Here is a 144179-nt window from a genome sequence, read left to right on the forward strand (position 1 = left end):
TCCCAAGTTTTGTTTTTCACTGTAGTTCCAGTGAGGGCAACCTAGTCTGTATTCAGTACATACTTAACAATCAACAATAAAACCTAAATAACGAGCACTTACTGTATGCCAAACACATGTATTAATTTAATCCTGCCAACAATACTTTGAGGTCAATACGATTATCATCCACCGTTTCACTGATGAGTAAACTTAAGTACAGATAGATTATGTAACGCGCCTGAAACTGAGGTTAACAACTAGTGAGCGGGGTGGCAGGTGACGGGAGTGGGGCGAGCTGGATCCAAATCTACGCAGCTTGTGCCTACACTTCCTACTCAGTATTAATAAACTAATCGGTGAATGAATAAACGAAGTAACAGCATCATAGAAGGAACCTACGAATAGGACTTCCTAAGAAAGCGCTCCTTCTTTTCACGAATGACAAAAATACTGGTACGTTTAAAGTGAAAATAAAAAATTTTCAGCGCTCCTCGGGAGGATCCTCACGCGGGGGAACACGTGGGACCACAAAAGAGAATAATTAAACAACTGACTCACACGGGGTTTCGACCACGTCGTGAGGCTCTCCGGGGCTCCATACTCTAACCTGCCAACTACCTACCTAAGCCTTTATGGAACGTGCTAAGCAAACCCAACCCTGGATCTCTGTGCCGGCGCAGAAACAGCAAGAGACTCTACAGCCGGGAGAGATTCCTACGAACCCCCCATCCCAGCATGCACCAGAGACCCCGGCGACCACGCCTCCTGGCGAGCACCCGGCGAGCGCGTGCGCCCCATCGCCCGGAAGTGTCGCCTGCACATTGCATGCTGGGAGTTGTAGGCTCTCGGTCCGGGTTCGCGGGCCGTAGTCCGCACTCTCCATGAGGCTGCTGGCTTTGGTCCGCGCGGCGCCGACGCGGGGAGCGCGCTTCGCGCTGACTCAGCGGCGACGGTGGCGGCAGCGTTAGCTGGCCCTCGCGCTCTTTCCTTTCCTGGGGCGCCGACCCCGCCCGCCAGCTTGCTAGCTTGCCTGCCCGGCGCCACGCAATAGAAGGCGCCAGGGGACGCGGAGCGGCGAGAGGCGCGCGGCCCCGGCCAGCTCTGTCTCTGGGGTTAGCGCTGCGGCCGTGGCGGAGGACGACGGTGACAAGGGCGAGGGCCGCTCTCCCCGCTCCCTGCTTGCGGCGCCGCTCCGCTCTGCTGACCGGCCCTCGGGAGTGCAGGCGGGGAGGCGGGATGGAGTGATAGGGAAGGTGACTCGGGGCTCGGGGCGGGACTCGGACCCGACTCGGTCCACGCGAGGCTGCGGGGAAGTTGGCCGGGAGGACTGGCCCGGGGATCCCCCATGTCGGGGAGTGGTGCGGGTCGGGCCCTCCATGGCGATGCTCCCAGAGGCTGGGCGGACTGGGTGGGGGTGGGTACAAGCTGCGGCCGCCGAGGCTGAGCGCGTCCCTAGTGCGTGGCCGCTCGTTGCCGGGTGTTTCATCACCCGAGTTGCCACGAGGCTCCCTTTAGGGGAGGGATCCGGGGGAAGGAAGGGGGTAAGGCCGGCCGAGGAGGGCCCCCATTGCCTGTGGCCCCCGATATAGTAAAAGTGGCTGAGCCCGTTTGTAATACTTGTAGCGTGTCCCACCAGTTTCAACTGCAGAGACCTCAAACTTGATTCCTACCCCCCCGACCCCCGTCCCAGGACAAAAAAGAAAAAAGTATTATTTCTGTGTAGTAATTTGCCAGCACGGCACGCCATTTTTGCTTTTCCCTTCCTCACAATTCTGCAGGAGTAGAGAAGCGTGATGTTTCCCTGTAACCCGAAAAATGGAGTACCTTTTGAAAGTGCTAATTGTAACAACTAGCACTGTTTGAGAGTGCTAGTCGTTACTGAGGGAAGTTACGTTTTATTAAAGCGACTTGTCATAGTGGTGTTAAAAGGCTGGAAAGATTCAGTCCTGGTCTTTGAACAGTCTTCAGTAGGTATAGAGGAATTTTTCCAGATTGTTTTGATTCTTGATTTAATGGCTATACATGGGAGAGTTAGGGCTTGATATTTCAAGTATGTTGCTCGCCTTCCCCCGGAACATTTGCTAGATGCGTAATTGAAATGTTTATCACATTGTAACAAATGTTTAAGCCTGCACCGCTATGCGGTGTTAGAACATTATGCACAACCTTTTACTGGTAAAATTGTCACCTTTTTGCACAGGTTGTAACTTTTCAGTTTTTTGCATACATGTGAGTAATTTACCATTGCATGTTGATTATTATCCAAGTGCCTTCTCCGTGGGGGATTCTTTCTGTGCTGACAACTGTAACAAGTTTTGTTTCCTTAAGTTGTTTTGTTTGCGATGTTTTTTCTTAGGACCACTTGCTGTTTCCATTGATAAAATCAAAGTGACCAAGCTTATGCAATTTTCAACTGTAACAAGTTTTGTTTCCTTAAGTTGTTTTGTTTGCGATGTTTTTTCTTAGGACCACTTGCTGTTTCCCTTGGTAGAATCAGAGTGACCAAGTTTACGCAATTTTCCCTAAAGCCAGGCCAAATTCAAGGAATCTTTTATAGGACTTAATCTGGGATTCATAGAAATTCAGATTGTCTTTTCTTTCTGTGTGTGCATTTTTCAGGGGAATTGTCATCAGATTTTCAACAGTACCTTTTTTGGTTTTCCATCTGCTCAAAATGCCAGTTTACTAGTATAAGAAACCCAGGGCTTCCCTGGTGGCGCAGTGGTTGGGAGTCCTCCTGACGATGCAGGGGACACGGGTTCGTGCCTGGGTCCGGGAAGATCCCACATGCCGCGGAGCGGCTGGGCCCATGAGCCATGGCCGCTGAGCCTGCGCTTCCGGAGCCTGTGCTTCCCAACGGGAGAGGCCACAACAGTGAGAGGCCCGCATACCGCAAAAAAAAAAAAAAAAAATCTAGATTACTCCAAGTAGTTCACATTCCCCCGTGTGCCTAGCTCTGAATGATAGATAAGCTATTGAGGACCCACTAGGTGCCAGGCATGCTTTACATACCTTATCTCATTGAAGTCTTTGCAACTTTATGAGTCAGATGCTCTTTTTCCCATTTCATAGAAAGGGCTCTCTCTCTCAGGTTTGGTAGTTGTGTATGTGGCCCTAGTTTGAAAATGACAAGATCAGAGTACCAATACAGGTCTTTCCAAATCCAAAATGTATGTTATATTATGTCCTAGGGACACAGTGACAAACACTCAGACAGTCCCTCCTTCCCTTTAAGGTTAATGAGAGAAAAGTAGTAAGCAGACAGTGACAGTGTATATCAGCATTTAGGTGGGGCATCTAATCCAGTTTGGGAGAGTTGAACAATAGGGGTCAAAGAAGCATTTTTGAAAGAGGTGACCTCTAGGCTGAATTCTGAAGAACAAGCAGAGGTTAACTAAGTAACAAGGAAAGAGCAATGTGTCCAAAGAAGATGAAAGGCAGAATACCACTGGCCTTGCTGGGTTAGGGTGCAGAATGGTGAGGAGTCGTTGATAAGTGTTTGGATCTTAATCCTGAGGGCAGTGGGGAGTTACACTGCCTCTCTGTAGTCTGTAAGTATGATGGTAACCGTAAGAGAAGGGGTCAAGCTTTCTTCTCCAGGGCTCTCAGCACATATCCTGATTTATCATTTGATTCAGGCAGAGCCGGGGAGACAGAAAAGCATGTTGTAGTAGGAGTCTTCTAACCTGGATCTGATCCTGGTCTTACCATTCCCGAAAGGCTATGACCCCTTCCACACCACATCCCCCATTTAGGTTCTTGACCCCTTTAGGCTCTGATCTTCTCTTTGGTTAGATCAGTTATGGTCTAATTGGTTATGATAATTTTTTTTTTAAAAAGCCTTAAAACCTTTTAACAGGAGTAGTAAGACCTGGTCTCCCTACCTCAGGTAGAGTTTGTTCTTTGTTTCTGCAGATAAATATACACTTTATCAGAAACCAAGTTGCCTTTAGGGCTGGTCATGTTCTTACTTGAGAATGTTAGACCCTATACTGTGAAAAAATGCAGTATTTTCCAGAGACTAAAAAAAGTTCTTAAATAAGAAAAATCAGTCTTGTCAATTTTTATAGCTACTGTTAGAAAACAGTTTTTGAAATACATTTCTGGAATTGGGCTGGCAAGAGCAGAGATCTGTAAAGGGCAGAGCTAGCCCATTTTTCAAAAGCTAAATGACTTGTTTTTCACTCTTTAGCTCCTTTTTCATTTGACTTCTCCTGAAGTACTTGGTAGACTCTCCAGAAAGGCACTCTGAGATCCGTATTTAGTCAGCCATTCTAATTTTTTTAAAAGGATTGTGATATTGATAAATGGCAGTAAGCAAGTATTATAATCAGTATAATAAGATGACCTGGATTTGTCTTTTTTTTAACTTAATGTAGCTGCACAACTGCACTTTAATGGAGATGGTAATAACATAAATTAGATACTTCCATTTCAAGAAAAAGAATTACTTTCTGTACTTTATTGATGATCTTGAAGAAAAACATTTGAGAACCTTAATAACATACCTTAGATGTTTAGAAATTACACCTTAGCGGAGTATTTAGCAGACCCAATCTTCTGAGACTTAGGCTCCTTTAGTTGTAATTTGGATAGGTTCAAAAGAAGTTCTTTTAACTCTTAAACTTCTTTGCATAATGTTACCCGCTTGTTATGATATTCTGGATAAGCATCTATTTTGTTTATCAAGTATTGTTTTCTTTCAACTTTGTGTGTGTGTGTGTGTGCAGATGTTTGTGAATTCTTCTGTGGGATCAGAGGGCACGCCTATTGTAATCAGAAAACTCCAAGTATAGCAGCAGGGATGGATGAACAGGCTCTTTTAGGGCTAAATCCAAATGCTGATTCAGACTTCAGGCAAAGGGTAAGTTAAGTCGGCTTAATCATTTTTTAAAGCATGTTACGGAAAGATTTGCATTAGAGGACTTGAATCAAAAATATACATCTGATAAAGGTTTAATTTGGGTGGAAATGAATAGAGAAACAAATTTGAGGTATTTGACTATATTCTGAATACAGAAACAGTGAGTGATTGTGATTTATTTTCTCTTTAGTTGGCTTAAAAGTATTAAAATCTCATGTAATTCAAGGCAGGTCTTTATGTCACATCACTATTTCTAACTATTTAAAAGTTGTAATTCAAAGAATTGTTCAAGGAGCTTTCCATAGTAGCCGGTGTACATATTTTCCCATTGCTTGGTTTGGTCTAAAAAAGTTGCTTAACCCTCATGTTAGTGATAGTTAACATCCTTGTTATTTAGACATGTAAGTAAGCAGTTATGATATGCTATCAGGTTATGTAAAATGATCACATGACAAAGAATCCATTATGAGGTGCCGGGATATTTGGGTAAGTATAAACAATTAAACGTAATTTAGCCTACACCTGTAATCATGACTATGGCTGAATGACAGAAGAATCTAAAGAACAAGCCTATAATTAAATTTTTTAAAGGTGCGTGGGTGGTTTGAAGTATAAGGTAAGTGGATGGAGAGTCATTTTCTTCTTTCTACTTCTCATAGCAAAGAATATTTTTTATAAATGAGCTAAATGAGGTTAACAATTTCACAAAAAATAGCAATTTAACAATTTTACAAAAAAATAGCAATTTTTCTGCTTTTAAGCAGAGATTTTTTTAAGTAGTAAAAAATTTCCAGGGGTTTCCAGCATAGTATCATGTGCATGTCTCTGCTGTTAAAAGAAGTAACCAGCCCTCCAGATGGAGGTAAATAACAAGAATTGAGATTTAAATAGCTAATTACAAGATACCTATCAAACTGGTTAGGACATGAAAAGTCATTAAATGTCCATGTCTTCTGTGTATGGACAAATATTTCTTTTCATGGGAGTGTAAGCTACCTGCTTCAAACCCTTAGTCACATAGTCGAAGCATCACAGACCTGTACCTTTAGTCTGGCTTGGTACTACATAGTTATTATAACTAAAATCTTTGACTATTTGTTTAGTTATTAAATAAACTTCTGTTATTTTTTATGTTCCTTTTTTGAAATCCTTTGTTTTATAATTAAATTCCACCATCCAACAGGTTTTTTTTTTAATGTGCCATGATTTTCTTTTTCAGAAAAGTAAAACTAGTACACTGGCAGTGGTTTTAATATAGAAGTTAGGTTTTTAATCAATAAAAATGGGTTCTATCAGTCACAGGCATATGTTAGGCATCCTGGTGCAGGCTTAATTTGATATCCCATTAAGCCAACCTGCATAACAATTAGGATGAAAAACAAGGAATCTTAAGGAAAAGTGAGTTCTGATAGTCCTGATAATTGGAATTCAGGAGTAGTGGGAACTTAATTCAGTTTCGTAGTAAGATAAATGACTAGCAACCCTGGTTCCCAATTGTCTGTCTGTAGTTCTCTGTTTTCTACACGGGCAGTAAGTAGCTGAACTGACTCTGTTGCCACTTAGAGACAGTGGAGCATTAGAAAGAAGTTACGAGAGAACTGGGTGATAAAAGCTTTGACTTGTTCGTCATCGCCACAGTTTTGTTTTTTTTTTTGATGCTAGTATCACTTGGATTCAGAGTGCAAAGACTAGCTAAAACTGAGATTTTTTCAAGTTATTATCACTAAAAAAATAGAATATCTGTCTTCGGTTTAAAACTTGCTATTATTTAAAGAAAATGGTATGTCAGTGACAATTCTAGCAGCGGAATCACACCTCCCCCAGCTCTTTTGGTAAGTGAAATATTAGGTGGTAATGCAGTATACGATTGACTTCAGCATTGTCCCCTGCCCTGGCCCCTGAGGTATTCCTAAAGGAAACTCTAGGTTTCATGGAATAGATATTGTTAGACACCTGAACCAGATTATTTTGCAGCTGCTTGGGTTCCTGTAGTCTTAATTTCTAAAAATAGCTGTTACTTACACTCAAGATAGTATTTGGTGATCTTCATCTGCTCACGTTTATTTATCTGGTCCTCTGTCAGTGGGAGCAGCCACTGAGACCACATCTGAAAACGGATTCCCTCATTCATACAGTTACATGACACAGGAAACTATCACCTAAATACAGTGGATTTTTTGCTGCTTATTTTTTTTTAACCTCTAACTGAAAGGAAAAAATAATTTTATATCTTGACAGTATATGTGTGTGTGTGTGTGTGTTTGTATGTATGTATATATATAAACATAGACACACAAACACATGAATATATGACATATACACACATGACTAAAACAAGTTACACAAAATAATAGTTATTCTTGCTAGGTGCAGTGCACTCTGATATTCTATATTCTGTTTCATTTTAAAAATTGCTGATCAAGACCAATAAAATTGTCTTCATCATGGATGGGGCACAAACCACATTTAAAAAAAATATACTGGCTAATTGAAATTAGGTTCCTCTAAGGCTTAATATTGTTTCTAACTAATTTCAGGGTTTGTATCAGTATGTAATTGCTTTAAAATCATTTAGCAGTGTTTCTAGAGATTATTGTTATTTTCCTGACTGAGATATTTTTTACAAGTTGGTGAGATTACTGTTTGTCCATTGTCATATGTGAAACCTGCATCTGTCATGATTCCAGTTGCAACATACTAATGGAAAAGTGGCAGAAGTCACTCCCATTTTCCCGACAGTGGTAGAGAGCATATGGACTTGGTGCTGCATCCATTCTAGAGTGTACTTGCTCTTATGCCAGGCCCCAGCATTTGTGAATACAGGGATGAGAAACACATTTCCTAAAACTTTGACCATTTCAATTATTTGGTACTTCTGCAAACTTCGTATCAAGCACTTGAACTCTGACTTTAATCTCACTTTTTAGGAAACTTACATGATATAGCTGAAGATTTTAAATAACTCTCCTTTTCTGTTAAACAGTAGATCAAATGGCATACAGAGTATGTTTCTTCTTTTATCATCACCTCTTTAATAGCATGTTTGCTATTAAATAGGAAAAATATTGTTTATATACCATTTTATAATTGCATATACCACAGTAGTATAGCACTTGAGTGTTTTCTCTTTGATCTTCCTAATAATTCATAGATATCTGCAGGGCATTTTTGTGTTTTCTCCTTTCCTGTAAGGAAACAGGTTGGAGTATCCAACTGATGGAATTTGTTTTTTACTTAACCTTTTTCCTAGGAATGATCACTAAGTTGCACATACTCAGAAGCCTGAATTCAATGTTTAGCTATTTTTTATTTAGTCACTTTTTTGTTGTTAGTTTGCTACTCCCAGAAAACTTTATTGAGTATTGGCAGAGAATTGAGATTGACTATTCCAAATGCATTTTCTGCTTTGCAATCTTACAGGCCCTGGCCTATTTTGAGCAGTTAAAGATTTCCCCAGATGCCTGGCAGGTGTGTGCAGAAGCTCTGGCCCAGAGGACGTACAGGTGATTAAAACAAAATTTGCATGATTTGTAGGAGAATTTAAATTTTTGTGAACTTGACAGGATTGTTATATTTACCTGTTTGGAAAATGTTTTCATAAAAACATTTTATGACTTATATTTTGGAAAACTATTCAGTGTAGAAATGAGAAAAATAGTAAACTAATAATTTGGCCATTCCAGAATTGACTTCTCGTTAAAATATCCTTTGCCTTATTCTGAGTACCTGGCAGTAGATCCCAAGTGGCATAGAGTTTCTATACAGTAGAAACTTCCTTATCTTCTTATGATGGGGAGGGATAGTTGGTTTTCTAAAAAGTTGGTAAAGGAGATAATCAAAAATTATATATATCTTAATTTTTAATTTTAATTTAAAGTATATAAACAGTTACTAATCTTTTGATATTGGACCAAGGACTTTTATTTGCGTATATGCCACTAACATTCACTTCATCATTCTCAACGTTGATCACACCCATGATTGATCCTCTGTAATTTCCACTTTGGGTCCCTGTAGTGGATTGAGGAACAGTGAGTACAGATTTCTAAACTTTTTATTTATTTGTTCCTATCTCTCCAAGTTATCTGTCTCACATCACATAGGTCCAAGGTTTTCCCCCTGCAGTGTGACTTCCTATGAACTCTTTCTAAAGCATTCAACTTAATTTTTATGAAAATATAAACCGTCATCATACTCATTTCATTAGTTTATTTAATAATTAAGTTACTTACATACAAAAGAAGTACAATGCACATAGTGAGGCTTGGGGAAACACAGCTGACTAGTTGTAAATAAACAACTCTACTAGTGGGAGTAGAAGTTTATAGGGGTCAGTGATGACTCTTAGCTAGAGTTCTTGGCATGCTGTGGGTGTCAGTCACTACATTTTATAGCTGAAAGGAAGTGCTCCAGTTTAGTGAAAGTTGGTTTTGAGAATATCTATATGTCTTAGAGTAAGTAAGGGCTGGCTTTTAATTAAAGGCTCCCTATAGTTTATATTTTGAGTGGAAGATCTATGTCATATAATTAGTTAAAGCTTCAGTACCATCCATGTTAAGATTAGAAACCCTAGGGTCTTAGAAGAGATGCAAATTAAATGTAACTTTTAAAAAAAACTTTTAAAAATTAAGTTTCATTTTCTTAAGTGTGAAATTATTAATTTTTTTGGTTAATTGATGTAGTCTAAATGAAGATAACATCTCCGTTCTTATATTGACTAGTTAGCTTTGTATATGAAAAATTGTTCCATGACTAAGCCTGGCCCAGACCAACTGTCTTAAGATGAACAGATTGTTGTTCACTAACAGGACTTGGTCAGAGTTTGTAGCTGGGTGGGTGTTGATTTTTAATCCCCTTTTATAAGGGCAATATATTGGTAACTTGGTTTTCTGTATGAATTTTTGGGGCTGGACTGCCAGTCCAGGTGACTCTGCTTGCTTTGGATTTGACTGCAGTAGAACTTTTAAGTATGACTTTGATGACCATTTCTGGTTTGACTCAGTCTCTGGCTGTTCTACCGTTTGTAATTTTACATCTAGCCTTTCTATTGTAAAACGTAGGAGTTGTTCTGGGAATCCTAACATCTAGAATTTAGGGGGAATGCCTTCTGTTTGCAAAAGCACTGTATGTACTTAAAGTGCATCTTAAATTTTTTTGGTTATTGCGTTTGCCAGATTTCCATTGAATATTGTATAACATAAAAAGTTCTCTTAGCTTTTTAAACAAATGGATGTGAATGTAAAACTTGAGATCAATAAGCCAAAGGTCTAGTTTGAGAAACTTTTCAACTGTAGTTTATTCATTACTATTTTACCTTTGATTTGTTTTCCCTAATTCATATTCTGCTTATCTAATTTTTCTTTTTTTTTTCTTTTTCAGTGATGATCACATTAAATTTTTCTGCTTTCAAGTACTAGAACATCAAGTTAAATACAAGTAAGGCTTTTCTCCCTGAGATTTGTGGGGAGAGGCTGTTTTGTTTTTTTTTTAACTTTTTAATTAATTAATTTCTTTTTGACTACGTTGGGTCTCTGTTGCTGCAGTCAGGCTTCCTCTAGTTGCAGCGAGCAGGGGCTACTCTTCGTTGTGGTGCCCGGGCTTTTCATTGCAGTGGCTTCTCTTGTTGCAGAGCACAGGCTCTAGGCGCACGGGCTTCAGTAGTTGTGTACAGGCTTAGTTGCTCTGTGACTTGTGGGATCTTCCTGGACCAGGGATTGAACCCATGACCCCTGCATTGGCAGGCGGATTCTTAACCACTGCGCCACCAGGGCAGTCCCGAGAGGCCATTTTTAAATTAGTTTTTCCTTCTTTGGGGACACCATAACATAGGTTGTAAATTGATGGTATATGTCATATCCAGCTCATAGATGTATTTTGATTTATCCCAAAAAGTGTTTTAAAAATACTGAGTTCATTGGTTACGTATAAAAATCCAGGGCTTCCCTGGTGGCGCAGTGGTTGAGAATCTGCCTGCCAATGCAGGGGACACGGGTTTGAGCCCTGGTCTGGGAAGATCCCACATACCACGGAGCAACTAGGCCCGTGCGCCACAGCTACTGAGCCTGCGCGTCTGGAGCCTGTGCGTCTAGAGCCTGTGCTCCGCAACAAGAGAAGGCCGCAACAGTGAGAGGCCCGCGCACCGCGATGAAGAGTGGCCCCCACTCGCCGCAACTAGAGAAAGCCCTAGCACAGAAACGAAGACCCAACGCAGCCAAAAATAAATTAAAAAAAAAAAAAAAAAAAAAAATCCAGTCATTTCACAGGAAAAAAAATAGATTTCCAGCTTTGGAAAAAATTAGAAGATCTAGCGATACTGAGCCTGTTTCTCTGAACGATGACTCTCTGTTAGAGTTGAGTGGCAGTGTGGGCACTTGCATGTAGAACCTCTGCCTAATTTAAGTAAAAACTGAATTGCTGCTCTGGGGATCCTTAGTTTGCCTACTGATTTATTCTGTAAACCACAGACCTGAGACCATGGATGTATTTTCGTCTGAAAAATTGTGTAGCTGCCATTTTGTTTTAACATGAACTGAACCACAAAACAATGATCAATATTGATACCCCACCTGCCTCTCCCACCCCTGTCTTTAAAGCAGTGATGAGAGGTATTACCAATTTGTTTTAGGGAATTTTAGGTAGTCGAGTGCTGTACAAATTTTCTCATTCAAATTTATAAGAGGCCGTTACTTTTTTAAAACCACAGACACTAAACATTATCATTGTTATTTTTCTTCCCTATTTTGAACAGATATTCAGAACTAACTACTGTTCAACAACAACTGATTAGGGAGACACTCATATCTTGGCTTCAAGCTCAGGTAAAATAGTAGTTTTACATTTAGTACCTCAAATTGCCAGATATTTAAATTTTTATTTTTGCAAGAGTTTGCAACTTCACCTCAAAAATGTCACTCATTTATCCTCCATTTCATCATGTAGCTCTTTTAGAAAGTGCTGTTTTTGAAGATCACGGGTAGATGAAAACTTAGCAATAACTTAAAATTATTTTGATAATTGAAGCTGTCATTCTGCTCATGACACATGGTGGAAACTTCGGTTTTAAAATGTAATATTTTTTTAACTGCTTGACAAAAGTGGCTTTTCTGTTCACACTTAAGGTGAGCCCTCCTGGACAGCCTCTTAACAAAGAGCCCTTTTCAAAGGAGCCAATAGAGTTCTTTATTCACTACATTCTTTTTCATTAATTTTAGCTAATCTTAATGTATTAAAGCAGTTGTGTAGCTCGGATGTTTATTTTCCTTAAAAAGCAAGCAGCTAAAAGAAAAATCATTGAATTTTTTTTCTTCCTAGAAAAAATTATAGGAACTATTAATGCTCTGCCCATGAAACTTTTCTCTGAAAGTGTGAGAGTGAGGTGTAACCATTAGCACCTTTGTTCATTTGATTGTTCTCCATCTGGCTAGTCACCTCAGAACTTTGGTAATTCTCAAGCATATTTGTTGCACAGCTGTTCTAGAGCCTAGTGAAGTTTGGTGGGGTTTTGCCTATTAACGATAAATAGGAAAACAACGTTTGAGTCTTTTCCATTTACATTTAACATTATGAACTATTTCTCTGTTTGTCAGATGCTGAATCCCCAACCAGAAAAGACCTTTATACGAAATAAAGCAGCCCAAGTCTTCGCCTTGCTTTTTGTTACAGAATATCTCACTAAATGGCCCAAGTTTTTTTTTGACATTCTCTCAGTAGTGGACCTAAATCCAAGGGGAGTAGATCTGTACCTCCGAATTCTCATGGCTATTGATTCAGAGTTGGTGGATCGTGATGTGGTGCATACATCAGAGGCAAGTAACTTCCTATTAATTTTAAGTTTTTAATGTAGATATTGTAGGAGATGGTGGGCATGTAATAAAAGGATCAAGAAGGTTTTGTTATTGTTTTTTTTGAGATAAAACTTTATTAAGAATACTTACAAGTTTTTTCAACATTTTGAATTTTGTTTTACAAAGGAATTTAAACTTGGGTTTTTTTTCCAGGTGAAGGGTGAAATTAGAGTATTCAGATTTTTTTTTTAACCAGGCAAGAACTTTCTCTAGAGAAATACACAAATTGATTTTTTCCTATGAATCTACTGTAGTCAAATGTGGCCTATATTTACTACTGCTTTAGAGTCACCGAGTGAGGAAAAAGCATTGCTTATGAATCAGTGCTGGGTTCTTCCGTATTCTCAGTTAGTCACATAGCCTGTCACCTTAGTCTTTCTCTATTTCTGTATTACCCAATATAACTTTCTCCTTTTTCTTAAAGAACACAATGGAAATAGCTTAATTCAAATGTGTATGATAATTTGAGGTCATTGTATGTCAAAATATGTTTGTAACATTTAAGTAATTGCTATTCTCGTAAGTAATTTTAAGTATTTGTATAATATTGAGAAATAACTTTTATCACATGATTAAGATTCCTAAGCAATGTTTGTTTATAGTTTGTGTTTAATAAGAAATTACGTCTGAGGAAATGAGTAGAATGGAAGGAGGAATTAGAAAGAATCACAGGTTATTATTTTAGAGCAGATAAATAGGAAATAGCGGCAGGGAATGTGTTAACAAGTCTGGAAGTTTAATGGTGAGGAAATTACTGTGTACAACTATTATTCCGATGTTAAGCATTATTTTGGGAGGTAATCTACTTTAATTGTGTATATGGTACTTTGTTTTGTCTTTTAGGAGGCTCGTAGGAATACTCTCATAAAAGATACCATGAGGGAACAGTGCATTCCAAACTTGGTGGAATCATGGTACCAAATCCTACAAAACTATCAGTATACTAATTCAGAAGTAACATGTCAGTGCCTTGAAGTAGTTGGGGCTTATGTCTCTTGGATAGACTTATCCCTTATAGCCAATGATAGGTAAGTTAACCTATATTTTAAAAATATAAACCTGCAAAATACAGTATGTAAAACTCATGAATTTGAAAATATTATAACAATTTTATTTCACCATTGCCAGGTTTATAAATATGCTGCTAGGTCATATGTCAATAGAAGTTCTGCGGGAAGAAGCATGTGATTGTTTATTTGAAATTGTAAATAAAGGAATGGATCCTGTTGATAAAATGAAACTAGTAGAATCTTTGTGTCAAGTATTACAGTCTGCTGGGTTTTTCAGCATTGACCAGGTCAGTAAATTTATGTATAAGGTTTTGAAAATGTTAGAACAAATTAGGATAGGCAGTAATTTAAATATGCTTTCCTTTTCTTTTTCTTTTTGTTTTGTTTTTAAATGCTGGAAACTTCCTTGACATTATAATAATGAAACATTGTATCTAGAAAGCCATAATGTTACCTGTAACATTTGCCTTGAACAATAGATTATACCAGACTTAAACTTGAAGATCTGGGATGGTACTTACAATTGTGCGTTTCTAACAAACTCTCAGGTGATACTGTGATACAGCTGGTTCATGGACCACACTTTAAGAAGCATGGCAATGCATTTTGACCTAAATTAGACTCAATTATAAATGTTATATTTTCATCACATTCAACTTTGAGCTGTTAAAGTTTAGCCTCAGCAGAATTAGGGCTGAGGGTGGTAAATTAGTAATTTAGAAACTGAATTTGAAGGTTTTTATTTTTAGTTTTACCTGTGATATTGGTAAAGAATTACTGAGAAGTCTTTGTATTGTTGATATGTCAGGAGTACCACACCTCTGGTATTTTCCTAGCTGACAAATAGTATTATTTTCTTACACTGCTAATAATTGTCTTATTTAGTCCCTGGTAAAAGATTTAAAATGGTGATGGTAGAAATCTCTTTCTATAGGAAACATAAGGATAATTAATGAAAATAACCTAATTTTAAGTTCTAGAATTAGTGCTGATGTGACCATAGGCCAGTTATTATAATAGCAGTTTTATCTCTTTGTAGTGCAGTTGAGGTTCAAATTAAATAGTATCAGAAAGGACTGTTGTAAATTCATATACATAACATAATATGGCAGCATTAACTTTATTAGAGCATATTTACTAAATTCAGCAGTTTAGAGAGGTTTTGAAACCACAGATCTCTTTTTTTTAAGCTTTTATAAGTTGGCAATATCTACATGACTATAATCATTTTAAAAAGTTGCTCTGAAGAGTTAGTACTAGTGGATAATAATAGTAGAAGAATTCAAATTCTTAAGATTTCCCAGTCAAAATGGTAGAATTGTTAGTGTCTAATGTTAGTTTAAGAATGACTCCTGGGACTTCCCTGGTGGCACAGTGGTTAAGAATCCGCCTGCCAATGCAGGGGACATGGGTTCGAGCTGTGGTCCGGGAAGATCCCACATGCTGCGCAGCAGCTAAGCCCGTGCGCCACAACTACTGAGCCTGTGCTCTAGAACCCATGAGCCATAACTACTGAGCCCGCATGCCACAACTGCTGAAGCCCGCGTGCCTAGAACACTTCAATGAGAAGCCCACGCACCGCAACGAAGAGTAGACCTGGCTCGCTGTAACTAGAGAAAGCTGGCGTGCAGCAACGAAGACCCAATGCAGCCAAAAATAAAAAATAAATAAATAAAATAAAAATAAAAATGACTCCTATGATTGGCACTTGACCCATACCTAAGTTTAGAGTTTTTCCTCTTAGGTGGTTGGTTTTAAATTGAAGTCTGTATTGATCATTTGTAGGAAGAAGATGTTGACTTCCTGGCCAGATTTTCTAAACTGGTAAACGGAATGGGACAGTCATTGATAGTTAGCTGGACTAAATTAATTAAGAATGGGGATATCAAGAATGCTCAAGAGGCACTACAAGCTATTGAAACAAAAGTGGTACTGATGTTGCAGCTCCTAGTTCATGAGGATGATGACATCTCTTCTAACATTATTGGATTTTGTTATGATTATCTTCATATTTTGAAACAGGTAAGTCCTCATTTTAATCTTCTTGTCCAGTAGATAATATAGAAGAGCAATAGAGAATTGGAAAATACAGGAAAAATGAAAACAAGAAAATACTCATAATTCTACACTCTAGTGACATTTACTGTTAATTATTAATGTATTTTCATCTTTTTTTTTTTCTTTAAACTTCTTAGCCAGAAAACAGAAATGGCCAGGTTCTAAAATTCACTAGACTAAAAAGCTTCAGAATTAGTTATAGGTTTAGGTTGTTTTTTTATTTTGAATCTGTGTTTATTTCTTTTTCTTTTTTTTAAATCTTGGCTGCTTTGCATGGCTTCCGGGATCTCAGTTCCCCGACCAGAGGTTGAACCTGGGCCCCGGCAGTGAAAGTGCCAAATCGTAATCACTAGACTACCAGGGAACTCCATGAATCTGTTTATTTTTATTTATTTTTATTTTTTGGCTGTGCAGCATGTAGGGTCTCAGTTCCCTGACCAGGGATTGAATCCATGCCCCCTGCATTGGGAGCGCAGAGTCTTAAACACTGGACCGCCAGGGAAGCCCCCTCTGTTTATTTCTAAATACGGTAGAAATTTTGTTAAACGTGGTTCATTTTTTTATTTATTTAATTATTTAACTTATTTATTTTTGGCTGCATTGGGTCTTCGTTGCTGCATGCGGGCTTTCTCTAGTTGTGGCGAGCAGGGGCTACTCTTCGTTGAGGTGTGCAGGCTTCTTATTGCGGTGGCTTCTCTTGTTGTGGAGCCCGGGCTCTAGGCATGCAGGCTTCAGTAGTTGCAGCATGCGGGCTCAGTAGTTGTGGCTTACGGGCTCTAGAGCACAGGCTCAGTAGTTGTGGCGCCCGGGCTTAGTTGCTGCACAGCATGTGGGATCTTCCCGGACCAGGGTTCACACCCGTGTCCCCTTCATTGGCAGGCAGATTCTTAACCACTGCACCACCAGGGAAGTCCCCGTGGTTCGTTATTTTAATTACATATGCATTATTTCTTATAAACAATTTTTTTTTACAATTAAAAGTTTCCCCCTAGAGAGTTGCTTCCAATAATAGACCTTAAAATGTAGAAGGTATGAATCTCCCATATTATACTGATAGCATGTAGCCTTTTAAAGAATTAGTGGTTTCTCATTATGACATTAGGTGAGAGCCATTCCTATTTTATTGATATTTACATTGAATTAGTTCAATTGAGTCAAGCTTAAAATAGTTTTTTTCCAAACTTGAGTTTAGCTTCTGTTATAAACCTAATATGTTTCTGCATGCATACTTTAAGAAATTTTAGGCAATGTGGAAAGGTATGAAGAAAGTTAAAATTGGTATCATTATTGATAGTCCCACTGTGTATCTCATAATGGATTTCTAGGCTTTTTTGGCCTTGTTTAAAAACAAAGTAAGATCATACTTTGCTGTTCTATAATCTGCTTCTTTGCTGAATACATTTATAAGTATCTTTTAAAATCAAATTCATCTACATGTCTTTGCCTACATGTCAAGTTACTTACTAGAAGTGAAATTGATAGATCTTAGGTTAGGTACATTTCAAATATAGAAATGTACTGTCAAACTGCCCTCCAGAAAAGCTGTGTGCATGTTTGAAAAGATCTTAACTGATCAGAAAAATATTCTGATAAGCAAGTATAACTTTAGGAAAGCTAATAAATGATTGCTTTCTTTCAACAGCTTACTGTGCTCTCTGATCAGCAAAAAGCTAATGTAGAGGTAATTGACTTCTTTTTGTTTCTTTTAAACCAATAATAGAATCTACATCTGTAGTCTGCCTTGAAATATAGCTTAATTTCAAATTATATGAAATTAAAGGAGACTGACAAAAGGTATTTTATTCTTAATTTTAGGCAATCATGTTGGCCGTTATGAAAAAATTAACCTATGATGAAGAATATAACTTTGAAAATGAGGTAAGAATTTTGCATTGAGGAGAAATCAGTTTTAATTTTGTTTACTTACATCAAATTAATATTCCAAGTTTTGATTATCTTAAAAAATTAGTCATGGGGTTTTGTTTTTGTTTTTGTTTTTTGACTGCGTTGGGTCTTCGTTGCTGCTCACAGGCTTTCTCTCTAGTTGTGGCGAGCAGGGGCTAATCTTCTTTGCGGTGCATGGGCTTCTCATTGTGGTGGCTTCTCTTGTTGCGGAGCACGGGTTCTAGGCGTGCAGGCTTCAGTAGTTGCAGCACACAGGCTCAGTAGTTGTGGCTCATGAGCTCTAGAGCGCAGGCTCAGTAGCTGTGGCGCACGGGCTCAGTTGCTCCGCGGCATGTGGGATCTTCCCGGACCAGGGCTCAAACCCGTGTCCTCTGCATTGGCAGGTGGATTCTTAACCACTGCGCCACCAGGGAAGTCCCTAGTCTTGTTTATATTGACCTCTATTTAGGGGAAATCAATGGAAACTTTCATAATCCTTCATTTTTTTGTATTTTGTCCCTCTTTAAAATGACCCTTTTAAAAACACTTTGTAGCATTGAACTTCATTGACAGTATTATTGGTGATCATATTTCACTTTATATTTAGTAAGAGTGATCAGTTGAGGCCCAGTTGATGGACCTCAGATCATAATTGTCTGTGGGAGAGTAGGAATGAGGTACTTAACTGTCTCTGGACTTGTTCTGGTTAAAGTCTTGTCCAGGGTTGTCAGTGAGTCAGCTTTTCATCAATCACAAGGGTCATCGGTGCTTTCTAGCAACTCAGTGATGGCGTGTACTGTCTAGTTGTGTGCTAACGTGTTCTATTACCCACTTCAGGCATTCAAAAACTTCTAACTGTAAAAGAATAATGGTGATGATCACCAACACACCATGCACTTATGAAGTGCTAGGCTCATTACATATAATATCGTCAATCATGTGATATTATTGCAGTTCTTAAAGTGGACAGTGAGATACAAGGAGTATAAATAAGGTGCCAGAGTTCTCACAGAGCCCTACATGAACCCATCCTGGCTTAGACTCTTGTTTTTGTTTTTTCCCCAAAGCCTTGCATTATCTGTCCTTTGCTTAATTGTCCCTCAATAACTCTCTCCTGTTAGACTTTTGTTTTTAATGTCCTCCCTATTGCTATTTCTGGCTATAGGCTTTCATGGTCTAGGGCTGTGTTCAGATAAAATTATTTGTGAGCAGGAGGGGAAAGGCTACTGAGCATAGTACATTTTCCTACATAAATAAATATTGATGAAAAAATAAAAGTGTATTAAATTTGTAAATACAAAAACTAGTGAGAACTCACCATTTTATGTGTTTTAAGATCTTTTAAGTTTTTTAATGGAATTTTTAAAATATCACAGGGTGAAGATGAAGCCATGTTTGTAGAATACAGAAAACAACTGAAGTTATTGTTGGACAGGCTTGCTCAAGTTTCACCCGAGTTACTGCTGGCTTCTGTTCGCAGAGTTTTTAGTTCTACCCTGCAGTAAGTTTGTTATGCTGTTTCTAACAAGTCACCTCTTTCCTTTTCTCCCTGATGATGGTCTACCATAAGTGATTCACGTGACTTATTAATTTATGTTACTTATGAAGATCTTATGTGTATCTCTGAAACAATGCACTTGCGTCTGATTTATCTTGATTCTTGGAGGGAAATACTGCTCTTTGGAATGTCAATAAAATGGATTTCATTAGTTTTATATACTTTTGTGATATGAATTATGTTGCAAAGTTAACAATTGCTGTGACTGTTTAATAATTAAAGAGGCTTTGGTTGGTGTCTTTTATCCCGTGCATCACTAGTTGTATAGAAAGTTTACATTCAGATTTCACTGACATATTATATACCTTGGTAGGAATTGGCAGACTACAAGGTTTATGGAAGTTGAAGTGGCAATAAGATTGCTGTATATGTTGGCAGAAGCTCTTCCAGTATCTCATGGTGCTCACTTCTCAGGTGATGTTTCAAAAGCTAGTGCTTTGCAGGATATGATGCGAACTGTAAGTATACTAAAGATAATTTATTTTGAACATAATTTTCTGTTTTCATATAAGCTAATGTGAGTTCCTTAATTGTTAGAGCTTAATATATGTTAATACTGGGACATTTTGATGTTGCAGTAAATAAGGATAGATTTCTTAACTTTTTCCTGCTCCAGTTGGTAACATCAGGAGTCAGTTCCTACCAGCACACGTCTGTGACATTGGAGTTCTTCGAAACTGTTGTTAGATATGAAAAGTTTTTCACAGTTGAACCTCAACACATTCCATGTGTACTAGTAAGTATACACTTTACTCTCAACTTTTATTTTCCGTGTGTTTCAGCTAATGAGCAGATAGTATTCTATCTTCCCTTTATTACTTTTTCCAGAGCCAGAACCTCTCAAAAACTCTTCAACACACTGAAACTAACCCCTCCTCCATTCCTTTAAAATGGAGTTTGTCTAGTCAGTTATTTAAAACAAATACTCAAGGGCCTGTTTGTGTGTAGCGTAGGCTTACTTTTTTTTTTTTTTTTTTGCATTACGCGGGCCTCTCACTGCTGTGGCCTCTCCCGCTGCGGAGCACAGGCTCCGGACGCGCAGGCCCAGCGGCCATGGCTCACGGGCCCAGCCGCTCCGCGGCACGTGGGATCCTCCCGGACAGGGGCACGAACCCGCGTCCCCTGCACCGGCAGGCGGACTCCCAACCACTGCGCCACCAGGGAAGCCCTAGGCTTACTTTTTATATGTACCTAGTTCTTCCCTTCTAGAGCTAAAAAGTAGAATTTGGTGTGAACAAAAATGTGTCATGACAATAGCAATAAAAGCCTTAAATAAGTACAGAAATAGTAAAAGTGTCTCTGTTTCTTTAGATGGCTTTCTTAGATCACAGGGGTCTGCGGCACTCTAGTGCAAAAGTACGGAGCAGAACTGCTTACCTGTTTTCTAGATTTGTCAAATCTCTGAAGTAAGTACAAAATTTCATCTATAATGTTTAATTCTTGTTTTTAAGATTGTTAAGTAAGATGTAAATTATTTTCTAAGAGTCTGTGGTAGATTTGGTCTTTTCGTCCTAAGGCTTTTGTAAAATTTTGGTGTTCCTTTTTGTATCATGATGTTACGATTTCTTTTCCTTCTCTTTAGCCAGGTACTTTGTTCATCGTTAAACAGTGATTTGTTTGAATATTTTTGTATGTAACACCTGTCATCACTAATGACATTAGTTACGTAACAGTTTTACTGCTGTAGATAACTCTATGGCTTCTTTGAAATTCTAAAGATGATATTCCTTGGAAATACATTTTGAACTTAATCTGTTTTATATTGTATTGTTCTTTACTAGTACCAGTTTTTGGTATGAAAACTACTTATTCTTAGGCTTATAAAATTGTAGTTTAAAAAAATCATAGATAGTCTGAATGATCACATGTGTGACTACCTTAGTACTGAACTTTTTTTTTTAGTTCTGCCTTAAAGAGGGATTTGGCATTTCCACACTTTGCCAAGCACTGTTATTTATGTAATTGTGGTTTTCCTTTTTGCCTTTATTCAGTAAACAAATGAATCCTTTCATTGAGGATATTCTGAATAGAATACAAGATTTATTAGAACTTTCTCCACCTGTAAGTATCTATCCTTCTGAGTGATAAGTTTTCCCCAATATTGAGGCTACATATCCCTTTAGCCTTTAGTGTTAAGGCCTTTGGGCGTTTTTTTTTTGTTTTTGTTTTTGTTTTTTAAAGTGTGGATGGAGGATGTGCAAGGGTTAGTTTTGTTTACCAAAACTCTGTTGAGATACAGTAAACAAAACATAGTAATAGAAATAGAAAGGAATCAAACTTTGACTGATAGATTTAGCAGTGTGAGATATGGTCTGCTCTCTGTACTGTTAAATGCAAGTGAAGTGTTTTTTTTTTGGAGAAGGAAAATTCGGTTTCTAAATTATTCTCTGTTTAGTACTATGATCACATTAGCCATTCTCAGTGACTGCTACTGGTAGACTGAAGTTTTTCTGTGAAACTTCTGGCTTGGGGTAAAAAAAATTTTAATGCTGGTTGATCTGTATATTTCGGTGTTTATTTCACTAGACAGATTTATGTTGAGATACTTTGTAAGCACATTTTGACTGATACATGTTTTTGTGTAAAGCAAAATACTGACCTTGACATTTTTTTTCATTTTGATGAAAGTTATTACTAGAGCTGCCACTTGAAAAGTGTTAAACATAAAATAATATTTTGGGTTTTTAAAAAATAAATATCAGTATTCAGGGTACAAAGGTATATAGTTTCATTGCATGAAAGGTTACTAGTGCATTATATGGTTAAATTATCTTTGCCTACACATTAAAGAAACATACATATTAAAATACTTCATGGGACTTCCCCTGGTGGTCCAGTACTTAAGACTCCACACTCCCAGTGCAGGGGGCCCAGGTTCAATCCCTGGTTGGGGAACTAGATCCTGCATGCATGCTGCAACTAAGAGTCCACATGCCGAATCTAAGAGCCCGCAAGCTGCAACTACAAGTCCGCATGCCACAGCTAAAAGATCCCGCATGCCACAACTAAGACCCAGTGCAGCCTAAATAAATAAACTTATATAAAAAATAAATAGGGACATTCACTTTTAAAAGATGAGGTCTTTTTTTTTTTAATAATAAGCCTGCCACATAATTTATCTGTTTTAAGACTAGGCTTTTAAATAATTTCTTAACAGGGAGCTTTATTGTTAGAGCTAGAGGGGCCTCTGATATTTTCCCCCTCCTCCTGGCCTCTCAGACTGCATAAATGTGAAAAATAACAAACTCATTAATAAAAATGGATCAATCTATAGATGTTTGCTTATGCTTGAATGAGATCTTTTTTTTTCACTTGCAGTCTTATTTTCAGATGTTCTAAAGTAACAACTGTTGTGTATGTGTGTGTTTATTGTATGGTGTTTACTGATTTAACTCTTAAACACTCTAAAGTATTAACTTGTGTGGCTTTTGTCCTAACATTCAAAGCACGTTGTATACCTGATTGTTAGCCTCCTAATAATAAATAGGTTTTACAAAAGAAAACAAGTTAGAAAACTAACAGTTACATTATATGACCATTTATGAAGTTTTGTTAGGGGTAGAATTAGACCCATGATCTTTTGACCTCTAATTCCATTTGTTTTCCATTATATGATCCTGGGAAAAATTTTATTTTATAAGTACTCAGTCTTCTTTTTAATAATGAGTTGATGTGATAGATTAAATCTCCTGTCCCTCTTGTACTTATTCTCATCTAAATGAGAGGAACTGAACAAAGAAAAACTTCAATAAGACTAAATTTCATTTTAGGAGAATGGTTACCAGTCTTTGTTGAGCAGCGATGATCAATTATTTATTTATGAGACAGCTGGAGTGCTGATTGTTAATAGTGAGTACTCAGCAGAACGGAAGCAGGCATTAATGAGGAATCTGTTGACTCCACTCATGGAGAAGTTTAAAATTCTGTTAGAAAAATTGATGCTGGCGCAGGACGAAGAAAGGCAGGCATCTCTTGCAGACTGTCTCAACCACGCTGTTGGATTTGCCAGGTGAGTGATTGCATTTAAATTTGTGAAGTGATTTTTTTCAACATACACAGAATCATTTGCTTGGATTTTTCTAATTGGGCATGCATATCTATGTTTGTAAAACTAGATTGTCCAGAGAATTGTTTAAATTGTTTCTTTTCTAATTCATTGAATTAGATTTAACTGAAGAAGGAATTAGTTCATGTCACATTATGCATTTCTGACTTGACAGTTATCTAAATCCTTAACTCCTCTGATTTCTTTGTTATAAATTGATTACGTATTTAAGGAGATTAGTCTAGGTGTTTATGTACCAATGACATCAGGGGATCAGTTTTGGAACCTTAAAGAGAAGGTGCTGAGCCTTCTTTTTAGTTGTTACATTGTGTCCTGAAGACCACCCAAGCTGCCCTTTGTTTCTCTCTGTTTATTGGCAAATAATAACAGCATGAAAGTTATAGTGATTGCTCATTAGAAGCTACATAGAGAAATTGCTCTGCAGAAGACTTTAGTGCAAAAGCTTATGTTAAAGATGTTGTATAAATAACTTGATCCTAAGATTGTTTTAAATATAAATTGGTAGTTTACAGATTGTGTAGTATAGCCTATTCATAATAAATAGATTTTTTTTCTCTTTTCTGCATACGTTATCAGCAGAATTTTAGTAAAACATTTAGGTGGACTCACATTTGAGAGATTGTATTAATTACATTTCATTCATTCATTTAATTTTAACTTGAGCTCTTTCTGGAATGGTAACTGGAAGCAATAGTTTACAAGTAACCATATCAGCTAAAGATAGACATAGCTGTGACATGGAAAATAAAGAAATGGCTTCTTTGTTTTGTCAGTTTTATAATTTGTTGTGTGTTGTTTTTGACTACTCCATAAAACATTTGAAGAATAAACTTAAAACTAGTTACCTGATAATTGTTTATATAGTCGAACCAGCAAAGCTTTCAGCAACAAGCAGACGGTGAAACAGTGTGGCTGTTCCGAAGTTTATCTGGACTGTTTACAGACGTTCTTGCCAGCCCTCAGTTGTCCCTTACAAAAGGATATTCTCAGAAGTGGGGTTCGCACGTTCCTTCATCGCATGATTATTTGCCTGGAGGAAGAGGTCCTTCCGTTCATTCCATCTGCTTCAGAACACATGCTCAAAGATTGTGAAGCAAAAGACCTCCAGGAATTCATTCCTCTTATCAACCAGATTACAGCCAAATTTAAGGTACCACAAACCTTCAGAGCTCAGAGAATTTCCTGACTTTAAGATCTCCTGACTTCAAGATTAGATGTATTTATCTTTAGGTATATTTTAGCATTTGACCCTTGTTTTTTTTTTAAAGTATGAGTTTCTTGGGGGCATGGATCATAGGTATTTTTATCATCCCCAGTGTCTGCAACACTGCCTGACACATAGGAAATGCTTAAAAGATGTTTTAATAAGAATAGACCTTTTCTGTTCTATGCAGCAGAAGAAAACTATTAGTCTGGTATTTTAGAAAAGCAAATAAAACAGCATTGAATAATAAATGCCTAAAGAATAAATTTTAAGCCCTGTAATTTGGGTGCCCAAGTAGTTTAAAAATAATTCAGTGTCAGTTTTATGTACAAGGAAATGTAACCTAAGCGTAAGTTGGCTAATAAAAATTACTAACACTTACATAGTGTTCTGTGTTCAAAATCTGTTCAGAGCATTTTCTTATACATTCAGTTGATCTTTGTAACAACCCTAGAAGTTAAGTATTGTTGTTTTAAGGATGAAGAGACTGAGACACAGAAGTTAAGCAATTTGCTCAAGGGCATGTAAAGCCTGAGAGCTCAATCATATAAATTCATATATAATTTAGCAGTAGAATTCATTTATTGAAAATTTAAATTTTAAAATATTCCATGGCAATATTTGATTGTGAAATATGTCTGACTCCATGTTATTTGAACCTGAATCTTGAACTGTAGGAAATGGGTTGAACTTAACGATCTTGAGGCTTTCAATACTGTTATGCTCTATAGATTTTTGTCTTAACATTGATATTTGCTAACCGAATTATGTAAATACGTGTCCTAACTAGAATCTCTAGAAAAAGGCTTTATGTAAAACATGTTTTTTCTAAGTTTCGTGTTACTAATTTTCTTATTTCTGAAATAGTAATCGTTGTTTCATCTCTTCAGATACAGGTATCCCCATTTTTACAACAAATGTTTATGCCTCTTCTTCATGCAATTTTTGAAGTTTTGCTCCGACCAGCAGAAGAAAACGACCAGTCTGCTGCTTTAGAGAAGCAGATGTTGCGCAGGAGTTACTTTGCTTTCCTGCAAACAGTCACAGGCAGTGGAATGAGCGAAGTCATAGCAAATCAAGGTGAGGATGCATGCAGTGCCTAAGTCGTCTAAGTACTTGTCACAGTTGTATATCTATATGAGCAAGAGCTAGTTGGAGTAAACACTAAACTTTTGAAGTCGTTATATGTTGGCCCCAAAGATGACAGTTTATTACCATCAGGGTGGGAATCATTTTCACATAGAGGACCTTAAAATTAACTTGTATTCAGTTCCCATTTTCCTAAAGCAGTATTCCTTTTTTTTTTTTTTTTAAGTTGATTTACAATGTTTTCTGTTAGTTTCAGGTATACAGCAAAGTGATTCAGTTATACACGTATATACATATCCTTTTTCAGATTCTTTTCCGTTATAGGTTATTACAGCATATTGAATACAGTTCCCTGTGTTATAAGTAAATCCTTGTTGTTTATCTGTTTTATATATAGTAGTGTGTATGTGTTAACCTCATACTCCTAATTTATCCCTCCCTACCTTCCCCTTTGTAACCATAAGTTTGTTTTCTATGTCTGTGAGTCTGTTTCTGTTTTATAAATAAGTTCATTTGTGTCATGTTTTAGATTCCACGTATAAGTGATACCATACAATATTTGTCTTTCTCTGTCTGACTTACTTCACTTAGTATGATAATTTCTAGGTCCATCCATGTTGCTGCAAATTGAAATATTTCATTCTTTTTTATGGCTGAGTAATATTTCATTGTATATATACCCCACGTCTTCTTTATCCATTCATTTGCTGATGGACATTTAGGTTGCTTCCATGTTTCGGCTGTTGTAAATAGTGCTGCCGTGAATATTGGTGTGCATGTGTCTTTTCTAATTAGAGTTTTCATGTTTTCCGGGTATATACCCAGGAGTTGGATTGCTGGATCATATGGTAACTCCACTTTTAGTTTTTTTAAGGAACCGCCAGTTTTTTAAGGAACCGCCAGTTTTTTAAGGAACTGTTCTCCATAGCGGGGGCACCAATTTACATTGCCACCAACAGTGTAGGAGGGTTCCCTTTTCTCTACACCCTCTCCAGCATTTATTATTTGGATACTTTTTGATGAGGGCTATTCTGACCAGTGTGAGGTGATACCTCATCATAGTTTTGATTTGCATTTCTCTAATAATTAGCAATGTTGAGCATCTTTTAATGTGCATGTTGGCTATCTGTTTATCTTTGGAGAAATGTCTATTTAGGTTTTCTGCCCGTTTTTTGACGGGGTTGGCTTTTTTGTTGTTGTTATTGAGTAGTATGAGCTATTTGTGTATTTTGGAAATTAAGCCCTTGTTGGTTTCATCACTTGCAAATATTTTCTTCCAGTCCATAGGTTGTCTTTTCGTTTCATTTATGGTTTCCTTTGCAGTGCAAAAGCTTATAAGTTTGACTAGGTCCCATTTGTTTATTTTTGATTTTATTTATTTTGCCTTGGGAGACTGATCTAAGAAAATATTGCTATGATTTACTTACTTGTTTGTTCATTTATTAAAATAAAGCGCTTTTTTTTTTTTTTTTTTTTTTTGGCTGCTTCGTTGCTGTGCACGGGCTTTCTCTAGTTGTGGTGAGTGGGGGCTACTCTTCGTTGCAGTACATGGGCTTCTCATTGCAGTGGCTTCTCTTGCAGAGCACGGGCTCTAGGCTCACGGGCTTCAGTAGTTGCAGCATGCGTGCCCTACAGCGCATGGGCTCAGTAGTTGCAGCACACAGGCTCTAGGGCACACAGGCTTCAGTAGTTGTGGCCCACGGGCTCAGTAGTTGTGGCTCACAGGCTCTGGAGCACAGGCTCAGTAGTTGTGGTGTGCAGGCTTAGTTGCTCTGCGGTATGTGGGATCTTCCTGGACTAGGGATTGAACCCATATCCCCTGTATTGGCAGGCAGTTTCTTAACCACTGTGCCACCAGGCAAGTCCCCCAGCTCTTGGTTTTATTGACTTTTTCTGTTTTTTTTTAATCTCTCTGATCTTTATTTCCTTCCTTCTGCTGACTTCAGATTTTGCGTGTTCTTTTTCTAATTCTTTTAGCTGGTAGGTTAAGTTGTTTTTTGAGGAAGGCCTGAATCTCTATAAACGTCCCTCCTATGACTGCTTTTGCTGCATTCTATAGATTTTCGTATGGTTGTGTTTTCATTAGCATTTGTTTTGGTATTTTTTGATTTCCTCCTTTTTTTTTAGTAGCATGTTGTTTAGTCTGTATGTAGTCGGGGTATTTTTTGTTTTTCTTCTGTGGTTGATTTCTAGTTTCATGCCGTTGTGGTCAGAAAAGATGCTTGAAATAATTTCTATCCTCTTAAATTTGTTGAGGCTTGTTTTGTGTTCTAGTATGTGGTCTATCTAGAGAATGATCCATGTATGCCTAAAGCTGTATTAATTGGTTCCTTCATAGTATAAATAGTGTGGTAGCTACTTGCCAGAATTGACCTGACAATTAAATCTTACTGGCCACTTTGCTGTTTTGAAATTTAAAATAAATGAGACTATATAGATCAACATAGAATATTTTGCTATATGGAAATCCAGAGGGCAAGATAATAAGGGAATAGTAATTTTTCAATGTTTTATGCTTAAAATTTAGGAGCCAAGTTAATAAAAACTGAGGATCTTAGCAACTCTGTAATTGTTTTTGTCATGTTACTGTATATGAAGTGAGAGCTTCAGGTTGCCTTTCTAGTTCTTTATGAGATTGAACTCAGTTTTTTTTTTCTTTTCAGGTGCAGAGAATGTAGAACGAGTGTTGGTAACTGTTATTCAAGGAGCAGTCGAATATCCAGATCCAATTGCCCAGAAAACGTGTTTTATCATCCTTTCCAAGTTGGTAGAACTCTGGGGTAAGATGATTTAGAAAAAAAAAAAAAACTTCATTCCCCAACCTGTTTCCTAAGACAAGAGAGATGAAATGGGATCCTGGCCCTAACATAGACAGGAGCTGGGAGTTGATTTTCACCAGTGATAAATTAAATGACTTTCTTTTTATACAAGATGAAAATCTGAATTCTCTTGACAGGAGGTAAAGACGGACCAGTGGGATTTGCTGATTTTGTTTATAAGCACATTGTCCCCGCATGTTTCTTAGCACCTTTAAAACAAACCTTTGACCTGGCAGATGCACAAACAGTATTGGTAAGCACCTAGGAGTCTCTGTTTACTTTGTGTAAATCTCATGTGTTCTAACTCACAATTTCTTTTTTAATGCCAGGTTGATTATATTAGATTTCAGTGCCTTTTCAAAACAAAAAAAATTTCAAATAAGAATTCATTTTTTAAAAATTGATACCTTTTGGACCTTGTGATTCTTAACTAAATCTTGATGTTAAAGTTGAATGTATAAAATCCAACTCCTCCAACTTTAACAGCGAAGACTTTTTCTAGGACCATGAAAGGGTACATGATGCAAACATTTTTTAAAGCTTTGATTGAGTTATTAGTTTCCTGCCTCTACTTTCATTCTAAAACTTGGCTTAATGGTTTTTTCCCTAATTATTAAGAGTAACTTTCTCTTCCTCATTTGATAGTTTCCCCAAATCTCATCTTCAGAATGCTTAATGTCAAGAAGTTGCCCTTTACTCACTTACCCAGGACCTAGTAAAAGCTAGATTTCTTAATTATCATCTACTGCATTAAGACATCATTTCTGTATTTTTCTATTTTTAAAATTTTCTATTTAACCCATTTGTTCCATCTCCCTGCCTGTTACCTTTCCTTTCTCTATGCCTTCTTTTTTTTTTTTGTAAATTTATTTTATTTTTTTAATTTATTTTTGGCTGCATTGGGTCTTTGTTGCTGCACACAGGCTTTCTCTAGTTGAGGCGAGCGGGGGCTACTCTTTGTTGCATTGTGTGGGCTTCTCATTGTGGTGGCTTCTCTTGTTGCAGAACACGGGCTCTAGGCGTGCAGGCTTCAGTAGTTGTGGCACACTGGCTCTGTAGTTGCAGCTTGCGGGCTCTAGAGTGCAGGCTCAGTAGTTGTGGCACACGGGCTTTGTTGCTCCATGGCATGTGGGATCTTCCTGGACCAGGGATTGAACCCATGTCCCCTGTATTGGCAGGTGGATACTTAACCACTGAGCCACCCGGGAAATCATTCCATCCCTTCTTTGGAGGTAAATGTTAATGAGCAGTGGCCAAGGAAATAAAAAGAAAAGTTGGAACAGTAACCAAGAATTGACCATATTAAAATTCTTAATCTTGTTTCTCACAGGCTTTATCTGAGTGTGCAGTGACGCTGAAAACAATTCATCTCAAACGGGTAAGCTTTGTACTCCCTGCCCCTTCGTTTTCAGCTCACATGCTTATTGTTATAGTTTTTTTTTTTTTTTTTTTTTTTTTTTTGCTTTCTTTCTTTCTTTCTTTCTTTATTTAGGTGGGCTTCTCATCACGGTGGCTTCTCTTGTTGTGGAGCACAGGCTGTAGGCACATGGGCTTCAGTAGTTGTGGCGCACGGGCTTTGTTGTTCTGCAGCATGTGGGATCTTCCTGGACCCGGCCTCAAACCCGTGTCCCCTGCATTGGCAGGCGGATTCTTAACCACTGCGCCACCAGGGAAGTCCCTTATTTGTTGTAGTTTTGAGTATATCTTGTTCTTGAAAGCTGTATCTTTTATAAAAGTTAACTTCAGTTCTGACTTTTTTGGATGTGAGGGGCAGGTCGAATGAAAATAGTAGTGTCCTTTATTGTCTTTCATGTTTGGGGTAATAGGAAGGTTAAAATGTATGTTTGTTTGGTTTAACAAGAGTGAGAAAAATTTTAACCAGAATTTCACGATCTAGATTTCACTACCTCGTGGTTCTTCACAGATTTGTCCAACTTCTTAGTATTACAGATTGGTTAGAACACTTTACTGCTTCAGAATGTTGTAGTGTCCTTGTCAGTTTAACCATCTGTATAAATTATACGTGATTCTGAGCTGAATCTATCTGGTGTGTTGTTTGCTTTATACAGTATTTTAAATAATAATGAGTTGATTGCCAATATTTGAAAATCAGGTAGCTTTTTTTTTTTTTTTTAACAAAAATTTCTGTCTCCAACTTCACAAAGCTAGGATGCCAACACAGGACTAGCATTCCCCCATAGTTGCAGTCATCTAATGAGTCTTCCCTCAGTTGCCTAAAATAAAAGCATGACGTCTTGTTCAGAGTCTCCGTATAGCCCCCTCTTCGTCTGAACTTGAATTTTTGATTCCAAAAGAGATTTGAAGGGTTTTCAATCAGGCATTTTCTCTATGTGCTAGGGTGAGGGGTATGTGTTTTGGGGCTGCAGGAGACCTATATAAAGATGAATAAAAAGTGCCCCAATATTTGTGGAGCTTAGAATCAGGGGAGACCAGTACCTAAAAACTCAATTGGATGGGTTAAGTAAGTACTTTAACAGAGGTATATTAAACTAATACATTTGTATTAAATGTAACATGGTGGGACTAAAGATGAATGAGCAGCTTTGCCTATGAGGGCAGTCTAAGACAGCCATTGAAAAGAGGGGATATTTTTCTGTTTTTCTGATAGACCTTGAAACAAATGTACATTCATCGAGCTGACCAGGAGGAGCTGGCACTCTGGGCAAAGTTATGTGGTGGGTGTATGAAGACAGATCAGATGTCACATGGTAGACGTGGTAGAAAATAGTGTTATCCCGTTTAGCTAAAGCATGGAGGTAGAATAGCTAAAAACCAAAACGGATCTAGGTGTGTGTTACATGTGAAAAGTTGGTAAGTCAGTAGTCAGTGGGGTTGAACTTAGGAGAGCTAAGTGGAAAAAATGTTCACAGCGCACTTTGAAATACGGGTCTAGAGCAGTTAGAACTAAATACTGATTTTGGAGTCCTCAGGTTGTAGTTTGCTAAGATGAAGTAGTAGGAATGAATGAGACTTTCTAAGACCAGGATAGAAAGAACTTTGGCTAAAGCAAGAGTCAAGAGAAAGCTAGAAGTAGAACCAAAGGAATGAAAGTTAAGGGGAGAGAGTCATGAAAGAGACTATTGACATTGTTGGATGCTAGAGAGTCAAGAAGGATGAGGAATAACAAACAGTAAGAATGATATTTATAATTCAGAAGTATTTATCTTGTTCTTAGAGCTGTTATTTAGACACACAGAGAATTGAATCAAATGGAACATATTAGAAAACGTTTTGCTTCATTGTTCTGTTTTCTCATTTATCTAGCTGACTGACTTCCTCTTGAGGTCTAACTTTACTTTTCCTCATTAAAAAAAAAACAAAAGTATACTCCATTTTTAAGTGGTAACAGTGGGGTTATATGCAATGATGAGCAGTGAATGGGCAGTAAGTATAGGGAGAGTAGACTAAAGAAAAAGGTGAGGGGGAGAGTAGAAGGGGTGTGAGAAACTTTCATAAACAGTGCAGTGTTACCTCCTCTCAAAGCTTCCTTTGAAGGGTCATTAAATTGTGACCTAGATTGATTGGATTAGACGGCCAGGAGTCAAGGTCGATGAGGAAACAGAGAGAAATCCTTTGATTCAGGAGCAGTACTATTAACAGGAAATCCACATATTAATGCAGGGGGAAGTACATTGAGGAGAGTTGGATTGATTTCATTTTGATAACTGTTACTTTCAGTTGGGCTAGATTGGAGTCATAAACATATTAAAGCCTTTAAGTCAGGCTCAAGTTTGAAAGTGAAATTAGCTGGGTTTTTTGGTTTTCTTTTTTTTTTAAGTATTGGATTTATTGCATTTGGTCGAGGCCACCATCTCAGAAACAAATTGCTGTAGGAAAACCGTTTTCAAATTGTATCCTAAGTTCCTTTGTAGCTGTTGAGAAGGTGTAGGGCTTAGGGGTTAGTTTGTGGAATTCTCCCTTCCCTCTACCAAGTTTACCCTTAAAAACCCAGAAAACTGTTAGAGTTTTAGCATCTAGCAGTACCAGCAGTTGGCAATGAAGAGCAAAGGTTTTAGAAGTCAGGTGACCTGCTTTTTACTTAGTGCAGACTTAATTAACAGCAAATTAGCCAATTCACCCTATCTTTCTGGGTATTGGTTTCCTCACCTCTCTACTAAATTCCTGTTTCCTAGTTTATTGAACTGGAAGGGGGAGGGGTTGTACTTTTATTGCTGTTATCTCCCGACATAGCATTTTGTTCTTTCTTGCTTGTATTTTAGTTTCTAAAGATGTTCATTATCCTGGCACTACCCACAGGCTTCCCCTTGCGCACCCGTAGACACCCTATAGTCCACCCAATGGTAGATTGAACCAGAAGCCCCTCTCTTTGCTTTCTCCTTTCAGTGCGTGGAACCAGGCTTTGGCGTTGTGACTTCTGCATTTAGAAGAGTATTTGTTTAATCTTTAGCACTGCATAACACTTAGTAATGTGAACACGTCCTCAGTGCTAAGTGCTATTCTAACAGCTTTATGTTTCTTAACTCATCCAAGCCTCACAATAACTCCATTTTTCAGGTGGGGAAACTGAGGCTCAGAGAGGTTGAATAACTTTCACAGTTACTAGAAATTTGCCAGAGCCAGGATTCAGACCAAAGCAATCTGGCTTCCGAGTCTGTGTTCTTAATCACGATACCATTTTGTGTTTAAAGTATACATATGGGGCCTTCCCTGGTGGCACAGTGGTTGAGAATCTGCCTGCCAATGCAGGGGACACGGGTTCGAGCCCTGGTCTGGGAAGATCCCACATGCCGTGGAGCAACTGGGCCCGTGAGCCCCAGCTACTGAGCCTGCGCGTCTGGAGCCTGTGCTCCGCAACAAGAGAGGCCGAGATAGTGAGAGGCCTGCGCACCGCGATGAAGAGTGGCCCCTGCTCGCCGCAACTAGAGAAAGCCCTCGCACAGAAACGAAGACCCAACACAGCCAAAAATAAATAAATAAATTAAAAAAAACAAAAGTATACATATGTTGTTCCAATTTAATTTTCAGGGCCCAGAATGTGTTCAGTATCTTCAACAAGAATACCTGCCTTCCTTGCAAGTAGCTCCAGAGATAATTCAGGTAAGATCTGTCCTAGTGGATTTTCCTCTTAATTAAAGAAATAGAGCTATGTAATTCAATCTAAATTTTGATTCAAGGAAGCCAAACTACATTCTCCTTGATTTACTATGTATAGGATAGCAAAAGTCCAAATGTCAGGGGGCCTATGAAATTGAATGAGAAAAAACTGTTTTTATTTTCACTACCTTTAACAGAAATTTAATTTCCTACCATTGTGTAGGGGACAAATCACAGTAGTATTTGCATTGCCTGTGATGTTGTCACCCACAGAAATCACAGATATTTTTATATCGCATTAGTTGTTCCACAGATCTCAAAATATTACTTATATTCATCTTTTTGAAATTATGAGTTATTAGAATATACCACTAGACCTTGTTATCTAAATCAATAAGTCTTATTCTTCTACCACATGTCACAAATACATTTGATAACCATAATTCATTGTAATTAGCTTCCTTTGTAACCCCATGTGTCACAAGTGTGTTTTTTAAAACATTCTGCAAGAAGTCCAGCAGGGGGCTTCCCTGGTGGCACAGTGGTTGAGAGTCCGCCTGCTGATGCAGGGGACATGGGTTCGTGCCCCGGTCCGGGAAGATCCCACATGCCGTAGAGCGGCTGGGCCCGTGAGCCATGGCCACTGAGCCTGCGCATCCGGAGCCTGTGCTCCACAACGGGGGAGGCCACAACAGTGAGAGGCTCGTGTACCGCAAAAAAAAAAAAAGAAGTCCAGCAGGCTCCCCTAGACTGCCAGAGGGGGCTGTGGCACACAAACCTCTGCTCTGAAAGTTTGTGCCAGGTAGTTCATTTTACACAGGCCAAGCTCACCAGTGCTTAATTTGTGAATCTGAAACCGTATTTTGAGGTAAGTGCCTGGAAAGCTATCTAACATTTTTGCACTCTTTCAGAGTGATTTTTATGATGGCATTCGATTGTTTTCTGGATGCATAGTTATCCAGACCTGTTGTCCAATAGCACATAATTCTAATGAGGTAGAAACAGATCTCACATAAGAGTAATCATAAAACTCACTTTTAGTGAATTTATGATCTCTTATTTTATGACATATATTTAAATTGATATTAATTTTCTCAGTTATCATTTGTTACACAAGTAAATTAGTATTTTATGAAAATAATACATTAATTACTCATGATCTTAGTGCACCTCAAAAATAGAAATGTACCATTCAATTTTGAATAATATCAATAGTTTCCCAGATTGCTAAATGAAGCAAAATTATTTTTTCTTTTCTTTCTTTTTTTATTTTTATTGGAGTTTAGTTGACTACAGTGTTGTGTTAGTTTCAGATGTACAGCAAAGTGAATCAGTTATACATATACGTATATCCACTCTTTTTTAGATTCTTTTCCCATATAGGCTATTATAAAGTATTGAGTAGAGTTGCCTGTGCTATACAGTAGGTTCTTATGAGTTATCTATTTTATATATAGTAGTGTGTATACGTCAGTCCCAATCTCCCAATTTATCCCTCCCACACGCACACACACATTTCCCTTTTGGTAACCATAAGTTTGTTTTTGGAGTCTGTTTCTGTTTTGTAAATAAGTTCATTTGTACCCTCTTTTTAGACTCCACATATAAGCAATATCATACGATATTTGTCTTTCTGTGTATTATATTTCTATCTAATAATTTGCTTATAAAAGATAATGATTCCCAGTTTTCCCTTTTTCATATGCCTTCTGACAGCACTTTTTGCACAATCCTTTTTTTTTTTTTTTTGTAATTTGGCTATGCCAGGTCTTAGTTGTGGCATGCAGAATCTTTTAGCTGTCACCTGTGGGATCTTTGGTTGTGGCATGCAAACTCTTAGTTGCAGCATGTGGAATCTAGTTCCCTGACCAGGGATCGAACCCAGGCCCCCTGCATTGGGAGCAGGGAGTCTTGGCCACTGGACCACCAGGGAAGTCCCTGCACAATTCTATTGAAGAGAATTTTCTCTTTTTCTTTCAGTCTGGCTCCTCTCAGTTACCCTCTTACTAGATGAAAACAGTCATAGCCATGTGGTTTTTGTCCCACCCACCCTTCTGAGGCAAGAGTCAGTCTTGCCCAGGAGGCCATGTTCTCAAAAGTGAAAGCAGCCTGTCTGACAAGTATTACATTTGAAAATGTCATATAAACTTTTTGGTGAGGAACTGTTCAGGTTAATTAATTGATAAATTATAATATGAATCCTAGAGATTTGAAGCAGCCTAAATGCTCATTGATGGGTGAATTAAGTAAAATGTGGTATATACATACAATGGAATATGATTTGGCCTTAAAAAAAAAAAAAGGAAATTCTGTCATATGCTACAACATGGATGAACCTTGAGGATGTTATGCGAAATGAAATAAGCCAGTCACAAAAAGAGATGCTGCATGATTCCACGTACTATGAAGTATCTAAAGTGGTCAAACTCTTAGAAACAGAAAGCAGAATGGTGGTGGCTAGGGGATGGGGGCTGGAAAAAGGAAAAGGGGGAGTTGTTCACTGGGTATAGAATTTCAGTTTTGCAAGATGAAAAAATTCTAGAGATCTGTTGCATGACAGTTGCCTATAGTTAACACTGGTACTATACACATAAAAATGGTTAAGATGGTCGATTTTATTTTTTTCATCATAATTTAAAAAGAACACTGTGGTTTTGAATTATGATGAATTTAATACAAATAGACTCATTCTTTTCTCTCTCCTCCCCTCCTGGCCCCCTAGGAGTTTTGCCAAGCGCTTCAGCAGCCTGATGCTAAAGTTTTTAAAAACTACTTAAAGGTAGGTATTTGGAAAAACTTATATATCTTCATACAATTAGGTGATGTTTCAGAGCCAAGAGAGAATACATATTACAGGATACTGTGTCATACTGTAGTTTGACCAACAGTTACATATTTGGGGATCTCTTTGCTCTAAAACCTGCTTCTAAGAATCCATGGTTAATAGATGTTACACTTCAGAGTTTTCTGTGAAGCCCCTTTCAACTGAGCTCCTACAAAAGATTATAGAAAGTTAGATAAGCAAACTGAATGTGTATGTGCCTGAGCATGTTGGTATGAAAATGTAAGTTTCCTTTAAGTTTTGTGATATAATTAAATAGGAACTAGAGGACTGGGAGAACAAGTAATGTTTATGAACAGCTGCCCATATTGAGTTGAAAGGAAGGAGCTAAAAATAAAGAAACAAGTATGAATTACTTGGTTATATCCTATCTTGAAACTTTTGAATTGCAAAATGGACAAATAGTAGAATCCTCAGATTTGGCCATTAAGCCTCTTTTTACATTCATAAAATCACCAAATTAAAACAAACCAACCAATCAACCTCCAAGTTGGCAAGAAGTACCAAATATGTATTTGGTATTCATGTTTACAGTTAAATCCATGAAACGGGTATCTTGCTTTCACCCAGGTAGTCAGTCATTCAGTTCTCCATGACTCTTTTTATGTAACACATACTATGCTAACTGCTGCAAATACCAATATGAGTGACTTTCCTTGCCCTCAAGGAGCTCATGGCCTGGAAATAAAGTTACAGTGTGACAGGATGAGGAACTATTCTTTATTTTTATTTATTATCTTCATTCAGCAAATTTGAGGGTAAAGCACTGTGTTAAATTTCTTAGTGGTAGGTAACTTAATGGCTCCCTCGTTCTTTTGCCCAAGGCATTCAAGTCAAGGGGCTTTGCTGATAAATAAATGTGCTATCCTTTGACTTTGGTGCTAACATCTTCCCTTGCAAGTTTTTCCCCTAGTAGTAGTTTGTCAGCTTAAACTGACAAAGGAGTTTGTGAGAAGATAGAGTTACTGTCTGTCATTGAGAACCCTCCTCTCTCCCATTTCCCCATAAAAGCAAAGTGCCTGTGGAGGTAACTGTTAAGTAACAGATCAATCACACTGGATTAAAGGACTAAAAAAATTGTAACTCTCTATTAGAGGTATCTGTTATAGCAGATCTGGGTACCTTGTAGCAGGCTTGTGCCCCAAACATATTTATCCGAGCAGCATTTATAAAGTCTTCCTCCCCAGCCCAGCTTCTCTTCCGTGACGGCCTTATTCTTCTAGTTGGAAAAAATGAAGTTCCTTCTTTTTTTTTTTTTTTTTTTTGCGGTACGCGGGCCTCTCACTGTTGTGGCGTCTCCCGTTGCGGAGCACAGGCTCTGGATGCGCAGGCTCAGCGGCCATGGCTCACGGGCCCAGCCGCTCCGCGGCATGTGGGATCTTCCCGGACCGGGACACGAACCCGCGTCCCCTGCATCGGCAGGCGGACTCCCAACCACTGCGCCACCAGGGAAGCCCGAAGTTCCTTCGTTTGTGCCTACCCTGTTCCTATCTGACTGATCCTTAGGTCTTGCTGCTTGTTTCCTCCTTGCTCTCTAACGTCCTTTCTGTCTCTACTGCTGCCGCTCTGCTGTAGGCTTCTTAACTCACTCTCATTTCCCTTCCATTGTTCTATCCAAGCTGATCTGTTTGAAAACATTGAACAGTTCTCTGAAATTCCTTCCTCTTCCTCATAATCTTCATAACTTATTGACTAAAAAGTACATATTTCTTAGTTTGGCATTTAGGTGTTTTTTTTCAGATTCTGGTCTCAGACTACCTTTCCCGTTTCTCTTGCAGGAACAGTCTTTACTATTCTTGCTGTTCTTCAAGAATTCTGCCTTATTAGCATGCTTCTCCTTTATGAATTCTACCCATTCTTCTAGGCTTATCTCAAGCATGGCCTCTTTGTAGGGCTATTTTTTGCTCATATATTGATGATTCTTTTCTCTCCACTTAGTCAATAGACAGTTAATAATTGTTAAGTGAATGTCTGATCTACTAGGTGTTAGGGATATAATGACGAATGTGGTCCTTATCCATAATGAGCTTACTGCCTACCATTTATTCTTTCGAGTACTCACTTAACACGTACCCAACTATGGAAGGTAGTAATACTGAGCCAGTGTCTAGCACAACCTCTAGCCTACTCGTTCATAGTCTCAAATGTTGAATTGGAAGTATTTTTTCATAATCAAATAAATAAATAGTTAAGAGATAACAACTGCTGTCTTTAGCTTTGACTTGTTTGTTTCTTCCTCAAAATTTAATTTCCTAGCATTAACTTTGACAGTAGTGCCAATCAGCAAAAAGGTGTCAAGAGCATCTTTTCCTCTGACTGCTTGAATCTCACAGCATTGGAAGTGATACCATTATTTTCACTAGTAAATGGCAACATAAGTTATCTCTAGACCTTATCAAGTTGTCCAGAAGAGAAAGTTCTTGACTTGTATTATGTGTGGATTTATGGAGTATATGAAATGTTTTACATAATCTATTGTATTTTACAAAAGAGTGACTAGCACCCAGTAACCTGGAGCCATTCTTCAGGTAAAGGTGATAATCTTCTGACATCGGTACTAATTGTACTAATACTTTATTTACAGGTGTTTTTCCAGAGAGCAAAGCCCTAAGGACTGGATCTCCCTGTGCCTACTTCATGATCAGGAATTCCACTTAATAATTTATAAAGAAACAATTTTTGTGTGCCATTCACACTGGTCTTTTTAACACTGCTTTGAGCTTATTGCAGTATATGCATTGGGATTTTTCTGTAAAATGGGTGTAATTTTCCCTAAATTACTGGTATGTGACAACTAGAGAAGTTGCTTGCATGCCAATTCAAATCGTTCTATATAAAAATGCTGTTATAAGATACAGCAGAGTTATCCTAGTACCTTTTTTTTTAACTTGAAAATTTAAGTCCTTTATAAAGACCATAGCAGGAAAGCAGTGTACTGTTTTTTTTAATTGCTGAATATAAAATGTTTGAAAATTTTAATTTTCTTTTATGTGTGCAGACTCAAAGTATGGGGGAAATACAACAAATCAAAACTAATTTTTTGTAGATAGCCATTACATTTCTTTAAACTGTTTCAATGCCAATGTGTATTCTACAAAAGAGAATGGTTTCATAAATTAACTGATGGAAGAGTAGGTGCTGGTGTTATACATTTTTTATAAAAAAAAGGAAATAAATTTTACGTAGTGAAATCTACTGAGTCTTTTTTGGAATTATTATAAATACTGGAGTCTTATTTTCTCATCTCTCCCTGATTACCCATTTAAAGGATTGCACATATAAGTGTATGGATGATTTATTTACTTACGCTCCTAAAAGACTACATGTGACTTAGTTCTATTAAATAATTTAGAATCCTTTTTTTAAATGAACTAGAAAAAGCCTGTGTCAGTATGTTGATAGAATTAAAAATCTAATATTTTCTGTCTTACTAGATTTACTTAGGGCACAATATACTTATGTGTTTATGATGCTTGTAAGTAGTAGCTGCCCGTTTAGTTCCCCTGCCTTCCCCCCCCCCCCTTTTTTTTTTTTGCGGTACGCGGGCCTCTCACTGTTGTGGCCTCTCCTGTTGCGGAGCACAGGCTCTGGACGTGCAGGCTCAGTGGCCATGGCCACGGGCCCAGCCGCTCCGCGGCATGTGGGATCTTCCTGGACCGGGGCACGAACCCGTGTCCCCTGCATCGGCAGGCGGACTCTCAACCACTGCGCCACCAGGGAAGCCCTTTCCCCCATTTTTATTCATGACTATGGAAGAAACCAAGAAGACAAATAGTATCAGTAGTAGTATTGGAAAATTAAGAAACGATGGACAAAACTGAGCAGCACACTTACTATAGTCATCATTTAAGTTTAAATTTTAAAAGGCCACGTAAGGTTTTAGGGTGGTTGAGGGTTTTTTTTTAAACCTTTGGCCCATGTGGTCCCTAGAGGTTTCATGGATGGGCTTCAGTGGTCTTCTAAATTCCCTAAAATTGTATTCTAAATTTTGCACATAAATCTTATCCTGGTGTTAATTCCAGAAGAGATTATAAATATTTTCCTTACATCATAGAATAAAGGTACTAAACTAAGTTGACAGTTAACTGTAAAAATAGATCAGTAGAATGTATATTATACAGTCAGCCCTCTGTAGGTGCAGGTTCCACATCCATAGTTTCAACCAAACTTAGGTCAAAAATACTTGGGAAAAAGAACTTCCAGAAAGCTCCAAAAAGCAAATCTTGAATTTGTTGCACTTGGGAACCATTTACATAGCATTTACGTTGTGTTAGGTATTATAAGTATTCTAGAGATAATTTAAAGTATATGGGAGGATGTGCATGGATTACATGCAAATACTATGCTATTTTATATAAGAAACGAGCATCCAAAGATTTTGGTATCTGTGGAGGTCCTGGAACCAGTCCTCTGTGGATACTGAGGGATGACTGTACTTAAATAAAAATGGTTTTAAAAATAGATGAGTGAGAGCTAATTGTTTCTTTTACAGTGGGAGAGATCATTGCATCTATTGCAGTGATCCTTGAACTAATTGTCCAAAGTATACTGAATTGCATAGCATAGTAGTTAAGAGCTTAGACAGGCTCAGGATCCAGATTAAGTAGGTTCAAATAGCAGTGCTGCCAGTAATTGGTTTCAGAATCTTGAGCAGGTTAAATAACTTCTCCCTGCCCCAGTTTCCCCATCTGTAAAACGGGGGAAATAATGATAACTACCTCATAACTAAGAATTCAGTAAGTTAAACATGAAAAGAGCTTACTACAGTATCTGCAAATGAAGGCTTGATAATAGCTATTGTTATACTGTTTATTCCGTATATGTAAAGGCAACACCTCCTTTTCCCCTGGTTCTTTAAAGCCCTTCAGAAGATTAACAAGTTTTCAGAGCTAAGAGAAATCAAAATGTGGGAATTAAGAGTCTGTAACAGAAATTAAAACTTCATGTTATCTAATCATGTGTAATAATTCCCACCTTCCTTCCCTGAAGTTGCCTAGAGCACTTTACTTAGGGAGTACCATAGCAATTAGGAAACTGTTCCACCATGAATTACCTTTTCTGTATTGTTCTTAGTCTCCGAAAGCAAACACCCAAATAATTGTCTCAACGGTGAATCTCATCAGTTAACAGCCTCATTGAGGCAGTAAGACTGAGGGATTTGTATGACTTAACTATGGAAATACAGGAGTTTTATGAGGCCTGGTATAGTTCTGTGCCTAACAGTTTATTTAAATCTTAAATACTAATATTAATTGGTTCACAAACGGCTTGATCTTTAAGAAAATGTATTTCAGTGTTCCTCACTCATGTGGTAAACATGTGAATCAAGGCCTTCAGCTAATCACATTTTCTCCCATTCACCTTTGAGATGTGAGTTATAAGGAACTTGGACAGGTTCTCTTCTTGGCATTAGATAGGGGACAACTAAAATTGGTGGGAATGTAAGCAGTGAATAGATTGTTGTTACAGTAGAATGATTCCATCACTTAAACATTGTTTTAAGGTTTAATAAATTCCTTTGTAACAAGCATTACAGTGGGCTTTCCTTATCTCCACTGTATATATGATATGTGATTAAATAGGCTTACAGAGGTTTTTTTAAAAATGGCTTAAAGTCAGTATTTGGCAGGGAGAGCTGGGACTGCAACCCTAGGTCTATTCCATTAAAAAGCCTCTGCTCTTAACCACTCTGCCATAGGTTCCTATTTCACTGCCGGCTCCTATAGTTCTCATCTGGGAAGAACTCCCTCCTTCCGCCTCCCTCCCTCAGAAATTTAGCCCTTATCTGCAGAGGTCTCTTCGGCCTCTCTGCCTCACGTTACGCTGAGAAAGGCTGCAGTTCTGTCAGTGGGCAAAAAGGATCACTCGGGAACAGCTGCTTGAGATCCTAGCGGCACGAATACTGCAGGGGATCTGATTTTAGTCCCTAGATTATCCATTATTGCCATTTTCCAAAATACCGTCTAAAAAGAGGGAATTAAATGAGTTTATTTACATTAAGAATCTCACGTCGGAATTACTCGCAGCCGATAATCTGGCTCCCCTGCAGCCAATGTGGTCTTTAAGATACATACGAATCTATCCCTGCAGAGTATGATATCCTCCAGCGACGTCCCCTCATGTGTCCAGCATTCTGCACACCCGTGATTATTTGCATGTTTGTAATCACCCCGTCCACTGTCTGTCCCACTATCACCTCACTCCGCCTTTGGCTGTCGGGGACGGGGCGGGATTCGCAGTTGGAATCTGAATCCTTGCGCTCACTGCGCAGGGCTCTCCAGCTTCACCCTCAGAGTAAGGGGGGACAGGCGGAGGGTGTGGACGGGGTCCAGACGCCCCACAGCCTCTCGGCCCCGCGCCACAGAGGCCTCAGAGAGCCGGGCGGGGGAGGAGCGTTGGCAGCAGACGCCGAGGCCCAGATCGGTGCGCCGGAAGTGCGCACGCGCACGCCGGTCACGTGATCCCCGGCCTGTGCTCGAGAAGCCGGAAGTGCCCTGAGGCACAAGGAGGCCGCGGGACCCTGCTGGCGGTGGCGCGGTGGAGACCGGACGAGGTAAGCGGGACGGGCGTGGGCGGAGAGGCCGAAGGCGCGCGGGGCACGGGCTGCCGAGCCGGGCACGGCCCGCACGGAGCGTTCCCGCCCCCAGTGGGAAACTGGGATGCTGAGTCAGGGCGGGGGCGGGGGCGGGGCGGGCGACCGGAGGAGCACAGCGGGACCCCAGGCTGAGCCCTCCCCGACTCTGGCTGGGCTGACACCGCCTCCCGGCTGTCCGGGGCGTGCAAAGCCGGCCGGAATGGTCGCGCGGGCCCGTCCCCTGCGTCTGGACTCCTCGTCCTACGGCCGGCCGTCTGACCCGGACCTTCCCGGGTCTGGTGGCGCTGGGCAACCACCAGAGAAAGAGAATGTGTCTGTTACCGGGGTTGGGCCCTGGCCGCCTGGACAGGCGGATGCCCCTTTCCCTTGGAGTTAGGCTGGCCGCTTTCTACCTCTCTTTCCGAGCGTGGACGCTATTGGCAGTGTTTAAATCGTTTGATTTTTTTCAGACGATTAAAAAGAGACGTGTTTTAGTGAAGCGGGGGTTGACTCGCCGGAAGCCAGAAGCCAAAGACGTTTTTAATGTACACATCTATAATGCAAATGCCCAAAAAACCTTTCCTTTGGGACGTGGCTTATGAGTGTAATTTCCAATCCGTTTCCCAGGTATTTTTAGTAGGTGGCCTCAAAACAAGTTCTACCCAGTAATTGAAAAATGCATAACCAAAGACCGACTTTTTTCCCTGAAGAACGCTGAATATAATATCTGTTTAATAAATGATTCACTTAGTGGTAGAGTTTGGCAACCCTGGAACTTTGTCCATATGCAGCGTCACCAAGCCTGTTTTCATCTATGGACAGATGGTAACTTTCATTTTGGACAGCATAAGGAAGTAGACTTAAGGCAGGATTACCAGTCTCATACTTGTTGAGTGCCTGCCTATATTGTGTCCAAATTTTGGAACGATTTATATAGCAAGTACCTTCTGGGTGTGCTGAGTCATGTTTTAGTATGCGGTTATTGTGGGGTTATTGGAAGATAATTTCAAAAGACATTTCCCAGATCATTGTGACACCATAGTTTAATTTCTGCATATAGAGAGCAGATATCTTAGCTGATAAATGTGTTTTATATTACCCACTAGGTATAGCTAGATACTTAATGATATTATTTGCCAATTATAGTTATCTCAAGCAACAGTTACATTAATGAGCAAAGCTTTTCATATTGAGAAGTATTTGAAAATATTATTGAAAAGATATTTGAGAAGTTTGTTATTATCTCAGTAGCTGACAAATGTGTATTTCATATTTTGAAAGAGGAATCGTATTTTTATTGCTTATTTCCAATAAGTTGCTGTATGTAAAATTCCCTTATCTGAATTAGATGGGTGGTAAAATTATATACATCTCTCTGAGTATATCAAAGATTGGTGAAATTTGGACCCCTGGCCATTCTTTGTGTACTTAACCCTACTTGGAATATTGGCAGTCATTAATTCATCACTGAATACCTAGTTCATTCTAACTTACTATGAAGGGAGAGCAAGATCTGTTTTGATTCAACCTGGCATTGCATCAGGTTTAAGGTGGCATGGTGGGACAAGTGTTTATGCTATTTAGCATACCTCATTTTTATTCCAACATGGAGCTCAAATATTTACAATATACTTTTACAGCTTTTCAATATTGAAGGACAAGGCTGGGGGTGGTGCTTTTTTTTTTTTTAATAGACTTTATTTTTTAGAGCAGTTTCAAGTTCACAGCAAAGTTGAGCAGAAGGTGCGGAGGTTTTCCATATACCTCCTGCCCCCGTACACGCTTAGCCTCCCCTTGCTTATGTTTTAAGACTTGCTAATACACACTGGGTATGTGTCTATTTATATACTTGAAGGTTGAAGAAACTATCCTTAAGTGAATTTCAAAATTTATTGCTGAAAAGTCACCTTTGCTTCCTGATTGTCAGGCTTTGTGTAGGTGAAATTTTAAGTTACAGAAGTGTTGTGCAGTGGCAACAGTTGTTTTCATTAGTGTTGCCCTGCCCTCGAAGGAAACAAAGTAATTTTTTTCTATATTTCTGTTGTATTTTACCTTATTACTTTATTTCAAAACACTTTAAAATATGATTTATCATTGATTCATCTTTCAAAACATTTTAAGGAGGTAAATGGCCAATATCACTGTCATTGACAGAGACAAAATTATAAGGGAAGTTGATGTTTTTTCAGCCCTGGGAATAAGTGAATTAAATTGAATATATAAGATGTTATTCGTTAATGTTTTTTCAGAGCCCATGCAGCATTTTAGTCTTTACTATTGCTGGAAAGTTAGATTTTTGGGGACTGTTGATGCACTTTGATTTAGTAATAAATAATAGGTGATCTTTCTTGAGAGTAAAAATAGCTAACATTTGTTTCTTCAATGTCTTATTCCCTTAACACAAACATGCCGTTTTTTTTCTTTTCTCTCAGTATCACCAGAGGATCACGTGACCACGCCGAGATGCAGAGTACTTCGAATCACCTGTGGCTTTTATCTGATGTTTTAGGCCAAGGAGCTACTGCAAACGTCTTTCGTGGAAGACATAAGGTTGGTACAGAGAATCCTGTGAAAGCACCACATATGTAGTTTTCTGAGACGCACACTTGTACTAAAGTGAGACTTGGTGCTTTTGATTAATTTGTCTAGAGAGAGTATGTGTTTTTGTGGTTGCTTAAGGTATAGCTTGTGTCAGAGGCAGTAATATCTACCCAGTGGTGGCAGAGGTCAGGTGTTGGGAATGGAGAAAAACAGAAGGTTGTTTGAAAAAAGGAACTTGGGAAGATTAGTGTTGTGCCGTTTGGTTTTTTCCTCGACCTAATGCTCCTACGGTAGTGAGTGATCTCACTGACCGAGTTCAGCGCAGCAGTGATTTGGGGTAGGAGGTAATAGAGGGAGGCATGGTGAGGAGCAGGTGGGTATTTTTGAGAGAAACCCACAGGTGATTCTGCTGTGCTGTGCTAAGGCTTCATATGCCCCCAGAGTAAAACATTCTACAAAGTAGATGGGAGTAAAGGGAGGTTATCATCAAGGAGCCCAGGTTTAAAAGACTGTGTATCCCGGTAATCAGAACTTGTTATAGTGCAAGTGAGAATAGAATAAAAGGGCTAATCCCAGAGGCATTTCAAGAACCAAAAGGACTCTGTGTCAGATTCTATATTGGAGGATGAAGTGAAAGGTAATTAAAGTCATTTAAAATGAAGAGATTTAAGATCATTTAAGTTTCTATTCTGGGAAGGAAGCTGGAAAAATAATGGAATAAAAACATCCTTTTATCATGCAAATAATCATTCACTAGTTTTTCAGCACTGTGAATTCAGCACAGGAGCTCTAAACATTTTAGGAAGAGGAATTTCCTTATATTTTTCTGTAGCCTTGAGACCACCAGTCAGTTCTGTCTGTGGCAATGAGATGAACATTCATAGGTGCGTGCTGTTTCCTCTGTGGCTCTTAGAGAGTGAATCGGAAGTGTCGTACAGTTTTTAGCTTTTTTTCACCTCCAATTCTAGAATTGTCCGCAGGTTCCAGTGCTTGGTCAGATTCATAGTGATCAGCCTTGGATATTCCTGTCCTAGAAATTGTTTTTGTTTTGTGCACTGTGCCAAGAAGAGAAAACAGGTGGCGTGGCACCTCTGGGCTTAGCAGTGAGGCGCACCTGACCGTCTGTGTTCCTGTGACCCTGGTTAACTTCACAGGCTTTAGTAATCACTTGGTATGTGTCAGACACTATGGTGGACCTAGTGATTTGAGCTATAGATAATGTGCTGTACCTGCCCACGAAGAGTGTTGGGTTTAGTAGCAAGGTGGTATTGGAAGGAACGTAAATTAGAAACTGATGGAGTGACAGGTAGTCAGTAGTGATAGGAATTGAGGGAGGCATAAAGTGCCTGGCACTAGTAAATATCTCACATTTTCTGATCCTCTTTTCCTTACGTAGATATCCAGTGTCCTTCTTGTAAGTGCCTACACTTAGCAGGCACTCTGTAAATGCTTGTTGACTGAAAGAATAAATGAATGAATGAGGACAGAGTAGACTACTGTCCTGAAGTTCTTCTTCAAAGGAAGTAAAACTGTTCTTTATCCACTATAGTTTGAAAGCTTCAAGTACGGATTTGAGAGGCATAAGAACTGACTTAAAATATTGCTAACACTCAGTTTAGTATTCAGTCCCTAGCAGTCTTCCCTGGGATGTGTTTTGAGAAACCATGTTTGTTCTCAGTGACATCAATGTCAAGGGTTTAGGACTATACCCCCAAAATCCTGCTTACCCTTAATAACTGTTTGTTCAACTGTTTGTTCAATCATCTTTAACTGTATTAGCTAAACCCTTTTATGTTACTGCTCAGAGTGACCCGGTCCCTAAGTTTACTGTTTGTTATTCAAAGTATATTACTTACTTAATCTGTCTCTTTTTCATTAAGTTGCCTTGAGCTACTACTGTGTGTGGATGCGTGTATATGTGTGTGATAACTGAGGTGAAGTTAAAGGGAAGAGAGCTGTAGCAAGGACTTGTTGACCTGCACGTTGTATATATATATGTACACGTGCATCTCTAAATATTATTCATCATGCTTTGACTTAGAGGCAGTGACCGATAGGTGACTGTGCAGTTGAATAGAGGGAAAATGGGACATTCCCACACATATCCCAGTGATCTCACAGGTATGATGTAGACTACAAAAGGTAGGAAAATACTGTCCTGGGTCATAGTGGGTACATTACAACATTGTGTTCTTCTCCCTGCTTGCTTCTCTGTTGGGATTCTCCTCATTTCAGACTAAGTTTGAGACAGGTGTCCTCAAGAAAAATCTCTCTGTTGCGTGGTATAGATTTGGCAGTGTCCTTACCCTGGCTGATCAAATGGGAAAACAGTGTAGTTGAGCTCTAGTTAAGTTGTTCCATTTTCATACTGTCTGAAAACAGTCAATGAGTCTTCTCTTCTGGAAAGAATATATGGGTATTTGGTGTGGGGAGAGTCGAGGAGGGAGGGGGGAGTGATCACATAACACAGGTAGTGGTCTCCAAAGAGGGATCTTGAAGAGTGAGACTGTGATGCAGCTAAATGGTTTTAAGAAGAAGATTATGAAATTCTGAGCTGAGGGGAAGAGGGTGATGGCTGTAGGTGGTGAATCTGTGTGAGAAGCTGTAGAGAGGGCTTCAAAGCAGGAAGAGCACAGAGGTCCTAAAAGACAGAGACCCATGAAACATCTTTAGGCAGGGCATGCTTGAACCCCGAGCTCATAGGAGAAACGAATGGTCTCTCCACTAACTCCAGGCAAGTTCAACCTTGGATTGTGGGAAAAGTAAGGTTAAATTCAGAGAATGTGGCCTGAGTGGTTGGAAAGAGGTGGGAGGGTCTGGGAGAGAGCCTCAAAGAAAGGTTAATTAAATGAAGACTATGACAGTGTAATGTTTACCTGAAATTTAGCATGTATTTTGTACCTGTAGGATTCCCTCCCAACTATGGCTGCACTGTAATTCTGTGTTTAATCTACTTCAGTATGCCATGAGAGAGTGAGAGGTGGGGTGCTGCCGGAGCTTTGGTAGAGGAAAGGAAGTGTCTTTGATCCTTTAGAAATGATCTGCGAAGCAACAATCTGCCCTAGTCCTCGAGGTGAAGTTGCAGAAGGTTACCCGAGGCAGCAGTGGTGCAGTCCAGTGAGGATGGTCTGCTTTAACCTTATTCTCAAATCCCAGCCCCGCCACACATACATACACATTCTATCCAGCTAGGGAATCTTTTTTTTTTTTTTTTTTTTTTTGCGGTATGCGGGCCTCTCACTGTTGTGGCCTCTCCCGTTGCGGAGCACAGGCTCCGGACGCGCAGGCCCAGCGGCCATGGCTCACGGGCCCAGCCGCTCCGCGGCATATGGGATCCTCCCGGACCCGGGCGCAAACCCGTGTCCCCTGCATCGGCAGGCGGACTCTCAACCACTGTGCCACCAGGGAAGCCCCCAGCTAGGGAATCTTAAAGTTAGTTGCCTTACTTTGAGATTCTTACTAAAAATTGCATATGTGGAATATAATTTTTAATCTTTCATTTCCTACTTTGATTAGTTTAAAATTATTAGGCCCTGGAGAAACCCTTGTGAGTTTCACTTTCTATTTCTTATTCAAAATACACGTTCACATTTGGTACTATTAGAGCTCTTCTGATATGTAAATGACTATCTTTGCCACGTGTATCATAAGGAAGCTTTATGATATGAAATATATAAATAAAGGAAGCTTTATTTATATATATATAAATATATATAGAGAGAGGAAGCTTTATTTATAATATGAAAAAAAAATAGCCTTTTCTACATTCCAAAGCATTCAATTTGAAAGAAATACTGAACAGTTGATTGATTTATTTCAGCTTAAAATAAAAAGGTCAGGAGTCCTAGTACAAATTACCTAAGCTTAAAAATATTCAGGGTGTTCTATAAAAAAGATAAATTGCCATATCTAGTTCTAATGGTACCTTTTGTATCTTCTTTATAATATTATAAATAAATAAAATCTTTCTCTCTTTTTCTTAGAAAACTGGTGACTTATTTGCTATCAAAGTATTTAATAACATAAGCTTTCTTCGTCCAGTGGATGTTCAAATGAGAGAATTTGAAGTGTTAAAAAAACTCAATCACAAAAATATTGTCAAATTATTTGCTATTGAAGAGGAGGTAAGTAGTCAAGCTTTAATTAACGGTGTCATGTTTATTGTAGTTATTACGATTCGGGAGAAATAATCTAATATAAAAATTGTTTTATAAACAGTGGGCTTTTTAATGGTGAAAATTAGGTCTCATACCAGCACATATTCTCAAAGATTCTTGAATAGCTATAACAATGGAAATGAAGTCTCATGGAATCAGAAAAAGTAGTATAAGAAATAAAAGAATATAGAATATGGTTACCGGTATTATTACTAAAAACAAAAGCTAAAGTTAAATTGACATAATTATATAAGGATCAAGGAGAGGGCTTCCCTGGTGGCGCAGTGGTTGGGAGTCCGCCTGCCGATGCAGGAGACACAGGTTCGTGCCCCGGACCGGGAAGATCCCACATGCCGCGGAGCGGCTGGGCCTGTGAGCCATGGCCGCTGAGCCTGCGCGTCCGGAGCCTGTGCTCTGCAACGGGAGGGGCCACAGCAGTGAGAGGCCCGCGTACCGAAAATAAAAAATAAAAAAATAAAAAATAAATTAAAAAAAAAATTTTTTTTAAATCAAGGAGAAAGTCAAACAATACAAAGAAGGCTTTATAAAGAATAAAAATCATTGGAATCCAGAGAGTGATATATGAAGTCCAGTTGTAAAAGACAGAATTGATTTTAGTGGGAAACAGTGAAAATACAAATGTCATTAGAAAAATATAAATCCTGCTAGTGTGGGTAATCAATAAAATCACACCTTTTGAAAAACAGTTTGGCATTTTATACTCCTCATACCAGTGATTTCATTTTTAGTGATTACTTCTTAGGAAGTAATCAGAAATGTAAATTATAATTTTATGCACAAAAATGTTCATTGCTGCCCTGTTTATAGTAAAGAATGGTTAAATAAGTTAGAATGTTTGGCTAGTCACCCAGAGTTAGCTACACTCGAGGTTAAGAGCATAGCCCTCTAGACTGCCAGGTCTGTTCAAGACTTCTGATACGAGCTGCAGAGGAGTTTGGCAAACCATGCAGGTAGATAGAGAAGTCCCCACCAGACTGCTCATTGAGACACGAGCTGCAGGTTCAGGAGTCACCAGGGCTATCTTCCCTTAAGACCAACTGGCTACCCATTAGGGGCTTCCCATGACTGCCCTCAGATTTGATAATTTGCTAGAATGTTGAATGACTCACAGAACTCAGGAAAGCACTGTACAGTTGATCCTTGAACAGCACAGGTTTGAGCTTGCCTGGGTCCACTTATAAAAATGTGCGTTTTTTCTACTAAATATGTACTACAGTACTACACAATCCGAGGTTGATTGAATCTGTAGATACGGAACCACAAGTACAGTAAAGTTATGTGTAGATTTTCGACTGTGCAGAGCATCAGCGCCCCAACCCCTCCTTTGTTCAAGGGTCAACTGTACGTATGTTATAATTTATATTTTAGTATAGCAAAAGGATATAAATCAGAACTAGCCAAAGGAAGAGATCCATAGGGCCATAGGGCAGAATATAGGAGGGTTCCAAACATGAATCTTCCTTGTCCTCAGGGATACATTATCCTCTTGGCATTGATGTATGACAATACACACAGAGTATTGCCAACCCTGGAAGCTCACCTGAGCCTTTGGTGTGCATTGTTTTTATTGGGGCTCAATCACATACTGCCTGCATGACTGACCTGTAGTCAGCCCTTCCCATAGGTTCTGTTAATACTTTTAGCCTCCATTTCCTCTGGAAGTTGGAACGGATGTGCATGTCCAAAATCCCCATCATAAATCACATTGTTAGACTGTCACATGGCCAAAACCCACAGAGAAAGACACTTCTAGCAGATAGGACATTCTAGAAGCCTAGCAAATCACCTCCCAGTAGCCAAGGGCAAAGACCAGACCTCTCTGGCTAAAATTAATTCTTTACTACACAGTAGTTAAGCAGTAATAAAAAGAGAGATTTAACAAATTTCAATCACCTGGGAGCATGCTTGTGTATAGTGTTCTGTGAGAAAATCAGTATTAAAAATATATATGCAGTGTGATCTTGATATATACAGTATGGTATACAAAGTGTTAACGTGTCTGTAATACGATTTGATACATAGAAAAAACACTGAAAGGACACTCACCAAAATATTAACATAATTATCTCTGGGTGATGGGATTATGGGTATTTCTCAAATTTTCAATTCATCAGCATTCAATTATTTCGTTATTTCAAAACAACAGTTTTTTAAAAAATTATTTCTTTCGTACTACTCAGTCGTAGAGAAATTTAAACTATTTTATGGATATATATTGAGGATATGTAGAATTATAAAAGGAAAGAAGAATTAAAAGTTGGAGATGAATACTGGATTTAAGTCTCATTCATATTTCTGAGTTTCTGAAATGAGCATGTATCTTATAATCGATGTGTATTTGTAATTTGGTAATACTTCTTTTTCTCTATAAAGCTGTTATTGATGATGTATCTTATAGTCAGTGGTACATTAAAATTAAGGTTTAAAACAGATCAGCAGCTCAGATTCATATGAGCAGACTAGAACTTTGCTGCAAGAGGATGACTTAGCTATTCTGCCACCTATTTGTTTTTAAGGCTAGAACTCTGAGAACTCCCTGGCAGTCCAGTGGTTAGGGCTCCACGCTTCCACTGTAGGCGGCACGGGTTCGATCTCTGGTCCAGGAACTAAGATCCCGCAGGCTGCAAGGCGTGGCCAAAAAAAAGTCTAGAACTCCATTCTTTGAAGTAAAAGTGCTTGTCACAGGAAGAATTTCAAGTTTAAGAGATTTGTTAGAAGAACTAATATCGTAAATATACGTTATGTATTAGAAATTAAACGTAATTTTGAAAGAATCATAACATTGTAGCAGTTATTTTCTAATTAGACTTGCTGTGGTTTGTCTTCAAAGACAAATCCAATTTTTTTTTTAAATTTATTTATTTTTGGCTGTGTTGGGTCTTCGTTGCTGTGTGCGGGCTTTCTCTAGTTGCAGCGATCGGGGCTACCCTTTGTTGTGGTGTGCAGGCTTCTCATTGCGGTGGCTTCTCTTGTTGCAGAGCGCAGGCTCTAGGAGCACGGGCTTCAGTAGTTGTGGCATGCGGCCTCAGTAGTTGTGGCTTGTGGGCTGTAGAGCACAGGCTCAGTAGTTGTGGTGCACAGGCTCAGTTGCTCTGTGGCATGTGGGATCTTCCCAGACCAGGGCTCGAACCCGTGTCCCCTGCATTGGCAGGCAGATTCTTAACCACTACACCACCAGGGAAGCCCGACAAATCCAATTTTAATACAAATTTAGAAGATGTTAATTCTCATCTGTACAGTCAAGAAATATTTAACAAACCCCAGGTAAAAAGCAATTCAAAGTGCCTTCATTATTGTAGTAAATCCAACTTTTAAATGAAATCAGGTAAATATTGGCATATAATAAAAATTTATTTTTTATACTGAGTCCCAATCAGTGATTTTTTTTTTTCAGGTAACAACGAGACATAAAGTACTTATTATGGAATTTTGTCCATGTGGAAGTTTATACACTGTTTTAGAAGAACCATGTAATGCCTATGGACTACCAGAGTCTGAATTTTTAATTGTTTTGCGAGATGTGGGTATGTTTGTTTATTTATATGATTATATATGTGTGTATATATAACTTAATGACATAAGAATTTTTAAAAATAAATTTCTTACATTCAAAGCCAAAGACCTTTATGCAGTGCTTTCTTAGATATGACACCAAAAGCGCAAGTACAAAAAGAAAAAAATATAGATAAGTTTCATCAACATTAAAAACTTTTGTGTTTCAAAGGACAACATCAAGTAAATAGACAACCCATAAAATGAGAGAAAATATTTGCAAACCGTACGTCTGATGAGGAATTTTTATCCCAACAACTCAACAGTAAAAAGACAACCCAATTTAAAAATGGGCAAAGGATTTGATAGACATTTCTCCAAACAAGATAAACAAATGGCCAGCAAGTGTATAAAAAGGTCATTAGTCGTTAGAGAAATACCAGTCAAAACAATTAAGAGCTGCCACTATACACCCACTAGGATGGCTAAAATCAAGAAGACAAAACAGAACCAAGTGTTGGCGAGGCTGTGGAGAAATTGAACCCCTCATATACCATTGGTGGTGGTGTAAAAATGTGCAGCCTCTTTGGACAACAGTCTGACAGTTCCTCAAAAGGTTAAACAGAATTACCATATGACTTAGCAATTCTGCTAGTAGGTATTTATCTAAAAGAATTTAAAATCCACACAAAAACTTTTACACCAGTATTTATAATAACAAAAAAAATGGAAGTAGCCCAGTATCCATCGACTGATAAATAGGTAAACAAAATGTGGTATATCCATACAATGGAATATTATTTGTTCATTACAAGAGTGAAGTAGTGATACATGCTATAATACGGATATAACTTGAAAAATGCTTAGTGAAAAATGCCAGACACAAAAGGCCACAATATCTGTATGATTCCATTTACGTGAAATGTCTGGAATAGGCAGATCCATAGAGACAGAAAGCAGAGTAATGGTGGTCAGGGCCTCGAGGGGAAGCTGGAGTCAAGGAGTGACTGCTAATAGACGTGGTGTCCTTTTTGGCATAATGGAATTGTTCTGAAATGGGTGGTGGTGGTTGTACACTCTGTGAGTCTTAACTACTTTAGAAAATGAGTTTTATGATACGTAAATTTTATCTCAACAAAGCTGTTATTAAAAAATATATATGGCAACCAAAGGGAATAATACCTTCTTGGAAAGAAATGAATCAATATTTGAAGACTAGGAAAAGCCCAGTGATAAAGTATGAGGTTAGTGGGAATTCTTGAACTTGACACTGGAAGCAGTAGAGACTACTTAGGTGAGGGTAAAATGAAAAAGAAGCAATATATGCTACAGCCTAGTAAATCAAATAGAAGTTCTAGACTGATGCCTTCCTAAGTATACTGGTAGTCCTGAGCTTTCATAATTGAATGTTGATACCCCTAAACTTATTTTTATATGTCATGCTTGGACATGCATCTATCAGCTGTCAAACAAATGTTTCAGACTATCACTCTGTGACATTGCATGTCAGTTAGCCCAAACAGCTTAATTTCAGCAATTTTGCCACCTTTGCCCTTAAAAAAAAGAAAAAAAAGAAAATGGCATTTTTAGAAGAGCGCTAAGCATATGAGAAATATATTTTTGTAGAAACAAGTCTGACACTTTGCCTCCTATTACTTTTTTTTTTTACTATATTATGTATTGAGTCCAGTTTACTCTTCTGTGGAATTTTTTTCCCAAGGTAAAAATAAAATTGTGGTGAAAGATTATCTTTCTTGGGAATCTTCATTCTTAAGTTTAGGCAGATGGCCCACAGGTATACAACCAAAAGTAATTCTGGAGGTCATAGGCTTAAGACTGTTGTGTTCCATTTTCTTGATAGTGTTTAAGAGAGATTGGACTCTTCCTTAGACCATATTGGTCCTTATCATTCTAAAACTCCTCATTACTCAAACATGAAATACAAAATATAAGTATAATCTGTTACTTCTTTGATTAAAATGACTTTGGACCAACTTATGTAAAAACATACACCGAGTGAAAATGAATTAATGTTAATTAGTGAGTCTGATGCACACATACATATGCATAGATACCTACATTATGATTTCCTGTGTTTTATATTTATTGTTGAAGTGGGTGGAATGAATCATCTCCGAGAAAATGGCATAGTTCACCGTGATATTAAGCCAGGAAATATCATGCGTGTAATAGGGGAAGATGGACAGTCTGTGTACAAACTCACAGATTTTGGTGCAGCTAGAGAATTAGAAGATGATGAGCAGTTTGTTTCTCTGTATGGCACAGAAGAATATTTGGTAAGTCACGTATCACTAATAATTTTATTTAAAGAAGTTGGATATATTGTAAATATGGGTAATTGGTCAGCCAGTTTACTATGAAATGTCAACTTTTATGGCAAAAATTAAATTTTCTATTCTAATGAATATGGTTTGTAATGAGGTATTAAATATCGGTTTCTCAGGGGGTTATTTTATGTTAAAAATTCTGACAAGTTTTATAATAATCTTAAATAATTTTACTAATGTTATTCATCTATATTAAAAGAAAGAACTGTCTGTACGCTCCAGAAACATCTAACTAGTAAAGGCTTCCTTATTTGGATCAGAGCAGTTAATACGTTACAAGCTTGTTATAGTACTCTTCCCTGTAGAGGAAACTTCATTATAATTCTGAAGCAGAAGATTCTCTTCAGGGAGGTTGGTTATTGAAAGATGAAAAGAATAGTTGTTAGAAACACACACATAAAATTAAATGCCTCTAAAAGATCTAATTTGAAATGCTAGAAAAGCTCTGTGGTTGAAACAGATTATGTAGGTGTGTGTGTGAAGTTAGTAAACATTTGAAATGCTTAAGAAAAGACACTGAAAAATAAGTATATTTAACATGTAATCAGGCAGTTTATAATATACAGCTATCACTAATTGCTCATGGCTCTGGGTTTTGTTTTAAAAGTCTTAGAGGACTTCCCTGGTGGCGCAGTGGTTGAGAGTCCGCCTGCCGATGCAGGGGACACGGGTTCGTGCCCCGGTCTGGGAAGATCCCACATGCCACGGAGTGGCTGGGCCCGTGAGCCATGGCCGCTGAGCCTGCGCGTCCGGAGCCTGTGCTCTGCGACGGGAGAGGCCACAACAGTGAGAGGCCCGTGTACTGCAAAAAAAAAAAAAAAGTCTTAGAATCTGTGACTTTTTTCCAACTGGATTCTGCCATTGTAATCTTATAACATGAATAAAGTCTGCCTGGCCCCATAGCTTTATTCAGATTATACTAAGTCTGGCATGAATTAAGATGTCTTGTTCTATCAATATATATCCACAAATCTATTATATTTTGATAGTCTTTATTAAGAATACCTAAAAATGGATTACATTCATCCAACAGATATTTAGGTACCAGGCACTGTTCTAGGAACTGGGACTTCTGTGGTGAACCAAATGTACATGATTTCTGCTCTTATGGAACCCACAATCTAGTGAGGACAATAGAGAAGTAAATAAGGTAAATTCAGATAATTAAAGTGTTGGAAAGACAATAAGGTAATAAAATAGTGACTAGCAGGAGAAAGATAGCTGGGGGAAGCCTCCTTTCAGTCCTAAGTGAACTGACATTTAAATGATAAAAAGAAGCAAGCCATGCAGAGATTTGGGGGAAAAGCATTACAAGCAACTGCAAAGGCCTAGAAACAAGAATGACCTTGGATGTTTGAGAAACGGAAAGGATGACAGAATAGCTGCAGTTTAGTGAGTGAAGAGGCAGGTGGTAGGAGTTGGAATTGGAGAAGTAAGCAGAAGGCAGCCAGAGCATACAGGCTAGTGGTTTCTACCATGTATGATCGCCCCCTTTTTATAATAAATGTTTTACAATGTTCTTTTCAGTATCTTAAAATGAAATTCTTAGATAATATAATCACCTGCATACCTAATTAAAAGAATAACATAGTATCTTAATAATAATATAAAGGAAAATATAATAAAATCATAGTTAATATGTAAAAGTTTAGCAACACCTTCACTAGCAGAAAACTTAAGTAATCAGACGCTTTCACCTGTATGTAATATCACCTCCAGTGCACGTGCAGTGATAACTTGTATATGGTATTGGTGAGTCACATATCACAGGTGTTGTGTTGTCACTGACATGATTTTCCAAAGCAGTGAATAATTCTTGATAAAGTTTCTAACTAAACAAAGTAGATTTACATGTGCTGCATTCCTGTAGCTACAAAAATACTTTGTTTACTTTATGTACAAAAATACATTGTTTATATATAAAACAAACAGATCATTATAAACCTCCTTCCTGCACAAATATCAGGCAAGATATTCAAAAGTCATGCAGGGTGTCAGAAGCTTATTTTTCAGAACTGTTTCATATTTGACAGGATGTCTCTCATCTCTGGTCTCTGCCCACTAAATACCAGTAGCCCTTCCCAGTTACTGTGATAACCAAAAAAACCAAACAGCAGTACAGTACCAGCGTTCATGAGGTTGATCCCTATTACCAACTGTCAGTCTCTCACATATTCTCCTAGGACCACAGGTTAGCTTTTGCCTCTAACAGACTTTTAAAATGGAAAGAACAAAACATTTAAACATTATTTAAATTATTAAATAAATTTACTCCAAGTCCATGCTGTTCTCTTGGCTAAAATTTTACTCTGATCTATTTTTCCTATTTCAGATTATGCCCAGCCCTGTTTTCTAATACAGTACACCACAGTTATAAAATGAGACACATAATGGCCTGAAGCTCAGCAATCTAGAAATATTTATGTATTTAAATGAAAACTTTTCTCATTTTGGAATTCCCAGACCAGATGTTGAATCTTCTCCTTTTTGTGTGTTAAAGACCAAAGGAAACACCAGCATTTTTTCTTCTGTCATTTTTAATATGATGGCTATCTTAATAATATCTGAGAACTTGCAGTAGGTTTGTCCTTATGCTCCTATCTCAGATGCAGACGCCCAGGCCCAGTAATACTGATCCCTACACAAATACAAGTAGCACATTTGAGAGAGAGCCACTGGGCACAGATACGTCAGACCAGCATGTGTCAGGCCATGATCAGTCCGTCACTGCCCAGGGAAGGCCTTCCAGCTGTACCAATTAGGCAGTGTATTATTGCACTGTTTGAGGAGGTCCCCCTTTGTCTCCTTCTAGAATCGCTGTATCTCCTCTTCCCAGGTTGGCGGCCTCATGTTCCAGAAGATATCAGGCATGTCCAGGTACTCTTGGCCTCTTCACAGCACCTTGATACACTAAGTACTGGCTGCTGGGTCAGAGGTCTGGCCAGCGCTTCTTTGGACAGTAGTTGCTTCAGGTGCTCTGCCACAGAACCAGCAAGACCACTCAGCCCCCGTGTGTCTGGTAGGCATGTTGGGACACTCACTTAAGCTCCTCATGCTTATCGCCTCTTCTGATTTCTCATTAAAATGTATTTCCCAAAAGAGTCCCACCCATCCCCCCCCCAAATAATAATCCAGAGCTTGTGACCCTTTGAGAGTCAGATTCATAAACTGCATCATTTAGAAACACCCTCCCAGCAGTGTTATCTGCATGGGTTCCCAGTCCCTTGGGTCACTGCCAAATACCACAATGTCATAAGGCATTGTTTTCATTTGGCATCATTTGGGAGATGACTACTTTGGTCGAGAGTACACTCTTGTAGCTTTATCTTGGAAAAATCTTCAAGTTCCAGCATATAACTAACATAAAGACAAATGTCACGAGGCTAAGCATGTATGACCTCTGGTTGTCCTCTGCAGAGCTTAATGTCCATCACAGTCTCTGTCTGGATCTGTAAGCTCCTAAGCCATGCCCTATAAGTTCCACCTGTTCTCCACAACTGTATCATAGTGTCTTCTGTGCTTACATGTGTTTAACATCAGACCAGCTACTTGTCTCAGTTGCTGTATCCCCCAGTGTACCTAGTCAGGCTAGTCCTCTGAATGAATTCTAGAAAATTAAATTTTCATCTCAGAGCCCATATAACTTGCTCAGCTGGATTGCATGTGAGAGATGAGGGAGAGGAGTCAAGGCTGCCTGATATGTTTTGGGTATGAGCGACTGGGTAGATGATGGTACCATTTACTTAAAGGATAAAGATTAGAAGGAAACAAGTTTGAGTCGGAAGACCAAGGATCTATTTTGGATACCTTAAATTTAAGCTACCTTTTAGACATTCAAGAAAACAGTAGGATATATGAATCCAGAGCCCAGGACAAGAGATAGTTTGGGGAGTTAAAGGATATAGGTAATGTTTAATGCCATAGGCTTGAGTGGGAGATGAGGAAATAAGGCAGTTGTGAGTGTGGACAGCTATTTTGAGTTTTGCTATGGAGGGAAGCAGAGATTTGGGTGATAGCTATAAGGGGATGTAGGGTCTATTTAGGGTTGTTTTTTTTAATGGGAGATATTAAAGCATGTGTGTAAGCTGAAAGGAATGATACATTCGAAGGGAAATCGATGCATAAAATAAAAGTGGTAGTTACAGGAATTGATTTCTGGAATTGGTGAGATGATATGATGGGCCCCACAACACAGATGGAAAAGTTAGCCTTTGATAGGAGCAGTTCCATTATAACTGGAAAGTAGGCTTAGCTCTGGACACAGATTCAGGTAGGTTGGTATTTGGTAACAGACAAAAGGGAGAGTTGATCTCTGATTTCTTCCATTTCCTCATTGAATTATGAAATGAGGTCATGAAAATTGAGGGTCGAAGGAGATGGTGCTGGAGGTTTGAGGAGAACGGGCAAGATGTGAAATAGTCTCTTCAGATTGGGAAAGTGAAATAATTAGGAAAATATAATAGAATTTCCAGGCATTATTGAATACCTATTTTTGTGTAATGTATTATCATAGAACACAAGTTAGTAGCCTTTTCTTTTCTTTTTAAAGCATCCTGATATGTATGAGAGAGCAGTGCTGAGAAAAGATCATCAGAAGAAATATGGAGCGACTGTTGATCTTTGGAGCATTGGGGTAACATTTTACCATGCAGCTACTGGATCACTGCCATTTAGACCGTTTGAAGGGCCACGTAGGAATAAGGAAGTGATGTAAGTGGTTTCTCCGTCTAAAATTAGAAATAATTTTTTAAATGTATCTCTATCTTATTTTGTTTCATCATGTTAGAGGGGTACGCTACTGAAAATTGATCTAGCCATCATTTCTGATATTTTAAGCTATTTGGTTTGTGTTTTTTTTTAAATAAGAATGCAGCCTTATCAAGGTGTATAGGCATACTATTTCATACCATGTTTAACTATCTTATGTACAAAGCATAAATGGCATCCAGTCTTTGATCCATATTAAAAATATACTGCTTTCTGGAGTTTATTTCAACGCACTGTATATTTAGTTTTCTGTGTCCTTATCAGGCTTTTTCCTCCATGTAACCAAAAAAAAAAAAAAAATAGAACTTCTGTGGAGTACTAGAACCATTACTGGATCAAAAAGAAATAACGGTTCTTACCCTGAACTGACCTGATTTCTTTAACCATTTCAAAAATAACGTTTAATGTAATATTACATTTTTTTCGTGTTGCAGTTTCAGTCCAAAGCCTGATGGCATTTTACTAGTACATTATACATTTATGTACTGACATAATTATTAGGAAATAATTACTGTGTACAAAGTCACTACTGTAAACCAAATAATGCAAGAAAAGAGGGATGGATTTTTAGATGTGAAATCTATTATAAAATTCATCCATACATTGGCCACACTTCTTTTTATTTTAAAAGAAATTAGTGAATGACCTTGCCTCATGAGAAACTGCCAACCTATGTACACATAAAACTATGAGGTTATGATTGTTTGGTTTAGTGAAGTAACTCACTTGACAGCCTAACATGTTCAACCATTCTTTTAGATCTTAACATTTCTCTCAGAGCTTTATATGTTCGACCCTGCCCTTTATAAGCAAACAGGATAAAGCAATAATCACAACTGTAAAAATACAATCTTTTATCCAATCTCAGAAAATTAGGAGGAGCATATTTTCTCTTTTGTTTGTTTGCGGAAGTAAACCAGTTCAGCTGGTAATGATGACTTTTGCTAAAACCTGGGTATCTAAATGTTTTCCAGCAAGGAGAGTGTACAAATTCATGGGAAGAAGTTATCCATTACTGTACTGATGATTTTGGTACAGCATCATCTTGAGACTGCTTTACAGCAGTGTCCTTTTTATAAAATCTCTTCATTAATGAAGGCTAAGAGTCAGTTTCTGTTTTTCCTCATTAAACATAAAGTGTATCCAACAGTTAATCATGTTTTTATTGTCATAGGTGTTTTAAAGCAGTATCAGTATGTCTTGCTGCCCTAAAAATGGATTAAATAAAAGTGTGATGCTCCCTAATAAAGGAAACATGACTTATAAGCAACTAGGAATACCTGATGATTTTATCTGACCACCATGTGGGCAGATAATACCATTAGAAGAATTTTTTTCTTTATTTGCACAGAAACTCAACTGTTTATGAATACTGATGCTAATGAATGTTCAGAAGCGCTTAAAGAAGTAATAAATGACCGTTTTACTTTACTATTGAGTGATGTATTCATCTCACATTATAGCCGTGTTGATCCCTCAGCATCTCATTTACATGTTAATAAATGTATTTGTATATGGATCTTAACAAAATTAGTTAAGTTTTTTCAAGAATTTATAAACGTTACCTTAATTAAGAATTCTGCCATTCATTCTATTCACTTCTCTTTTCTTGCATTAATCTCACATATCTCTGCTTATTTCTCCACAATCAGATGGTTCTCACGTGAATGCAACTTATTTTTCACATTAATTTCCTTCTTCTCTGAAAAATCTCTTAAGACAGAAATCCTGGCTGCCTCTACTGAAGAAGCAGCAAGCGGTCCAAATCAGTTATACTGGATTTTTCTACTGTTTTAAAGAATATATTAATTTGCTCAGGGCACATTTATGTAGACATTAAACAAACCCCAAAAATTATGCCAGAAACAATATTTATAAACTTATGTAAGATTCTGCTGTGTTATGATTTACATTTTCATCTGGAAGGCATGAACCTCGTTTTCCTCTCCTACTTCAAGGTTTTGTTTTGGAAAGTGCTGACACCTGAAAGGCTGCCTTGCCTCCATCATTATTAGTATTCTTTAGCTTCCCCATCCATCTCTTTCTTTAAGTCATCTTTATTTTTGTCACCTTCCTCGAGAAGCAGATTAAGTTTGACTTTTAATTTTGGTACACACATCTATTTCCTATATGTGTATATATGTTTTCAATATGCAAAATTTTTCTGTTACTGTGCTATGTGTAGTTTTATCTTTTTTTTTTTTTTTTTAAGAAAGCTATTGTTCATTCTCCAGTAATTTCATGGTCCAGTTGACTGTGCCTTTGGATAATATGGGGAAGAGGGATTAGATACTTTTTTTTATGGTCTAGAGACATTCTGTAACATAACTTTTTTTGTGTTTGCTCAATTTTTTCAGATGGAAAAATTAATATTTTTGTTGTGAACATCAAGATGCTGTTTTATGGCGCTCTGAGAGCCCAAATGAAAATTAATTATGGCATAAGTAAAATAATCGTACAGCCACTATTCTACTTCAGTCAGTCAGATTCAAAGTATTTTGATTGTTTTATGGATCCTGTGAACATCAATCACAAAGTTTCGTCTAGTAGATAATTGTAGGTGCAACTGAGGAAATATTTTTGCAAAGCCCATTGATAGGCTATGCAGTAACAAACTACTTATTTTAATCTGTTTTTATTCCCCCCAAGGTATAAAATAATTACTGGAAAGCCTTCTGGTGCAATATCTGGGGTACAGAAAGCAGAAAATGGACCAATTGACTGGAGTGGAGACATGCCTGTTTCTTGTAGTCTTTCTCGGTAAGTATAGTGTACCCAGTTCTCTTTTGCACTGTGGTGTTTGGAATCTTTGTTGACTAAAGTCACAAATACTTAAGTGTAGTTTTGTTTTGTTTAATGTTTCAGTAGATGTTATTAAACCATATGCCTTGATTCGTGATTTTCATCTTGGCAATATAAAGATTGATTTGGGTCTATGTAAATAATTTTGCCAGATCTCTTTTAGGACATAGAGCGTACATACTTTTTTTTTTTTTTTTTTTTTTTTGTGTGGTATGCGGGCCTCTCACTGTTGTGGCCTCTCCCGTTGCGGAGCGCAGGCCCAGCGGCCATGGCTCACGGGCCCAGCCGCTCCACGGCATGTGGGATCCTCCCGGACCGGGGCACGAACCCGTGTCCCCTGCATCATCCGGCGGACTCTCAACCACTGCGCCACCAGGGAGGCCCGTACATACATTTTTGAGATTGCTAATCACTGGTCTTGGAATTGTGTGCCATGTGGGGATACTGCTACGGACCTTGGTATCTCCTGTGCTGACCTTCATAATGGCATAGCACAAATAGTGGCACAGATAGGATAACCAGAGTTCTAAACAACACACACCCGAGAGGTCTGCTATTACCCTCGGTTTCAAAAAGTAATCATATCGTTCGAAAGGTGAGAAATAACAGTTTTCGGGGCTTCCCTGGTGGCGCAGTGGTTAAGAATCCACCTGCCAGTGCAGGGGACACGGGTTTGAGCCCCGGTCTGGGAAGATCCACATGCTGCGGAACAACTAAGCCCACGCGCCACCACTACTGAAACCCGTGCACCTAGAGCCCATGCTCCACAACAAGAGAAGCCACCGCAATGAGAAGCCCGTGCACTGCAACGAAGAGTAGCCCCCGCTCGCCGCAGTTAGAGAAAGCCCGCACACAGCAACAAAGACCCAACGCAGCCATAAATTAATTAATTGATTAATTAATTAAATTTTAAAAAAAAGAAAGAAATTAACAGTTTTCTACCACTTTTTCCAGCATTTCAGATGTTCATATAGGTCTTACTTATGGCAGCCAGAACTCAAATTATATATGAATCCTGTTACCACAAAGAGAGATTTACGGTAAAAGAAATTAAAAGTAGAGAGTAAATTTGTTTTTTCTGTTGCTATATCTTTTCTTTTTGAAGTATATTTGATTTACAAAGTTGTGTTAATTTGAGAGTAAATTATTAGATTTTACTCTAGAAATAAAGCCAAGACACTCATCAATATTTAGAATTTGTAATTACTGAATTAACTTCTATTTTTCCTGAGTGTAGGAATTGTATAATCCACAAGTGAACACACATAGGCTATGATTTACTGGCTTAATGCCTTTTGTAATCTGTGGATGCTCTTTGTATTACTTTCAACATATATGTAAATAAATATATTTATTCAAAATATTTATTTAAACTATATATATATCAGAAGCTAATAAAATATGTCCTATCATTTTATATATTTCTGTGAAAACTCATTTAAACCAGTAGTTCCAGTGCTGAAATCATTTTTGAAAACCACTACCCTGACAGTTTCATTTTTGTGAGTTACTTAAAGAAAAGTCTCCAGGGCTTCCCTGGTGGCGCTGTGGTTAAGAATCTGCCTGGGGCTTCCCTGGTGGCGCAGTGGTTGAGAGTCTGCCTTCCGATGCAAGGGACATGGGTTTGTGCCCCAGTCCGGGAAGATCCCACATGCCGCAGAGCGGCTGGGACCATGAGCCCTGGCCGCTGAGCCGGTGCGTCCGGAGCCTGTGCTCCGCAACAGGAGAGGCCACAACAGTGAGAGGCCTGCGTACCACAAAAAAAAAAAAAAAAAAGGATCTGCCTGCCAATGTAGGGGACACGGGTTCGAGCCCTGGTCCTGGAAGATCCCACATGCCATGGAACAACTAAGCCCATGCGCCTCAACTACTGAGCCTGTGCTCTAAAGCCCACGAGTCACAACTACTGAAGCCCAAATGCCTAGACCCTGTGCTCCACAACAAGCAAAGCCACTGCAATGAGAAGCCCACACAGCTGCAACAAAGAGTACCCCCGCTTGCCATGACTAGAGAAAGCCTGCGCGCAGCAAAGAAGACCGAATGCAGCCAAAAATAAATAAATAAAATAAATAGAAAAAAAAAAGAGGGGCTTCCCCGGTGGCGCAGTGGTTGAGAGTCCGCCTGCCGATGCAGGGGACACGGGTTCGTGCCCCTGTCCGGGAGGATCCCACATGCCACGGAGCGGCTGGGCCCGTGAGCCATGGCCGCTGAGCCTGCATGTCCGGAGCCTGTGCTCTGCAGCGGGAGAGGCCACAACAGTGAGAGGCCCACGTACCACAAAAAAAAAAAAAAAAAGAAAAGAAAAGTCTCCAAAATAAAATTGTGTCATGCAGGTAGAATTACCAAGAGAAGGTCACTTTATTGGAGAGCAGAAATTTAATATTATAATAGTGATCTGTGTTAAATTTTGATTTGGAAAATACTCATTTTGGAGATCTCAGGCAAAACTGATAACATTTAAAGGGGTCAGGATATGAGCACCTGCTGTTTAATAACTATATTGCTGACACTCAGACTCAATAATTTGACAATCTGAACTATATATTGCATATTTCAGGAGGGTAACAGGCCTTATTTATCTAATTATTCTTTAGCACACCAAGTTATAAATTTTTTGATAAAAATTGCTCAGGTATCAGAAAGTATATGATTTTTTTTAATAGTAAGGACTTTAAGTACTACCAATCAGCAATAAAAACAACTACCAAAAATCTAACAACCACAGAAAAAAGATAACCATTCTCTTTCTTATATGTATTAATTAGTCAAGACTGGATAGCCAATGAGAAAAACCTAACTCAGTTCGTTTAAGTGAAACAAGATTTAAGTGAAAAATAGATTGACATTATAGTTCAAAGTTCACACGTGTATGTAACTCAGAGCCCAGTGGAATCCTCAGATTCAGACTGTCATCAGGACTTGGTCTCTTCAAATCATTCAGTTCTGCTTTTCTCTGATTTCTATTTACTTTCAGCCAGGCTCTTTCCTGGCAGCCACAAGATGGCTGCTGGCATTCCCAGATTCACATTCTCACAGCTTTGGAAGCTCAGTGGAAAGACAGACTTTCTTTCCCAATAGTTTAGCAAAAGATTTCTGGGTTGATTCTTATTTAACAACTTACATGCTACCACCTGGCCACTTCTGACTAATCATAATCACCAAACCTGGCTGTCATGCCCATCTATGCACAGGGAGTAGAGTTAGAGAGCAGAGAGGTGTGGATTCTCTTACAAAATGAGCGAGAATAGATACTTGTTAGGCGAAAATTTTAATGTCCACCGCATACCTTAAAAACTGTCAATAGGGCTTCCCTGGTGGCGCAGTGGTTGAGAGTCCGCCTGCCGATGCAGGGGACACGGGTTCGTGCCCCGGTCTGGGAAGATCCCACACGCTGCGGAGCGGCTGAGCCTGCGAGCCATGGCCGCTGAGCCTGCGCGTCTGGAGCCTGTGCTCCGCAACGCGAGAGGCCACAACAGTGAGAGGCCCGCATACCACACACACACAAAAAAAACTGTTAACAGGCAAGGAATTATTCCAGTGTCTGTCATGTAGTCAATAATATATTTTGAAGACTACTTGAAATTACATAATTGAGTCTATTTAAGCATATTTTAAAATTCATTGAAAGCATGAGAAAGAATAAGGGTCCTTCCATTCTTTTTTTTTTTAATGTTTAAGTTTGTCAAAGATTATTCCTAGTTGAATTGACATTCATTGATTGCTAAATGACTATAGTAATTTTCCTTCCTAAAGAAGTGTACTACAAAAGGCATATGCATTCAACATAAAAAATTACGTATTGGAGTGATGTATTAAAAGGACATTAATGACCCTGAAATTCAACCATTATCTTATCCTCATGACCACAGGGTTCCAATCAACTTATCTCAGCTGGATAGCATGTATATACAATGTTAGAATATGTTTGGAAAAGTGAGGAAACTTGGGAAGGAGAGAATCAAAGAAAATAATCTGTAAAAGCTAACATAAAAATACCATAACCCCTGGTTCATTGACAGGCAATATTAAATCGAGGTTACCTGGCTTTCTGAAAAGTTGGCAGATTTTTTACAATTTTAAATCTAATCTAATAATAGTTCCTTTGATTTGTTGGTAAATATTATGATTTTGTACCTAGACAAAATATAACACACTCACTCTTCATGTAACTTTTTTCAATACTATTTTAGGGGTCTTCAAGTTCTACTTACCCCTGTTCTTGCAAACATCCTTGAGGCAGATCAGGAAAAGTGTTGGGGTTTTGACCAGTTTTTTGCAGAGACAAGTGATATACTTCACCGGATGATAATTCATGTTTTTTCGCTACAACAAATGACAGCTCATAAAATTTATATTCATAGCTATAATACGTAAGTACCTCTTTATATTTTTTCCTGTACTGTAATGCCTTGTTATATAATAATTACGTATCTTCATAAATCAGGAGAGGAAGTAGAAAAGATGCCCCAGCTTCACCAGAGGTACCCACTTTCTGCTTAGAAAACGTTTGAGTGCTGAATAAATTCCTTTTCACTTATCTTTGGAGTAAAAGGATTAGTTTTCTAATTTTCTAAAATTTACAGGTAAATGAGCTTGTTCTTACATTGCAAGTTTTACAGGACTATTTTCCTTTCTGTGCTTTCTCTCAAATTACGTAATCACATAACTACAAATAGCATTTACTACTAAATGGGCCAGGTTTTATTAAGAATATTGTCCTGTCACTTAAGAAATATTAAAGTGTAAGTCTTAAAGATAGTTAGTGTAGTTATTATTTGCATATGTGGCATAAAGCCCTTATTGAGTACTAGGGAAATAACCGTTTGTTTTATCTTAAAAAAGCACATTACACCCATGTGATAAAAATCTACCCATGTGATTGTAGCAGGGTAACTGAGGACATGGGAAAAGACGTGACCCAAGAGTCAGCTCACCTAACAAGCTGGGTGCGGGAGAATGTTTCAGGACTGCAAGCAGTACTGATTGCTCTGGGCACGGATCCACGCCTGTCCTTGGTATAATTGGGAACATAAGAAAATAAGGAGGTACATTGCTTAGATGTTCAAGGACGACACAGCCTGTGCTAAAAAGAACCTTTTTGTATTAGATAAAACTTAAATAAATACGCCATAGTGGACTGAGGGCTTTGCTGTTTTGCCTGAGCGAGCAACAGCCCTCTACCACTGTGCTTTAACGCATACATCTCGTGTGTTGGACTCATTTTCGTCCCTGACTGAACAACTGCAACAGTGATAAAACTACATAACTAAATCACTCACATCCTTACATGTGGAACTAGGGAAATCTGAATAAGATAGGTGGATTATACCAGTGTCAAGATCCTGACTGTAATATTGTACTATACTTATGCAAGATGTTACCATTGGGGGAAACTGAGTAAAAGGTATATAGTGTCTCTCCATATAATGTCTTTCAACTGCACATGAATCTACAAAGATCTCAAAAAAAATGTTTTTTAAAATGAAAGAGAAAAAAACATTACACCCTTTCTATATGCCTTAATTGCTGTTTGACAAGACTCAGCAGTTTTGATGCCTCATAAAACTCAAAAAGAGACTTTCACTGATAATTTATTAAGGAATAAAATCAATTAGATGGAATAATATTTTAGACATTTTTGTCTAATCTAGCAATATTATAAACATTAAATGTAATGTAAATAAATGAATAAAATAATATTCATATAACGTTAGGTTAAAATATATTATTCATCTTTATTTTGGTGCTTAATAGCCTGAATAGATATGTACCATAGTTAGGTGTTGGCCACTATTTCATCTTAAGAGTGTGCATGAACATAAAAAAGTCCACCCGAGCCTGAGCCAAAAATCACAGCAGAGGCTTTTTGAAAGTGGCTTTTTTTTGTTTGGAATCACAACATTGCTGCTGGAACATTTATTTGATTTCATGAATCTGTTTAGGGAGAATCTACCTTTTTCCCCAAAACATCATTTTGAAAATGCCTGATTTTATTAATTCATTTAACAAACATTACATAGTCATGTTTGTTCTCAAGTACTGTTCTCAGTTCTTTATATATTTAAATCATTTAGTCCTCAAAACAATTCTGTGAGGTGGAGACTGTTATTCCCATTTTATAGATGAAGAACCTCAGCACAGAGGAGTTAAGTAACTGAAGGTAATACAACAAGTAAGTGGTAAGTGGAAGAACTGGAATTTGAATCCAGCTGTTCTGATTTCAGAGTCTGTGCCCTTAAACTCTCTGCTATATTGGCTCCCTATTATTAAATATTAAAACTCCTGTGTATTGCACATATCCAATATAGGTATCAAACATAAAAATATTTTAGAATTGATTGCTGTATAGGCAGATTATGTGGAATTTTCAATTTAATAGACTTTATAGTATCTGCATCAACAAAGCAGCATTTCTGTGGACTGGTCATGATCTAAAGTATCACTGAGAAATAGATGTGTGGCCCTCATTAAAAAATTTTTTTTACCTCTTTTTTTATCCCAATTATGTTGTCCTTTTGGATTTTTCTCACACAGTGCTACTGTATTTCATGAACTGGTGTATAAACAAACCAAAATTATTTCTTCAAATCAAGAACTTATATATGAAGGACGACGTTTAGTTCTAGAACCTGGAAGACTGGCACAACATTTCCCTAAAACTGCTGAGGAAAATCCCATCTTTGTAGTAAGCCGGGAACCTCTGAGTACAATGGGATTGATATATGAAAAAAGTAAGTTGGGATTTTTCGTATTGTTCTTAGTAGCCATTAAAAAAAAAGGACCCTGAGAATTCCCTGGCGGTTACAGTGGGTAGGATTCCACACTCTCACTGCTGAGGGCCCAGGTTCAATCCCTGGTCAGGGAACTAAGATCCCACAAGCCATGAGGCACGGCCAAAAGAAAAAAAAAAAACACTATAAAAATGATTGTCATCTTCATAAAGTCGACTGATGATGACATTAATGTAGAACTTTTATAAATACTAAAATTTTGTAAGTTAATTAGTAAAATTTAAAACCCCGTGTGCAACAAAATTTAACGTTATTTTGTTTATAAAATGGTAAAATAGTTTGTCATATATGTTTTCCTGTAGCTCTCTGCTTTTAGTATTTTATTAACACTCAAAATAACCTTTTGTATCATAAATCTCAGTAAATATTTATTGTTTCCAGGGTGAATAGGACGCTTTTCCAGGCTTTGAAGTTTAAGAAAAATTAGATCTGCATTTTGGAATCTTTTAGATTATTAATTCTAGTGGTGAAAAAAAATTACCTGGATTTTTATATTTCTGTTTAGATCTTGGGATTTGATTTAGATTTAAAGAAAAGCATTGAGCTTGTTATGTTGGAATATATTTAAGAAAAAGAAATGAAACTCCTTAGAAATAGTGCAGGAAATTTGTTAAGGAATGAGCATTTTATTCAAGTGGTTTTCTTTTTTTTTTTTTTCTTAATTTATTTTTGGCTGCGTCGGGTCTTAGTTGCAGTACGCGGACTCTCTAGTTGAGGTGCGCAAGCTCAGTAGTTGTGGTGCGTGGGCTTAGTTGCCCTGCAGCATGTGGAATCCTAGTTCCCTGACCAGGGATAGAACCCACGTCCCCTGCAGTGGAAGGCGGATTCTTTACCACTGGATCACCAGGGAAGTTCCTCAAGTGGTTTTCTTTAACCAGGAAAAGAACATTAAAGAGTTTTACCACTAACATTTAATTTAGAGGTAATTTAGAGGTTAATGTTTAATTTGGAGGTTGATGTATTAAGGATGAAATAATTCATAATTTTTTATTTCTGATTTTAATTATTTCATATTTCAGTTTCCCTCCCTAAAGTACATCCACGTTATGATTTAGATGGGGATGCCAGCATGGCTAAGGTTAGTATTTAATTAAATGACTATATAAACATCTGAATTAAAATTATCTTATCAATAGTGGAAGCAATAAAAAGTGTATCTTTATATACACCTATATAATTTAGGAAATTATTCATTTAGATTGTTACCCATGACAAATTTTTGTGTTCTTTCTTCTTTGTATCCTTTCTTGAACTCATAGGAAAATTTTCTCCATTGAGACAGTGCATGTTTACCATTATTATGTTAAGGATAAAATATTTATCGCAGTTATATCTGTCCTTAGCTTTTAGAAATTAGTAGCTTACTGTGTTTTTAATGATAAAAACACAAAAGCTTGAAAATTTTTATGTGAAAGTTTTTCTTACCCTGTACCACAGTTAACACCAAATATTGACACTTTGTATTTCTTCATTAGGCAGTAACAGGAGTTGTGTGTTACGCCTGTAGAATTGCCAGTACCTTGCTGCTTTATCAGGAATTAATGCGAAAGGGGATACGATGGTTGATGTAAGTAATGGATTGAAATTGGAAAATTGATCTTCGCATAGGCCTCATTAAATAACTGGTAATCATCCCATCATTGATGCTTTACCTCTTCAGACTAGGTAGGGTCACGTGCATGATTTTTATTATAATACATTTGTTTCACAGTTTACAAAACGTTTAGCAGCTATTTTTTTTTCATTTGATTCCTACAAAAACCTTACGAGGCAGGACAAATAGTATCTGAATTTTAAAATTAAGAAAAAAAATTAGAAAAATATAGGATTTCCCTTGTGGTCCAGTGGTTAGCACTCGGCGCTTTCACTGCCGTGGCCCCGTGACCCTAAGAAACCTTTTGTGGATGAATATATGATATGTCATCTTTCCATCTGATAGAAGTGGAGAATGAATAGTCTCTTAAGAATTGTGCCTCTAGTTCTATACAACATCATTTGAAGTGTTTCAGTTTTATACACACATAATAATGGACTCAACAGTGCCCTTAGGCTTTAATTCTTGTGACAGTTTACGTTTACCCACCTCATACCTGTCCTTCTGTTCTCGAAAAAACAGATATGAAGCATTTCCTCATTCTTGTTCTGCTGCTGCTGCTTCTAAGAAGAAAAAAGTATAAGGCTCTTTTTTTTTCCTGTCACCTTTATGTTAAATCCATAAATTTATGCTTATAATTTTTTTAATGTGTTCACATATCCAGTTTGTAAGCCTGTGCTTTTCTCTTTCCATTAAGAAGCCTTTTTGTTTTTACTAAATGGTTTTTGGAAAAACCTAAGTGTTGACTCCATTTATTTTCATAGCATTGTTGCTAACAGCTCTTGTTTTATCTTGCTGCTGCTATCTACTCCAGTCGCTGCTCCATAAAGCTTTTGTTTCTTTTACTTATTAGCTTTTAGTTAAATAAGTCATGAGAAAATAGTTTTTCACGTAGACCACTGTTGGCAAACTTTTTTAGTTAGTAAATATTTTAGACTTTGTGGGCTGCAAATTCTGTTTTCATTTTGTTTTTACAACCTTTAAAAATGTACATACCTTTCTTAGCAGAAACAGGCATCAGGCCTTAGTTTGTTGGCCCTTGATATTCAGGTCTTCAATTATATACTGTGTCATCCTGCTTAAGTATAAGTCAGACGATAGTCTACTATGAGCATTAAAAATTAATTCTGGTGGTATAAAATGTAATGCTATTCAGCTTATTTGTGTGATTATAGATTAGTTTTATTCCTTAATATAATTTTAATGCCTTAGATTTCTAAACTGTTAATAGTGGTAATGGTTTGTGCCCTGGATAGGTATAAAGCGTCACAGAGATGCTTTCAGTAGTAAAAAGTGAATTGGCTTTCATAATGTATCAAGACTATTAAGTTTGTCTGAACAGAAAGTAGTACAGCAGTGTAGTTAGTGAAAGACAAGAGAAAACAAATAATTCTTTAGATAAACTAATGGGAATATTATTATTTTTTAGAGAATTAGTTAAAGATGATTATAATGAAACTGTTCACAAAAAGACAGAAGTTGTGATCACATTAGATTTCTGCATCAGAAACATTGAAAAGACTGTGAAAGTGTAAGTAGACTACTTCCTTACTAATAGTGGTTAAAATATCAACGATTTTCCATTTCTGTTTAGTTTGTTTAGTTATCCTTGGCATGATATAGCATGCTCTGCAAGTCTTTCTATTAAGGGACAACCTTAGATTAAGTCATTTCCTCATAAGGGCAAAAATACTCAGTCATTTCAGTAAGAAATGAGTACCATCTCTTTGGTGGGCATTTTCTCCTTCCCTTTGAAAACGAAAAGGAATCTGAAATAGAAACATCTCATTTTTTTTTACCTTGCAAAGCAGACGACTCTGCATAGGAAAATATAAAACCTGTGATCAAAGGAAGTAGGAAGAGGTATTCTAGAACCCTATTTGGGTAGTATTTTTAGAATTTGGAGATTACTTTTAGTTTACTCTTCTTTATTAATCTTACCCCTGAGAATGCCTTTTGAAACAGAACGATATTTTAAACTGCCTTGTTCCTAGGCTATACTATTTGTACTGCACAGGAAGTATAATAAGTGAAACTAGTATATATTCTTGACCTCCATTATTTCCGAAATCTAGTATTTCGACTATTATCCTGACATAAGACTGAAATAAAGTTGTCTTTTATAGTTTATCTCTTAATCTGCAAATTTATGAGCAGAAGTATATAAAATTCCTTCTTTATGGACATCAAGTTTTCTTGGGATCTGTTGCTTATAGGCTTTGCATTCAATATTCTATTCTTAAATAGTTATGATAATAAAAACTCAAATATAATTTATAAAACATCTTTTAAAATCTATGCTTATTTAAAATTTTATGCTCATTTAATTTTTCTATACTTGTTTTTCATACAGATATGAAAAGTTAATGAAGATCAACCTAGAAGCAGCAGAGTTAGGTGAAATATCAGACATACACACCAAACTGTTGAGAGTGAGTATTTACAAAATTTTGACAGTCATGAGCTCATAATCTGTTCCTTTGCTGGCAAGATTATATCTGAACTTTCCTAGAACTTTCCTAGAAACATGATGTACCTAAAGATCTCCAGAGAAAGAACAGCCTTTTCCCAACTTAAGGAACACTACTTTTTAAATAGACATGATATTACAGCCATTTGATTTATTAATAGTTTTACTTATTACCCCCTTAATGTTGGTCCTTCAGGTTGCTTGCTACTTCTCACACTTTTATGTAATGCTGTAAAAAATAACTTTGTCCATAAAATATTTTCCATATTTTACAAGTATAAGGTAACACATTCTTAACATTAATGTTAAAGAAGACATAAAGCATGAAAAGCAAGATATGTATTTGACTATATAAGAATTTAAGGGGCTTCCTTGGTGACACAGTGGTTAAGAATCCATCTGCCAATGCAGGGGACACGGGTTTGAGCCCTGGTCCAAGGAGATCCCACATGCTGTGGAACAGCTAAGCCCGTGCACACAACTACTGAGCCTGTGCTCTAGAGCCCGCCAGCCACAACTGCTGAGCCTGCGTGCCACAGCTACTGAAGCCCATGTGCCTAGAGCCCGTGCTCCACCACAATAAGAAGTCCACATACTGCAACGAAGATTAGCCCCCGCTTGCCGCAACTAGAGAAAGCCCACACGCAGCAACAAAGATCCAATGCAGCCAAAAATAAATAAATAAAATAAATTTTAAAAAAATATTAAAAAAAGAAAGAATTTAAGATCTCTATATGTTTTGGTTTGGTTTTTTCTTTTTTCTTTTTTCCTTTTTGGCCACACCACGCGGCTTGTAGGATCTGAGTTCCCCAGCCAGGGATTGAACCTGTGCCCTCGGCAGTGAAAGTGCAGAGTCCTAACCACTGGACCGCCAGGGAATTCCCAAGATCTCTTATGTTAAAAAAAAATAATGTTAAAAAACAAATAGAGGGGCTTCCCTGGTGGCGCAGTGGTTGAGAGTCCGCCTGCCAATGCAGGGGACACGGGTTTGTGCCCTGGTCCAGGAAGATCCCACATGCCACGGAGTGGCTGGGCCTGTGAGCCATGGCCGCTGAGCCTGCGCGTCCGGAGCCTGTGCTCAGCGACAGGAGAGGCCACAACAGTGAGAGGCCCGCGTCCCACAAAGAAAAGAAAAAAAAAAAAAACAGATTGAGAAAATGAGATAAAGGGTTTTTTTATATATATGAAAATAGCTCATACAAATGCATAAGGAAAACATTAAATCTGCAGTAAATAGAGAACATTTAGAAATGATTTTAAAATGAATAGATCTAAGTGAGACTCCTGGAAAAAAAAGTTCAACCACAAGAGTAATAGAAAATTGCGTATTACAACAGTAAAATACCATTTTGTCTTTCAAATTAGCAAGGCTTTAAGAATTATATATAATGCCAATGCTAACATGAGCAGAATGCAAAGGGCACACTTGTTTGTTGCTAGTAGCAGCATAAACCACCACTTAAAACTTAATTTGAGGGCTTCCCTGGTGGTGCAGTGGTTGAGAGTCCGCCTGCCGATGCAGGGGACACGGGTTCGTGCCCCGGTCTGGGAAGATCCCACATGCCACAGAACGGCTAGGCCCGTGAGCCATGGCCGCTGAGCCTGAGCGTCCGGAGCCTGTGCTCCGCAATGAGAGAGGCCACAACAGTGAGAGGCCCTCGTACCGCAAAAAAACAAAAAAAACCGCTTAATTTGAAAAACAATAGTATGTATCAGGACGCTTAAAATATTCAAACATATTCATCCTTTAAGTCCAATCTTTATCCTTTCTTTAAAACTTTTACAGATGCTCTCAGTTCTGTGGTAGATAAGTGATAAATTTACTAAGCTTAAAATGAACAGGATCTTAAATGAGGTTTCATTTTTTGTTTTTAAGAGGTGGTACTTTTTAGCTCTAATCAAAGAGCACAGTTTTTCATATCTACATTTGTACTTGGGGCTATGCTAATCTCCTCTGGTTTTCTTGAGATAGAGTACTAACATATTTTGTAGATAAAGAAACAAGCTTAATTGAATGATTAAAAGTATTTTCTATGTTTTTTTAAAAAGAATATTAGATGTAAGCAATGTTTTATAAAATATATTTTATATAAGATTTTTTTAAAATTAATTTATTTTTGGCTGCGTTGGGTCTTCGTTGCTGTGTGCGGGCTTTCTTTAGTTGCGGCAAGTGGGGGCCACTCTTCACTGCAGTGCACGGCCTTCTCATTGCAGTGGCTTCTCTTGTTGCAGGTCCCAGGCTCTAGGTGCGTGGGCGTCAACAGTTGTGGCATGTGGGCTCAGTAGTTATGGCTTGTGGGCTCTAGAGCGCAGGCTTGAGTAGTTGTGGCGCACGGGCTTAGTTGCTCCACAGCATGTGGGATCTTCCCAGACCAGGGCATGAACCCATGTCCCCTGCATTGGCAGGCAGATTCTTAACCACTGTGCCACCAGGGAAGCCCTATAAAATATGTTAATACTCATGTTTTATTATCATATAGTACTCTTGGTGGAATATAACCTAAGAAACTGTCCTTGCATTTCAAGATAAAAATAATTATTCTGACTTTGAACTGAAGTAATCTACAAAAGAAATGTTATTCAAACTTTAGGCTCCATTGGCATTTTGATGATTATTTCTGATTTTTGGTAATCTGGATCTGAAACCATTGGTTTTATTTAGCTTTCCAGTTCTCAGGGAACAATAGAAACCAGTCTTCAGGATATTGAAAGCAAATTATCTCCAGGTGGATTGCTGGCAGATACATGGACCCATCAAGAAGGCACTCATCCAAAAGATAGACAGTAGGTTATAACTGCATTGGCAGTTTCTGCTCTTATTATTAAATGTCCTTTTTCACATTGACTCAATTAATTTATTTGGATTTTTCTTTCTTAAATAGTGTAGAAAAGCTACAAGTCCTGTTAAATTGCATCACAGAGATTTACTATCAGTTCAAAAAAGACAAAGCAGAACGTAGTAAGTAAAATTTTCCATTTGTTAATCTGAGTCAGCCCTACTAGTTGTAATTCAGTTGAATTAATTTAGTATTTGTGTAAGGGTGACTACATAAGTTATTTATTTCAGAGATTTGGTTCTGTCAGGGAAGAGGTTGAATGTATTAAAAATTATCCTTAAAACCAACCTTTTGAGTATTTCAAATCAGGGATCAGAACTCTGAAACCTCTAGAGGCCACGCACATAATGGAAAGGAATGAGATTGGCCCGTGGAAACTGAGGGGGACTAGAGAGGAGGACCCCCACTCCCATGTGAAGGGGAGAGCCACTACTCAGATTCACCTGATTGTTTTTCCAGTGTTCCTAGGCCTCAAGAGAAGCTAGAAATAGACTTTATTAGAAATATCCTGATTTTTAAATGTTGGCAGTTAATTTTTTTTTTAACATTAGTACTGTACAGACCAAATAAAAGCATTTGTGGGCAGTATCTACCCATGGGTCAGAAGTTTGTGACATCTGCTTTAAACTCTTAGCCTTTATGAAGTAATAATCTCAAAAAAAAATTGCATGTGATTTTATGATTCTACATTTACAAGAGTAATACATATTCTTATTTTTAGGACTAGCTTATAATGAAGAACAAATCCACAAATTTGATAAGTAAGTGTCCAGATTATGTTTAATAATTATTTTTGGTTATGTTTCTTCTTAAAGTTGGAATTAATCATAATAAAAATGCATTTTAATCTTGGCCTTATAGAATTGTTACTGTATGTGCACATATTTGAGCCCCACTCATCTGGCCCCTGGTTGAGAGGTTACTGAGACGGGAGAATAAGGGGGCAGTCTTCTTCTGCCTCCTGTGCTCTGATTGCAGAAGGACAGATAATGGAGAACATAGGCAAGGGCAGACTTAACCACCTCCTTAACCTTAACCTCATTCGATAAATAGTTTTTGACCATTCTCCACTATCACCCTTCTTTTTCTCCTCTTGCTGCTATAACGTCTGTCTTAGAAACCTTAGGCTTGCTACCGTAAATATTCTAAACCCACAACAGTCATTACAGGAAATAAATTTCGTATATTTGAAAATTCTTTAATATTGGAAATAGAAACAGTGACATTGGTTTAAGCCTCTGATTATTTCTAAATTACAGGCAAAAACTGTATTATCATGCAACAAAAGCTATGACTCACTTTACAGATGAATGTGTTAAAAAGTACGAGGCTTTTTTGGATAAGTCAGAAGAATGGATGAGGTAAGTAAACTTTCTGGGGGGTGATTAGTGGTTGTCTGCACAATATATAATTTAATGTATATTATATATTTTAAGTAAAAATAATATTAGACTGCTTATTAATTGGTTCTTTTTGGTTTTCAGAAAGATGCTTCATCTTAGGAAACAGTTACTATCCCTAACTAATCAGTGTTTTGATATTGAAGAAGAAGTATCAAAGTATCAAGACTATACTAATGAGGTATAGCTCAAAATTATCTAGAAAAAAAAGGCTTTTTCCTACTAGGAAAAATTAAAATAAAATTCTTCTAAGTTTATATCTGATAATGATTGAGAAGAGAGAAATAGGGTATAATATGCCTATATTCAGCTCTGCTTGCCCACTTGTGGTATGTATTTTGAGCCAAGTTTTAAGATGTTTTACAGTGAAAAACATCTGATAGACCATTTTCTTAAATCATCTATAAGCAAAGTTTTTCTTAAAGAGTTTTAAGTATTATATCATTGATGGTTTTGAAATTAAAACTTAAAGCTTTAAAGGACTTATTAAAACCTGTAACATTTTATATAAGATCTGTAGTAAGTATTCTGTCCTGTGATTGATACGGTTTTTTTGTTTGTTTTTGATGTTTTAGTTACAAGAAACTTTGCCACAGAAAATGTTTGCAGCCTCCAGTGGAATCAAACATACCATGACTGCAATTTACCCATGTTCTAACACATTAGTAGAAATGACTCTTGGGTAAGAAATTTATTATTTGGTAACTGTAGTGTTTCCATTTGTTTTTATTTCATTTTGTGATCTTGCTCTTTTATTTTGAAATGTTTTATATTTGTTATGAATACATTTGCTAATATTATTTAATGACAGATCAATCTAGAGAACTAAACATACTATAAATATAACTGTAAAACACTTGAATACTTTTTTTGAGCACAGGTACTTTTATCTTTATTTTGAATATAGTATGAAGAAATTAAAGGAAGAAATGGAAGGGGTAGTTAAAGAACTTGCTGAAAATAATCATATTTTAGAAAGGTGAGTAATACAAAGATCATTCTGCCCTGTGATTATATACGCAATTGAGTACATAAACATACATCTATACTTGTATCTGTCTGTCTTCCTGTAACAATAGGTTAAGCAGTGGGAAAGGAATATTAAGTCAGAACCCTTAGGTTTTGTGAATTTCATGGTGCCTTTTAATGTGTTTGGGATTGTTTTGATAAAGACAAGTCAACTGTGATTGATTCCATTTTATAGAAGCACTGGTTAATAGAATTCGTTGAATCAGTCTGTGAAAACGAAAATCTTTTGCACATTTTTCAAAACATTTTCTCATTGGAATGATCATTTTCAATTCTGGATTCAGAGTTGCTTAGGAGATGCCAGCACTCTGATCAGTGCTGTGTGACTCACAGAGCCCTCTGAACCCCTCCTGCACGTGAGCGCCATCTGTTCATGGAGTTCTTTGAGGAGCTGAGTGTCTGCTTATCTCCAGAATGCTAATAGATCAAGGAGAAAAAGAGTTGGAAAATGTACAGAGCCAATAAAGCCACTTTGGTGGCTGTCTCCTTGTCTGGGTTCCTCAGAGAAGTTAAGTCCTATTTGGCTCATGAATAGAAGCCTTCTCTTTCCAGCCCTTAGGTGCTTCTCCACAGGTCTTCTCACCCACAAGATATTAACGCAAGGATTTCACATTTATATGGTGTTTTGTACACTTGAAGGGCACTTTCACGCTGCATGGCCTCACTGAGCATGCATTCCAGCCTTGCATTCCAGGGCACAGCAGATAGTCTTTGTCCATGTTCCACAGGTGTTGACGTTCATACCTGAAAAGATGAACTGGAGCTGGAACCCAGCCTCCTATCTCCCCACTAGCCCTGTTCTCTCAAATAAAAGACCAAACATGTTCATAAGGCTTGGAAAGGTTAAATGTCAGGAAATCACATGATATTTGAGCTACATGCAGAAAGTTATCAGGAGCTTCTATAGTATTATCGATTTTTTAAAATGAATTTAATGAATTGGTAAAAAAAATGTTTAAACAATATATAATTGTAAAAATTGAAATAAAAGACCCCACCTCCCCTTTCTCACCTCCCCACTCCCACAGAAGTGATCACTATTAATAGTTTGTTGTGCATGTGTGTTTTATAAGAATTGAATCATTCTGTTCATACTGGTTTAGTCTTACTTTTTTCACTTAAGACTGTATATCAAGGGTACTTTTTCATATCCATACATATAGCTCTATTTTTCTCATTTTCAGCAGCTGCCTGATATCCTAGTGTATGGATCTACCATATCTATTTGGTGCATCCCTATTTGTTGGGCATTTAAGTTGTTTCTGATTTTTCACAATTACAAAGCATGCTTCAGTGAACATACTTGTATATATACCTTCATGTGCTTGTGTAAGAATTTTTGAAAGGTTGACTTCTTGATGTTTCTAGATGTGGAGTTGTTGGGTCAAAGGGTATGCACATTTGAAATTTTTTATATATATATAAATTTATTTATTTATGGCTGCATTGGGTCTTTGTTGCTGTGCGTGGGCTTTCTCTAGTTTCAGTGGGTAGGGGCTACTCTTCATTGCGGTGTGCAGGCTTCTCATTGCGGTGGCTTCTCTTTTGGAGCACGGGCTCTAGGCACGTGGGCTTCAGTAGTTGTGGCATGCAGGCTCAGTAGTCGTGGCGCACGGATTTAGTTGCTCTGCAGCCTGTGGGATCTTCCAAGACCAGGGCTCAAACCCGTGTTCCCTGCATTGGCAGGCGGATTCTTAACCACTGCGCCACCAGGGAAGACCCTGCATATTTGAATTTTGATAGGCGTTGTTAGTTCTCTAAAAGGCTTGTTACAGTCCCATTGTCAACACTGAATGTTATCAGTTTTTTAGATGTTTGCCAATTTGTTTAATAGAAACCAACATCTTGTTTTAATTTGCATATCTTTGGTTAATAGTGATGTCAAACATCTTTTTATAGGTTTATTTTTTTTTTCTGTGAATTGCCTATTAGGTTTTAAAGTATTTTTCCTATTGGTTTCCTGTTGGTTTATAGCATCTACATAGTAATTATCTAACTCTTTATAACTTTTTATAAATTTATGCAGTTTATAGTTTCTTCACAACTTTAGCTAAATCCTAAATTTATTCTGAAAGGATTAGCAAGTAGAAAAGACTTAAAATATGTTTTAACAAAATTTTATATTGAATCACATGTTTTGTGGAATAAAATCCCTACTTCCCAAAGCATGTCCAATAAGTCATGTTTTATTTTCAGGCTTGACAATACATGGGTAATCAGACATGGCAGAATAACTTAAATGTTAAATGACCACTTAAGGATTTGTGCCAGAACTAGTAATAGAAGCCAGGTCTTGTGCACTGTCTCCATATGGATATCTATCACTTAAGATTTTTTTGTATTTAAAATCACTTAAGGGCTTCCCTGGTGGCGCAGTTGTTGAGAGTCCGCCTGCCGATGCAGGGGACACGGGTTCGTGCCCTGGTCCGGGAAGATCCCACATGCCGCGGAGCGGCTAGGCCTGTGAGCCATGGCCGCTGAGCTTGCACGTCTGGAGCCTGTGCTCCGCAACGGGAGAGGCCACAGCAGTGAGAGGCCCGAGTACCGCAAAAAAAAAATAATAATAATAAAATAAAATAAAATCACTTAACGTCATCCTTCCCAACTCAGTCTCCCCTGTAATTTACTCATCTTCTTCCCCTTTCTCCTCCTACCATGAACATAAATTATTTTATTTTATTTTTTTAATGAATTTATTTATTTTATTTATTTATTCTTGGCTGCATTGGGTCTTCATTGCTGCATGGGCTTTCTCTAGTTGCGGCGAGTGGGGGCTACTCTTCGTTGCGGTGCGCGGGCTTCTCATTGCCGTGGCTTCTCTTGTTGCAGAGCACAGGCTCTAGGCATGCGGACTCTGTAGTTGCGGCTCGTGGGCTTTAGAGCGCAGGCTCAGTAGTTGTGGCACATGGGCTTAGTTGCTCTGCGGCGTGTGGGATCTTCCCAGACCGGGATCAAACCCCTGCGTTGGCAGGCAGATTCTTAACCACTGTGCCACCAGGGAGGTCCCCATAAATTATTTTAGACACTCACTCTTCTTTACTTCCTTTCATCAAGTTTGGTAATCTTCCTTCAAATGTTTCTGTGTTCCCCCTCATCAACCTCATTTAGATCTCCTTTCCCCCTACCTTGTGAGCCATGATAATAATCTACTACCTGTTTCCCTAACCAGTTCTTCCCATCTGTCAGTGGGTTTTACAGCCAAAGTAATATTCCCAAATACTGATCTAATCATACCACTCCCTTGGTTCAAAAAGTTCTAAATTCCTGTTACCTAAAAAGTCAAGTCTAAATGCATACTTGAATTAAAAGAATATAATAGTCTGTCCCCAGCCTAATCACCCAACTTTATTTTCCACTGTTCCTCCAAGTAACATTCTGTTTTAGCAAGATTCCATTCCTTACTGTCCCTGACTCTCAACTCCACATCTTTGCTTATAAATCCCACCCCACCAAAAGAAATTATCCAGCTCTTTCTAACACTTTCTAGATTACATTACTCCCCCATTTTCTCTTAAGAAGTCTTCCCAAACCACTGAGTTGTATTTTTTCACATATTTATGATAGTGGCACTGTGTTTCTGTAAGAAATAGAGCAAATTATAGTTGGTTAACTCTTTAAAAATAATAGTTTATTCCTCTGAAAAGTATTTTATATTCTTCTTTAAAATGTTGGAGGCCAAATAAATGAATCTTTTGAGATTGCCTTTTTTCTTTTGTGTTTTAGGTTTGGCTCTTTAACCATGGATGGTGGCCTTCGCAATGTTGACTGTCTTTAGCTTTATAAGAAGTTTGAGGCAAGTTTCAGTTTGCACAAGAAAATAATGTTGGGGCATTAAATGAATGCCTCTGTAGGTGGTCTCTTGTTTCTACATTTCACTATTTGATGTGGTCATGTAAATATGTACGATACTGTAAATACATAAAAATTATATAAATTTTTGGCTGCTAAGATGTAATTTTACTTTTTAACATTTATAATTATGTGAGGACATTTGACCTCAGTGAGCACTGAGAAGAAAGCCATGACCGATACATTGAGATACTGACTGATCCTCGACTCTTCTGAGTAAGGCCAGCTAAGTCATATATCTCTGACTGCCTACTGGAAACATTTTTAAGTGGAACCAAAATTGGCATCCTTACAAATCAGTAAAGGCTGATTGTTATCACGTTTATAAGTGATGGAATGGAGAGGTAGCTTTTGTGAATGGGGAGCAGAACCCAACCAGTGTTTTACTAGGATCACAGTTTTTTTGAGAAGGATAAAGTGGCATTATCCCAGTTATCCTTGTATCTGTTTAATTTCAGGTAAATTATTGAGCAAAATTTTTAAAGTGATTTAATCATTAAAAACTGTTCATTTTTATTTTGGCCATAAATGTATAATTGTCATAAAAATTTTAGGACCATTTCAACTGTTTTAAGCTGTATATTTCGTCTTTACTTTAATTCTGCTTACTACTTCATGAAGAAGTATCAATAAATTTCTCAGTTGTAATGTAAAGAGTTTGTATTTTTCTGTGTACAACAGTTTGAGAAACAAAAGTTATTTTTTGAAAAATAGTATGGGTGGTAATGGTAAATTATCCTCAGAAATTACACGACGGGCAATTTTGTGACTCTTCTAAACCCACTGATTCCAAGTTTAGTAGAAGTTCTTTCATAAATTCATAAATGTATGCTATACAAATTCAAAAGGAGCCTTCTCTTTGAAAAATATACACAGAGTTCTAGACTAAAGGATTGTGCTCAGTGAGAAATTATTTTGCCCAAGAAGGATTTGGTTTTAGTTTTGGTTTCTGACTTCTTAGATGACTGAAGTATGATCATGTACAACCTGTATATCATAAAGAGATCATGTCCTAAGTAGTAAATAAATTTGGCTGTCATGAACATTGGAAAACTGAAAACGGATTAGGATGTTATTTGAAATCTCAAATTGATGCATCATTGTAGTAGGGAATTTTAAGTGTCACATGTATACATTATAAAAATACATGCATGGGTCAATGATGTTACTTTTATAAATACAGTTATCCCCTGTCAAAAACTGTTTAGTCTGAGAGGGTATGGGGCAAGAGGGTATTTAATCCCTTTTAATTTTAATTTTCTATTTGACCATCTAACATCAGTGTCTAATTGTGTAGTTTAAATGTTTATATCACTGAACACTAGTTAAAATTTTACTTAACTTATGTGATCAATTAATATATTTGCAGATTTCGTTTTTATTTAAGCACCTCTAGAAAAGAACACCAGTAAACAAACCCTTGCTGTGGGGATTGTATATGTGTAAGTTATACTGGTAAGAACAATTCTGTTCCACACTAGTATTAATTAAGACTAACTGTTCTATTCCCCATTACAGCAACATGTAAATCAAGCACTCTTGCTTTCAATATTTTACCCTCAAGAATGCATCCTCATTCAAAACACCTTATGTCAGTACATACATGATGACATTGGTCTGCTAACCAAATTTTCAGAGTTACTATGTCAGTGAAATTAGCTTTAAAATAAGTTGCATCTCTAGCTTTACTAGCTTTTTTTTTCAATATTGAGATATATTTCCAAAAGACAGGGATTAAAAATATTATATGTAGCAAGTAGAAGAGTTAATGGATTTAACTCTTTTTTTGATACTGTCTCTTCTTTTTTAATTGATATAAAGTTGATGTAAAATATTATATAAGTTACAGGTGTACAATATAGTGATTCACAATTTTTAAAGGTTATACTCCATTTACAGTTGTTATAAAATATTGTATATTCCTTGTGTTATACAATATATCCTTGTAGCTTATTTTATACATAGTAGTTTATACCTCTTAATCCCCCACCCCTATCTTGCCCCTCCCTGCTTCCCTTTCCCCACTGGTAACCACTAGTTTGTTCTATCTGTGAGTCTGTTTCTTTTTTACTGTATTTACTAATTTGTTGTATTTTTTAGATTCCACATAAAAGTGATATCATACTGTATTTGTCTTTCTCTGTCTGACGTCTTTCAGTTAGCATGATACCCTCTAAGTCCATCCACATTGTTGCAAATGGTAAAATTTCGTGTTTTTTTATGGCCGAGTACTATTCCATTATATATATATATACCATATCTTCTTTATCCATTCATCTTTCAGTTGACACTTAGGTTGCTTCTGTATCTTGGCAATTGTAAATAGTGCTGCTTTGAGCATTGGGGTACATGTATCTTTTCAAATTAGTGTTTTTGTTTTTTTCGGATATATACCCAGGAATGGGTTGCAGGGTCATATGGTAGTTCTGTTTTTAGTTTTCCAAAGTGGCTGCAGCAATTTACACTCCCACCAACAGTGTACAAGGGTTCCCTTTTCTCTGCATCCTCACCAACATTTGTTATTTGTGTTCTTTTTGATGGTAGCCATTCTGACAGGTGTGAGGTAGGATTTAACTCAATGTAAAAAAGAGATTATAGGTCTAACAGCAGAAGGAATAATCAAAAATGAAATAAGTGAACGTAAATTATGTGAAAAAAGGGATATCTTCGAGTAAATAAAAAAGGAATTAGAGGTTAGGGAAGAAATGTGGAAAATAATCCCATCACATCTTCTAAATGTCCCATTTTGATTATTTTGGAAATTAACAAAGACTGTGTAAGTGGCTTATAGACCTCGTTACACTGTGTCGAAGCAGAGTGTCTCTTCTTAGATGTAAAGATCTTTTCCTCAGGGACTTCTCTGGTGGCGCAGTGCATAAGACTCTACGCTCCCAATGCAGGGGGCCTGGGTTCGATCCCTGGTCAGGGAACTAGATCCCAAATGCATGCCACAACTAAGGAGCCGGCAAGCCGCAACTAAGGACCCCTGGAGCCACAACTGAGGAGCCGGTGAGCCACAACTAAGGAGGCCACGTGCCACAACTAATACTTGGTGCAACCAAATACATAAACAAAAACAAAACAAAACAAGAAAGTCTCTATTAAAAAGAAAAAGATCTTTTCCTCAGAATATCTCTTTAAAAATATAATACCTGCATCAGTAAGTTATCCAAAAAACAAAAAAAAAGTTATCCAGAACGTGTTTTAGTTTGTTTTTCTGTTATTTTTTTAAGCGATGAAGTTTGCTTTTTGTGGTGTTCTGTGCTAAAAGTAAGAGGTTTGTTGTTTGGAATTAAGAAAGGGACTATCAGTAGGAATAGGCAATCTTGGCAATCTTTTTTTTTTTTTTTTTTTTTTTTTTAATGTGTATTTTTACTTTTGTTGTTCTCATGTTTATATTATGTATTAGTATGGATAGGCTAGGTTATGCTGCAGTAACAAATCTCAGTGGTTTAATCCAATGACATTTCTTTCTTATTTATTTATTTATTTAGCGGTACGCGGGCCTCTCACTGTTGTGGCCTCTCCCGTCGCGGAGCACAGGCTCCGGATGCGCAGGCTCAGCGGCCATGGCTCACGGGCCCAGCCGCTCCGCGGCATGTGGGATCTTCCCGGACCGGGGCACGAACCCGTGTCCCCTGCACCGGCAGGCGGGCTCCCAACCACTGCGCCACCAGGGAAGCCCAATCTTGGCAATCTTGACTGAAATGTCTAAACTTTATTGTCCCTTCAGAATCATAGCCACAACCAGAGCTTTTATCTCTGACTTCAGTCCACTCAGAAGGGCATTTTTTGCATTGTGCTTTGTCTTTGAGGAAGTGCTGCAGAAAATTTATAGTTACTCAAACTTTCAAAACTGAGAAGTGCTGGGACAGACACTGTTGAAAGGAAAACATAAAGAAGTCTTAACGCTATTGTTTTGGGCAGGATCCACCAGCCCTCATCCTATTTTTGGGAAGATGAAAGTATCAGAAAGTCTTACACTATTGTTTTAGTTGAACTTTCTCCCCACTTGTCACCTATAAGCAGACTCCTAGGCATATTTCTAAGAACTCATGAAAATGGAACAGAAATCGAAAACATCTGACCTGGAAACGGAAACTGGTAATATGATAATATCCTTTTATGTGTGTGTATAAATCAGCTCCAGAAATTTAGTGTGTCATATAAAAAAGCGCTGTCCAACTATCACATCAGGCTCTTACAAGGACTAGTCTCTGCGTAAGTTTATTTCTTTTGACATAAACAGAATGCACAAAGACCAGTTGTTAGATGTAGTTCCAGGGGTGATTATGGGAACCCCAGTCCCACTGGCAGAGCAGGCAGCCAAATGCTGGTGTCTGCTGAAATCACACACTAAAGTTAAAGAAGGGTCTGGAGAAACGTTCAAAGGGTCAAAAACCAAAACAGTATCCTGGAAAAAATCTTTTATACGCTTCTTGACTTGTAAGAATCAGTCAAATTCTTTTTTTCTGGGATAGATTCCTGACAAGGTTAAAAATACATATCATTTTTCCAGTAAAAGATGTACAAAACAAATGGGATCAAGGCTATGGCTTTAGGAGGTAGCGTGTTAATCACCATCAAGTCCTACGAATTGCCATTGACAATTCTATTGGATGCTGAGTTAGTGGATACTGGTTACTTTGCTCCTGTGTGAAAGTAATTGTATTTCTATAGAGGAGGTGGGGCAGGGGTGGGGTCTGTACTTAAAAATTATCAAGTGTTGCCTTAGGTTAGAGTTTCTGAAGCTTAAAACTCTTTCTTTAGAAAGAACGTCTATTAATACAGTTTCTAGTTATGAGGGCTAAGGACACCAAAGGAATGACAGGGGAGGGGGATTTAGGGCTAACAGGTGGTCCCCAGACATATTGGCTGAAAGAGAGTTCACAGCTAAAGTGTCATATGTGGTATTACTGTGTTTTCCCCATCCGTGCTCTCTGTGGAGTGTTGTTCTGGAACACTTAACAGTTCTAGCTATGGCCATAAGAAGTGACTTTAACAAGACATTCAGAAGAATAGCCCGGCTCTTTTACTGGTTCCCCAAGTCACTCACCTGCTCGAAGAATCGGAAATCCAAGTTGCTCTGGAGCCAAGGTGGAGGTAAGTTATCTGAGGCTAATGCTTCGTTTGAAATACATTTTTTTATTACTAAAATGGAGCCTCCCTCAAGTTGGGGGGCGGTGAATAAAGCTCTTAAAGCCTTTAAAACATGTTATTTAACATGGTTATCTGAGAGAAAATTAAGAGAAAATAAAGCAATTTGAAGGTGAGATATTAAAAGCCATGAACATTTTATAATCCAATTTATGCTTTTTAGGAATTTGGGTTCGAAGAAGTTTTCTAGAGAGAGATGGAGAATGTTTAGCTTTAAAAAGCAAATTAAAAAATAGCTCTTTTCAATGAATCTCAGTTTGCTTGTGGAATTAAAATACCTTAGAATAAACAAGAAAAGAATAAACTAATCAAGTGCATTCTCGTTTTCCTAGAAAACTAATAAAAATGTTAATGGACCTCATATTTCTTTGGGTCAGTCTCTACGGCATATCTTAGTCAAGTATTAATGTAAGATTTTAAAGCACCTTAAATATGCTGCTGCGTAAAGCTCTGCATTTCTGTCCAGTCCTGCCTGGCTGGAATGTGAGAGGGTCAGGGGAGAGGAGGTTGAGGGAAGAAGGTACCTGATGCACCTTCTGCAGAGCCCAGCTCTCACCTTCCTACTCTGCACGTGGGAGGAGGGCTGGACATGCCACCTTGGACCAAGGTAAGCACCTTCTCTGCCCTCACAAGTTTCATCTTGCAACTGACTTAAAATTATAGTTATGGCTTTTTGATACCCATGTAGCTCTGCATCTTATGTAAGTGCTTAACATTTACCCCTTGTCTGATAGATAATCAAACATAATCTGATGATTTGATAGATGACTCAGCACCAGAGCCTCTTTTAATTAACACAGAAATGACTGTGATCTGTGTTCACCAAGGAAGGTATCTGATTAAAAACTACAAAATGTAGGGCCTAGTACATTTCAATCATCTCTTTTTCCTTAAACTGATATTTTCTTTCTTTTTTTTTTTTTTTTTTTTTGCGGTATGTGGACCTCTCACTGTTGTGGCCTCTCCCGTTGCGGAGCACAGGCTCCGGATGCTCAGGCCCAGCGGCCATGGCTCATGGGCCCAGCAGCTCCGCAGCATGTGGGATCTTCCTGGACCGGGGCACGAACCTGTGTCCCCTGCATCAGCAGGCGGACTCTCAACCACTGCGCCACCAGGGAAGCCCTCATTTCTTTTTCACCATCAAAATATGTATTATCTAACTTAATAGTTTAAAACTCCCTCAGGGGTTGTGTGTGTGTGTGTGTGTGTGATCCCTCATATATGTAATAGCATAATTGGGGATGTTAGAGCTTCAAGGGAACTTAGAAAAATCATCTTCTCTGATCCCTTCATTTTAAAGATGAGTAAACTGCCCCCAAAAGGTTAAATATCTTAACTTCCAACACTATTACATGGGAAGAACTAGAACTTTATCCTGAATCATCTGATTATTTGTCCAGTGCTATTGTTACCACTCCACAGTGCTGCGGTTTGTAAACATCAGAGGATGTGAATATATAAACCCTTACTGAACTCAGTAGTTCCCCCCCCCACCGCCATATCCTCAGTTTCGCTTTCTGTGGTTTCACTTACCCTCAGTCAACCTCAGTCAAAAAATATTAAATGGAAATCCCAGAAACCAACAATCCATAAGTTTTAAATTGTGCACCATTCTGAGTAGCATGATGAAATCTTGCAGTGTCCCTCTCCTTCCACCTGGGATGTGAATCGTTCCTTTGTCGGGTGTATCCCACCTGTTAGTCACTCAGTAGCCATCTGCGTTATCAGATCAACTATCACAGTATCAGTGTTTGTGTTCAAGTCACTCTTATTTTACTTAATAACAGCCCCAAAGTGCAAGAATAGTGATGCTAACAATTCGAATATGCCAAAGAGAAGTTGTAAAGTGCTTCCTTTAAGTGAAAAGTGAAAGTTCTCAATAAGAAAAAAATATCATAAGCTGAGGTTGCTAAGATCTACAGTAAGAACAAATCTTCTATCCAGGAAAAAGAAATTCATGCTAGGTTTGCTGTTACACCTCAAACTGCGAAAGTTACAGCCACAGTGTATAAGTGCTTAGTTAAGATAAAAGTATTAAATTGTACAGTAAGAGGCTTCCCTGGTGGCGCAGTGCTTAAGAATCCGCCTGCCGATGCAGGGGACACGGGTTCGATCCCTGGTCCAGGAAGATCCCACATGCCGCGGAGCAACTAAGCCCGCGTGCTGCAACTACTGAAGCCTGCGCGCCTAGAGCCTGTGCTCTGCAACAAGATAAGCCACCGGGGCTTACCTGGTGGCGCAGTGGTTGAGAGTCCGCCTGCCGATGCAGGGGACACGGGTTTGTGCCCTGGTCTGGGAGGATCCCACGTGCCACGGAGCGGCTGGGCCCGTGAGCCATGGCCGCTGAGCCTGCGCGTCCGGAGCCTGTGCTCCGCAACCGGAGAGGCCACAACAGTGAGAGGCCCGCGTACCAAAAAAAAAAAGATAAGCCACCGCAATGAGAAGCCCGCACGCAGCAGGAAAGACCCAACACAGCCCAAGATAAATAAATAAATAAATTTATTTATTAAAAAAAAAAAATTGGTACAGTAAGATATTTTGAGAAAGACCCCATTCACATAATTTTGATTACAGTATAATTGTTCTATTTTATTATTATTGTTAACCTCTTACTATGTCTAATTTATAAATTAAACTTTATCATATGTGTGTACATATAGGAAAAAACATAACATTCCATGCTATCTGTGGTTTCAGGCATCCGTTGGGGGTCTTGGAACATATCTCCCCTCTGCTTCCTGACAAGGGGGTCTACTATATTTTACAGATAGCCTTCATTGGTGGATAATCTGTACCTAGGAAGTCTGGTCATTTATTTTTCCAAAGCACTGGTTGCTAGTATTCTTACTAGTTTGGAGCCTGTTTCCTACAATCTTTTTACTTACCATCTGATGAAGTAAAAGTCTTTTGTTGAGATATTCTAATAAGAATTTAGAATACCCCATTCTAATGAGATTATTAAAATCCATGACTTACAGAATTATAGCTCCTCAAGAGCAAGAACTATCTTTTATTCTTTTTCCAATATTTAATACAGTGTTGTGTATAGTGGGCAGTTAGTAACTATTTTTCTTACTGAATTGATTTATGAGGACAGCCATATTGGATTTGAGTTGAATGAGCTAAAAGAATGAATTTACTTTTAGAAATCTGCTAATCCCTGGAGACCCTTGCTCCAACCTTCTGTGTAGATTGATGGATTGCGGCCACCTACAAAAGATAGCTCAACATCAGGTCACCTCTTCGGAATTAAACTTTCTGTCATTCATCAGTATCCTACAGTTATCTAAGGTTGCCACAGAAATGTGCCAAGGGTTCCCTAAGTACCTCTATCCCAATAAATCCCACTTGAAAACTTAAATGGTCTCAAGACAAGACCAGTGATTGATACTTTAATACCACTAATGAAGTGAAGGCTCCCAAATAGCTTTATCATCATGTAATTTAACACAGCTCACTCGCCTTCATTTCTTCTCTTATCTCCCCATCTCCACCTTAGAAAGCAGTAAGTTACACCAAGGCATGAATTAGGAAGAAATATAGAAAGTCAACAAATCTGAATTCAATACATATTTTAAGCATGTCACTAATCTGTGGTCTTGAAGGGAAAAAATGGGGAGAGGTGTATGAGAAAATCCACATTGGGTGGTCTGGAACCATTTCTAATTGAGTTGAAGAACCACAGCTGTGTATGAAAAAATCCAGAGCTCAAGCGTATGGTAGTCCAGTGGCAAGAGCACAGGACTTTGGCGTCAGGCCTTGCTTTTGCTACCAAGAGCTGCGTGACTCTAAGCAAGTAACTTAAATCTCCCTGCCTTGAGCTTTCTCATCTGTAAAATGTATGGATTAGACTTGATCTTAAAGTTTCCTTCCAGTTCCATAAATATCATGAACCTAAGATGGAGCGATATAGACAAAATCAGCTACATGGTTGCTGACAAGAGCAGAAAGGTGGGAGTTTTCTTGAAGATGAATAGCATTTCACCGTGTTATTCATCTGCAGGAACAGGACTGGCATTGTTAATTGTCATTGTATCTGAGACCTTATGTTAAATCCTGTTTAAGGAACTTACATACCAAATGTATGCATGCTCTTTTTAAAAATAAATATCTAGACTCTCCATATGTAGGGATGAGCCTTAAATTTTAGGCTCCTACACATCGAAATTGACCTTGTTTTATGTGTAACTTTCTCCAGGGCACTTTGGTGTTCCCATTAGTAAACCTGGTCATTTAATTTTGATGGCAAAGCAATCGCTTTCACAGCCCAGCTCTTCATTCCATTTTCCAAATCATTACAAATCTCCAATTGAACATTGCTTCCCGGACACCTCTTTGGAGACAAAAGCCTGTTCTATTAATTAATTTTTTTTCATATTTTCTCTTGGGAATTCCCTATTGGTCCAGTGGTTAGGACTTCATGCTTTTGCTGACAAGGGCGTGGGTTCAGTCCCTGGTCAGGGAACTAAGATCCCACAAGCTGCACAGCGTGGCTGAAAAAAAAATTATTTTTTTCTCTTTAATTCCTTTTCATCATGTCTTATGAGACAACCAAACTCTCGCTCAGGATGGTCAGAAAATCAGATCTAGAAGACCTAACTATTTTTAGGTGGGTCTCTGGGGGAGAGGAGATACCAGGGGAGACTTTTTTACACTGAAGGTGGGTTCTCCCTCTTGCCCCCTTTTTACCCCAGATTTTAGCAGTTAGCTCAATGAGACTTGATGACCTAGTGAAAGTCTATTGCTTCATATAAGAAGGCAGATGTGAGCACAACTGGGATACACATAAAACCACCTCCTTCCCATGGAGAAGAAGACAAAAGGGGCAGCTGCTCACCAGACAGCATCCCATTTGTTCCCAATATTGCAGGGCTCTTTCAAGGATAGCTCGTTAGAGGAGGAGCCCTGATCAGGATGATCCCCCCTTGGAGGTGAGAGAATAGAGGGTAGGGTATAACCTTCTAGTAGAATGTATTCTCTATCAATAGGGCAACAGGCAGGCTAAGGGACTAGACAACTTCACAGAATCGCTAAGGCCTATCTGTGCTTGGTGGACTGTAACAGCGAACTCTTCTCTGACTATATGTGAGAGGGAGAAGCTTGACACAAATATTAAGCTGCTTATCTTCCCTCTGCCAGGAGAGAGGAGAAAGTTTAGATGCAGAACAAAATATATTTGCACACACACAGAAGAAGAGTTTTTACAGATGGTTTAAATATTAACTCAGGCCCTTAACAATATTATCAAGCCACGCTAATAAAGAGAAGTCAATACTTATTCATCTCAGAAATGGAAGCAAAGGATGGGAGTCTCCCACATTCAGTGAAGTTCTCTCTCCTTTAGACGGATGAAACACTCTCTCCCTTGTGTTCTAAAGCGTCTCTCGTGACTTCCCTGGTGGCACAGTTGTTAAGAATCTGCCTGCCAATGCAGGGGACACGGGTTCAAGCCCTGGTCCGGGAAGATCCCACGTGCCGCGGAGCAACTAAGCCTGTGTGCCACAACTACTGAGCCTGTGCTCTAGAGCCCGCAAGCCACAACTACTGAAGCCCACGCACCTAGAGCCCATGCTCTGCAACGAGAGGCCACTGCAATGAGAGGCCCGTGCACCTCAACGAAGAGTAGCCCACGCTTGCCACAACCAGAGAAAAGCCCACACGCAGCAACGAAAACCCAACACAGCCATAAATAGATAAATTCATTTAAGAAAAAAAGTCTCTCAAATGAACAATGATTCATGTCCAGATTCCTCAAAGTGGCCCATAATTCCAAATTGTTCTCAGTGGAGTTATATCAGGAGGTTGTGTTATATTATTGAAAGATAAACCCATGAGAAACTGGCTGATTGTTGGTCAGAGGTAAAGATACTGCTTCTGAGTGTCTCAGCCCTCAGCCTTAAAGAAGCTGCCCCAACTGCTGACCCAAGAATCAGTAGCCTCCTGGCAGGTGGACTGCATAAAGAGAAACTCTCCCCCAAAGCAAATTTCTCAGACACAGATGAGGCTAAGGAACGTCTCAGAGACGCACAATGTTTAAGATGTTGGACAAGCAGACAGAAGACAAGAGGGTATTAATAGCCAGGTTTCACCAGAAGATAACAAGGTCTGGTTAGAACCCTCAAATCTCAGGAGACAAATGATAAACCTAACACTGATCAGAGTGCAGATTCAGTGGAAACCAATAAATGCATCAGAGAAGGAGAGGCCTTCAGCAGACAAGACTGCCAGGGTCTCAGGGGTGCATGTTATTCTCAGTCGAAGCAGCAATGGTCTCAGCAAATCTCAAAAACCTCCAAGTTGTCCTAGATTGATCAGCCTTAGCCTCCTGGAGACAGACCTGTAAATCCCACGACAAGGGAGACCTCACACCAAAGCAGTCATGACTGTCTCACCGAAGAAATGATAGAGGTGGTATAGAACTGGAGGGAAGGGTGGATTTCAGGACAAATGTGAACCAAGCAGTGTTTTGATAAGTGCAGAGCAAGACTGTGTATAAAGGGATCAGCATCAGGTCCGGACTGCAGAGAGGACCTAGGCTCCTGTGTCCTGGGAAACCACAAAATTAAGGTGAATGTGGAATGTCATGTTCAGAAAAGCCTTCTCTGAAGTTGTGCACCTAGATGAGAAACCGAAGCTGCCCTTTTGGGTCAAAGTGACTTAGGTTCTCTAAGCCAGAGCGTGATGTTTCATTCTTCCTGATATTTCAATCAGCAAAGCTTCTCATAGGCATGGCTTGGGGGATTTCTTGGGGGTCTTTATGACATGTTACAGCTGCAGTGTGGGAGAAACATTAACATTATCTGTTTATCTTCCCAGACTGATGAATAATAGGGAGAGAGTTTAACTTCCTCAGTCCTAGCTAATTTGCACTATCTCATTAGTAATTGCTGTTTGGTTTGGTTTGATTTTTTAATTTACTTGGGTTGGGTTTTTGCTTTCTGTTTTTTGTTGATACCTATCTCTAATTCTTCCCATGTTTTTCAACAGCCTTTCAACACAATTTTACATATAATGAGACAGTTTAGACAGCCTGTCACCTCCACATCCCCAAAGCACCCCCTACCCCAGAGCACTCTTGTGCCAGTGTAGACAGGTTGTTATTCAAGACCCAGCTGAGCCTTTATCCTGGGAATTCCCTTTACCTCTTTCTTGAGTTGGATCACCCACTTCTCATATCCTATTTCTTCTTCACTCTTTGTTTACTCCCTCACTTTAGTGGAGAACATCTAGTAGCTTTCTGTAAAAAAAAGGCATTGTGAAAGGCATTTCAGGTTTTGTATTCAGAAAATTCCTAATGAAATGCTTTAGAGTAAGCCTTTTAAAAATTATTTAACTAGGCACCCACTGGGCCCTTTCAAACTGGAAATGCATGTCTCTCAGTTCTGGGAAATTTCCTTGCATTATTCCTTTAATAATTCCCTACCCTCTTCTGATTCTCCTGTTCTCTTTAGGGATATCTTGCCTCTTCCCAGGACCAAACCAGTCCTGGGCAATTATCTTTGAACCTAACTAAGAAACTCCAGGGAGACCAGAATTCTTTCTTTTCTGTTTTGCAAAACTCTTAATTGTATAATTAGTTTAGAAAAACAGAAATATCAGGAAATAAAAGGACTGAAAAGTATAAACATTAAAACACAATTCATGGGCTTCCCTGGTGGCACAGTGGTTGAGAGTCCGCCTGCCGATGCAGGGAACACGGGTTCGTGCCCCGGTCCGGGAGGATCCCGCATGCCGCGGAGCAGCTGGGCCCGTGAGCCATGGCCGCTGGGCCTGCGCTTCCGGAGCCTGTGCTCCGCAATGGGAGAGGCCACGGCAGTGGGAGGCCCACGTACCACAAAAAAAAAAAACAACACACAATTCATTGTAAACTCTTCTGACTCAGTATCTGAGCTGGGCTGTTATTTGCTTTGGTACATTCTGCGAAGAAAGAGTTTTCTAACAAATTACTTGAGAAGAATGTAGGAAGGAAGGATGTTAAGCTGGTTAAGAAAACAAACTTCTAAGTATTACTTCACTATATTATTTTTACATTATTTTTAACTAGGATTAAAAATATAAAAATGATGCTCATCAATTTCATTAAAGGGGACTGAAATCTTACCTATTACATAAAGCTGGCCATCAGAAGATTGGTTCTAATTTTGTATGTAAATGTGTATAAAAGTAAGAAATGAAATTTATTAAATTGAAATAATTCAGATTTTTAAAATTTATTCAGACTGATGTTTTTCTAATCTACCTAAATGCATTGGTAATAACTTAGGTTAGCTAAATTACCTTAAGTGTTAATTCCAGAGTGCAAATGTGGTTCAGTATTAAACTGTTAATGTAATTCACCATATCAGTAGGTTAAAAAAAATGGGAAAAACCTGTTATCTTTTCAGTATATGCTGCGAAGCCATATAATAAAATTCACATCTATTCCTGATTTTTTAATCTTAGTAAAATAAAAACAGGTGGAAATACATTTCCTTGACATGGTCTTTATACATCCCTCAAACTAATTCTCAATGTCAATGATGATATATTCCCATTAAAGTCAGAAATAAGACAAGGATTTCACTATCACTATTATAATAGTATTGTTTTAAATGTACCATAAAATGCAAAAAACATAAAAAAAACAAGAGAACATAATGTGACCTAATATTTTTGGAAAGGAAAAGGCACCACTGTCATTATTTGTTCCCCATGTGCTTATGTATATCAGGAAAACTCAAGAGAATTAATTAATTGAAAATAATTTTAGAAACAGTAAGTGATCTTATCTTAATCTATTTGCAAATCTATAATCCCAAAATTAAATTTTGCTTTATAAAAATAATAACCAAGAAAAATAAGAAAAAATTTTCTATTGGCAACAAAGGGACAAAATATCTAAAAAATAAACCTAACAAGACATGTAAGAACTACACAAGAAGAAAACTTACACGTTTTACTTAGAAACATAGAAGATGACTTGAGTAAATGGAAAGGTATCCCTTACTCTCAATGAAAGGATTCAATATTTATAGACATTTCCCCTGAACTATAGTTATAATCTTACTGTGATGACAAAGTTTTAAAAAAAAATGGGGGAGGAGTAAAACAAAATGATTCTGAATTTTATCTGGAAGATTGAACATGGACAAATATCCAAGAAAATAGGAAAAGAAAATACCCTACCAGATATTAAAAGATACTAGAAAGCTGCTAAAAACGGTGAAATAGATCTGGAGGTATTGTTGTATTGATACGGAAAGATAAGAGGGAACCAGGCTGCAGGGCAAAATGTATGTATAATGCCATTTGTGCACAAAAAAAAGTGCGTAGATGTACATTCAGACATTCACACATATATAACATAGCTATAAAGTTTATATCAGACTTCTAAATATTGGTTACTCTGGAATGTGAGATTGGAAGTTTGGACAGGGAAAAAATGGAGAACTTTTCCTTTTACTCTCTGTTGTTTTTATGGTTTAATTTAAAAGATTAATTATCCATAGCTAATGAGAACCAAAAAAAAAACTAATTAGTAAGTCAAAATCTTTCACAGGATGGATTTCAGTTCAGCACATTCTATGGTTGGCAGAACATTCACTGGTCTTTGATGCATCCATCATACAAGATTCTGAGTTTGATAGCTTATCTCCTTCTCTGGGACACCCAACATAAATTAGCACTTTAAATTCCTACAGCAAAGAAAACTGGTTAACTTTATTGAACCATTGTTTCCAAACTTATTTGAATTTAATTTTGGCCTCATCATCTTTACTTTTATTGCCTTTGTCTCATTAGTACACCTGCTAGACACCAAGAACATATTCAAGAGGAGATGTGGTCCAGAGGGGAGGATGATGAAAGATAACAGAAATGCCATAGTATGATGGAGATACTTTTATCACCAAACATACCATCTAGAGGGAACATAATTTGGGAAGTGCTTGCCAACTCATTACTTTTATTCTATAGCCTGAAGCTTGAAACCCCAAGAAGTCACAAGGTTGACTGTACATGGGTATATGATTTGAAGCCCTTTCTTCCACCTCCCTCATATTATTTTCAAAAATAATTAGCTATTAGGGCAGAAGAATCAGATGAGTGTTTACTCGACAAAAGGTCAGGGAGACTGATTGCAAAGGGCCATGAGAGTTGATGGAAATGTGTTATATTTTCATTGGGGCGGTGGCTACCTGGGTGTGTGCGTCAAAACTCATCCAACTGAAAATCTGTGCGTTTTATTCTATGTAAACTATCCTGCAAGGAAATTTGTTTATATATATACTAACTGAAGAAGTTTAAGATCAGAGCAGCATTGTGGTAAAAAGCACTAGTGTTGGAACCAAACTGCCTAGGTTCATAATCCCAGCCCCACCACCTTCTGTGCGTGACCTCCGTCAAGTTCCTCATTCCCTTTGTGAAATGAGGATAATAACAGTGCCTCCTTTGCAGCATTATTGATGAGGATTAAGTGTGTTGATAGGAATAACACATTTAGATCAAAACCTGGCACACTAGTACTGACTAGATGTTAACTTCTATTTCTAGTCATAATGGTGCGTTCAAGAAAGCTAATTTTTGATCCTTTAAAGGAAAAAAAAAAAAGTGTTGTATGTTCTCCAGCTGGGAGCCTAGATATATGTGTTAAATATGAATGTAGTGTTTCATGCCTCTGGATTCCTGTTACTATTCCTGCTAGCTAAAAAGTATTGAGGCCGGGCTTCCCTGGTGGCGCAGTGGTTGAGAGTCCGCCTGCCGATGCAGGGGACACGGGTTCGTGCCCCGATCCCGGAAGATCCCACATGCCGCGGAGCGGCTGGGCCCGCGAGCCATGGCCGCGGAGCCTGTGTGTCCGGAGCCTGTGCTCCGCAACGGGAGAGGCCACAGCAGTGAGAGGCCCGCGTACAGCAAAAAAAAAAAAAAAAAAAAAAAAAAAAAAAAAAAAAAAAAAAGTATTGAGGCCATTACTGAAAAGAGGACACTGAAAGAAAAGAGAAACCAAAAGGACTGCTTGAAATTGGGGGTGTTGGTGTAGTCTCTGGAGAGTCTACATTAAAGTCCTAGAATAAATGCACCTTAAATGTCTATGAGCCCAGGAACAAATGCAAAATTAAACAAGTGGGAATTTTCAAAGAGGCTTAATAACTTGCCCAGGTCACACAGCTGAAAAGTGACATAGGGGAAGTGCATTTTGGTTTCATCTATGCCTGAGTGTGCCCTCCTGGGTCTCTTCCCCCAAATAGTGGGAACACAGCCCTTTCTATTTGCTGGGTTGATTCATCTCCAGAAGAGAGGAGAGGTCTGTGAAATTACGAAAAGCTCAACTTCCGAAGCTTCAAAATTTTAATTTCCTACTTAGAAGTTCTTTAGAAACAGCAAACTTTTTTTGGAACACCAGGAGGCATGAAAACAAATGCCTTTGGAAATGCACTGTGTTTCCTGTGACATGGTTTTCTAGACAGATCTGGAAAGTTCAGTCAAAGTAGAGCACCTTTGAAAATACCAAAAATCCTGTGTTACAGGATGAACCTTCTCCAGGCTCAAAACTGTTCTTTCTTTCTTTCTCTTTTTTTGAGAGCATATAAAATAAAAACAGAAATTGCAACACAGCTTCTGTTCTCCAGATGTCAAATCTATTATTTTCATCTCAGCTCCTGCTGGGGGACATAGGGAGAAATTGGCAGGACCCACCTTCAGCTTCTTTTAGTCACCAAGGCCCCAGCACAGTGATAGACCCATGGTAGGATGTGCTCGGTGCTTTTTTTTTCTTTTTCATGCTGATGGCATTTTATTTTATTTTTTATTTTTTTATTTTATTTAATATTTTGGCTGCGTTGGGTCTTCATTGCTGTGTGCAGGCTTTCTTTAGTTGCGACGAGCAGGGGCTACTCTTTGTTGCGGTGCATGGACTTCTCATTGCAGTGGCTTCTCTTGTTGCAGAGCATGGGCTCTACGCACACGGGCTTCAGTAGTTGTGGCACACGGGCTCAGTAGTTGTGGCTCGAGGGCTCTAGAACGCAGGCTCAGTAGTTGTGGCGCATGGGCTTAGTTGCTCCACGGCATATGGGATCTTCCCAGACCAGGGATAAAACCCGTGTCCCCTCCATTGGCAGGCGGATTCTTAACCACTGCACCACCAGGGAAGCCCCATGCTCAGTGCTTTTGATGAAATATGTGGTTAAAATGTTTTAACCCCTCATCCCACCCTCTCACCTGGCCCAGCAGGCACACAAAAGAATGTAAACATGTATGCACACATACACACAACATCTAATCAAGTATTTTGTTAAGACCATTTTTAGGATTGGACACTATCACGTGGTTTGGATGATTCGCCAAGAGAATTGACAACTCATTCGTGATAATGACTGTGAAAGGTGTGTCCCAGGAGTGCCAACCCAAGAAATTGAGAGACTGGAAGTCTCCCACACTCTCACCCCCAAAACTATCCTCTCGGGCTGTGATTTCCACAGCCATCCCCCTACTTGGTTTCAGCTAAAGACGTTGGGGATATAGCAATGTCTCTGTCCCAGTAGGAGTTAAGATGCAACAAAACATTTACAGAACTAATCCTGATAATCTGGTTCCCTAGGGAAGAAAGGAGAGAAAGGATATCCTCACTTCCATTCCCCTTCCACTGCTTTGGGCTGCTGAGCCTCTCTGGGAATCCAAAATAGTGTTGCTTCTAGACCAGCTACATTCTCCAAACCCAGGGTGTCAGGCACGGGGATGTGGGGTGGAGTGATGATTCATTCCAAAGGAAAGGAAGATGCCTGCATTTTTTAAACGGTTGCCCTGTTTTTCCTCTGAAGTTCCTTCTCTGTCAATTGCTTGAAAGAATGGGCTTCCTTGTTCAGGCACTGCCATGTGGATAAAGATGTCCCCTCTGGTTCCAAAAAACTCCCTCCTTGCCCCACAAGTTTGCCAGCCTTCATCAGGAGTTCCCAAGTTTGCATATGATCCAGAGTCGCTTATAGACCAAGACCAAAGGCCCTGAATTCAGGGATGGAAGAAACAAATTCCAAGAGGCACAGATGTTTTTAACAAAGTGGCCTTCACCTCAGGCTGATCTGCCCACAACCCAGTTCCTGAGCTGGTCAGGTGACCAGGGAGGAACTGGAAAGCTGGTGCTGGAAGGGAGGTCCCAAGTGCCACCAGATTACTGTTGTCACTTGCTGGCTGTTCTGGCTTCAGTCGTTCTTCCTTCCTTCCTTCATGTTCCCAGCTTCCCCCAGAGTGACGTTTCTAAAGCACAAGTGTGCTCCCATCACTCCCGAGTCACACACTGTTCTGTGGCTCCTTGTTGCCTACAGCTTTGTTTCTGAGATGTTGTTCTGCTTCTCTCCTTCTCCTGCACCACTCACCCCCGGAACACCTGACATGACGCTCCATGATGTTAAGGTTCAGGGTCTAAAGAGGGCGCCAATACTTTATTTGAGAACCACTGAATTTTTATGGTGCCGACTCCTTTGTATGGCATTCAAGGCCCACATCAATCCAGCCCACATGACCAGTCCCATCTCCACACACTTCCTGCATCGCATCCTCTGCAATAACTACATCAGCATCCATATCGTGCTGATATGCAAACTCATGTGCCTGTAGGAACCCAGGCATGACTTAAAAAGGAAAGGGGTCAAGTGTAAGAAAAATGGGAAATGGGGGAAACCCTGGCAACCTGAAGAGCTCATGTTCCGGCTTCATCCTCTTCATCCAATTGCTGGGCATCAGGTCTCGGAAGTTTTTTTTTTTTTTTTCAGTACAATTCTTTTTTTTTTTTTTACTACGGTATAATTGACATTAACATTATATTAGTTTCAGGTGCACAACATAATGATTTGACATTTGTATAGGTCTTAGAGTTTTGAAAATCTTTTCCTTCATCTCATCAAACTTGCTCCACACCTGTTTCAAAATATTTGCACTTCTCTTATGGCACTTGTTCCCATCTCGTACTTTGAATTGCAGTTATTTGTGTATATTTCTTACCTATTTTCTAGATTGCGCATCTGAAAGGGACTATAACCAGAAGGTCACTTCCTTCTTTTCAGAAGCTCTGAAAGCATCCCCTCTTCTTTTTCCTCCTTTTTTCTCTTTCACTTTCTGGCAGGCCTGACTAGCAAAGCCGTTCCTGGGGCACGGACGTCTCTTGTCCTCATTGCCTTTTTGGAAGAGACGTACACATCCTTCCACTTCTTTTTCAGCCTTTTTAAGTCCCCAGAACTCAGCCTACTTGTGATCATAATGAGGCTCAGCTGTGGAAAGGGGAAGCGGGCTGGCAGGTGGCAGTGGTGAGTGTGGGCGAGATTCTGCAGACCCAGAATGTATTTGGCTCCGCACTGAATTTTTTCAAAGTCTACTTTTCTACTGTTCTCTGCTCTGGAGTTTCTTCTCTTCCTGGTAGGGTGATCAGGAACATAGAGATCTGCTGTCAGAACCAACTTGAAAATAAAGATCAATTAATTCCTCACTGCCACTGTGATGTGTGTAAAAGGGACAGTTGAAAGAGACATGACCTCAGCTCATTACTTCAGCCCCACAGGCTGCAAACAGCCACAAGTGTGAGTAACAAGCCAGGTGGACAAGGGAGAAAAGTCTGTAGTGAGCTCCTCTACCAACAGCTACTCATTCTAATTATTCTGAGGACTGCAGCCACTAATCAACGTGAGACCACAGGTCCTCCTGCTTCAGAACTTCCTGGGGTGATTGTTAAAACTTTGCCTCCTGGGGGCTTCCCTGGTGGCGCAGTGGTTGAGAGTCCACCTGCTGATGCAGGGGACACAGGTTCGTGCCCCGGTCCGGGAAGATCCCACATGCCGCGGAGCGGCTGGGCCCATGAGCCATGGCCGCTGAGCCTGCGCGTCCGGAGCCTGTGCTCCGCAACGGGAGAAGCCACAACAGTGAGGGGCCCGTGTACAGCAAAAAAAAAAAAAAAAAAAAAAAGCCTCCTGAACCCCTCCAGCCTAAGGACCAGGATTTCTGGAGGAGGGGCTATGAATCTGCAGCTTTAACAAGCTCCCCAGGTGATGCTCATGCTGTCCTGGTCCGAGACCCGCTAAATTACACACCCCTGCCCTCGGGTCTCGGTACGTCTTCCACACTCCGCCGCCAGCAGAGCACAAGGACCAAGAACATGGCTTGAGGTCAGACCCTGGCTTGGCCACATATTGGTAAGAAAGAAACTTCACCTCTCTCTGCCCCAGCATCTTCTTTGATAAAATAGAGTGATAATGACTGTACTTACTGCTTAGGATTGTTTTAAGAATTATGTAAGTGAATGCTTATAAAGTGCCAGGTTCCTGGCTCAGTAAATGGTGGCTCTCATTTCCCAATCCAGGGTTTCCCAAACATCAGTCACTCACAGGCCATCGTTGCAATTTTTGCCATACTTGCATAGGCCTCTACTAGAATTCACTTAATATTTTTTACTAAATAACACGTCTGTTTTACTTAGCGTCATCCTAAGAAATAATACCTGGAAAATAATTGACTTGATGTACTACTATATTTTTTTACACATTAAAATTAGTACATAATTATGGAAAATTTAAAGCGTTGATTTTAATTACCACCATGGTAAGTCTACTGCCAGCAGGAAGCACTGATTGAATTCAACTTCAGTTCAGGAAACTGAGACTCAGGTTAAGTGGATTTTCAAAGGTCATACAGTGAGCTGTGGGCAAAGCCAGAACTAGAGGAATTCAGGTCTCCTTCTAACTAGGGCAGTGCTCCTTCCTCCACATCAATCTGCTGGTTCTAGAGTGTTCTTAAAAGACACATTGAAATGTATTGAAAAGAGAACATTCCTTCGTGAGTCTGTTGTTAGTAAACAGAAAGAACCCTTCTACATTAAATTGGCTACAAAGGAACGCTCACTTTAGCCTTAAGCAGAAGAAGACATTGAAAGACATTTCATCCCTAACAGGCCCTAAGCGGGCGCTGGATAACAACACACAGGACAGGTGAGGCTGAGAACTGAGCCCCCTGAGAAGCTAAGCTGCAGGACTGATTCGGTTCAGTTGGACCTCCTGGTAATGCTGCAGACAGGCCTCTACCTGTGTAGGGACAGCTGAGGGCAGGTTCTAACCCCCCTCACAAGCTCGACTTCAGGTAAGTTAACCTTTCTGAACATCAGTCTCCTTGTCTGTAACAGTCTCATAGGGTTGTTGGAAAAGTTAAGTACCATCTAGAGAAAATGCTTAGTACAGCAGGAGTGGGGTGCTTTTCTTTTACTTCACCGTGTGTTTTTAGAGATTGAATGATCATATGCAAGGAAATACAATTAGCTTTGAAGCCAGAGCTTAAAAGGAATAAGGCATAGAAAACCTGCTACACTGAGGGGTTGGAACTTTAATGTCCTTCCTAATCAAGTGAGTTCATAATTCTATGTATCTTTAATACAAAATGCAATTACTTCCCCAAAGTCAAGTGTTCAGGAAGTACAATTAAGCACCACGTTAGGCTAATTGGTAGTTCTTTGCAGGGGTTCATGTTGAAGGTACAGTGGGTCTCTGATTTTCTTTGAGAAACCATTCATTCCCTACTTGCAGTTGATCCATGGGTGGATACATGACCCAAGCCTGTCCAGTCAGCAATTTCTTACATCTAGACATAGACATGTAAGTCCATCCAACCAGAGTCAGTCCTGGATCTTTTGACGGAACTTAAGAAATCAAGAATCACTCTTTCTGCTAGATGTAGGCCAGGAGTTGCTGACAGTCGTCTTACCACCCTGAGAGAAGACCTTCCTGAAGATGAAGCCATCACAGAGGGAAGGAGAGCAGAGAGATGGAGATAGATCAAGAGCCAATGAGCTTGTCTGAGCTCCTAGACCCAGCCATACCTGAATGTAATAAATGCTTGCACTTACAGGCAATATCATTGGTTTGCAAAACTATAGGGAAGCCTAACCAGCAGATTGTTCTCCCAAATTATTGCTATGACAAGCAAAGAGAGGAGATAAATCTCAAGGGACTCGATCTTCATATCTTACGGCAATCCAGCTTGGTGAGAGGTTTCCTCTCAAGTACTATGCATATTCCCTGCTACCTGAGACTCTGTACTGTACCCTTTTCTACCAAGCTACTCCCATCTAAGAAGAGCTTAACCCCATAATCTTGGGAGTCACCACAGTCAAGATAATGAACACATCCATCACTCCCCACAACTTCCCCGTGCCCCTTTATAATCCTTCCTTTAACCCCTCTTGCCTCCACCATGTAACCCCTAATCTGCTTTCTATTGCTGTAGATTAGTTTGCATTTTCTGGAAAGTTACGTAAATGGAATCTTACAAACATGTACTCTTTTTGTCTGGCTTCTTTCAGTATAATTATTTTGAAATTCATCTGTATTGTGTGTATCAATATAGTTCCTTTTTTTAAATTTGCTGAATGGTATTTCATTGTACCATAATTTGTTTATCATTCATCTGCTGATGGACATTTGAGTTTCTAGTTCAGGGCTGCTAAAAAATAAAGCTGCTGTGAATATTTGTGGACAAGTCTCTGTATGGACAAAGTCTTCCCTCTCTCTTGGGTACAGACTTAGGAATGGAATGGCTGGGTCATATGGTAGTGTATATTTAATTTTGTTTGTTTTGTTTTGTTTGTTTGTTTGTTTTTGTTTTTGCAGTACACGGGCCTCTCACTGTTGTGGCCTCTCCCATTGCGGAGCACAGGCTCCGGACGTGCAGGCTCAGCGGCCATGGCTCACGGGCCCAGCCGCTCCGCGGCATGTGGGATCTTCCCGGACCGGGGCACGAACCCGCATCCCCTGCATCGGCAGGCGGACTCTCAACCACTGCACCACCAGGGAAGCCCTAATTTTTTAAGACACTGTCCAACTATTCTTCCCAAATAGTCCTACCACTTTACATCCGCATCAGCAGGGAGTGAGAAAGAGTTCCAGTAACTCCTCCTCCCCAGCACGTGCTATGGTCACTCTTTCATTTTAGCTGTTCTAAAAGGTGTGCAGCAGTATTGCACTGTGGTTGTATTTCACTTGCATTTCTCTAATGACTAATAATGTCATGCATCTTTTTTTTTTTTTTTTTTTTCTTTCTTTTTGCGGTACGCGGGCCTCTCACTGTTGTGGCCTCTCCCGTTGCGGAGCACAGGCTCCGGATGCGCAGGCCCAGCGGCCATGGCTCACGGGCCCAGCCGCTCCGCGGCATATGGGATCCTCCCAGACCGGGGCACGAACCCGTATCCCCTGCATCGGCAGGCGGACTCTCAACCACTGCGCCACCAGGGAGGCCCTGTCATGCATCTTTTTATGTACGTATTTGCCATCTGTGTATCTTTTTTTGGTGAAGTCTGTTCAAATCTTTGGCCCTTTTTTTTTTTTTTTGCGGTATACAGGCCTCTCACTGTTGTGGCCTCTCTCGTTGTGGAGCACAGGCTCCAGACGCGCAGGTTCAGCGGCCATGGCTCACGGGCCCAGCCGCTCCACGGCATGTGGGATCTTCCCGGACTGGGGCACGAACCCGTGTCCCCTGCATCAGCAGGCGGACTCTCAACCACTACGCCACCAGGGAAGCCCCTGGCCCATTTTTTTAATTGACTTTTTACTTTCTAGTTATTAAGCTTTGAGATTTGTTATATTTTCCTGTTATCAGATATGTGATTTGCAAATATTTACTCTCAGTCTGAGGTGTGTCTTTTCATTCTCTTGACAGTGTCTTTTGAAGAGAAGAGGCTCTTAATTCTGATGAAATCTGACTTACAATTTTTTCTTTTATTAATTATGCTTTTGGTGTCTTATCTAGGAAATCACTGCTAACCCGATGTCATAAAGATTTCCTCCTATGTTTTCTTCTAGAAATTTTGTGGCTTTAGGTTTCACATTTTTAGATCTATGATCCATTTGGAATTAACTCTTGTATACGGTAAGCGGTATGAATTGAGGTTTATTTTAAAATATGCAAAAAGTATATGAATGTCCAATTGTCCCAGCACCATTTATTAAAAAGATTATCCTTGGGCTTCCCTGGTGGCGCAGTGGTTGAGAGTCCGCCTGCTGGTGCAGGGGACACGGGTTCGTGCCCCAGTCCAGGAAGGTCCCACATGCCGCGGAGCGGCTGGGCCCGTGAGCCATGGCCGCTGAGCCTGCATGTCTGGAGCCTGTGCTCCGCAACGGGAGCGGCCACAGCAGTGAGAGGCCTGCGTACTGCAAAAAAAAAAAAAAAGTTATCCTTTCTCCACTGAATTTTGTACCTTTGTCGAAAATCAGTTGACCAAGTATATGTGGGTTTATTTCTGGACCCAGAAATACTCTTTTTAAATTTTTTTTATTGTGGTAAAATGTATAAAACAGAAAAGTTGCTCTTTTAACCATTTTTACATATACAAGTAAGTGGCATTACATTCACAATGTTCAACCATCATCACTATTTTTTTCCAAGATGAATATTTTAAGAATCTCACTTTCTTCTTGGAAAAAAACTTGGAAATTGTGAATTGCACTTCATCACACTCCCAGATTTGTTTTAATATAATGTTGATGCTTCAGAAAGATAAACCATATTTAGCCTGTAGCTTTGTGTGAATTCCACGGCATCCCTCCCTCCCTAGGTTGTGCAAACTCCAATTCGAGAATCTCAGAGGAAATCAGAATTTACAGAGACCTCCAAGGTCACCTAGAAGCGCCCCTTCGTTTTGCAGATGCGAAAGCTGAGAACCCAGATCACACGCTGGTAAATGACAGAGCCAGCTGAGAAATAAGAAAGGCTATTTTTGTGCTGCTGAGGGTTTTGTACCAAATCCTGACCACCTCCCTCTATGCGATCTGGCTTTGGTGAAATGAACTCTCCTCTCTGCCTCGGGGCAGAAAACTGAAGCAAGGCCACCTTCCTCAGAGATCTGACCTGAGAGTTTAACCAAGGGATGAAAATACTTCAAAGTCGACAACAGGGGGCGACCAGGGACAGAAAAGCACAGCTACTCGGGATTTCTATCCCCAAGAAAGGCGGCCACTGGGAAGAGAATGCTTAGAAAGGGTTCTCACGGGTGGCAAGGACGACACTGAAGCAGTTCGTGCTCTCAGGAACCGTGGATTTTCAGTGCAAATAGAAAACTGTCCCACTAACGGACCTGGTTGACGAAGGCAGCCTCCCTTCTCCTAATTCTTGACTATTGTTGTAGGGGGTTCCTTTCCCCCAAACACTGGGAATCATGACCTGAGTTATTGTATGAAGTGGGGTTTCCTAGTATTCTTGGAAGTAGTTAGAAACCATTACCCCATCAATCACCAGCCCTGCTCATAAATGCAGATTTTCTTAACAGGAAAAGCACAGGGCTTTCTTCATCAACAATTATAATAGCAATGGCTAACTCTCTGGAGAGGCCTACTCTAAGCACTTTTCATACTTTTCAAGTCAGTGCAATGGGGACTATCTTACAGAAGAAGAAATGGAGGCACAGAGAGGTTAAATAAGTTGCCAAAGGCCACACAGCTCGCCTAGACCATCTGTGTCCAGAGGCCCTCACAACTGCAATACAGTCATCTCTGATCAAGACTATCATCTGAGGGATGCTCCCTTGACCTCTTCTCACCTGATTTATGGACCTGGTTGTGAAAGTTTGACAGCCCTGATGAGCAGAGCTGCTGAGCACACTGGTGCCCAGTTGAAAAAGGGCGTGGAGGGAGGCTTGGCCTCCTGGTGGGCTCTGAGTCACACAGGTCAGGGGGGGCTGGCCCACTCAGCCTGTCACCCTCAGCTGTCTCTCTGTGCTGCACACGGAGCCGGGGCTCAGAGATGGGAACTGCGATTTATAAGCTCTGGGGCAAAATCAACTTTCAGGTGAAGAAAACCCACATACCCGGTAGGTTCCCCTTGCTTCTGACAGTCTGACAGCACCCAGGCTGCCAGGAGGATTGTCTCCACGTTGGTTCAGTTGTTTGTGCCTTTGATGTTACAGAAGGACCCAGCTGGCCTTTAGGGCTGAGGATGATAGCTTCAGCGGGTCCTGTTGTTTGGGTTTCTTGTCATCTGAGTTTGTTTATAAGCCAGCTCACAAGTAAGCTTTATTTCTTGTAGGCCAATGTGCTTTAATGTTGCATGAGTTAAACAAAGAGTGGTGACAGCGAACCCCTGCAGCTTCTTTCTGTTACAGGACAGTTCAGGAGGTTTAATTTTCCATACCAGATGGAACAGTAACTCCAGCATTATTTTAACCAGTTATAAATATCAAAGACATGTGTCTTGCCGGCCAGATTCTTCCTAAAAGGATTCAAGGACCTCCAGGCATTAGTCCTCAGTTCCTAAGTCTTTCTTGAGAAGTGAAAGAAATTGCATTCGGGCTCGCAGTGTAGATGGGGAATGGTGGGAAATGTCTGGTGATGGGGGGCACCTGTATAATCAGAGGAGTTTCCAATAGCTTCAAAAGTTGGTAGATCTTTATTAGCAACAAAATCTAGATGAGGGTTCAACAGAAATTAAATAATAAGTAAAAGAGGGGTATCTCCCACTTTTCTTTTGCCAGTGACTGAGAGATTACCCATCCTGAGGCTAGAAAAGGCCTCTGCAAGCTTGGGGGAGAGCAGGAGGTGGCTCACAGTGTGTGTGTGTGTGTGTGTGTGTGTGTGTGTCTGTGTGTGTGTGTGTGTGTGTGTGTGTGTGTAGTGAGAAGGTGAGAAGGGTTGTAATGGACCCAGAGGGGAATTCTCTAGCTGGTTTTAAGCCATGAGCTGTCCTGTTTCTTGCCATGAGCAGCAAGATGCCAGTCTTTATGCTAAGCTATGGAAAACATTGCCGGGGCTGTGTGTCTGCCACGTGACCGTTTTATTACTGTTGTCTAGAGGCTCTTACAAAACCAATAAGCAGTTATATTTCTAGAATAGCTTGCCTGGTCCTCAGGCAAAGCATTGCCATGTTTGATCATATCTAAGACACCATGAATCATGATGTTTTATGAACCACTAAGAAAGGAGAATGCTGTCAATTATATGATATGCCATTCATTGTAAGACAGATGCTCATTTCAGAGATGTTTACATGTTAAAAAAAAAGTGTCTTTTGGTATAGATGAAATTCGGTAGATAGCCTATCAAAGTTCCTTCTAGGGCTTCCCTGGTGGCACAGTGGTTGAGAGTCCGTCTGCCAATGCAGGGAACACGAGTTCGTGCCCCGGTCTGGGAAGATCCCACATGCCGCGGAGCGGCTGGGCCCGTGAGCCATGGCCGCTGAGCCTGCGCGTCCGGAGCCTGTGCTCCGCAATGGGAGAGGCCACAACAGTGAGAGGCCCGTGTACTGCAAAAAAAAAAAAAAAAAGTTCCTTCTAGTCTTGTCAATCGGTGCTTCCTCATATTTCCATCCCATTAAAACTCCATTTAGGGCCTCCCTGGTGGCGCAGTGGTTGAGAGTCCGCCTGCCGATGCAGGGGATACGGGTTCGTGCCCCGGTCTGGGAGGATCCCATATGCCGCGGAGCGGCTGGGCCCGTGAGCCATGGCCGCTGGGCCTGCGCATCCGGAGCCTGTGCTCCGCAACGGGAGAGGCCACAACAGTGAGAGGCCCGCATACCGCAAAAAGAAAAAAAAAAAAAAAAAAACTCCATTTACAAGAAGTGGATAAAACTTTCCTGATGCTTGGGTTTTGCTTTCCCTTTTTTCAGGTATGCTTTTCATAAAAGGAAATAGTGGGCCTGCAGTAGGCCTGACATTATGGTGATAGAGATTAAAATTAATTAGGAATGAGAAACAAAAATACATCAAAAGGGAAAATGTTTCCTAATGTCATTAGTGAATTTCCTCCTAGAATGGCTCATAGAATAGTTGACTAGCACACGGCTCTTTAATTTGATTTGCCTGTGTTGGGTTTATTACCACATAGACACATGTAAATAATTGTTATTATTTATGTCAATCTAGTTCTCAGATAAGGGAGAGCTGTGGAGCTTTCAAAAAAAAAAAGATGGTGCACAACCTTGGAAGGGAAAACAATGGAATAAGGGATTGGGATGTATCCCTGCACTTTGCTCCACGCTTGTCTTACTTGGCTTCTCTATGCCATGTGCCAGGGCTGACCCAATTGTTTTCTTGAAACTTTCTCCTATCTTGACTTCCTTCCCCACACTCTTGCTTCTTTCTCCTCTTGCCTCTCTGAATTTTACTTCTCAGTCTTCTTCAAAGCATCCCTTCAATATCAGTGATCTTTCCTTATCCTAGTTCTCACTATAGTAGGAATAGCTGCCATTTTGTGTCAGCTCCTATTCTAGAACATTCTAGAACATTCTAGGGCTTAACATGTTACATCATTTTAAGGCTCGCAGGAGCATGGTGAGACTCCATTATGCCCTCTGCTCACAGAGGGTAACTTGAGCTTCAGAGTGGCCTAGTAACTTGTGCAAAGCCTCACAGCTAGTAAGAGGTGGGGGCAGAGTTCAAATCCAGACGGTCTGACCAACAAACTGCACTCTTTCCAGTAGGCCACTCTCCTTCTGAGGCAGCTCTCAGTCACACCCAGATCTTACCATACAACTTGATAAGCTAGATGACTCCCCATCTCCAACCCCATCTCAGCTCTCCTTCCTGAACTGCAGACTCACATACCCAGCTACTGACTGGACATCTTCCCTCATATTCCACTGGCACTTGAACCTCAGACTGCCCAGAGCACACCCATTCATCTTTTCTACTGGTGTCCTTACCATACGAAAGGCATCTGCTGGGAGTCATCTTAGGGTCCTCTCTCCCCATATCAAAATCCTGACAAGCCTAGTTTGCTAGGGCTGCTGTAACAAAACAGCACAGATTGGGTGGCTTAAACAGCAGACCTTTAGTGTCTCCCAGTTCTGGAGGCTAAAAGGCCAAGTTCAAGGTGTTGGCAGGTTTAGTTTCTTTTGAGGCCTCTCTTCTTGGCTTGTAGGTGGCTGCCTTCTCACTGTGTCCTCACATGGTTGCCCCTTAGTCTGTGTCCTAATATCGTCTTCTTATAAGAACACCAGTCATACTGCATTAGAGTCCACCCATATGACCTCATTTTATCTTAATTACTTCTTTCAAGGCACTATCTCCAAATATGATCATATTCTGAACTACTGGGAGTTAGGTCTTCAACAAATGAATTTGGGGAGGACACAATTTACCCCTTGACACTAGCTTTTAGGCATCTCTCAAATTTGACTTTCCATCTTCATCGCTGATACCAGCCTTTTAGTTGAGGACTATGCCACTTCTCACCATTAAGGTACTCTCACCATTATGAATATTATAAGTAATTTATTTCTGCTTACAACAGAATTGTATGAGCTCTGTATAAAACACAGAAAAGCACAAATAAAAAAATAAATCCCTAAAGTCAATAACTGACATATTTCCTTATCTTTTTCTATGTACATATTTTTAAACACCGAATCATAACATATATTCTCCTTTTTAATTTGACTGTCTCCTTTAACAATTTCTCATGCCATTGAATATTATTCTGCAACATCATTTATTGATCATGTCACAGTTATTGCATCACATGGATGCACCATATTAACTGACTTCCTACTGTTGTACATTTGATTTGCTTCCGAGTTTTCACCATTACAGTGAAGAGCCCTGTTCATAAGTCTTTCCTCACATCATGATTATTTCCTTAGGGTGAGTTCCTAGGAGCAGTTTTATTGGGTCAAAGTGTTAGTACAGTCTGAACAGTTTTGATATATGTTCATGTTCCCAAATTGCCTTCCAAAAGAGCCTGTTTCAATTTGTACTCCTGCCAGCACTTTTTTAAAAATTTTATTTTATTTATTTTTTTATACAGCAGATTCTTGTTAGTCATCAATTTTATACACAGCAGTGTATACATGTCAATCCCAATTGCCCAATTCATCCCATACCACCCCCCCACCCGCCGCTTTCCCCCCTTGGTGTGCATACGTTTGTTCTCTACATCTGTGTCTCTCTTTCTGCCCTGCAAACTGGTTCATCTGTACCATTTTTCTAGGTTCCACATATATGCATTAATATACAATATTTGTTTTTCTCTTTCTGACTTACTTAACTCTGTATGACCATCTGTAGATCTATCCATGTCTCTACAAATTACCCAATTTCATTCCTTTTTGTGACTGAGTAATATTCCATTGTATATATGTACCACATCTTCTTTATCCATTCATCTGTCAATGGGCATTTAGGTTGCTTCCATGACCTGGCTATTGTAAATAGTGCTGCAATGAACATTGGGGTGCATGTGTCTTTTTGAATTATGGTTTTCTCTGGGTATATGCCCAGTAGTGGGATTGCTGGGTCATATGGTAGTTCTATTTTCAAATTTTTAAGGAACCTCCATACTGTTCTCCATAGTGGCTGTATCAGTTTACATTCCCACCAACAGTGCAAGAGGGTTCCCTTTTCTCCACACCCTCTCCAGCATTTGTTGTTTGTAGATTTTCTGATGATGCCCATTCTAACTGGTGTGAGGTGATACCTCTGTAGTTTTGATTTGCATTTCTCTAATAATTAGTGATGAGCAGATTTTCATGTGCTTCTTGGCCATCCGTATGTCTTCTTTGGAGAAATGTCTATTTAGATCGTCTGCCCATTTTTGGATTGGGTTGTTTGTTTTTTTAATATTGAGCTGCATGAGCTGTTTATATATTTTGGAGATTAATCCTTTGTTGATTCGTTTGCAAATATTTTCTTCCATTCTCAGGGTCGTCTTTTCGTCTTATTTGTAGTTTCCTTTGCTTTGCAAAAGCTTTTAAGTTTCATTAGGTCCCATTTGTTTATTTTTTATTTTATTTCCATTACTATAGGAGGTGGATCAAAAAAGATCTTGCTGTGATTTATGTCAAAGAGTGTTCTTCCTATGTTTTCCTCTAAGAGTTTTATAGTATCCAGTCTTACATTTAGATCTCTAATCCATTTTGAGTTTATTTTTGTGTATGGTGTTAGGGAGTGCTCTAATTGTAGCTGTCCAGTTTTCCCAGCATCACTTATTGAAGAGACTGTCTTTTCTCCACTGTATATCCTTGCCTCCTTTGTCATAGATTAGCTGACCATAGGTGCGTGGGTTTTCTCTGGGCTTTCTATCCTGTTCCATTGATCTATATTTCTGTTTTTGTGCCAGTACCATATTGTCTTGATGACTGTAGGTTTGTAGTATAGTCTGAAGTCAGGGAGACTGATTCCTCCAGCTCCATTTTTTTCCCTCAAGACTCCTTTGGCTATTCGGGGTCTTTTGTGTTTCCATACAAATTTTAAGATTTTTTGTTCTAGTTCTGTAAAAAATGCCATTGGTAATTTGATAGGGGTTGCACTGAATCTGTAGATTGCTTTGGGTAGTATAGTCATTTTCACAATATTGATTCTTCCAATCCAAGAGCATGGTATATCTCTCCATCTGTTTGTGTCATCTTTGATTTCCTTCATCAGCGTCTTATAGTTTTCTGAATACAGGTCTTTTACCTCCTTAGGTAGGTTTATTCCTAGGTATTTTATTCTTTTGGTTGCAATGGTAAATGGGAGTGTTTCCTTAATTTCCCTTTCTGATCTTTCATTGTTAGTGTATAGGAATGCAAGAGATTTCTGTGCATTAATTTTGTATCCTGCAACTTTACCAGATTCATTGATTAGCTTGAGTAGTTTCCTGGTGGCATCTTTAGGATTCTCTATATATAGCATCATGTCATCTGCAAACAGTGACAGTTTTACTTCTTCTTTTCCAATTCGTATTCCTTTTATTTATTTTTCTTCTCTGATTGCCATGGCCAGGACTTCCAAAACTATGTTGAATAATAGTGGCGAGAGTGGACATCCTTGTCTTCTTCCTGATCTTAGAAGAAATGCTTTCAGTTTTTCACCATTGAGAATGATGTTTGCTGTGGGTTTGTCATATATGGCCTTTATTATGATGAGGTAGTTTCCCTCTATGCCCACTTTCTGGAGAGTTTTTATCATAAATTGGTGTTGAATTTTGTCAAAAGCTTTCTCTGCATCTATTGAGATGATCATATGGTTTTTTTTCTTCACTTTGTTAATATGGTGTATCACATTGATTGATTTGCCTATATTGAAGAATCCTTGCATCCCTGGGGTAAATCCCACTTGATCATGGTGTATGATCCTTTTAATGTGTTCTTGGATTCTGTTTGTGAGTATTTTCTTGAGGATTTTTGCATCAATATTCATCAGTGATATTGGTCTGTAATTTTCCTTTTTTGTATTATCTCGGTCTGGTTTTGATATCAGGGTGATGGTGGCCTCATAGAGTGAGTTTGGGAGTGTTTCTTCCTCTGCAATTTTTTGGAAGAGTTTAAAAAGGATGGGTGTTAGCTCTTCTCTAAATGTTTGATAGAATTCACCTGTGAAGCCATCTGGTCCTGGACTTTTGTTTGTTGGAAGATTTTTAATCACAGTTTCAATTTCATTACTTGTGATTGGTCTGTTCATATTTTCTATTTCTTCCTGATTCAGCCTTGGAAGGTTATACCTTTCTAAGAATGTGTCCATTTCTTCCAGGTTGTCCATTTTATTGGCATAAAGTTGCTTGTAGTAGTCCCTTAGGATGCTTTGTATTTCTGCGGTGTCCATTTTAACTTCTCCTTTTTCATTTCTAATTTTATTGATTTGAATCCTCTCCCTGTTTTTCTTGATGAGTCTGGCTAAAGGTTTATCAATTTTGTTTATCTTCTCAAAGAACCAGCTTTTAGTTTTATTGATCTTTGCTATTTTTTTTCTTTGTTTCTATTTCATTTATTTCTGCTCTGATCTTTATGATTTCTTTCCTTCTACTAACTTTGAGTTTTGTTTATTCTTCTTTCTCTAGTTCCTTTAGGTGTAAGGTTAGATTGTTTATTTGAGATTTTTCTTGTTTCTTGAGGTAGGCTTGTATTGCTATAAACTTCCCTCTTAGAACTGCTTTTACTGCGTCCCATAGGTTTTGGATTGTCGTGTTTTCATTGTCATTTGTCTCTAGGTATTTTTTGATTTCCTCTTTGATTTCTTCAGTGATCTCTTGGTTATTTAGTAATGTATTGTTTAGCCTCCATGTGTTTGTGTTTTTTACGTTTTTTTCCCGTAATTGATTTCTACTCCCATAGCGTTGTGGTCAGAAAAGATGCTTGATATGATTTCAATTTTCTTAAATATACTGAGTCTTGATTTGTTAACCAAGATGTGATCTATCCTGGAGCATGTTCCGTGTGCACTTGAGAAGAAAGTGTAATCTTCTGTTTTTGGATGGAATGTCCTATAAATATCAATTAAACCTATCTGGTCCATTGTGTCATTTAAAGCTTGTGTTTCCTTATTAATTTTCTGTCTGGATGATCTGTCCATTGGTGTAAGTGAGGTGTTAAAGTCCCCCACTATTATTGTGTTACTGTCCATTTCCTCTTTTATAGCTGTTAGCAGTTGCCTTATGTATTGAGGTGCTCCTATGTTGGGTGCATATATATTTATAATTGTTATATCTTCTTCATGGATTGATCCCTTGATCATTATGTAGTGTCCTTCCTTGTCTCCTGTAACATTCTTTATTTTAAAGTCTATTTTATCTGATATGAATATTGCTACTCCAGCTTTCTTTTGATTTCTATTTGTGTGGAATATCTTTTTCCATCCCCTCAGTTTCAGTCTGTATGTGTCCCTAGGTCTGAAGTGGGTCTCTTGTAGACAGCATATATATAGGTCTTATTTTTGTATCCATTCAGCGAGCCTGTGTCTTTTGGTTGGAACATTTAACCCATTCACATTTAAGGTAATTATCGATATGTATGTTCCTATTACCATTTTCTTAATGGTTTTGGGTTTGTTTTTGTAGGTCCTTTTCTTCTCTTGTGTTTCCCACTTAGAGAAGTTCCTTTAGCATTTGTTGTAGAGCTGGTTTGGTGGTGCTGAATTCTCTTAGCTTTTGCTTGTCTGTAAAGCTTTTGATTTCTCCATCGAATCTGAATGAGATCCTTGCTGGGTAGAGGTTGTAGGTTCTTCCCTTTCATCACTTTAAATATATTGTGTCACTCCCTTCTGACTCATAGAGTTTCTGCTGAGAAATCAGCTGTTAACCTTATGGGAGTTCCCTTGTATGTTATCATTTTTCCCTTGCTGCTTTCAGCTGCTTGTCTTTAATTTTTGCCAGTTTGATTACTGTGTGTCTCAGCATGTTTCTCCTTGGGTTTATCTTGTATGGGACTCTCTGTGCTTCTTGGACTTGGGTGGCTATTTCCTTTCCCATGCTAGGAAAGTTTTTGACTATAATCTCTTCAAATATTTTCTCGGGTCCTTTCTCTCTCTCTTCTTCTTCTGGGATCCCTGTAATGCGAATGTTGTTGCGTTTAATGTTGTCCCAGAGGTCTCTTAGGCTGTCTTCATTTCTTTTCATTCTTTTGTCTTTATTCTGTTCTGCAGCAGTGAATTCCACCATTCTGTCTTCCAGGTCACTTATCTGTTCTTCTGCCTCAGTTATTCTGCTATTGATTCCTTCTAGTGTATTTTTCATTTCAGTTATTGTATTGTTCATGTGTTTGTTCTTTAATTCTTCTTGGTCTTTGTTAAACATTTCTTGCGTCTTTTCAGTCTTTGCCTCACTCTTTTTCTGAGGTCATCTTCTGGATCATCTTCCCTATCATTATTCTGAATTCTTTTTCTGGAAAGTTGCCTGTCTCCACTTCATTTAGTTGTTTTTCTGGGGTTTTATCTTGTTCCTTCATCTGGTACATAGCCCTCTGCCTTTTCATCTTGTCTATCTTTCTGTGAATGTGGTTTTTGTTCCACAGGCTGCAGGATTGTAGTTCTTGCTTCTGCTGTCTGCCTTCTGGTGGATGAGGGTATCTGAGAGGCTTGCGCAAGTTTCCTGATGGAGGGGACTGGTGGTGGGTAGAGCTGGCTGTTGCTCTGGTAGACAGAGCTCAGTAAAACTTTAATCTGCTTGTCTGCTGATGGGTAGGGCTGGGTCCCCTCCCTGTTGGTTGTTTGGCCTGAGGCGACCCAACACTGGAGGCTACCTGAGCTCTTTTGTGTGGCTAATGGTGGACTCTGGGAGTGCTCACGCCAAGGAATACTTCCCAGAACTTCTGCTGCCAGTGTGCTTGTCCTCAGGGTGAGACACAGCCACCCCCCCACCTCTGCACGGGACCCTCCAACACTAGCAGGTAGGTCTGATTCAGTCTCCTATGGGGCCACTGCTCCTTCCCCTGGGTCCCGATGCACACACTACTTTGTGTGTGCCCTCCAAGAGTGGAGTCTCTGTTTCCCCGAGTCCTTTCGAAGTCCTGCAATCAAATGCCGCTAGCCTTCAAACTCTGATTCTCTAGTAATTCCTCCTCCCATTGCCAGACCTCCTGGTTTGGAAGCCTGACGTGGGGCTCAGAACCTTCACTCCAGTGGGTGACCTCTGTGGTATAAGTGTTCTCCAGTTTGTGAGTCACCCACCCAGCAGTTACGGGATTTGATTTTATTGTGGTTGCGCCCCTCCTACCATCTCACTGTGGCTTCTCTTTTGTCTTTGGATGTGGGGTATCTGTTTTGCTGAGTTCCAGTGTCTTCTGGTCAGTGTTTGTTCAGCAGTTAGTTGTGATTCGGTGCTCTCACAAGAGGGAGTGAGAACACATCCTTTACTCAACCATCTTGAACCAATCTGTGCCAGCACTCTTTGAAAGTATCAAATTCTCAGCATTCTCACCAGCACTGTGTATTTGCTAATTTTCTAGGTGAAAAATGTTCTCTAGTTTTCACTGGATGATGACAGTGCCAGCTGCCTTACAGTGAGTTCATTCTAAAGCACAGCAGTCTCCAAACTAGAGTGTGCTCAAGGCCAACTCTCAAGCTCCTAAAACTTGAGACCTCAGGTCTATAGCCCACCAGTCCTTCTCTTCAGCCCCCAGCTCTGTCCTGTAGCACAAAAAACCTTGCACAAGTGCCCCTTGTCCTGTGACACCTCAATCCATGTGTTTAACTGCAACCAACACCACTACCCCAACCAACGCCATTACTCTTGACCAACCCTTGGGCCTCAGGGTGATCACACTGGCATCTCCTGTTGAAGGAGGACCCAGGCAATAGGCCTGCATGGTCCCTAGGAGCAGGCTGGAGACCATTTGGACAGAGAAATTCCGAGTCCTGGGTACCCAGAGGATGATACCCAGAAGGCAGCCATGTTGGCTCCAGGTGGGCATGTCCTTTGAGCTCCGTGGAGAGGGTGTGGTCACAGGGAGGCCAAGACAGGAGTCTAGGCAATCCTATGTGTGTACCTGCAGGTGTGCAAGATAATCCACTAGGGACTGAGAAGATATTAGACATTCTATCAGTATCATCCTTAAAATTTTCTATTTTTATGTATCTTATATATGCAATGTATTAATGCAGTAATACATGTATACAATTATAAATATATTGCTTACAAGAGAAGCTACCGCAATGAGAAGCATGCGCACCACAATGAAGAGTAGCCCCTGCTCGCCGCAACTAGAGAAAACCCGTGTGCAGCAACGAAGACCCAATGCAGCCAAAAGTAAATAAATAAATAAATAAATAAATTTATAAAAAAGAAATAATAATAATAAATAAATAAAAGCTTTAAAAAATAAATATATTGCTTACTCTGCATACATTAGAGATATACATTCAATTTTCTCTTTTTTTTACTGACAGCAGTGTGGGTTCAAAACAGAGACTTCACTGTAGAGATTATATAAGCTGATGAAATGACTTTTTAATCTATCTCCTTCCTTGAATCTTTCTGATTCCCCATCCACTCGCCATACTGCTACCAGAAGGACTTTTTTATTTTTTTAACAATATAGACCTGATTTTATCACACTTCTGCTTAAAATATTTCCATTGTTTTCCATTGCCCTCTGGTTTGGCTTTTCAGGATCTCCTGCCCCTGAATCCATCCTGCCTCGGAGCCCCCCTGAGGTCAGTTGCTGAGTCAGCAGCACTTTCTCTGTCCAGCCTCCATCACTCGCATACATATGATGCTGCTTCTGCTTGAGGTGTCCTTCCTCACCTCCTCCGATGAGAATCAGCTAATTCCTAGACCACTTCACCTTAAGTGTCATATCCTCTAGGAGCCTTCCTTGGCCTTCCCAGACTGACTTAGGCATCTGTCCTGTGCCCCACTCTGTACTGTTATAGCATTTCCCATGCTATATTGTGAGTGCAATGCATCTCTTATCTGTTTCTCCCACTGAGAGTAGGGTCCTCTCTGACTGCGTACTTAACTGTCTAATGCTCCTGGGGATGAAGTAGGCACGAACATTTGTTGCATGGATATAAGAATGTAGGCATGCATGCAGAGTTAGTCCTGCAAGTTAGTTGGCTGTGACGCTATAGACTGTGGCTTCTAGGTCACCTGTGGATGCCATTTTGAAAGCCAGGTCCCTGTTAACCTCCAATAGGTTTAATCCTGGCATCAGCACACAAAACATTTTTATAATAATGATGATGTAGGCTGCTTTACCCTTGGCTAGAAGAAGAACTACATGTAGAGCCCCACTCCAAATTTTCCTTTGGGGTTCTTCTTGCCTGGACACCACTTTCATAGGAAAAGTTATTTCATAATAAGGCCCTTTAAGTATATCATAATGTAAGCTATATATACTTGAATGGGTTCCATTACTAGACTACTGTTTAGAGAATTCTATTAGCTGGTGAGTAGAGTTGTAGAAGTTCTTATCTATGCATTGTGATGTGGCTGAAAGAGCTGTTTTAGAGAGATTTACATTGGAAAATGGTTTGGCAGTTCAACAAAAAATTAAACAGAGCTACCATATGCCCAGCAATTCCACTCCTAGGAATGAAAACAACCCAATGTCCATCAAGTGATGAATAGATAAACAAAATGTGGCACTTCCAGGCAATGAAAGATTATTCAACAATAAGGAGGAATGAAATTCTGATACATGCTACAACATGGATGGACCTTAAAAACATTGTGCTAAGTGAAAGGAGCCAGACACAAAAGGCCACATATTGTATGATTCCATTGACACACTATGTCCAAAATAGGTACATCCATAGGAACAGAAAGTAGATGAGTGGTTTCCAGAGGATAGAGGAAGAAGGAAATGGGGAGTGGCTCCTAACAGGTAGAGGGCTTGTTCTTGGAGTGATGGAAATGTTCTGGAATTAGATAATAGTGATGGTTGTACAACATTATGATTATACTAAAACTCATTGGATTTTACTTTTTTTTTTTTTTGGCTGCATATTTTGCAGAATCTTAGTTCCCCGACCACAGACCGAACCCAGGCCTCAGCAGTTAAAGCTCCAAGTCTTAACCACTGAACCACCAGGGAATTCACTGAATTTTACTCTTTAAAATGGTGAATTTTTTTTTTTTTTTTTTGTGGTACGCGGGCCTCTCACTGTTGTGCCCTCTCCCGTTGTGGGGCACAGGCTCCAGATGCACAGGCTCAGCGACCATGGCTCATGGGCCCAGCCGCTACGCGGCATGTGGGATCCTCCCAGTCTGGGGCATGAACCCGTGTCCCCTGCCTCAGCAGGTGGACTCAACCACTGCACCACCAGGAAAGCCCCAAAATGGTGAGTTTTTAAAAAATTTTATTGAAGTATAGTTGATTTACAATGTTGTGTTAATTTCTGCCACACAACAAAGTGATTCAGTTATACATATATATATATTCTTTTCCATTATAGTTTATCACAGGGTTTTGAATATAGTTCCCTGTGCTATACTGTAGGACCTAGTTGTTTATCCATCCTATATATAATAGTTTGCATCTACTAATCCCAAACTCCCAATCCTTCCCTCCGTTACCCCCATCCCCCTTGGCAACCACAGGTCTGTTCTCTATGTATGTAAGTCTGTTTCTGTTTTATAGATATGTTCATTTGTATTGTATTTTAGATTCCACATATTAGTGATATCATATGGTATTTGTCTTTCTCTTTCTGACTTTGCTTAGTATGATAATCTCTAGGTCCATCCATGTTGCTGCAAATGGCATTATTTCATTCTTTTTTTTTTTTTTTGCGGTATGCGGGCCTCTCACTGTTGTGGCCTCTCCCGTTGCGGAGCACAGGCTCCGGACACGCAGGCTCAGCGACCATGGCTCACGGGCCCAGCCGCTCCGCAGCATGTGGGATCTTCCCGGACCGGGGCACGAACCAGTGTCCCCTGCATTGGCAGGCGGACTCCCAACCACTGCGCCACCAGGGAAGCCCTCATTCTTTTTTATGTCTGAGTAATATTCCATTGTATTTATATACCACATCTTCTTTATCCATTCATCTGTTGATGGACATTTAGATTGTTTCCATGTCTTGGCTATTGTAAATAGTGCTGCTATGAACATAGAGGTGCATGTATCTTTTCAAATTCGAGTTTTGTCTGGGCATATGCCCAGGAGTGGGATTGCTGGATCATATGGCAACCTTATTTTTTATTTTTTCGAGGAAACTCCATACTGTTTTCCATAGTGGCTGCACCAATTTACCTTCCCACCAACAGTGTAAGAGAGTTCCCTTTTCTCCACACCCTCTCTAGCATTTATTATTTGTATACTTCTAATCGGTATGAGGCAATACCTCATTGTGTTGTAGTTCTGATTTGCATTTCTCTAATAATTAACGATGATGAGCATCTTTTCATGTGCCTATTGGCCATCTGTATGTCTTCTTTGGAGAAATGTCTCTTTAGATCTTCTGCCCATTTTTCGACTCGGTTGTTTGGTTTTTTTTGTTGGATTATATGAGCTGTTTGTATATTTTGGAACTTAAGCCCTTGTCGATTGCATCATTTGCAAATATTTTCTCCCATTCAGTAGGTTGTCTTTTCATTTTGTTTACCGTTTCCTTTGCTGTGCAAAAGCTTATAAGTTTAATTAGGTTCCATTTGTTTATTTTTGCTTTTATTTCTATTGCCTTGGGAGACTGACCTAAGAAAACATTGCTACGATTTATGTTTTGCCTATGTTCAGAGAATGTTTTGCTTACGTTCTCTTCTAGGAGTTTTATGGTGTCATGTCTTATATTTAAGTCTTTAAGCCCTAAAATGGTGAATTTTGTATTACATAAATTTTATCTCAATTTTTAAATTGCAAAAAAGATATTTATAGTAATCTAATCTGTCTTTCTGAAATGTATTCACTGGTGTTATGTTTGGATTTCAGAGAAGGCCAGCTTTAAATAAATGGCCCAGCACACTGCTATGAAAGAATGGGCCCTACACAGACACATCTCCACTACTCTGGGTCAGATGCTGGGTTTTGGTTTGGGGGCTTAAATTTCACTCTGCCTGTCAGATGGACAAAGACCCATACACATCTAACCAGGAAACTTTTGCACTTACTCTTTCAGAGGGGAAATACATATGTCATTCTTACTGCCGAGACCTGGTACATCTGGATTATCCACAAAATGGCAAATTACCAAGCTGTATGCCCACTTGTGAAGTAAGACACTCAAGCCAAAAGAACCCTCAGGTAGGTGCTACGTGGTGCTTGCAGTGTTCTGGGTTGGGCGCAGTGCCATCACTTGAATACCAGTAGAATGGAGAGTGGGCTCCTTATCCCCATGGCTTACCTGTATTTCTTCACAAGTTCTAGCTCATGTTCATTCTTTGCCATGACTCCTTTCCTCAGGGCCTGTTGCATCAGAAGCTTAACCATGGGTCGTGATTCTAGAAATAACAGGATAGAATGTGCCAATAGTTTTTCCAACAGATTTTGGATAAGATACAAGGCGTCGATCTGTACAATTATTGATCCATGTTCAGGATGAGTTCTGGTTGACAGGTGTGCTCACTGCCGCTGAAAATAGGACTTGAACTTTGAATGAGTATGTTGGTTGTTTCCTCATCTGATAAAGAACCTCACCGCGAACACTCTGTTCAGGAATCCATCATTTTTTTTTACTGCTTCTACTAAGGCAAAAGGATCTCCAGCTAGTTGGTCGTGATCTACTTCTGATCGATCCTTAGCCTGGTTTCTGCCAGACCTCCCTCCTCACTGTCCTCCCTGGTTTGCTGAGATTCCCAGAAGGAAGGCCATACGACTGGCAGTGAAACCCACTCCTCTGCAAACTTGACTATTTCTAGCATCTTCTCTCCTGACCTGTCAAGATTTTTCTTTAAAAGTCGCTTTCTTTCCCCCCAGGTGGTTGGGGTCAGTGGCATTAAATGATCCTTGAGTGCCTTGTCAACTTCTGGGAGCTCATTTTCGTGTCTGAATTGGATTACCGAAATCAGGCAGCAATATTCACCTTTCCTTCACATGTGTATGAGGTTATTATTCAGTCTGAGACCAAGAGGCTGATTCTCTACAGCCCCCTGACCAATGCTGAGCACAAAAGACCAGATCCATGATTTTGCCACTTGTGTTTCCCCTAACAAAGTTAACTTTTTAAAAAATATATTTATTTGTTTGTTTGTTTATTTAGTTGCAGTATGCAAACTCTTAGTTGCGGCATGCATGTGGGATCTAGTTCTAGTTCGATCTAGGGGATCGAACCTGGGCCCCCTGCATTGGGAGCGAGGAGTCTTAACCACTGGACCACCAGGGAAGTCCCCAAAGTTAACTTTTGATCAGAGCAGTAATAGCTGTTGTGATGAGTTTGTTCAGCGTGTGTGGCTCTCACATCTGCTAAATTCCCATTTAACCTAATTATGCTTGGCAGGGGCATAGGGAACGAATGGGGAATCTGTAAAGGGCACAAATAATAGCTTTTCTGGCAAATTGATGGCTTCATTTTAACTAGTGACTGATGTGAATTTTACAACTGGAGTAGATTGGAATTCCAGCAAAGTTGTACCAGCTTTAAAACTAACTTCAGAAAATGCCTTCATCTCTGAAAGAAAAGCTTGGATTAGGGATGCAGCTTGTAATTTAATAGGATGACTTTGGAGAGAGCAGAGAGAATAATAGAGGCATTGTGTGAAGGTCTAGGGAGAACAAATATATGCTTGTTCGGCTTGAAAAAAAAATGTAGAGTTCAAGTGTAAGGTTTAAACAAATTCTTTAGGAAGTTTCTTAAAAGGTACCTGAACTCCCAGTGCTTGACTAATTCATATTATTTTCTTATACAGATTTTAAAAAAAGTAACACTGAGCTCTCCTATGTGGCTCTAAAAGTTTTAGAAAGTTATAAAGTAATTTGATATGTAATTGATTTTAGTTCAATTATTTTTAAGTTGTAGAATTTAAGATTTAAAAGTTGATGTTCTGGGTAGCTGCAGATTCAGTTGGCTAGGTAGGGCTAAAGCAGAACATGTGAAAAATGGCTTCCCAACAGGCTGAGTATAAAATTTCTCTATTTTAAGGTAAGAATGCCCCCAACTGAGAATGCCACTCTAGCATATAATTTCCTGCAAGTACATCTAGGGGATAATGATATGTACCTCACAGGGGGTGATGAGAATTAAATTCAATTTGGAGTGTTTTTTATTTTCATAAGGCATACCCAATATAATACATTGTTTTAATATTCTACATAATCAATCTGCTCTTGTGAGTTGAGTTGGGATTTGATACTGCACTTAGCTTTTCTCATGGGCTTTAAAGGTGTAAAATGATCAGTGCAGTGGTTCCAAAGTCATTTACAGGATTCTGAGTCCTGGCGATATCTCAAGACTCAGGATATTAACTTTTTGGAAGTGTGTGTCTCAGCTGATTGTGTTATAAGATCTCTCAGACTAATTATAATCCCAGTGCTATTAGCTTTGGCCACTGCTAGAAGGATATACTTCAGAATGGTTTCAATTCTGTGGAGACCCTCAAGAAGATTATTTCAAGCAGAATCACCTAGAAGCTGTAGAATTTGGCCAAGAACCAAGAAAATTATTCTCTCTTATTTTGCAACTGCTTTTTGATATGGTGAGGACTTTGAAAGATGGGTGATGGAATAGAACCAACCACACAATCGTTTTTCCACCTCACTCACCAAATCTTAAGGGACTATGCCTTTAAAAACAACAACAACAAATTTTGAATGCAATCCACTATGCGGGAGACTACATAAAAGTTTAATATCTGGTGAGTGACATTGGGAAATGATTGAATGGTTGGGTCTATTCCGATTTTCCAAAATTGTAATCAGTAAAGTCAGGACTCAGAGAAGTTGTTGATTTTGTGACCTCCCACCACCGAAATCTGGTCTTTCTCAGAAGGGCTACACAGACAGCGTGGGCTTCACAATCATTTATCCTCTTGAGGCTCTGAGAGTGGATCTTTTCTCAAAGTAGGGGAAAGAAATGGAAGGGCTAAGTGAACTAGCAGAAAAGGGGGTACAGAAGCCCCATGACCTGTGCTTCTGACTCAAGTAAGGACGGGCTTTAAGGATGAAAGATGCTAGAAAAGTTACAGGGGATTAGGGAAACAGCCTATTTTAAAACCCCTGAGGAGAGGTTGTCTTTTCCTCTTTCAGCTCTAGATCCCACGGGCCACAAAGTCATTCTTTCAGTCATTGTGTCTTGTTTCCGTTGTTTTGAGCATTTTAAATGACACACTCCGATTTTGAATTACTCCCATCTAGCAGCAATGATTAGGTGCAACCATACGAAATTGCCATTTTCGTAGGTTAAAAATGGCTGAATAGCAGCTAATTTCGTAAGGCTCAAACTCAGACCAAGGGAATTATTCTTAATCATTGTGAGTCAATGGTAACATTTTTTTTTTAACTTAAGTATAGTTGACTTACAATATTGTGTCAGTTTCAGGTGTACAGCATACTGATTCAGTAGTTTTGCAGATTATTGGTAACGTTTTCTGATGAGAGCACCTGCAGCGTGGCCTCCGCTGCGCTTCTCTCCTTCGGGTGCCTGCAGACTGGGGTCAACAGCAGGGCAGAGCCTTCATGTTAGGGTCCAGGGAGGCCGAGGTCAGGATAGTACGTTTCGTTTGTGACAGCAGAGCCACCAGAGGGCGCTCTAGCACTAGCTACCATATGTTTGAGCGTTTGCCACGGATTCCAATGGAAAAAACAGTAGGCATACAAAGAATGCTAGTTTTTATAGAGCATGTATGGACTGAACTAAGGTTTAGACATATCTTTATTACATTTATTGCTAATATTAATTAAGCTTCTGTGTGCTTGTCACATATTATTTCATTTTATGCTTACCACAATTCTATCAACAAGATATTTTCATTTTTACAGATGAGGAGATCAAGGTTTACAGAGGATAAGTGATCTTACAAATGAGAAAACTAAAACAGTGATTTTATCCAGAGGCTCAGCCCTTCACTAAAGCTCCCTTGCCTTCCCTTCCCCCCACTCCTTTTTTTTTTTCAATCCTTGCTTTAAAAGAAAAAGAAAAGAGTGGAAGCTCCTGTCCAAGAGGTCAGTAAACTTTGCAGTCCTGTCTGCCCCGCTGCAGGATCCCATGTCCTATTCCGGACGGCCCTGCTCCCACACATTTCTTAGGCTACTGTTTCTATGGCTCCTTCCCCTCCGCCCCCACCTTGAGCTTGCCCTAGAAGACTATTTGATCTCGGTTTCACCCTTATTTAAATTCAGAGGGGTGGGGGCCGATGAAAGGAGAGTGCTAGGGACCTCCATACCCTCAAAGATGGCAGCTCTCCTTCTATTGCACTTTACATTATATCCACTACCCACAGTGACCAAGGGCAAGGAGATAAAGGCATGCAGCCCCCTGCTGGCCGGGTGGCCTTGGCTACCAAGTCATTTAACCTCATCTATAAATGGTATGTAACTAATGTAGTAATATCTTATTCTCAGGGTCGTTGTGGAGATGTAGACAATGCATCGAAAAGTACTTAGCCCAGTACTTGGCAGGAACTGATTCACCTAATGTTGCCTAATATTACTATTTTCATTAATTCTCCCAACAACCCTATAAGGTAGGCATTTCGCAGAGAACCTGGCTTAGACCATGATTCATTGAGTGCGAGTGCTTAACAGAAGAGGAAGTCTGAGTTCCGAGGGGCTAAGTGACTTGCCAAAGGTCCACAGCTAGTGTTACAACTGCAGGTATTTCCAAAATTGTTTTCAGTTTCTCAGTAGGTGAGACTGAGAGATACCATTTTCAAATAAATCACGAGATGTGTGCCTTACACAAGTGCAAGAGATCTTCCAACAGCCATCGGAAAACCTCTGGTGTCGGTCAGTAGGGAAACAACACCCCAAATTTAGGGGAGCCTTGAAATTGATCTAATTTAAATATTGTAATGTGACTCTCAGAACAATTAACATTTTCTTTACGGTTTGGTTGTGTTTAAAAGGATGTGGGAGGGGACTTCCCTGGCTGTCCAGTGGTTAGGACTCCACGCTACCACTGCAGGGGGCATGGGTTCAATCCCTGGTCGGGGAACTAAGATCCCACATTCCGTGCACTGCGGCCAAAAAAAAAAAGGAAAAAGGATGTGGGGGAATATAATTTTGGAGGCTGGGGGACTAGGTAGAACGGGGGAAGGAGAAAGAGAAATAAAATGTGGTGGGAACACCAAGAACTGAGGCTCAGAAGACCCTGAGCAAGAACTTTGAATCCTGACTTCATTGCCTTTTTTTTCCAAAGTGAGCAACTTGGATTCTACTTCTAAAGTCCTGTGATTTGAATATTTTCTTTCTACCCTTATCTTGTAGACCTTTCCACCTTCTCTTTTAGATATCACACAGTGCTTTATATTCTCAGTATCAGGGTTAAAGGTCTGAAAGTGCTTCACTTTTTCCCCCAGTAACTTTATTATTGTACTTTTAAAAGGCTACTCAATAATGCACCAGGTTCAGTCATTAACTAAAGGGAAGAGGTAAAGTCCTTTTGTAGATTACAAATGGTTGAGCAATAAATAGGAAGTAAACAGCTGTATGTGTAATGATTCTGGGGTACAGAACTACTGGGCAGCAAGGCTGGACCAGGGTGTTAAATACCCAGAAGGGCAGTGTTTTGGGATCACTGTGGTGCTGGTAAATTACTGCTGGGAAATTTGGAATTTTTATCAAGAATTATAGTAAAATAGACAGAGAAATATGCCATTTGGGGTCACAGACATTTGGTGCTCCATCAAGGCCACAGAATCACCACATCTCAGGGGGAGACGAGACCTTGGGTGTCAGTCCACCCAACAGCCTTCCCAATCGGGCTTACAGCCTGAGACAGCTGACCATCCAGTCTCTGCTTAAACATCTCCCCTGAAGGGGAGCTTATTAATTTAAGAAGTCATCTTCTACATGGTCAGGGCTGCAGACTTCTTTTTTTTTTTTTTTTTTTTGCGGTACGCGGGCCTCTCACTGCTGTGGCCTCTCCCGTTGCAGAGCACAGGCTCCGGACGCACAGGCTCAGCGGCCATGGCTCACGGACCCAGCCGCTCCGTGGCATGTGGGATCTTCCCGGACCGGGGCACGAACCCGTGTCCCCTGCATCGGCAGGTGGACTCTCAACCACTGCGCCACCAGGGAAGCCCCTGCAGACTTCTTGATACTGAATACGCTATGTCTCCCTGAGGTTTTAGCACACTGGCCCAATCTCTGATCTGAGGAACAATACAGAACATATCCCTCATCTCTTTTCAGACTTCTGACCACCTCCTTGTTTTCTGGGTCATTGTTCCCCTTAAAACATGACCAGAATAAAAATTCAGGGTCAGTGCTGTCAGAATGCAGAAGGATCTGGTGTAAAGGTTTTCTTAAGTGCGGAATCCTGGCAGGTACAGAAACAGACGTGGGCAGATTCCTGGAGGTATCACAACCAACTGAGTGTTAAGAAGAGCCAGTAAAGGGGCTTCCCTGGTGGTGCAGTGGTTGAGAGTCTGCCTGCCGATGCAGGGGACACGGGTTCGTGCCCCGGTCCGGGAAGATCCCACATGCCGCAGAGCAGCTAGGCCCGTGAGCCATGGCCGCTGAGCCTGCGTGTCCGGAGCCTGTGCTCCGCAACGGGAGAGGCCACGACGGTGAGAGGCCCGCGTACCGCAAAAAAAAAAAAAAAAAAAAAAAAGAGCCAGTAAACAGTTCCTTTAGGACCATCCTAAGGAGATGCCTGGTCCCACCTCTGGCTCAATTCAATCAATGAGATTCAACAAGTGTTTATTGTGTCTCCACTCTGAGTAGGACACAGATGATTCCTTGAAGAAATGGCCCTGTCTTCAAGGAGCTCATAGTCCAGGGAGCAATCTTGACTGAAGTAGCCCTCCCCAGGCACTCTCCATCACGTCTTCCTATCTTCAAGGCAGGATTGTCTTCACTCAGGAAATATGCATTGAATACCAGCCATGTGAACAAAATAGACAACACTACCTGCCTTTGTGCAGTTTACATTCTGGTGGGAAAAAACCAGACCATAAACAGTAAACAAAATATATAATTAAATTATACAGCATAATAAATGCTGATAAGTGCTTTGGAAAAAGAAAAAAAATTAGGAAAAGGATAAGGGAATCTGGAGTGCCGAGGGGTAAGTGGTTTTCAAATGTTCTAGTGTGGTCAGGGTAGGTCTCATTGAGGAGGTGACATCTAGAAAGACTTGAAGAAGATGAAGAGTGAGCCATACAGATAACTGTGGAAGGAGCATTCAAGTTGCTGGTGCAAAGGCCCTGGGCAGGAGTGGGTCTGGCATGTTGGAAGCCAGTGTGGCTTGAGCAGAGTTGATGAAGAGGAGAAGTAAGGGAAGAGGTGTGGATGTTGGTGGGTGATCATGTAGCCCACTACACAGATTTGATTTTTACTCTGAGTGAAATGAAGAGCCATCACGTGGCTTTGAAAAGAGAGTGACGTTCTAATTTCTCTTTTAAAAGAATCACTGGGGTTCCTGGGTTGAAAATAAACTATAGAGGGGCAAGCATCGAGGAGACTCACTGAGAGGTTACTGTAGAAACCCAAGCAGGGGACTTCCCTAGTGGTCCAGTGATTAAGACTCTGGGCTTCCACTGCCGAGGGCATGGGTTTGATCCCTGGTCAGGAAACTAAGGTCCCACAGGCTGCGAGGCGTGGTCAAACAAACAGACAAACCCAAGCAGGAGTTTATGGTGGCTCAGACCAGGTAGCAGTAAAGGAGGGGAGATGTAGTCTGATTCTGGGTATATTTGGAAGATGTAGCTGACACTGATGAGCAACTGGAAAGACAGAGTTTCCATCAGTTGAGAGGGGGAAGGCTGAGGGTGAAGCAGATTGGCTCAGGGGAGATGAGGAGAACAGTTTTGCTTATGTTGAGTTTGGGATGTTTGTTAGAGACCAAATAAGATGGAAAGAGTTGACTATAAGAGGCTGTCTCCTCCACTAGAATATAAGGGAGGGAGGTGGGTTTTTGTGGATCCCAGATGTGCTCACATCTGCCTCCTTATAGGAAGCAGTAGACTTTCATTCAATCATCAGCAGGACTCTGTCTTTCCCCATCACTGTGATCTCAGTGTGTGGCACATAGTAGAGGCTCAGTGAATATTTGTTGGATGAATGAATAACTAATTTTGATATAATACTGCTATAATTGAAAACTGGAAGAGTCTAACTCTCAAAGTTTTAAAGAAGAGATTTATTCCTCTTAAGAAACTCTTGGATAAAACTGTTATCTTTGTTACAGTGTCGAAAATCTCCATCTTAAAGTAGATTAATGCGATTTCATGATACATTATGTTAGTTTAGATCCTCAAAGAAGCAGAAGCCAGGAGGGGATTAGGCAGGTAAGAGATTTACTATGGGACCATCTGTGACGGGGAAGGAGAGGGAGCCAGGGAAATTGGGAAGAGACTCCAGGCAGCAACAGACCTGACACCTGAAGAGGAAGGGGAAAGAAAGAGATTGGGTAGAAGAGTTGGAGGCTGCAGCAGTTCTGAAAAATCCTTGAGTGCAGAGTCCTGGAGTCCATTTAAAAAATGGACTAAAAAAAGAAAATCTTGGACTTTCCTGGTGGCACAGTGGAAGAATCCGCCTGCCAATGTAGGGGAGATGGGTTGAGCCCTGGTCCAGGAAGATCCCCCATGCTGCAGAGCAATTAAGCCCGTGCTCCACAACTACTGAGGCTGCGCTCTAGAGCCCGCAAGCCACAACCAGTGAAGCCTGCGTGCCACAACTACTGAGCCCACGTGCCATAACTACTGAAGCCCGTGTGCCTAGAGCCCGTGCTCTGCAACAAGAAGAGCACGGGCTCTCTACCACAATAAGAAGCCTGCACATCGCAACGAAGAGCAGCCCCTGCTCAACACAGTTAGAGAAAGCCCACGCTCACAGCAATGAAGACCCAACGCAGCCATAAATTAATTAATTAATTAAAAAAAAAATCTTGCCATTTGTGACGACATGGATGAACCTGGATGACATTATACTAAGTGAAATAAACCAGACACAGAAGGACAAACACTGCGTGATTCTAATTATATGAGGGGTGTAAAATAGACAAACTCATAGAAGCAGAGAGTATAAAGGTGGTTGCCATGGACCGGAGGGCGGGGGGAGTGGGGAGGTATTAGCCAAAGGGTATAGAGTTTCAGTTATGCAAGATGACTGAGTCCTAGAGATCTAGGTACAGCAGAGTGCCTGTAGTTACAATACTGTACGCACACTTAAGATTTTGCTAAAAGAGTAGATTTTATGTTAAGTGTTCGTATCACAAAATAGTAATAAAAAGGAAACTTTTGGAGGTGATGGACATGTTTATGGCATAGATTGTGGTGTGGTTTCACAGGTATATACTTACCTCCAAACTCATCAAGTTGTATACCTTAAGTATGTGCAGCTTTTTTTATATGTCAATCATACTTCAATAAAGTGGTTTTTAAACAAATGTAAAGGATGGTGACTTGAAAAAAAAGTTGATCACTAAAGGAGTCTGCATCTTGCAGGAATGGGCCCACATTAGTCCCCTGTCCTTGCTCAGTCATTGACAGGAAGCAGCCTGTGGGAGGAGGGGCTCTGATCCAAAGGTGTGCAGCTCTGGCCCTCAGTCCTACAAGCTCCCCACAGCAGGAGAGCTGAGCCGTGCATTGGCATAGGGCCACCACAACCTCCCACCAGGCCCCTTAAAGCCTGCTTATACCACTGTTGTTCATACATCTCGTGAGTCATAGAATAAGGAAGCTGGCTCTAACCTCAGAAGTGATTTCATCTAATGTCTTCATTTTAAAGATGAAGAAAGAGAGAAGCAGCAATTTTTAATAAGCTTTCCAAAGGTACAGGCCTTTTGGATTGGACATTTGTTCTTCTGTGAAGACTGTCCAGCACACTGCAGCACATTGTGCATTCCTGGCCCCAGGGACTGGATGCCAGTGGTCACATAGACCCTATATCCTGACAAGCAGAGCTGCTTCTTTCCTTTTTTTTTTTTTTTTTTGCGGTACGCGGGCCTCTCACTGCTGTGGCCTCTCCCGTTGCGGAGCACAGGCTGCAGACGCGCAGACTCAGAGGCCATGGCTCACGGGCCCAGCCGCTCCGCGTCATGTGGGATCTTCCCGGACTGGGGCACGAACCCGTGTCCCCTGCATCGGCAGGTGGACTCTCAACCACTGCGCCACCAGGGAAGCCCTTCTTCCCTTTTTTTTGAAAGCAGTAGAGTTCCAAATGGTACCATTGAACAGCTCATTGATACCAAAGTCAGAATTATTATACAGATATGACCCCTATACAATGCACTTCTGTAACAGCGGGAGCACATATAACAAAAAATGCCCCAGGGAGCCTTCCCCATTCCTGCTTCAGAGGGTGGTCTGCATCTTGATAGCGTTGATCTTGTATATAAATGCTCCTTAGACATGCTGGTGAGAAGGACCAGTCTAGGCAATTCTGTGCTAGTTCAACTGGCCTTCTTTGTATCGCCACACGAGTGAGTGAAAAGTACCTCAAAACCAAACTGTAGGGCTTCCCTGGTGGCTCTGTGGTTAAGAATCCGCCTGCCAATGCAGGGGACACAGGTTCGATCCCTGGTCTGGGAGGATCCCACATGCTGTGAAGCAACTAAGCCCGTGCGCCACAGCTACTGAGCCTGCGCTCTAGAGCCCATGAGCCACAGCTACCGAGCCCATGTGCCACAATTACTGAAGCCCACCTGCCTAGAGCCTGTGCTCCACAATGAGAGAAGCCACCGCAATGAGAAGCCCGCGCACCACAACAAAGAGTAGCCCCCGCTCGCCACAACTTAGAGAAAGCACATGCACAGCAACGAAGACCCAATGCAGCCAAAAATAAATAAATAAAATTTATTAAAAAAACAAACAAACTATAGCTTTCCATCCTTTCCACATAAGGCTCCTTCCTTCCCACCTCTGCCCCCATCTTTCCCTTCTAAATACATGACACCTCTCTGCAGCTAGCTGTTCAAGCTAAAAACCTGGGAACTTTCCTCCATTCTTTCTTTCCACATCCGAAGAGCAGATTCAGTTGACTCTGTCTCCAAAACATAACCGATATCTATCTACTCTCCTCCATGTCCCCTGGTGCCACCCTGTCCAAGCCACCATCATCTGTCACTTGCACCACTCTGACAGGCTCCTGTGTTCCCTACTGGGGAGCATAGCAGCCAGAGAATATTTTTTAAATGTAAACCAGATTTTTTAAATTTAATTTTTATTTTACATTAGAGTATAGTTGACTTACAATGTTGTGTTAGTTTCAGGTGTACAGCACAGTGATTTAGTTATACATATATACATTCTTTTTCATATTCTATTCCCATATAGGTCATTACAGAATATTGAGTGGAGTTCCCTGTACTATACAGTAGGTCCTTGTTGATTATCTATTTTATTTTTTTTGTTGTTGTTAGTATTTATTTATTTGGCTGCATCAGGTCTTAGTTGTGGCATGCGGGAGCCGAGTGCACACACACACACACACACACGCGGGCTTAGTTGCCCCGAGGCATGTGGGATCTTAGTTCCCTGACCAGGGATGGAACCCGCATCCCCTGCATTGGAAGACAGATTCTTAACTGCTGGACCACCAGGGAAGTCCTATTATCTATTTTATATAGAGTAGTGTGTACATGTTAATCTCAAACTCCTAATTTATCCCTCTCCCACCTTTCCCCTTTGGTAACCATAAGTTTGTTTTGTTTTTGAAGTCTGTGAGTCTGTTTGTGTTTTGTAAATAAGTTCATTTTTATCATTTTTTTAGATTCCACATATAAGTGATATCATCTGATATTTGTCTTTCTGTCTGACTTACTTCACTTAGTATGGTAATCTCTAGGTCCGTCCATGTTGCTGCAAATGGCATTATTTCATTCTTTTTTATGGCTGAGTAATAGTCCATTGTATATATGTACCACATCTTCCTTATCTTTTCTTCTGTTGATGGACATTTAGGTTGCTTCCATGTCTTAGCTATTGTAAATAGTGCTGCAAGGAACATTGGGGTGCATGTATCTTTTCGAATTATGGTTTTCTCCAGATATATGCCCAGGAGTGGGATTGCAGGATCATTTGGTAGCTCTGTTTTTAGTTTTTTAAGGAAACTCCACACTGTTCTCCATAGTGGCTGTACCAATTTACATTCCCATCAACAGTGTAGGAGGGTTCCCTTTTCTCTGCACCCTCTCCAGCATTGATTGTTTGTAGGCTTTTTGATGATGGCCATTCTGACTGGTGTGAGGTGATACCTCACTGTAGTTTTAATTTGCATTCTCTAATAATTAGTGATGTTGAGCATCTTTTCATGTGCTTTTTTGGTCATCTGTATGTCTTCTTTGGAGAAATGTCTGTTTAGATCTTCTGCCCATTTTTCGATTGGGTTGTTTGTTTTTTTGATATTGAGCTGCATGAGCTGTTTATATATTCTAGAGATTAATCCCTTTTCAGTTGCTTCGTTTGCAAATATTTTCTCCCATTCTGTGGGTTGTCTTTTTGTTTCATTTATGGTTTCCTTTGCCGTGCAAAAGTTTTAAGTTTAATTATGTCCCATTGTTTATTTTTGTTTTTATTTTCATTACTCTAGGAGATCCAAAAGGATATTGCTGTGGTTTATGTCAAAAGAGCGTTCTGCCTATGTTTTCTTCTAACAGTTTTATAGTATCCAGTTTTATAAATATAAGCCAGATTACATCACACACCTATTTAAACCCCTACTGCCCTTAGAATAAAATATGCATTCTTTTTTTTTTTTTTTTTTTTTGGTGGGCTCTTAGTTTCCCAACCAGGGATCGAACCCGTGCCCCCTGCAGTGGAAGCACAGAGTCTTAACCAAGGCATCTCCAGGGAAGTCCCTAAAACATGCATTCTTTTTTTTTTTTTTTTTGCAGTACGAGGGCCTCTCACTGCCGCAGCCTCTCCCGTTGCGGAGCACAGGCTCCGGACGTGCAGGCTCAGCGGCCATGGCTCACAGGCCCAGCTGCTCCGTGGCATGTGGGATCTTCCCAGACCGGGGCACGAACCCGTGTCCCCTGCATCAGTAGGTGGACTCCCAACCACTGCGCCACCAGGGAAGCCCCAAAACATGCATTCTTTACCACGCCTTACAAGGTCCTCCATGATCCAGCCCCTGCCTACCTTGCTGATCGTGGCTCATACCACAGCCTCACTCAGTGACTATATACCAGCTCCCCTGACCCCTGCTGGACGTCTTAAATGGCCCAAACTCAGTCCTGAGTTCCTTTGCTGTTCACTCTGCCTAGAATATTCCCCCCAGATCATCTCTCAACTGGCTCCATGATCTAGGACTCAGATTAAATGTCACTTTCTCAATGAAGTCTTCCTTGACCACTCAAACTAAAGCACCCCTCCCCCATCATTATCCTCTAATATCCCTGTCTTATCTTCTTCATGTCATTTACCACCATCTGACTTTATTTTGTTTATTTCTTGTCTCCCCCTTGTAGAATGTGAGTTTCAGGAGAGGAGAGGCTCTGTCTGTTTTGTTCAAGGCTGCATCCCTAGTGCCTATCCCAGCCTGCACAGATTGGGTTCTCAAAAATATGAATAATACTTTTGATGTACATAGTCACCGATTCCAGTCAACTGACTAGATCTTTTGGCTTTCAGTACACAGCCTCCAAAGTGCTGGGGTTGTTGTCTTAAACACTGCCAATTTTCAACATGGACTTCAACTCACAACTGGTAGACAATATTTGCTATTTGACTATGGAACCTGTAATTTCAAAAGAATTTTTTTTATGAACAAACAAGTGAGGGGCCCTTGCTCTCTGATAACTGCTATCGTACCTTTATTAGGTTGGGGGCTAATTCTTCCTGGTTAGCCCCTAAATTCAGCAAATGCCTCCTCTCCCCCATCACATTTCTACAAGCTGCCATCACTAACAGAAACAATCACGTTCTTTGAGAAAACAATTGGCTTTCTCTCCGTATATTTCCATACTTTTTTTTTTTTCTTTTTTTTGGCTGCGCTGCGTGGCTTGTGGGATCTTAGTTCCCTGACCAGGGATTGAACCCAGACCCTCGGCAGTGAAAGCCCAGAGTCCTAACCACTGGAGTGCCAGGGAATTCCCTCGCATACATTTCTAACAACCTCAAAACTAAACTCTGCATACGGAAGGTAAACTACAATTATCCTGCAAGCAAGAAACAAAAGGCTCATTCATGAGCAGAGAAGATTTTCTTGCTTCAGTTGTGGTGTGTGTGTTAGGAGAGCACTGGGGGGCCCTCTTTTTGCACCAGTCACCAATCCCTGAAGGACTGAAGTCTTGTTGATGGAACTCTACCCAGAATAATAGAGGAGAGAAACTTTTCTAAGAATGCTCACCATCCTAGACATTTCTGGTTTTATCCCCCCCAAGGAATGTGAACTATCTTGTTACATTTTTTTATTTTATCATTTAATCCATTTGCATGGCACTGTTGCAAAGCAACTGAAAAACACATTCCAAAGCAGAACTCATTGGAAGTAAGGCCACTGGCCTCAAAATTCAGTGTTCAGCAGTGCCTGGCACCTAATGGTCACTCAGTAAGTATATTAACCAAACCCAGAAGTTTGAGGGGGTCCTGAAAGGAGACCGAGCCCCAATTCCCAATGGCTCAGTGATGAGTTCATTGCCACCATTACCAAGAGAGTAGGTGCAAGTGTGGAGGCTGAGGTGGTAGTGAATAAATCCTAAGATGGCAATGCTGAGAACTCTAATCAAATATGAACGGAGGGTCCCATATGCAGACACTCCAAGAATTTTCCCAGGCACAGACCAATAGACCACAGACTATTACTGTCAGAAGCCCATAGTGAGACTTAGACATAAAGATGGCGGCAGGTTTGCTACAGATAAACAAGACTTGCTTTTCTAACCCTTCTGTTTTACACATGCTGCATGTGTAAAATGGAGATTAGTATGCATGCCTGTCCCTATCCTCCTTGAGGGCTAGGGATCCTAGACTCTTGAAAGTCTGAGGTGGTGTTTTGGTGTTGCCAGGTGGGGATCACGGGTAAAAAGCAGTTGTTCAAGTGATTAGGTCCAGATTAAGTACAGCTTTATGGGCGTGGGGGCAGTGCTGAGAACTTGAATCCTCTCCTTGGGCAGATCAGCAGACACTGCAGTTCACTAAGGGCAGGGATAATTGATTCTCTAGCTACTCGCCAAGGAATAAAAGAACAGCTGGGGTTTGCAACTGTTGCGGCAGATCGATTTCAAACGAGGCCTGGGGAGAAGAAGCTTGTGGCAGGAGCCGGGCTGGAGATAAAGGCTTGGGTGAGCACAGAGATTCCCATGGGAGGAACCTGGGTGACATTTCACCTGAAGCTGAGAGGGTGAGAGTCACACCCTGGCTCTTGGTCCTGCCTTTATCAGTCACAACGACAGTAGCAACTCTCTCGCTTGAGCAGGTGCAAGTACAAAGAAATGGAAGGGCCTCTCCCCCCACCGTGGGCCACAAACTAGAACGTCCTCTGTGCAGAGAGGCAGTGACTGGCCGCACTCACGTGTCCACGTCCTGGCCTTCTTCCCCGGCACGTAGCCGCCTTACGTTACCCAGGCGCCCTGGCTTTGATGGCCATGCACTTGCTGTTCCTGCCCAGGAAACGTGGTGGAAGCGCTGCCGGCCACGCTCAGGCCCGGCCCCCAGGTGCAACCAGTCCTCTCTCCTCATCCACCAGCTGACTGGAGATGACTTCGGGAAGCTGAGGGGTGGCGGGAGCCCGGGGCCCCAGTGACTGACCACCCACGAGGACTATGGCAGGGAGACTAGGACTTGGGGGTTCCCTACGACAGCTAACATACTCCGAAGAGCACCCTTCTAGAGCTGCAACTGCTGGAAACCCCATTCCCTGAACGAGCCTCACAAAGTCCCATTGAGGGAACTGCGCGTCTGGGAGATGGGGCTCCACACACCCAAGCTGCCTCTCGGGGTGCTGGGACTGAGGGGCTTCCCGGCCTCCACCTCTGAGCCTGCTTCCCCGGGCATGCTGCAGGGGAGAAGCAGCTTCCTCCCCCAGGCCAGCTCAAGTGCTGCTGTTTCTCTAACTCGAGTCGATGCTGGAAGAGTCTTTGGGTAGGCTCTCCTGTCTTTCCCTGCATACCCTGGGCTGTGTCCATATGCATATGTCTGTGTGTGTGTTTGCCTGTTTTTTTGTTTTTTAATTGTGTGCGTCTGTGTGTAACAAAATTTTGCTCTTTATTTTTTCCCCAGAAATATCTAGTTTTTATCTAATATGAAACAGTGAAACTCTGGTTATTAACTAGATTAAGATAACATAAGGTCACTAAACACTTCATGAAAGAGCATGAAACAAGATATAAAATTTGCTGTTTTAACCACTTGCTTGTTTTTCTTCTTGCTGTTAAAACAGAGGGCCCTAGGCCTTTGTAAGGATCACTCATCCCCATTGGAGTTGAGATAGGGTCATTTTTCCCAGCTACTTTTCCTCATAGCCCCCAGCATAGCACATATACTGACCATTCCTCCTTCCCCCTTCCCTGTTTCCAGAACAGCCTCTGGACTCCACCTGAGTAGGAGCCGCAGCCGTGCGTTTCCTCATCTCTTTGGGGGTCACGTTCTATGGAAATTCCAAAAGGTGTCCCATTTTCATTCACCCCCTGGCACCAGCCCTAAGGTGTAAAGAGCCTTTGCCGAGGTAGCTGCCATGTCCTCACTGAAGTAGCCAGGACGCAGAGGAAGTCTCATGTTGGAATGTGAGAACAGTTGACGGGGACTAAGTGTTGCCCCCAGAAGAGGTTCTGGTCAGGACGTGTTTGTGCCCACTCCAGCATTCAGTGACCCAGACACAGAAATGTGTATGTGGGTGGCGGCTTTCGTCTCTTCCACACCACTGATGTCCTCTTGTGCCCAAATTTCCTTCCACTCTTGATACCCTCTTCTAGAAGAGCTGTCTTTTGCTGTTGCAGCTGAAGCCTCCAGAGTTCCTTTGGAGCATAGCTTTTGAGCACAAATTAGAAAAAGGCTCCTCCTCTGGCAGCCGCAGGTGCCCTGGTTCGGCTGGTGGAGGACGGACTGGATCCCAGCCCCGACTGGCCTTCAGCAGGGCGCTTTGTGCAGTGCACCGCCGGCCCCTTCCATGTGGCTGCGGAGTCTTCCAGGCAGCAGTGCCGAGAGTTACAAATAAGCAGTCCCCCTCCTCCAGCTCATCACCGTCCCCCAAGGACTCAAAGGCACAGGCTTGGGGGCTTTACAATGACCAGAGGTGCTTTCGATTACACTGCGGCAAACAGAATTCTGTGGACTGATCAGAGAACACAGCTACCGTAACACTGTTGCTCCTGTGGGGAAATGTATTCCTAAGTCTTTTCAAACAACCAGCTGAAAAATAAGTCTCTAGGGGCTTCCCTGATGGCGCAGTGGTTGAGAATCTGCCTGCTAATGCAGGGGACACGGGTTCGAGCCCTGGTCTGGGAGGATCCCACATGCCGCGGAGCAACTGGGCCCGGGAGTCACAACTACTGAGCCTGCGCATCTGGAGCCTGTGCTCCGCAACAAGAGAGGCCGCGACAGTGAGAGGCCCATGCACCGTGATGAAGAGTGGCCCCCACTTGCCACACTAGAGGAAACCCTCGCACAGAAACGAAGACCCAACACAGCAAAAATAAATAAATTAATTAATAAACTCCTACCCCCAACATCTTCTAAAAAAAAAAAAATCTCTAGGGGACAATCAGCCCATGAAAAACACAGGACCTGGGAATTCCCTGGTGGTCCAGGGGTTTGGATTCCACACTCTTCACTGCTGAGGGCCTGGGTTCAGTCCCTGGTCTGAGAACTAAAATCCCACAAGCTGTGCGGCACGGCCAAAACCAGAACAAGACACAGGACCTATAGTGTATGCGACTTTCTTTTCCTCATCCTCAAGCTTGTGAATGTCTATGGCTTACTCTGACTTTGGCCTTGATTGGCTCAGATTTGATCTTGGCTCTCACAGACGTTGCCCTACAAGTTGTACAAGCTTTGGAGAATAGACTTCTGCATGTAGGATTTTCTTTGCAACTTGAACCCCAAGCACAGGATGTATCTTTGTAAATGATTTTATTTATTTATTTATTTATTGGCTGCGTCAGGTCTTAGTTGCAGCACGTGAGATCTTTCCTTGTGGCGCGCGGGCTTCTCTTGTGCGCAGAGTGCTCAGGCTCATTAGTTGCAGCACGCAGGATCTCTAGTTGTGGCGCGTGGGCTTAGTTGCCCCGCGGCATGTGGGATCTTAGTTCCCTGATCAGGGATCAAACCGGCATTCCCTGCATTGCAAGACGGATTCTTAACCACTGGACCACCAGGGGCGTCCCCTGTAAATGACTGATTTAATTTAAAAAGTGGGCAGACGCTGATGATGTACATGGCTCCTCTCAGAACGCTTATTTTGGTGCCATCCTAAAGCTGATGTTTAGTGGCTGATGGGTTAGGAAGGCAGATGTTTTAGCTTAGCCTTTTCTCCTGGGTAGTTCTCATCTGGGCATCATATTGATATCAAGGGACAGACACAGCTGAACTCAACACCATCACTTGACCTCTTTTCTGATTTAGGAATTCTCCCCACGACCGTGCAATTTGAGGAGGAGGCCATCTCTGAAGTGTGTTTTGAATTTTAATATCTTTTCATACTGGCCTCTTTCTTTGTCAAGACACCATGTGTGCATCTGGCTTAACTTGCTGACTAGAAAATTGAAACATACTTCTAGCTGGTAGCCAGAAACAAAGGGAAAACTTGTCTGTCTAAAGAGCCATTGAGCTGCCTGCCTTCCCCCTCCCCTCACACTCTCTCCTATATGAGCAACCCCACTGGAATCTAACTGCTTTTGTATGAACGTCAGTCGTGGCATTGCCCACAGGGATCTGTTGAGCGTTGAAAAAGTGAGTCAGGTTCTGTTATTTCAGCGTGGTTCATCGCAGCCCAGTGAAGCCTGCCACAGGGGAGGGTCTTGAGGGGGTCTCAAGTCATCTGCCAAGACAGATCCTAGGTTAATATGTATCTAGAAACCTCACTCAAGGTTATGTCCCTTTACCTCTGCCTGCTTCTCCACTCCTTAGACACCACTCAGGATAGGTTCAAGGAGTTGGCAGTGATTTCATCTGGAACCATTTTCCTGAAACATGTAAATATTTGTACCTCGGGGGACTCTCCAACTCCAGAAAAGCTTACACCAGTGTACATGCTGTGGAGGTGAAGCCTAACTCATGGGGACAGCCTGAGGAGGGACTGAGTTTCACCTAAGCAATAAGAGAATTTTGAATTCCAATAATAGGAATAACCCATAACAGGAAAGGTCTACAGGAATAGAGAGGCAGGGTGGGTATGAAACTGGCAGTACCTGAAAGTCAAGCTTCCAGATGTTAGCTGGCCCGTGGAAGAGGCGCCTGGGGAATGTCATCTCAGTTTGTCCTGCCCTGTCCTTTTTTTTTTTTTTTTTTTTTTTTGCGGTATGCGGGCCTCTCACTATTGTGGCCTCTCCCGTTGCGGAGCACAGGCTCCGGACGCGCAGGCTCAGCAGCCATGGCTCACGGGCCCAGCCGCTCCGTGGCATGTGGGATCTTCCCGGACCGGGGCATGAACCCGTGTCCCCTGCAAGGCGGACTCTCAACCACTGCGCCACCAGGGAAACCCTGCCCTGTCCTTTATAATGACACGCCACAGATGCTGGGCCCCAACATCCTGTGTAGAGTAGAAAGGCCATCAGGTTTTCAAGACAAGGGCTTCAGAGGACTGGGAGGCCACCGGGCAACAGGAAACGAGAACACCCCCCTCCGACGTGAAGGCAGCTGTGAAGCTTCACTATTCCCTGGCACCAGAGGAAGAAGAGAAATCCTCTGCAATGAGTTCTGTCTGGAGATGGGCTAAGGCTTCAGCATTCGAGAGTTTCCTGATCACTCAGCACTTTCCGCTGCACTTTCTTGTCTTTAAGACACCTGTGTTTTTTGGCTACCATGACGGGGGAGAAAGCCAGGCTCTTGGCAGGCAGCCTCCTCCGATCTGGTGTTCACAGCATCACACTGGTCATTTCCAGCAGTTATCTTCCTACCACAGGTGTTCTGTGGAGAGATTTGTGACATTTTCTTTGTACGGTTCCAACGCATTCATTAAAACTGGGAGGTGAATTCTGTTCAAATGGTCTCTCCTCTCTTCTTGTCAGGTTCCCAGATGCCGCGCCCGGCCGTAAGTGGCTACATACACAGACCGAGGTGTACTGGAGGACGGTGGGGACAAACAGAGCGAGTTTTGAGATTGTGTTGGTGCTAGAATCACTCACTTTATTCTTTTTTTTTCACATTTTTTAATTGGTTCTTTTATTTTTATTTTTTATTTATTTTTGGCTGCGTTGGTTCTTCCTTGCTGCGCGCGGGCTTTCTCTAGTTGCGGCGAGCAGGGGCTACTCTTCGTTGCGGTGCGCGGGCTTCTCATTGCGGTGGCTTCTCTTGTTGTAGAGCACAGGCTCTAGGAGCGTGGGCTTAAGTAGTTGTGGCACATGGGCTCGGTAGTTGTGGCTCGCAGGCTCTAGAGTGCAGGCTCAGTAGTTGTGGTGCACGGGCTTAGTTGCTCCGCTGCATGTGGGATCTTCCCAGACCAGGGATCAAACCCGTGTCCCCTGCATTGGCAGGTGGATTCTTAACCACTGTGCCACCAGGGAAGTCCCCAAGCTTACAGCCTTATAATGATAAAAACATCTAATATTTACTGAGGGTTTACAATGTGACACACACTATGTTTTATGCACATAAATTCTGTACTAATTAATTGTGTAATAGTTACCATTAGTATTATATATTAATTAATAGATAGAATTAATAGATAATGAATTTATTTGATCCCAGGGAGGTGGGGGTTATTATCATAATTGTAAGAGATAATTAAATTGAAGCTGAGAG

The 144179-nt window shown here is 40.0% G+C and overlaps 2 protein-coding genes across 5 annotated transcripts; both read left to right on the forward strand.

Annotated features, from left to right (window-relative positions):
* The first annotated feature begins 4712 nt into the window (after positions 1–4712).
* On the forward strand, positions 4713–39487 carry XPOT (exportin for tRNA). 2 transcript variants are annotated; one of them, XM_082635781.1, is made up of 24 exons: positions 4713–4846; positions 8267–8349; positions 10226–10282; positions 11595–11664; positions 12433–12651; positions 13534–13718; positions 13819–13987; positions 15486–15722; positions 17401–17439; positions 17574–17636; positions 19019–19143; positions 19514–19658; positions 19817–19936; positions 20512–20606; positions 21192–21261; positions 22971–23209; positions 24131–24416; positions 25361–25550; positions 28223–28339; positions 28516–28631; positions 29709–29756; positions 33386–33457; positions 36177–36233; positions 38881–39487. In XM_082635781.1, exons 1-24 carry the CDS (start codon positions 4787–4789, stop codon positions 38905–38907), a joined length of 2889 nt encoding a protein of 962 aa, XP_082491907.1. In that variant the 5' UTR covers positions 4713–4786; the 3' UTR covers positions 38908–39487. The 2 variants fall into 2 exon arrangements, with proteins under 2 accessions (XP_082491907.1, XP_082491906.1); XM_082635780.1 differs by lacking the exons at positions 4713–4846; positions 11595–11664 and having other exon boundaries at positions 8328–8349.
* Positions 39488–42752: 3265 nt separating this feature from the next.
* Positions 42753–83552, forward strand: TBK1 (TANK binding kinase 1). Of its 3 annotated transcripts, XM_082636921.1 has the most exons (21): positions 42753–42849; positions 45303–45420; positions 49395–49535; positions 52984–53113; positions 55197–55378; positions 59979–60139; positions 62846–62956; positions 67189–67368; positions 69533–69729; positions 70809–70867; positions 71265–71356; positions 72813–72914; positions 73737–73815; positions 76516–76637; positions 76736–76812; positions 77412–77451; positions 77950–78051; positions 78175–78271; positions 78666–78772; positions 78998–79069; positions 82843–83552. In XM_082636921.1, exons 2-21 carry the CDS (start codon positions 45334–45336, stop codon positions 82892–82894), a joined length of 2190 nt encoding a protein of 729 aa, XP_082493047.1. In that variant the 5' UTR covers positions 42753–42849; positions 45303–45333; the 3' UTR covers positions 82895–83552. The 3 variants fall into 3 exon arrangements, with proteins under 3 accessions (XP_082493047.1, XP_082493048.1, XP_082493049.1); XM_082636922.1 differs by lacking the exon at positions 49395–49535; XM_082636923.1 differs by lacking the exons at positions 42753–42849; positions 45303–45420; positions 49395–49535; positions 52984–53113; positions 55197–55378 and adding an exon at positions 58115–58306.
* Positions 83553–144179: the final 60627 nt, after the last annotated feature.

The sequence above is a fragment of the Mesoplodon mirus genome (assembly GCF_964341445.2).
Source record: "Mesoplodon mirus genome assembly, chromosome: 11".
Taxonomy (NCBI): domain Eukaryota; kingdom Metazoa; phylum Chordata; class Mammalia; order Artiodactyla; family Ziphiidae; genus Mesoplodon; species Mesoplodon mirus.

What these genes read in the sequence shown, in the direction of transcription:
- XPOT (XM_082635781.1), top strand. Translation starts at nt 4,787, where the DNA reads ATGGATGAACAGGCTCTTTTAGGGCTAAATCCAAATGCTGATTCAGAC. An exon ending in TCCCTTATAGCCAATGATAG is followed by an intron (nt 13,719 to 13,818) that starts GTAAGTTAACCT and finishes CACCATTGCCAG; the next exon opens with GTTTATAAATATGCTGCTAG. An exon ending in CAAGTTGGTAGAACTCTGGG is followed by an intron (nt 28,340 to 28,515) that starts GTAAGATGATTT and finishes TTCTCTTGACAG; the next exon opens with GAGGTAAAGACGGACCAGTG.
- TBK1 (XM_082636921.1), top strand. Translation starts at nt 45,334, where the DNA reads ATGCAGAGTACTTCGAATCACCTGTGGCTTTTATCTGATGTTTTAGGC. An exon ending in AAGGGGATACGATGGTTGAT is followed by an intron (nt 71,357 to 72,812) that starts GTAAGTAATGGA and finishes ATTATTTTTTAG; the next exon opens with AGAATTAGTTAAAGATGATT. An exon ending in TTAGTAGAAATGACTCTTGG is followed by an intron (nt 78,773 to 78,997) that starts GTAAGAAATTTA and finishes TTTTGAATATAG; the next exon opens with TATGAAGAAATTAAAGGAAG.